The sequence below is a fragment of the Talpa europaea genome (genome assembly GCF_964194135.1).
Source record: "Talpa europaea genome assembly, chromosome: 6".
Classification (NCBI taxonomy): domain Eukaryota; kingdom Metazoa; phylum Chordata; class Mammalia; order Eulipotyphla; family Talpidae; genus Talpa; species Talpa europaea.
Genome location: NC_140072.1, coordinates 116,382,766 through 116,526,944, shown reverse-complemented (window position 1 = coordinate 116,526,944; position 144,179 = coordinate 116,382,766).

Sequence of the window (144,179 nt, the reverse complement as noted above, 5' to 3'; positions counted from 1 at the left end):
CTCTGAACAAAAGAAAAATCCAAAATCTATTTTTACAAATAATCATTTCATCATACTATAGACTTACAAAATGATAGATATCCTCAACTGCTTTTCTCTACAGGTCCTTTCAAACATGCACCATATTCCAGAAAGAATAGCATGCAGCTGTTTTAAAAAGAAATTACTTCAGTTTCATAGCTGCTAATGGGACATTTTCTCCTGTAGAATTTCCACCCATCTGCACACTCTATCATATTCTCTTCCGATTGTGCCTATTTCAACCTTTTTCCCGAAATGATCACCATTAATCCTATCCATGTATCTCTAAATGTTCAAAATGAGTCTTGAGTAATAACAATGCCTGATTATATTGCCATTATTCCCTGAAAAAAGACAAACTGAACTTTGACAACAAACAATGATAAAACTCCCACACTGGACAGACATACACTGGAACATGGTGGGGAAAAAAATCTGACAGCTTGAAATTATAAAAACAAGTTTATACTTGATGAGAGTTCTTAACTCTTATGAAAGGATGTTAAACTATTTCCTAGAATATTAAAAATGTCTCTGTAGAGAATTATATAAATAGCATACTCAAGGGAATTCTCTCACTTTTGGAATAGGCATGCACATGTGGGTCAAGGTAAAATAAAACTATTTTAAGTTCAATATTTCCTTACTTGCCCTAGTCTCATGGATAAATTTTGAATCAATGGTGTTTATAAAAGTCACAAAGAAACGAGGTGAAGAGTGAAGAAAGACACAAAGAGAGGGAGGGAGGAAAGAAGGGGCTTTTATCAGCTTCCCTTTGACATACAACTTTGTATTTCTAGCAATTCTTAAAGTGAGAGTACATCAGGGGAAAATATCATCCTACTTATAAGCAATTTTTACCTAGACTAATACAATTTCTTCATTCATAATAAAAATAAATGATACATGACCAAAAAATTTCAACCATACTTATTTCAGAATTTGGGAGAGAAAACGGAAGATGCTCTAAGAATGCCAGCAAGAAAGAGTGATACTATAAAAATCTGAAGCCTGGGCCTCCCCAGTGGCGCAGCGGTTGAGCGCTGGGTTGTGAAACTGCCCGCAGCCTCTGCAGCACCGGTTCAATCCCCAGCTGCTCCCCAGCCACGGGAGGAGGGTCCCACATGGCGCGCAGACCTCTCCTGCCGCCCGCTGCTCCCCTCAGCAGTGTACCGCGGTCCTTCTGCCTGCTCTGCTCCCCGCTCTGGCTCTGGTGAATTCTCTCACCCTCCTGTGCTTCCAGTGCTTGTATAAATAAATAAATAAATCTTTAAAAAAAAATCTGAAGCCTTCATACCATTGGGAGAGGTAATGGAGCAACAGTCAATGAAGTATTGTGACCAATGTCGATCCCTGCAGCATCAAAGTGGATAATCCTTACTAGCCCATTTGGAACTTTCTGTGAACTTCTGTGCTCAAGGCTCTTGGCAACTTCTGTTGAAGAAAAACACTTTCTCTTTCGCTCTCTTTTCAAATCTGATGAGAATTTGTCTCATCAGTAGATTCCACAGCAAAAACTTGGGAAGAGAGATTCTGGTAAATGGAGATGTAAGAATCCAGAAAAGTCTCATCCCTTGCAATCCAGAAAAGGCTACAGAAAGATTTGGCTGTGTGAATATATAAGTGGATGAGTAATTGAATAAAAAAATTTTTGCCTTGGCAGTTTAGAGTTTTTCCAGACTATATGAAAAATAACAGTAGAAGTAGAATGAGAGGAAGAGGATTTAGTGGTATGCCTTGACTGTTAACAGCTATATGCTAAAGAAGGCCTGAATGATTAACTTCTTAAAAAGGTCCTATCATGTGCAGGGACCAGCTGTCGCTTTAGCCAGGGTCACTTTATATTTGCATTGTTCACCCCTTTTCTGTTCACAAAGCCTTTCCCTGAATTCTGTCATGATAGCAACTAGATTTCCCCTAACAAGTTGACATCACAATCCAATTTGTTTCCCTAATATAGTCTCCCTTATCATCTTGATTAAAAATTGGGACACCCAATATTTTCAGTCATGTATTTATAGAGGCTTTAGTCTATTCTAGAAATGGATGATCATATTCCTAAGAATGGAGCTTAACAACTAACTCTGAAACAGCAGCCTGATTCTCATTATTTCTTAGATTATTGTCTCTTGTACCGCTCTCTCTGGAAGAAGCATTCTGTTGATTGACATTACAACATTCTTAATGTTTCTTGGTTTTCCTAAACCAGCAATTATGTTCTTGAGATAAGCCATTAATATAGTACATAGGATGAAAAAAACCTACATTTTATTGCCAAAAGAAAAACTAATAAAATTTCCAGAACTGTGATTAAACTATTCAGCCACTGACAAACAGTGACAGTTCTAAAGCATTACCAGCGCCAATTAGTTTATTTAGTGTAAGGAAGTATCATTGTTTTAAATCTATAATAATATTTCCATGGAAATGCCACTGTATAGTTTATTACTATATAAATTTCAACTAATATGGTGTTTTGGATGAAACATGAGTTAATCATCATAATCAATTTCAAGTAGCTCTGATACTGAACATTTCTTTGGAAAACTATAACCACTAAATAGATATTCAAATGACAATACTGTTGGCAGGAAAGCAAGTAATAATATAAAGTATGCCCAAGGACAGCCTGATAGTCCTTGATTTAGAGATCATAATGTCATTCCACAGCTCTGTTTTCCATTGTTTGGATACACATCACATCAAAACATATGAATATATGGTACTTGAGCTGGTATTGTCTGATGAACTCTGCCTGAAAATTCATAAGATAGGAAACTGAGCAGAATGGTTTCACCTTGACCACATAATTCCTGTAACTACCTCCTTCACTCCTCATTCAGCACAGGGCAGGAGCTAAGGTCTAAGGGGGGCTGTTAAACACAATTAGAAAGAGCTTTACTGCCACTAATGATGTTTTTTTCTAAATTTTAAAATGCTAATATTTATTTTTATGAAGATTCATTAAACAGGAAAATAAATTTTTTAAGGATGAGAAGCAAGGGAATCTAGGAGATATTAAAAAAAAGTAGCAAGTTATGTGCACTGACAAGATAAATGAATTTCTACCTCCATTTACACTTCTCACTATTTGGTTTACTTTTTTTATTGACAGCTTCCTCTTGAGACTTATTTGAAGATGTTTTCCAGGCCACAGAACCACAGGTTGCCAGGAATTGGGACCCCAGAATGAGTGGGATTTAGCATGAATTACTTTTAAATGGTCAGTGAGTATCTTGGATATTGATCTCTGCTTGAGGACACAAAGTTTGGGTGAATCCCCAGAGTAAAAGCAGCATGAAAGCCAGATGAGTTGATTCAAAGTAAGAATGAAGGGGAAAAAAGTGGGGTCAGACATACAGACCAATGGAATCGAATAGAAAATCCAGAAATAAACCCACAGATTTATGGTCAACTAATCTTTGACAAAGGAGCAAAGACTATGCATTGGAGCAAAGAAAGTTTGTTCAATAAATGGTGCTGGGAAAACTGGGTCGCTACATGCAAAAGAATGAAGCTTGACCACTACCTCACACCATACACAAAAATCAACTCAAAATGGATTAAAGAACTAGACATAAGACCTGAAACCATAAAATATATAGAAGGAAATATAGGCGAAACACTACGTGATTTGCACATCAAAGACATCTTTACAGACACATCACCCAAAGCAGTGATAGTGAAGGCGAAGATAAACAGCTGGGACTACATCAAATTAAAGAGCTTCTGCACAGCAAAAGAGACAATAACAAAAACAAAGAGAAACCCCACCAACTGGGAGAACATTTTTGCACCCAACACTAATGATAAAGGACTGATCACAAAAATCTGCAAAGAGCTGATGAGACTCAACAACAACAAAGAAAATAATCCAGTCAAAAAATGGGCAGAAGAGCTAAAAAGAAACTTCTCTGAAGAGGAAATGCAAATGGCCAACAGGCATATGAAAAAATGTTCAACATCACTTGTCATCAGGGAAATGCAAATCAAAACTACCATGAGATACCATCTTACACCAGTGAGAATGGCACATATTAAAAAAACTAGCAACAACAAATGTTGGCGAGGGTGTGGAGAAAAAGGAACTCTTCTGCACTGTTGGTGGGAGTGCAAACTGGTCCAACCACTGTGGAAAGCTGTGTGGAGATTTCTGGACCTACTAAACATAGAGCTTCCATATGATCCAGCAATTCCACTCCTAGGTATTTACCCAAAGGACACAGAAACATCAATTCCAAAGAACACCTGCACCCCTATGTTTATAGCAGCACTATTTACAATAGCTAAGCTTTGGAAACAACCCAAATGCCCAAAAATAGATGACTGGATCAAGAAGATGTGGTACATAGACACCATGGAATATTACTCAGCATTCAAAAAAGATAAACACATGCAATTTGCAGCAACATGGATGGCGCTGGAAGGGATCATGCTCAGCGAAATAAGCCAAAAAGAAAAAGAAAAATACCGGATGGTCTCACTCATAGCAGGAATCTAGAAAACTTAAATAAGGGACTAGGAAAATGAATAACTATAAGAAAGTGAAAATCAAAATCAACAAAAAACTATGAACCAGAGACACTTTTAGGGGGGCGGGGGCGGGAGGGGAGGGATTGGGGCCAGAATGGGGGGGCTGCAATTGTATGGGGAATATAACAATAAAATTTATTAGCTAAAAAAAAAAAAAAAAGATGATACATGTGGCAAGAAATTGGAAGGAGGGTACAACTTCCTTTCCTGACTTTGTCACTGACTTACTGTGGGGGAGATTTATGGAACCACATTTCAATGAATAATGTGGGCATAATAAACCTGGCCCATTCTGAGCAGTACCATTAGGAAAGACTGTATTTCACAGATCAAAAATTTGTTTACAGAAAGAAAATAAATAAATAAATAAATAAAAATATAAACAATTAAAAAAAAAAGAAGAAAAAAAAAAAGTGGGGTCAGAGAAAATAGTTCAATTTATATTTCTATCAATGGCCACTCCTGAGTAAAGAAAACACTGAAAAACAAGATAAGTTTTGCCAAAAAAAAACAAATGGAAAAGTTGAATCTGGCAAAGGAAAGGATGTAAGAAGACTATGCATAAAAAATACCATGTTCCATTTTCTAGAGCTGCTAATTTAACCATATCATGTCTGCAATTGTCAACCTGTGATAGTATGCTTGAGTCTCTAGTAAGATTTCAGAGCACATTGCTTGATAAGCAGATACTGTTACCTAGTAATAAACTCAATAAATGACTTTATTTCAATCTTAAGTATATTTTGATACATTTTTAGGGACAGAAAAAATTCTATTATTAGCCTAAAGCTCTGCATATATCTATCTATATATCTTACTCTGAATATGTTTATATAGATATATACATATAAACATATTCAGAGTAAGATACATATACCAAGTGGGCTTTGTCATTAATTACTAGTTAAAATGCAATTAAATTTATATGCTTCCTAATTAATTACATTATCAATATCTCATTAGTAGCTCTAAGCACAGCAAGAGCACCCTTTTAGGGAGCAGAATGGGGAAAAGGCACAAAGTAGACATAAAACTGTGAAACATTGAAACCTTGCCCAAGGTAGAAAATATAATCAGTATCTCTAATCAGACAGCTACTGTGACCTTAAAGGAAAGAGCTTTTGTAATAATCACATCTGGGATTGATAGGAACACAAAGAAGGTTTTATTTTTTGGGTGGGTCCTCTTGTTGATAAAACCAAGTTTACAACCATCAGAGTTAAAAAATGAAACACTCTACTTCCAGGGGGACCTATTCTCACAGGAGGTACATAGTGGGACCTCTAGTTGTTTGCAGTATTATGATGATTTTTTTAAGTATCCTTAGGGATCAGAAATAGGAGTGGCCTGGAGACGGAATTATTCATCACTGCGCCGTCAGCATGGGGTAGATAGAAGTCTGAAATATAAAATGCCCAGACTCTCACTGACCTTCCAGGGTCTGGCTCTTATGCCAGCTTCCCAGCCAGAGGTACCTAGTCACATTGTAGTCACCTCTGGGTATTATAAAATCATCTGAAAAAAGCTCAGAGTTCTTGGGGATTATGATATGTAAATATAAGCAAATATATCTTATATAATATAGATTGTGTTCCTTTAATTTTTTTTTAATATATACCTTATAGAAACTAAGGTAAAAAGAACTCCCTGTAGGTATAGTGAAAGAGTCACAATTGTTGACTGAGTCTGACCTGGACATAGTCCTTACCTTGGTGTCCTAACTAGGTAAGCAAAGTTTTTTAAAATGGCATCTAATAGGACAACTCCTACCGTAAGTGACATAGTACTGTTTAATATGTCTTTAAAATGATGACAACAACAGGGGTCTCTCCAGTGGCGCAGTGGGTTGAGCACTGCACTGTGAGGCTGTCGGCAGCCTCTGCAGTACGGGTTCGATTCCCAGCTGGCCAGGGAGAAACCCACATGGAGTAGCAGGCCTCTCCTGCCTCACCTGCTGCTCCCTACAGCAGGTCCGTCTGCATGTTCTGTTCCTCGCTCTGTCTCTGGTGAACTCTCTCACCCTCCCATGCCTCTGACCTATACCCCAGTTCTTGTATAAATGGATAAATCTTTTTTTTAAAAAAAAAGAAGTTAGCAGAGATTTACATTAAAAAAAAAAAAGACAACAGAAAACTAATGAGAGTAGTCATTGCTCAAATTTGCAACTATATTTTAAGCAAATGGGCACAGTTACTATTGGACATGATCCATCAGTCCTGCAAGAAAGATCTGGTCTCTAGACCAATATCTGCCTCATCACATGAGTTGTGAGTTGTTTCACATCTCATAAACTCCTACTGGCTTTCCTTCAGTTGCCTTGTCATCTGAGACCCTTGCACTACTCCTGCTTAGTGATAGATCTCCAGGGTCTGAGCCTGGCTCTGCTCACTCACTACCAGGTTTGGAACTTCTCACAATTTCCTGGCAGGCAAATATAGTCCATTTCAAAGGTTTGATCGGTTTATTCAAGCTCAGCACAAAGCATGTCCTCATCATCTCATCCGAATTCACACAGATACTAGGATATTAACTCCACTTTTACTCTCAGTTTTCAAGAACAACATTGTTTTAATATCTCACCACACTGATGTTACTTTTTAAAATATTTAATGTCATCATACTATTGACTTGTTCAGGATTTGAAAAATGCACAGATGTATATAAATATCATGGATCACCTGCCATTAATTTAACTTTATTTTGAAAGTCTGACTGATAGAATTATTATGTTCTTGTGCTAGTCAATCCTAACTGGCAATAGAAAAGCAGATATTAATTAGACAAAGGGATAATATTGTTTTAGATATTCTGCTTTTAACAACCCTTATTTTCCCAGCTACTTTGCCACCATCCCAATTGTTTTGCTAGTCTAACTTTTAGAACAACAGTTTGCTTTGTAGTTCAGGGGAAAAAAAAAAAACTTTGCAATGTATTTATTGCCATTTAAATAACCCCTTTGTGGTTTTTAAAAATTGGAATCAAACAGCACAAAAATAATGTTGTCTCTCTTCTAATTGGCTTCAGGTGCAGCATTTATGTAAAACTTGAACTTACTTATGTTGAACACAGTAATTGGTTATAGAAAAAAAGGTGTAGAATTATTATCCCTGTGACTGCTTTTATTTTTACATCCTTTAAAGAACAGTTCATCTTGAATAATGCAGATACACCCAGAGGAAGTAATCTGAAGCCAAACTCCTATATCTCAAGAAAATCACAGACCAGGATGTTTAATAGCTGGACTGGATCATTGGTTCACCAGAAGAATTCATCTTTATCCGCTCCCAAGCACAAGTATTTAGTTAAGGGATTCCTCTGTAACAATGAGCCAGCATAACAAGCTGATATTCAAAGTGCTTTGGGAATGGTGGACCCAGCTTAAGCATCTCTCCTGTGCAGACAGGAACACTAAATGCTTGTCAGTCATTTTCTTCTCCAGTGTTCTTCTTTCCATTAGGGCTGGAGATCATCTCTCTATGCTCACTCTGTAGACTTAAACCATGTATCACAGGGATATAGCAAGACAGTGATTTTCACTTTCTTACAATGGCCTCTTCTTTACCCCTTCCTTTCCAAACACAAAGCAAATTATTAACCTTCTATTCTTCCCCTAGCAAATGCTACCGCGAGACTGACATTGTATTTTATAAAAGAATTCATAAATATCCTCCCCATTAGCAAAGAGTATTATGAAACTTAATGTGTGACCTTTCTGTAAATGCTTCGGTAAGAAATATAAAAAGCAAACTCATAATAACTTTAAGGTGAATGCATGCTATCACATTAAAGGCTCATTTTAGAATACTAATCATTGTTGAAAACCCTAAAATGTGAGGCATGGGTGAGTTCCCATTGCTAAAAGAGCTTTAACAATCATATTACCTGGACTTGCTTGGTTTGACAAAGCAAAATTCACATAGAATCATACAAATTCATTTGGATATGTAAGTTTAAATTGCTTACATTACTTAGTTGATCCCACTAGCTCTCCTAAGCTGCAATGGGATTCTCAAAGGAGAGTTTGGTTTCAATATATTTCAATATATGCTCGAGTAATCCATTTCAAAAAAATATAAATCCTAGGCCTGCTTTGAAAGTAAATTAGAGACTATAATGATGAATAGATAGTCTCTGTCTTATTTAAGGGTTTTACATTCAAGGACTAAAGTAAGCAGTTATTTCAATATAAGACACTATAGTTTGTATGAAAAAATAAAATCTTAGTGAAATATTGTACAGGATAGAACTCTTAAATCCTTAGCAAACAATATAAGACCCTTTCTAATTTTGTTTATTTCTACTTTTCTGAGCAATTGGAGAGTGCCTTGATAATGTCAGTTAATCTCTAATATGTGTGACATATTTAATGAAACACTGTTTGAAGAAGTAAATGACTGATGTTTAGAGAAGTGATCACTTTCATCTCATATGAGCAGAGAAGTGCTAATGTAGGCTTTGGCATTTGGGCAACAAAAGGTAGGACTTTGACATAAATGAGTTTGGAGGGTATCTGTAATATGGCCCAAAAGGTTGGCAATTTCACTTGCAAAAAGTAGACCAGGTTTGATATCTCCAGCAGAAGAAAGGCTAGACTAAAAAGGTAGATGGATCTAGAAAGATCATTTATTTTGAAATGTTGGATAGCATCATTGTTGTTATAGCTGCAACGAGATTAACATTTAAGAGTAAAAATCATAAGCTTAGCTAGAGATTTTGAAAGATTCGATTTCCTTATGTCCTAAAAGAAATGGATTCACACAAAAAAGTGCTATTCAGCATAAGGAAATAGATTTTATAATTGGAAAAGGCCCATCAGGGGATTGTAGCAGCTAGGCTATGCATTGCTTTATTTGTATATGAATTTTCCCCTGGATGTTTCATACACACATTCTACTTCCCCTCAATACAATTTGTAACTGTTTCAAGGGCAGAGCCTTTAAATTTCCCATGATACTCAGCCCAATAAAATAAATGCTTGCTTATAATTATTATCCATAATATATAATGTTATTATTATAATAAGTCATAAAATAAGTTCTTGCTTAACACAGCAAAATATCACTTTCAGAAAGGGCATAAATTCTACAACCATTTTATATCAGAAAGAAAGGAGGAAAGAAGTGGATGAAAAATGATACATCCAACTTACAGTTTTAAATTTTTTTCTTCAAGATTTCTTTTCAAAAGATAAAGTAGAACTGGATATGACAAGATTGTGCCAGACTAAAGAAATCTGAGTAGACTGGAGGACTAGGTTAACTTGGAGAAAATTGATATTTCCATCCTTTCGAACTGTACTGATACCCTCCAGAAGAATATCTACAATTTAAACACTTATTTTCATAAATTCTAGAACAGTCAAATGTACAAAAACATTTTGTTGTCCTATCACTACCATTTTTGAATTGTTTTTCAATTTTTCTGGTCTTCCTATTAATCTATATATTTGTTCATGATTCTTCATGATTCTTCATGAACAAAGAACATGGAACATGTTCAAACATGTTATGGAACATTCTATTCAAGTCATTCCTAGCTTTCCATTTCAAATTATTAATAGGTGTTCCTTAATAAGTAAAAAAAGTTTTACTCTGATCAAAGAGAGGATACTAACACTAAATGATCATCTTTTTTTCCCAGAAGAATTTGTATTGCAATGACCTGTCTTTGGCAGTGCCTTTCTATGGGGGGCACTGGAGAGCAAAGATTTTCCGTGCCAGCTTAGCCATGTACTAGGTGTATAATGTTCGTTTATTTTTTGTTTGGCTTAGATTTTTGAGCCTCAGCAAGATACTGTGAGAATGAGAGGATTATAAATGTGTACATACATTTGTCACAGGTATATATTATATAAATCCATATTCTATTAATTGTACACCTAGAAGAAGAAAAATCCATGTTAACCAGATCTTACAAAATAAATTAAAAATACATCCTGTTATATTCACCCTTTTGTATATTGCAGCAAATGTTTCCCTCAATACTGTTTAATTTTTATTTATAGTGACAATTTTTGATTAAAACCATTCCATGTTTTATAATTCAGAAGTTCTTTTTCCAAAATAAATGTTCATTCTGCTATATTTTGTTTCTTTATGAAAATATTAGTTATATGTCTACATACCATATTTTTTTTGCGCCATCTGTTTTTTTCTGTATTTTGAATGCCTTAGAAATGAGGTTATTGAAGTTTTGTATTATTATAATACAAACTGCACTTACGTATACAATTTGATAAGCTTTGACATATGTACGGGCTTGTGAAATCTGAACCATAATCAAATAACAAACATATCCAATACCCCCCAACATTTTCTCATACCCTGTACTGACCTTTTCTCTTTCCTTCCTTCCCCTTGTCCTCTTCATACTTAACTAACCCCTGAACTCTTTCTGAAATGATAGATTAGCTGGCATTTCTATTATTGGAATTACATAATAAATACTCTTCTTGTGTGTGTGACTTCTCAAACACATAATCATTTTGAGATTCATGCATATTGTTATGAAATCAATAGTTCAATTTACTTTATTGCTATGTAGTTTTCATTATATGAAAATACCATAATTGGTTTATCCATTCATTTGTCCCTCCAGACTCATTACTGGCCGGTTCTCATTCACAGTGCTGGTGCCATGTATTACAGTCACTCCCAAGTCTGAAGCCATGGGCCTGGCCACTGTCTCTGGTCCCAGGCCCACAATTCCCATTGTATGTTCAGCATCTCTTTCTGAATATCTGACTAATCAAACTTAGCATTATCAGGGGGAGCATCTCATCTCTCCTCCAAAACTGACATCTCTCTCTAGCCCCTTAAATTCTATCATTACAATATCCATGACTTTTTTTATTGGCACTGGAATGAAATCCAAACTCCTTATTTTTGGCTACAAGACAGTATAATCTGGACCCTGTATATATCCCTAGTTTTATCACGTCCCAACTTCTCTAACCCTTCTACAATTTAAACACCTTCAGCTCAACACTATCTCTGGACCAAGACATCTGTGCTATCTCAGGTTATTTGTTCTAACTGTTGGTTTGTCTCAATCCCTCTTCCACTCACTCTTGACACGGCTGCATTCTTCTCATCACTCAGTTTTAGGTTCAAATATTCCCTCTCTAATAGGCTTTCTTCACTCCCGCCCTTCATGCCAACTAAAAGAGTATCCACTTTACTATCATATTAGCCTGTTTATTTCCTCAGTTGCACTTGCCACTGTAATCAGTGATGAGTTGTTTTCTTTACTCTCTGTTGATTCCCTTATGTAGGATGTAAGCTCCCAAATAAAAAGATGAGACCTGGGCTATTCAATGTTGTATCCCAATACTTTCACAGTGTCTGTTACATAAGTGCACCTGATAAATATCTGTTGCATAACTGAATGCATGAATGGCTCAATATAACCACCATCCACTCAATCATCCTAGACTATCATCACCTACTCCAGATTGCATTTATCACCAATAGTCTGAGCCATAAAGTCTAATTCTTTAACACATTCTCTTCATCTTCACTTCTTCCTCTCCACTATCCCTACTTAATTCAGAACCTCCTCTCTCCAAATTATCTTAATTCAGGAATCTGCTAGTTGATATAGCTGATGTCATTTCTATTCCCTGAAGTTCATCCCTGTCTATTTCTAAGACACAAAATGAATAAAGCTAAGCTCTTTCCTACTGAGATTCATGAAAGCGTCTGCATTTCTTTTAGGTTAAAATTCAATGTAAGTCCCATTAAATGTAGTTTTCCATCATGATTATGTTTTCTTACTGTGCTTTCTCACCCATCTGGAACTCTCCATTTAATGCATATAGAAGTGCTTACAGACTGAAACCCAAGAAGGTTCTCTAATTCTCTTTTGTCTTTATTTTGCAGCTTTATCTTTCTGATTGCTCTGTCTCCTACATTATCTAGGAAACTGGACTATCTCATCATGAAGACTTGCAAAGGCACCACCAGGCACTAGAGCCCAGCCCTGGGGAATAATAGTCTTCATTTAGTCACAGTTCTAGTAAACTGTGTGGCACTCATTAAGGTTCATATACTCCCTGTACCTCAATTTCCACTTCTGCTAAGTATGAACAAAAGAACACTGACTTCACAATGTAATAGCAAGCATTCCACACATGTCCAGCATCACTGCAAATATGCCATTTCTCTCTTCGTGTCTCCTCCGTATCTTCTTTCCACATGTGCAGCATTTCCCCACATCATTTGCTCAAAGACAGAAAATAAGAAAAAGACCCCTATCTTTTATCTCATCATGAAGACATGCTCAATTAATGCTTGCAAAATAAGCAGTTGTTAATTAACACTGAAATTTGCTACCCAAATCTAACTGCTTTGATACAGAGATTCCCTCTCCAAAAGGATTGCCTAAAGTTCTCGCTTACTGCAGATAATCACAATTACTTTGTCCAGAAATACCACTCAAAGACTCCATCCTGTGGAATATACTTAACATGCTCTCACTCACCTAACTCTTCCAGGAACCAGACAAGTCCTAACTCTGACTCTACCTTAACTGTCTAACTCCCAAAAGAACTGAAATTGGGATCTCAGAGAGGCATTTGTACTCCCAGGTTCACTGCACCATGATTCACAATAGCCAAGATGGGAAAACAACTCAAGCGCTCCTTAACAGTAGAATGGATAATTAAAACATGGTACACATGGAGTGGAGTGTTATTCAGTCTTAAAAGAGAAGGAAAACTTGCCATTTGCAATAGCCTGGATGAACCAGAGGGCATGATGCTAAGATAAACCAGACATAATTGGACAAATGCCACATGATTCCACTTATATGACATATCAAAAACTATCAGATTTATTAAGCCAAAAAGAAAAAGAAAAATATCGGATGGTCTCACTCATAGCAGGAATCTAGAAAACTTAAATAAGGGACCAGGAAAATGAATAACTATAAGATAGTGAAAATCAAAATCAACAAAAAACTATGAACCAGAGACACTTTTAGGGGGGCGGGAGGGGAGGGATTGGGGTCAGAATGGGGGGGCTGCAATTGTATGGGGAATATAACAATAAAATTTATTTAAAAAAAAAACTATCAGATTTATATAAACAGAAAGTAGAATGTTGGTTCCCAGGAGTGGTGTGGGAGGAATAAATTAGGATTGCTCTTGAGTATAAACCTTTAGTTATACAAGATGAGTACGTTTTTAGAGATCTGATGTACTGCATAGTGCCAATAATTAACAAATATTGTACTAGGCCCTTAAAAGGGATGTGTTTTTACCATGAAAAAATAACTTTTTTTAAAAAAAGTGTCGATATGTATACTATCTACTCAGATCCTATGAAATCTGAAAGAAGAGTATATAGAGTCTAACAGAGATTTGTTTCATTATTTTTGAAATATTTAAATAAGATGCTGGCTCATTCTGAAAAGAAAAAATCTAGTTGTAGCATTTCCTCAGAGAGAATGAGCCTGAGAAATATATGGGGAACAGCTGGGTCAGCCATGCTAGGTTATCTGCTCTCTTCAAGCAGCAAGAACAACTAGGGAAAAGAAGCAGGGAGCGTGTCTAGAGAAAGACAGATTATATTGGGGGGAACAAAGAATCAGCTTGCGGGAATTCTGTACTCAGAGCTGGAGCTGAAACGTGCTAATGATCAATTTAACACCTGCCATTTTAATTAGCACCTAAGGAGAAGCTAAAATTGAAAGACAGGGATGGAAAGAATAAAATGGCCTGAGAGGCAGCCCAAGGTCAGAAGGAAAAATGAAGAACTGTTTATAGAAGTAGGTGACTGTGTTTATTAGTCAGAGAAAATGATATTTGTATTTACGAGTATTTGTATATTAGTGTATCTTTATGATGATAAATTAGGCAAACAAGCTTATTTGTGAGTGGCAGCAAGAATGCTAGATTTAAGAAAAGTTGTTTTGAACTTTCTCTATTGCCCAGAGATTTTATTTCATTATTCTTAATGGATTTCCCATTGGTTTACAAAATTATGTAAGTTCAGCAGAGCTCACACCTTTGTAGACCGCACACCACGCCCATTTCCAAAGTTAAGTATCTAAAGAGCAAAAAGTATATGAGCCCCAGACAGTTTTATCAGCTTCTACTAATTTGAGCTACTAACTAGCTGGTTAGTAGTAGGTAAATACTAATCCCATCACTTACAGGTCTGGTGGCCAAAATGTAGCAAAAAATTAAATTTAAATGAGCAAAACCCCATATCAGTAATTATGTGTGGGTGGGGGAGAACAACGTATCTCAGTAATTTAAAAACCATACCATAGACATTCCCAATGTCAAGGACTTTGGGAAATGTTGCCTCATACTAATATCTACCCTCTGCACCTAATTTCCAGATAGTAAGACTCTTCGATCACCGATTAGCTTCACGCTGCCAGGGTCTACGCTCTGCGGTGGTACCATTCACACCTCTGCTTGTTAAGACTTTCCACGCAGAACTGTGTCCATCCCGGGGCAGGTTTCTATCACTAGCCACGAAACTGGACTCAGTAAAAGTCTTGGCCTTTCTGAGTTCATACAGTTGGGGGTTAACCCCCATTTGGAGCCTGGAAAGTTCTTCTAGGGAGCACACAAAAGAATGATCTATTCACTGATAAAGTTAGAAGGACATCAGGAATTATGTATATACATGATTTCCATGTATATACTGAAGAAAACAGAATTAGTAACTAGATACTCAGACATGCAGTTGAGGGAAATAGACTTATTTAGACTTAGTGACACAGCCACTAAGGGAAGAGCCAAGCCTGGTCCCTTATCCCCAGTCTCAAGTCATTTCCTAATACACAATCTGAAGAAACACATCCAGGATGATATTCAAGTCAAAGTCCTTAAATCTATCACCAATTGAAATAAACACTGATTTTTTTAAAAATCCAGAATTTTAGATATCTAAATGAATCATCACTGCAATTATTTTCTGTTCCCATATTTGAACAATAATTAAAACTCTTAAAATGTAAAATATTTAAAAATATAAAAGCCTTAAAATATAAAAGTCGTTCTCCAATTTACATGTTCTTAAACGACTCCTCTTGTCCTTTAATTAATCTTGATCTGCAAAACTCTTCCATAACAAATGAATCTTACAGTAATAAAATTTTATTTATTTGAGTAAATTGTTTCTCTTTAGAAATTTTCCTGAAAAAAGCAGCATTGTACACAACATAAGCTTACATAGAACATTTTCCTTAGATCAAATGCAATTACTTTTTTACTAAAACTTGAGAAAAGGGAACAACTTAAGAAAAAAAACTGGAGAGAAATGCCCAGCCTGGCATTTATATGCTCTCTAGATAAAAGTATTTTATCTCATCTTTCAACAATGGAGAGGCCAACATGAATCCTAGGAAATTTTGAAAATACCTAAAATATTCTAAAACTCCTTATGGATCCAAAATACTAGTTAGTAGGGGAGTGCTCCATATCCCATGAATGTTATTTAAAATACATAAAGATTACTTTTTGTTTAAATTTAGCAAATTTCACAACAAACTTTTTATGATACTGTATTTTTCAGTCACAATGATCTGGTTTTTGTTTTCTCCTATTAAATGCATTAAAGTGGTCCAAAAGTTACTGAGGGTTTTATTAAAATTTTCAAAATTTAAATTTAAAAATTTTATTTATATAAAGATTTAAATTATTTTAAGTTCAATAAATCTATCTTAAACATAAGAGACAAAGATCAATAAAGCACAATGTCTAGTCTAAAAGATTTACAGTTTAGTAATCAAAAAGTTACATAATAGGCCCTCCCTGGTGGCACAGAGGGTTGAGCACCATGCTGTGAAGCTGTCCACAGCCTCTGCAGTGCGGGTTCAATCTGGCCAACTGCGAGAATTCCACATGGCACCACAGACCTCTCCTGTCTCGCCCACTGCTCCCCTCAACAGTGTATTTCTGTTGTCTGCCTGTTCTGCTCCCCACTCTGTCTCTGGTGAATCCTCTCACCCTCCTGTGCCTCTGACCTTTACCCGAGCTCTTGTATAAAAATAAATAAATCTTTAAAAAAAAATGAAAAAAGAAAAAGTTATATAAGACCCAAAAATAGGGTCTACCTGGTAGTGCAAGGGATTGAGATGCAGCCTATGAAACTATCCACAGCCACCACAGCATGAGTTCAATCTCCTGCCAGGGAGCTGCCTACATGGCACAACAGACCTCTCCTGACTTGCCCACTGCTCCCCTCAGCAGTGTACTTCAGTCTGCCTGCCTGTTCTGTTCCCCACTCTTTCTCTGGTGAATTCTCTCACTCCCCCACACCTTTGGCCTGTACCCCAGTTCTTATATGCATAAATCTTTAAAAAAAGAGCCAAAAAATATATTCATATATACATATATCTGTACATATATATGATTATATAGTAAATCATATCATATATTTACATATATTACTTATATCAATATATGTAGCATAATGGTATATATTAGTATATAATATATGTAGCATAATGGTATATATTAGTATATAAATATAATTTGTGATCATTTATATGATTAACTTATATTTATGGAGTATGTAAATTATTTTTATAATGTTCATTCTGTAATATACCTCTTTGTAAATGATTATATATTAATATATAGGTATTTGGATAATGATATATTAAGTATTTGCCATATTATTTCATAATGCATATATATGTATATTTGTGTGTGCATATCTGTATATACAGAGAGAGAGAATCAGAGTGTGGCATAAACAAAGAGCAATGGAGCTGGCTGAGAAGGAGTGACATCTGAAAGAAATCAGATTAGGTCTGAAAATGATCTTCAAAATCTTCCAGAATGGGCAAGTTATCAACACACAGAGGTGAAGCCATATTTAAGGTGCACATAAAGGACACAAGGAAAGCATACATGAAGCACTAAAATCTCCAAATGCAGGAAATAAAAATATACAGTAGTCCAGTGTGACAGTGGCAGGACAGTGTAGCACGCCATGGAATGGCCTGGACTTACAGCAGGCACCAGAGTGTGGGGAAATATGAGAGCCAGTCTAAAGAATTTGATTTAACCTGCGCTCCTATGTTTACTGTAGCACTATTTACAATAGCTGAAATATGGAAACCCATATTCTTCTCCAAACCCATAAATGCCCAAAACCAGATGGCAGGATCAAGAAGATATGTATATATACAAAACGGAATATTACTCAGCAACCAAAAAAGATAATCTCATGCCATTTGCAGCAACATAGTGCTGGAAGGATGATGCTCAGTGAAATAAGTTAAAACAAAAAAGAAAAATATCAGATGGTTTCACTTGTAGGAGGAATATAGGGAAACTGAACAAAGGGTCAGAAAAATACATTCAACTTGCAAGCAAACTATAGATCTGAGGCACACAGCAGGGGAGGGGTGGGGAAGGGGTCAAAACAGGATAGGGAAGAACATAAGGGACTATGGTGACTGTTCGCAGGTGATGTGGTTGTGGGAGAGATCAAATATTGTACAAAAAATGCTTAATGATGTAAGAAAATTAAAAAGTTTAATTTTAAAAAAATTAATAATAAAAAGATTGGGTTTGATCCGATTGGCTAGAAGCACTCACAGTGTTTGACCAGGGGAATGACAAAGTCAGAGCTAAGATACAGGAAACTTCTGCTTAAGAAGGCCATGAAAGAAGAGACGTGGGAACTAGGATTCTACCCAGAGAACCACTGGACAGTCATCCCGGAGGGAAATAACAAGATTCAACGTGAGGTGCAGGGAGAGGGAAGGGAAAGAAGAAGCAAACAAAGGAGATCTCAGGCCAGGGGTTGCTGGTGGCGAAAGAATGTGGTGACGAGAGAACAGGGAAGAGCACTGAGTCTGTGAGCTAAAACAGCAGCACAAAGACCCAAATCGCAAAAAGGCAGCTCAACAAAGTTCTGCTGAGCATTTGCCACCCAGAAGGCCTCTGTGCTGGCTCTGGGCTCCCCACGATGAGTAAGACTGTATAGACGGGGGGCTCGGGGCATTGCAAGTGGCAACAGAGGAAAGCAACTAAGTGGCTATTCCTATAGTTCAAACTCAACAACCACTTTACAACCAGGAGGGCAACTGCTGTAGTGGGGCCTGTGGTGAGCATGTGGATGTGGATACCAGGAATGTGGAGGAAAGCATCAGGGAACATTCAGGAAACAGGGTACAAAGAAAGAGTTTTGAGTCAGCAAGGGGGGTTGACTGAGCCAGAGACACATGAAAACTGTTAGAGGCGCAGACAACAGGTTCGTGCTGTTGATAAGATGCCAGATGGGATGAGCAAGACAGGATATGGACAGAAGTGGGCTGGACGCAAAAACTGTCCATATAGAAACAGTAATGCCAAGTAGACAGGATTTTGTTATTGAGTGAGTATGCAGTGGAAACCAGCCAAAATCATTTCATCTGAAATGTTCTATTGAACATGGATCCTTACCTGCCCGTTCTCCTATCCAGATGGTGAAGTTGAAGGGTTCCATTACTTCTGGGGCAGAAGCCGAGAGAGCAGCTTGTGTAATGTACACAAGTCTAATTAACTTCTTAGTATGCTTAGATGCTGCTAAGATGTGAAAACATGCTTTTCTAAGTCTATCTTGTTGACTCTGTAGTATAATTATTGGGGTGACATTTAAAAAATGTTTTGGAGATATTTAAAAATGCAATTATTTTGTTAGCATTTAAAAATTATCCCCCCCCCCAAGAAGAAAGCCAAGTATGCTATAACCTCAAATTTTATGTCCACACAATGAAACACAATGCACTCATCAAAAGAACGGATGAGAAGTAACCCATTTGATTTGTACTGAATTCCACAAAGAAATGGTGAGTGACAGCGCTGTGAAGCTGTCCTTGGCCTTTGCTACACAAGTTCAATCCCCGGCCGGTTGGGGAGCAACCCAAATGGCACAGCAGACTTCTCCTGCCTCGCCCGCTGCTCCCCTCAGCAGTGTATTTCAGTGCATCTGCCTGTTCTGCTCCCCACTTTCTCTGGTGAATCTTCTCACCCCCTGCAACTCTGGCCTGTACCCCACTTCTTAAATAAATATTCTAAAAAAAAGAAATGGTGAGTGAAAAAACAAGGAAAAAATCATCTAATATGGGTTTGTGTACAACAAACAAATGCAAAACTTCCCATGTAAGTATACTTGTGCATATGCCAATTATTATGGCATGAGCATGCAGAAAACATGGAATAAAACATACTAGGTGTTGGCAAAGATTGCTTTAGTGGAGTCTTATGTGGGTACAAAGAATTGGTGTGGTAGTGGAGTCAACAAAAACAAAATTCAACACTTTAAAAAGCACATGTGCAATGGTTACATTACTGAATGAACATAAGTTTCACATGTTTATCTATGTGCATTTAGGATATATTTATAAAGAAATTAGATTTAATAGAAGGGTAAAAGCACAGCAAATTTACTAAGAGAGGGTATATTGAATATCAAACAAGATGAAGGGGGAGCAAAAATCTGGATTCACTTTCATTTTATTACCCCATTTGAGACTATTTCTGTTTCTTCTTGTGTTCAAAGTCAAATCTTAGGAAACTGGGCTCTCTGAACATGCCAATTTTGTTTCATGTATGAGCTATTCCTGTGAAAGTGCCTCTACATGTCAGCTCCAATTGAAGAAAACTGGCTTCATTTTCAACTATCACAGAGAACCTTTCAGAGAAGCTGTCATCTCCATCTGACTAGTTCAATCATTATTTGCCTTCTGCCATCATCCAAAAGGCAGAACAACTTTGGTTGTGTTCAAATCTCTACTTAACTCCAGATTCCCAAAGATTTCCTCCAGAACTAGATGTTACATTGATTTGTATTCTTAGCTATGCATTTGTGACAGTCCAGAGCCTTCATTAATCTTTTTTTTCCCCCAGCATTTATCAGCAAAGTAGTTAGAAGCATCAGACTGCATTAATAAAGAATTCCCCCACGACTTAAATGCTGCTATTGCCAAGCTGGCAGACATGACTGCAGGAGAGATGACTGGAGATGAGTTTGGACAACAGAAATGATATCCAGTTTATGGTCAATAAATGAACATTGTACTAGAGAGTTCTGGAAACATTCTGTATTATACCTGCTCAGATGTAGGGATACATTTCCTCCACCATTATATATTCAAATCCGTCTTATTCTTAAGACTCAGCTTAAAGGTCTGTGTCCCACCAAACCCTCCCTGATTCCTCTTCAACTAGACATAATCTTCCATATTCCTGCTCTTTTTTTTTTGCTATGCAATAGGAAAAAAAATGCCTCTTTTTCTGGCATGCATCAAATTCCACTTTATATAACAGTTAAATAGTTATTATCTCTATTTTCAGAGACAACCTCTGAAAAAGTAGGGGTCCTTTTCCAAAGACTGTTATATGCCAACATGCCATTACCGTTAAGTACATGGTCAATATTTGCTGATCAAATCATCTGTCAACTGAGACAAGGCACTGGAATCTTCCTTGGGCAGTTAGAAGTCCATTAACCACAATATTCTCTGTCCAGGGCCTTCCTGGTGACACAGCAGTTGAGCGCTGGGTTGCAAAGTTGCCTGCAGCCTCTGCAGTGCGGGTTGGATCCCCGGCTGCTCCCCGACCACCGGAGGAGGGTCCCACCTGGCGCGCAGACCTCTCCTGCCACCTGCTGCTCCCCTGAGCAGTGTACTTATGTCCTTCTGCCTGCTCTGCTCCCCGCTCTGGCTCTGGTGAATTCTCTCACCCTCCCGCGCTTCTGACTATACCCAGTGCTTGTATTAATTAATTAATTAATTAATTTAAAAAAATATTCTGTCCAGAAATCTTTTGGATTCTAACTTTCCTTTTGATTTTCTATAAATTCTATTCATGGAGAGACATGATAGAACCCACTCCTCCTTCTCCCAAAGCAGAAGATGCTGCTTGTGCTGTGTCTTTCCCAACCGAGCAGCATAATCAGCGCTGTGTTTTTACAATCTGTTGGTATTCTAAAATTGAGAACAATGACCTTTGCGTTAATTAGTTGATACAAGAGCCTGCTGGGACTGGAAGAATAAGACTTAATGGGACATGAGATTATGTATTCTAATCATAACTGTGGAGGCAATGACTAATGTTAATGATGAGACCAAATAAATCTGCATCCATACTAATGTGCTTTTTTTTAAGATTTATTTTTATTTATTTATACAAGAGCTGGGGTACAGGCCAGAGGTGCGGGAGGGTGAGAGAATTCACCGGAGACAGAGTGGGGAACAGAACAGGTAGGCAGACTGAAGACACTGCTGAGAGAAACAGCCGGCGAGGCAGGAGAGGCCTGCGGCGCCATCCCTGGCAGGCCAGGAATCGAACCAGCGCTGTAGAGACTGCGGACAGCTTCACAACATGGCGCTCAACCTGCTGCGCCACCGGGGAGGCCCCTAATGTGCTTTTTTCAACCCTTTCCTCTGAACTGAGAAGTCCTCAGCATCACCTGGGAGTATAATAAATGTAATTAAGGCTTCCCAGAAAGTCTGGAAACAAAAGGAAATGCTTCATTGTACTTTTTCAAATGAGCAAGTAGACCCATTAATTTAAATTTACAAATACATCACCTGAAAAGGTGTTCAAAATATGAATAACAGAACATTGAGCATATTATTTGAAAATATAATTAACATGGTTTGGAAAACAACCATAGTCTATGCTCCCCAACTTTTTACAGATGGTTTTTACCTGGTGGTAGTATTTAGAAGAAAAATTAAATAGTGAAAGGATAGAGACTAATAGGGAAATGAAGTGGTCCTATTTGGGGTAGGGTTCAATAGGAAGAGAAGACATACAGAGCATTGATGATATTTATAGCTCCTGTCCACATCCGTAGTGCCTGCTCCAACACCATGCACACTTCCATCAGAGGGCCTGATATCTCTAGTTCTGCCTGTCCCGGGCAAGACTGGCTTGCTCCATCGGGGTTCTTGACCTAGGGACATGGAACGCATCTTCAGTCTTTCCAGAGACCTCTGGAAAATGTATGTGAGATTTCCCCTCCCTTTCTATGGGCATTTTCCATGAATATAAAAAAATTTCAGAGGCAGTAAGCTAGATCATGAGTTGTTTGGTTTGTGTCCTATTGTATAAACAGGAGAAATAACCAGACAGCACATACACCAAGTCTTCTGGAACAATACCCTTGGGACGATCATGAGTACATAGAGATACAGGTGTCTCCCATTGCATTCTGGAGCAGCAGAGAGGGTAGCTCAGGCTCTACAGAAGAGACAGAGTCTTCATGATATTGACCTCTAGTTACAAGATTAGAGAAGTAGCAGCGCTCTCCTGTCTAATCAAGGTCTGGAGAGCAAGCCTGAAGGTCACAGTCAAGGGTCCTGATAAATCCTTCGATTCCATCCCTGCTCTGCTACCAAATTCTCCATTGGCTGGAAAAGGTCTGGAAGGACTGATCTCCTCCCTCTAATGTGGTCAGATCTCATGACGCAGGGGCCCTTGCCCTGTTGTTGCAACCCTGACAGAATCACTAGCCTTGTGCATACCTGCTGAAATGGGTTTGGAAGAAATAGGGTAGATTGTGTGAAGATGAAAGAGGAAAATGCTGGTTCCTTGTTTCTTCGCTCTAAAGTTTAATACCTCTCTGGAAATAAATATATTTGGGGAGGAAAGCAGGTGGTCCAAGAATCACTTGAGTCATTCCTCATTCCAGGTAAATATTCATTCCACTTCTGTCTCTCATATTGATGCTGAGTATCCAAGCATTTGTCAACATCAAGAAAACTGCACTCTCTGCTCTCTCTGGTCTTTCTACTCTCACAGTCACAGTCACTAATGTTATCACCAAGAAAGCTGGTGATTATTTATTCATTTGTTTGGTTTTGTTTATTTTATATCCTGATTTAGTTAATGAAGAATTCTTGGAGCCCCAAGGGAGCTGCTAACAGTCAGCCAGCTTCCTAGCATCTGTATTTAGACAAAATGATGGGCAGAGAAAGAAAGAAAGAAGAAGGGGCCTCTGGGGAATGGCTGTAGGGAACAGAATCCCAGGGACATGAATGGCTGTGGCCTGTGGCAGTAGCCAGGTAATTCTGCTCGCCACCATGTGTGTGTTGCCCTTCACTTTGCTCTTGGCCTAACATGCTAGCTACAGGCACCTCTTAAAATGTGCAACAGTATCTGGAGGACACTGAATTCATTCTCATCTTGGCATTAATTAATTAAGTTTCTCCCAACTTACAGTGATGTTCAGATGTGTGGGTGGTTGGATCAAGAAAAGAAAGAAGAAATTTGGAGAGATGAGGACTTTGGGTGTAGGGAGGACCTTGGGGGCATAGGAAGGTTAGATATAAGCTAGACATGGCTCGTCTGGGCATCTAGAGAGAGGAGCACAGACCTGGGACCTGAGGAAATAACAAGTGGTGAGAAACACAAATATAGACCATACTTAGTTCAGAATTTCTCTGGGGCTGGCGGTGTGGCACTGTCTCTAAAGGAATCTTTCTCTTCTTTCTCCCTTGTGATACCCTCCCCTCCTCTCTGTCACAGCCTTCTCTCCCTCCTCCTATTATTTTATATAATTTTTACATCATTTTTCATTTTCGCATAATGTATGCATTTTCATCTTGGTTATAGTCCCCATGCAATTCCCACCTCCCCCCTTGTTTTGACCCTAATCCCTGCTCTTCTCCCTCCCCCCATAGTTTGTCTCTGGTTTACAGTTGCTTGTTGATTTTGATTTTTTTACTTTTTTATAATTACTCTTTTTCCTGGTCCCTTTTTTAGGTTTTCTAAATTCCTGCTATGAGTGAAAACATCCAGGCATTTTTTTTCTTTCTGGCTTATTTCGCTGAGATGATCCCTTCCAGTTCCATCCATGTTGCTGCAAATTGCATGACTTTATCTTTTTTGATTGCTGAGTAATATTCCATGGTGTATATGTACCACATCTTCTTGATCCAGTCATCTATTTTTGGGCATTTGGGTTGTTTCCATAGCTTACCTATTGTAAATAGTGCTGCTATAAACATAGGGGTGCAGGTGCCCTTTGAATTAATGTTTCTGTGTCCTTTGGGTAAATACCTAGGAGTGGAATTGCTGAATCATATGGAAGCTCCATCTTTAGCAGGTTAAGGTATCTCCACACAGCTTTCCATAGTGGTTGGACCAATTTGATTTGTACTCCCACGAGCAGTGCAGGAGAGTTCCTTTTTCTTCACATCCTCGCCAACATTTGTTGTTGCTAGGTTTTTTTTTTTTTTTTGATATGTGCCATTCTCACTGGTGCAAGATAGTATTTCATGGTAGTTTTGATTTGCATTTCCCTGATTATGAGTAATGCTGAACATTTTTTCACATGGAGCAAAGAAAGCTTGTTCAATAAATGGTACTGGGAAAACTGGGTTGCTACATGCAAAAGAATGAAGCTTGACCACTACCTCACACCATGCACAAAACCAACTCAAAATGGATTCAAGAACTAGACATAAGAACTGAAATCATAAAATATATAGAAGACAATATAGGCAAAACACTACATGACATACACCTCAGCAATATCTTTAAAGACTCATCACCCAAAGCAGTGATAGTGAAGGCAAAGATAAATAGTTGGGACTACATCAAATTAAAGAGCTTCTGTACAGCAAAACAGACAGTAACCAAAACAGACAGACACCCCACCAACTGGAAGAAAATTTTTGCACATAACACTAATGATAAAGGACTGATCACAAAATCTATAATGAGCTGAAGAGACTCAACAAAAACAAAGTAAATAATCCAGTCAAAAAATGGGCAGAACCTCCCCTGGTGGTGCAGGTGGTTGAGCGCTGCGCTGTGAACCTGTCCGCAGCTTCTGCAGTGCCGGCTTGATCCCAGCCAGCCAGGGAGAATCCCACATGGCGTGGCAGACCTCTCCTGTCTCGCCCACTGCTCCCATCAGCAGTGTCCTTCATCAGTCTGCCTGTTCTGTTTCCCACTCTGTCTCTGGTGAATCCTCTCACCCTCCTGCGCATCTGGCCTGTACCCCGGTTCATGTATAAATTAATAAATAAATCTTTAAAAAAATGGGCAGAAGAGCTAAAAAGGAACCTCTCCAAAGAGGAAATGCAAATCCCTCCTCTTTTCTTCCCCCCCCCAGAACCCCTCAATCACCACTAGGTCTCAGGGGAGAACTGTTAATACTATAATCCTGCTACATTATCGATTATGTAAAATCATCACTCTGTTAGCAATGCAAGGGCCTCACGAGAGCACTGGCTCCTTCCAGCAGCACATGAAGAACATGAGCCTCGGGAAGGGAGACGTGTCCTGGTACAATGCCATTCTGGGATTGGAATTCGGGTTATCTGTGCACCATTAAGCATTCTTGCTGCCCTACAATAAAATTTCCTGGGTAAAAAAAAGAACTATATACCACATAGTATATGATTTTACTCATAAAGCCAGCTTTTTAACTGTTTGTTTTGTGCTGGCTTTGTGCTAAAAGTTAGACATTGAAGTGGCCGTGACTTTGATTGTTAAAGTACTTTTTAATGGTTTGTTCATATTCCTTAAAATATGGAGTTGATTGTAATTTTTCCATCTTGCAGGTGCAGGAACAAAAAGAAATCAAAGACATTTCACAGATGACACCGTATCTCATTTCAGTTTGGATGACCTAGATTTATTTTTCTATTTAAGAGTGCCTGTTCTTTATTCCACTTAAATTTCAAGATGAACCAATCACACCTGTGAAGCTGAAGAAGCTAGAGGAACAAGAATACAAAATAGAAAAGCTTATTGTTAATTCCTGGAAATCACATGGTTTGACTTAATTATCTCATCTTTCCATCTCATACACACTCCATGGCCAAAACAGCACTGCACATAAAATGACCAAGGCCAGGCTGAGATGTATAAATATGTAACAGGTTTTTCTTATGACCACCATAGCTCTAGGTATATGAAATCTAATAGCGAACAATAATAGTCACAACATAGTATTTATTTGCGTTCAACCCTGTTTATATTATATCCTCTCTGTGACTAAAATTTCTCCTAAATATTTTCAGGAATCGGATGCTGGTTTGGTTGAGCAGAGATAGCTAGGGTGGTATTGAGTCCCTGGCAAGTTCTGGATGATACATATGCTAAGCCTGTTTCCTCTTGTCTGCTCAGCTCAGCATAGAGATGCTGCTGATGGCAAAATGCACAGCTGTGTGGACAAAGCCTGCCTGGCAGGATGGAGCGAGGCTGCCTGGGCTCGGGGTTAAGAATACATACAACACCAGCAGCCACCAGTGCCCAACACGCTCCCGAAATCTGTGGTATAGAAATCGGTATTTCAGTTTTCAAATTAGGCTCAGCGACATGTGTCTTAGCCAAAATCACACAGTTGGATGCAGGGCAGGATTTGAGAGCAGCCAGTCTGACTCCAGAGCCTGCTCTACTAATATTACACTAAATGTCCGTGGGTCTGAGGCAACTGGATACCAACAACTGTCTGGAATCAGTCTTCTCTGGCAAACTAGCTCCCTGGAGAAGGGATGCTAGTTCTTGCAAACCAAAATAGCTATGGAGATATGCAATTCTGGTCAGCTTAGCATGATTATTTTAAACTGAATGAAGCGTGCATGAATAGAATTATCCACTGCCATAGAACAGCGAAAACAGAAAATCTATAATTCACAAGTTTGGGACAAGAGGAAATGACTCAGCCCCAGTTGTATTGCTTGGCAAGATAAAGCTTCTCAGTTTCAATAGAAACATCTTTATACTAACAAGAAGGAAGGATTTTAACAAATGTTCTAACCAACACAAGAGACCCTAGTTCAGTTTGGGCATGATACTGGGCCAAATATAGCAGTAGAGAAGACAGATTACTGCTCGCCCCACCCAGAGCACACCTGTAAGCAATCAAGCCCCATCAGACTTCCTGTGGCTGACCCAAAATCCAGCCCCCCTGCCCGGAGACCCAGCAACCTAGTCCTGGCCAGTCCTGGCTAGTCCTGGCCAGTCTTCTGGGCAACTGTTACCTGTTCTAGGCTCACCTGGCACAGTCTGAGTGCTGTGTCTGTAAGAAGACTTCTAGCAGGACCCAGAAGTATTCCCTCATCTCCATCCTCACCCAACACTGGTGAGTACATGGGATCCTGGAACCTGATACACGAAACTTCGAGTATTCATTTCAAGAAGGGAGAGTGATTCTCTAAGATACCCCAGATACACAGAGAGATATAATATACCAGATCAGCATTCAAAATCAAAGAAGCCAGTGTTCAATTTTTCTGCCTTTTCACAACCTTGTAATGACATGGCATCTCATTTCTTAATCGGGAAGCAAGACAACCATAAAAATAAATTCTCAGGTTGGAAGTTTCATTTTATAGATTACAGTTTCCAAGCATGATTTTAGATCCTCTTTTAGAACATTAATGACATCCCCCAAGCACCAGCTGCTATTCCACTCTGCTTCAGCAGTAATTTTAATTTGTCTCCATCACCTTCCCCAGGTGCACATTGAACCCCCTTGCAGCACAACCGTAGCTGGCCAAGGCTTTTGCCAGCAGGGGCAGAGGCAGGGGTGGCCTCTGCTGCACCCTGACTGCAAGTTTCTCTTTAAGGGTGGGTATTAAGTCTCTTAAGAGAAAAAAGAAGGAGATGAAGCAAAGGGCAGAAAGGGACTGGAGTTACTGGCTCTTGCTAAAAGAAAGACTGTCAATGACTTGCAATAGAAAGGCGAAGTGGGTGGAAATATAAACCCATGGTTATCTAATACCAATGGGCAGGCCAGACCTGATGATAGAGCTGGCAGGTCCTCCAGGGGTGGACATTCTAAGCAGCTTGGCAGAAGGCAAAAGAATGGGGACAAAGAGTCCAGACTTTAACTTCTGATCTTTGTTTCTTTAAAGAACATAATGATTGAAGCTGCTTCTAGCACTCTCTAAAGAACCATTGTTCCTGTTACAAGCCTCAATCATTTGTTTTTCAGTCCATTTCACTAATGAGTATGTAAATTCAACTATTTCAGTGAAAACATTATTTGGCAATGGAGTTTGCAATTACAAAAGGATTCAATACAATCTGGTCCTCTTAAGTAAGGAAAGCAGAAGTAGCCTTGGTCATTCATTGTATTGTATTAAAATAAAGTTTTGTAGGATACTGTACTATGTAAATTTTTTTTTGGTGTAGTCAAAAGAATTTGGGATTTAGAGTCAGGCTGATGTGGGTTTTCTCATTCATAAAATGGAAACATAGTCACAACTAAATCATGGGCTAGTTGGACTAGTTGAGATTAAATTAGATGAGGTTAGTAACGTAATTAGCCATAAACCTGGCACCTTGTAGAAATCCCATAAATCTCAGGCCTCCCCTGGTGGCGCAGGTAGTTGAGCGCAGTGCTGTGAAGCTGTACGCAGCCACTGCAGCACAGGTTCGATCCCAGCCGGCCAGTGAGAGTCCCACATGGCGCAACAGACCTCTTCTGTCTCGCCCGCTGCTCCCCTCAGCAGTGTATTTCAGTCAGTCGCCCTGCTCTGTTCCCCGCTCTGTCTTTGGTGAATCCTCTCACCCTCCCACGCATCTGGCCTGTACCCCAGTTCTTGTATGCATGAATAAATAAATCCTTAAAAAAAAAGAAATCCCATAAATCTCTACTCAGTTCTCTGTCTTTTTAAGTCTTCAAATACCTATTGAGTCAATGTATGGAGCATACTGCCCAAATTTCCTACAAAGACTATACAGTGGGAAGAGTCATGGGCTGGAATCCTAAGTGCTAGGCTGGAAACTTGACATTTTTTTCTTACCAAATATAGGATTTCAGGCACATGTCTTAACTCGTTTTTTTAATCTACACTGGAGACATCTTCTTAGCAGACATCTATTTAAAATATTCTTCCTATGAATAAACATTGGGTTTGGGATTGGATTTCCCATAAAGATGAATAAGACACATCAGTGCTCTCAAAAACTGCTTGCAGCCCTAGTGCAGGAATTAGTCATGTGTCCACATAACAAAACACACTCACTGAATATTAGAGCCACTCTTTAATTCCTTTTCAGGAACAGTACAATTAAACAATGACTAGCAGATATATGCCAGACATTTTTAATCCAAGCTCTTCTACTTCCTAGTTTTGTAAACTTGGGCAAGTTATTTAACCTAATTTTAAAAATAAGAAAGTTAATGGAATTATTGTAAAGATTAAAAAGATAATGTATGTAAATGTGAGGAAGAGAGTAAGCATTCAATTACAATTCAGTTCATTTTCGTTTGCTACCCAAGTAAAGCTGACTGGTTTTAGGGACCCCTTTGTGTACCCTATGTGTCTCTTCACACTGATATTCCATGTAGGAACATTTAATCTCTGCACTGAAAATGGAATTCTTTTCATATTGGTGGTATGTCTACAATATCAAAGTACATAATGATGGAAGTGAATTCTTTTTCCATTTGTTATATAAATGTGATCTTGCATACTTTATCTTTTCTTTTTTTATTTTTAAGAGTCTTCCCTTTTCAATAAGAAACTTTCTATTAGCAAGTTACCAAGAAAATCACAAAATTTACAAACTACATGGAAACTATGAGACAATAATGAACTTCAGGGAGAATTACCACATACAGAGACTCAATTGGAAAAGAAAAAAATGTTCAGGATCTCATTTGCAAGGTCCTTAAAAAGAAAACCTGTTCCAAAGTGCAAGGAATTCTTTTCTCAAATGAGTTTCAGTCCCTGGATCTTACGCTAACCTGAGCCCCAGCTGTGTTCATTTTACATCATTTTTACTCTAAGTAGAGACAAATAAGGATGAAATGCTATGCATATGAAGCATCTTGTTCCTAACGAGTCTGATAGGCTTTAAATATATCCTCCCATTAATCTTCCCGGCAGTCTAAGAGAGTAAAGTGACAAGTGTGACAGGCCCACTCCGGCAAATGAGGACAACAAGGAATGACAAAGGGAACTGAATGGCCAAGAACACAGTAGGTCATGGAACTGGTGACAAAGCAGGGAAAAAGAAATTGAGTCTCAGAAATTGTTGACTATTTCAAGAGCATAAGAATGCCCATACATTATAAATGGATAAGTGCTGATTGGTGAGCGTATTTGAATCAAAGTAGGAAATACGTGGGCTTAAAAATAAGCACAGTAGTCCTCATCCTCCTCCAGGTACCAGGGATGATGCTAACAGAGGCCCCATTGGGTTTCTACTCCTTTTGATCCACAGAATTGTCACTTCTCATACTGTGATATATTTGTTGGCACCAAGTTTTGGCTACAGATTTTCAATTCTAACTTCAGGATTTTATTTTTGTCTTTTCTTACAGTCCAAGTCAAATCATTTACCTGTTTTCTTTCCAAAGTCTAGCTATGTAAGAACTAATTAAATTCCTGTCATTTTCCTTTAAATAAAAATAAAATGTTCTACAAAATCAAGTTTTCCTAATAAGGCACTGTTGAAACAGAATTAAATATAGTATATAATCTTCTAAAGCTATTTTTTATCAAGAAAAGTGAGTTTCTTTTTTTTTTAATTCACCAGACTTATATGAGTGAGAATATTGTTATAGCTTGGCTGGTAGAAGAGCAGGAGTTAGAATTTTTATAATTCATCAAGCAGTTAAGAATGTCAATACAGCTCATCAATAGTTTAAGAAAGTAGATAAGCAAGTACCTTTAGTAACAAAATCAAGTCCCTGAAAGAAGACTGGGGAAGACTTTGGGTGGACACAAAAGGCAGATACTTACTTAAATTATTATTATTTTTATTATTTATACCAGAACCAGGGTACAGGCCAGATGCACGGGAGGGTGAGAGGATTCACCAGAGACAGAGTGGGGAACAGACTGACTGAAATACACTGCTGAGGGGAGCAGCGGGCGACACAGGAGCGGTCTGCTGCGCAATGTGGGATTCTCTCTGGCTGGCTGGGATCGAACCAGTGCTGTAGAGGCTGCAGACAGCTTCACAGCACCTGCACCACCAGGGAGGTCCAAAAGGCATATGCTTAGAGGCAACTGCAAATGCTTGGAAAATGGCTTCCAGCTATCCCCTGTGCCTGGTCATTCACCAATGACCAAGATATCTAGACCAAGGGGAAAAATCCTCACTTTCCATAGTTAATAAAAAGCATGAAGTATCAACCATTCTTTAAGACAACATTAAGTTCTTCCCCAGAGTATTAAGAGAAGGGAGGGGGGATTCATTACCAACAGGTAAGTGAAATGCATATGCAAAACTAACTTCGAGGCATCTCAGTGTAGTTAAAAGCATGCAGAGTAAAGAATAGGTCAGGACTGTCAAATCCTAGATCAGTCACATTCCAGCTGAGTGACCTTTCAGAGCTGTGTGAAGGTTAATGGTAATGAACATATGATCTTCGTGCACAGTAGATACAAATAAAGGGTATTTACAAAAAATCATACTCTACTCATGTTATTTTCTCCTCAAACACATTTACAATCTCTGTCATGCTAAATTTTGCCAATTAATTCAGTGTTTCAGAAAGCATCCTAATGATTTTAGTTAATATGAATTTGATTATCTATAACAGAAAAAGCACGAGCCAATATCTTCTACTTAAATAGCCTGAAGTTTAAGTAAGATAGGAATGGTTCTTTTTATTATATTACAAAATATCTAAGTATTTGCCATTATATATAATCATGTGTGTTACTAATATATTACAATGTGCTAGTATTGACATAGCAATCATAATCTATATTTTCATCTTGTCATTTTTTTTCAAATTTTTCTGGGATGACCATTCTGTCTTGCATTATATTGTTATTGTGATAATGTTGGTTTATAACACCATATATGATTCATGTTTTTGTTTCATCAGCCATATTTTGAATACATCATCCTGCAAACAATATGAATACCCAGGCAGCAAAATGTGGACCTTCTTGCTTATAATCTTGCTTGTGGGAGATGATATTCAGTATGTCCACTACCATAGCAGAAAACCCTCTCTAGTATATTTCTGGTTGAGTTGCTAAAGGCATTCTCTCAAGAGTTGAAAAGAAGGGCGATTCGGTAGCATAGCTCATGTAGCTATATTTTACAAGCTACACTGCATGCTATAAATACCCAAAACAGCCCTGATCACAAATATTTTAAAATGAGTTTCTGTGAAATTCTCCACACCAGAGGTTCTTGTATATAGTTCCTTGGCCTTTTAAAGAGTATTTTGTTTAACCTTTATGAGTATTCTTTGGTTTTTTTTTCTTCCTCTTTTGAACATGTATGATTCTTCAAGATACTGCCCTTGAAATTCTTCATCTATTTGTACTTTATCACATTTGCCTTTTCATGCTATTAACATTGTCTCTGTATAATTGACTCCCAAATATGTATTTAGTTTGAACATGAACCATTTATCCCCAAAATTCCAAAAATCCCAAACGGAACTTGTTTTCTCTTCTGCTTCCCCAAAGTAGACCCTTCTCTTGAAACATGTGTGCAAAAATTGCCCTAATATATAACTTAGAGTTAATGTAGATGTTGCCTTATACATATCCAATTACCTTCCTAGTTTTATAGGTTGGTATTGTTCTTACCTTAAAGGATGTAATAATTCATTCTATTTTTCTTTGTATTTTCCTTGACATTACTCTTGCCCAAGTATTTTTTACTTCCTTTGAATATTTCATTAACCACCTAATCTATAAGCTGCTTGGAGATGTTCCTCTTCCCATCTTTCCCATGTCTTGTTTCAGTTTAATTATTTAGAAATTTCAATGAATAACTTGGTTAAAAAACTTTTTTTTCTGCTGTATAGCACAAACTAACTTAAAAAAAGAACAAAAGCTAGTGTATAAGAACTTCCTATGGCTATCTCTTGGGGCAGAGGGAGTGACAAGTATAATGTGCCTACTCATGCAAATAAAGTAACCAAGTAATGACAGAACCACAGTATCATCTGGGATGAAGAAGGAATCAACTTCTGCTGAATACTGACTGTTGACATAACAGGTAAGCAGTTATATTTTTATAAATATATATACCTACAGCCTGCTGTCTGTGTATATGTGTAATAGGGTTGGGCAAATAGAAAGAGTCAGTGAACTCTATGTAGGACTGAAGTTTCCAGTAAAACTAGTTATAGTAGCAAGAACAGTGATGGAGCAGAAATTAGCACCATTGTTTTATACCTTTGTTAATATCCTGACCATGTAAGCTTTCTCCCCGCAGCTATGGTCTTTCTCCCCACAGCTTTCTCCCCACCATAGCTCTCCCATCACCAAAGCACCCATAGTCCTCCACCATAGTCCACTGTTCTCCCCCTTCCTCCCCATATGGGTGCTTCAGGTCGATGATCAGTTTTTAAGCGTCAGTTTTAATGTTTGTCTTTGCCCTGACAATTTTCAACTTCCAGCCTCTACTGCTGTGAAATCAGAAACACGTTTTTTAAAGTCTCCCAGTTTTTACTGTTACACAATCTTAAGAAACCAACATACACATGAATATTTAATTTAAATGACTAGTTTCTAGTATACAAGAAAAAATAGACTCAGAGTAAATTTTTCAAATATAACATTTATTCCAATAAGAAGCAATTGCTTATCATCTCTCAGAGAAAGTATATTCTCTGAGAAAATGTTCCCACAAGTGATATTCATAGTAAGTCTTCTTGCTGAGAGATCAAAGATCAATTGCCTCTAGACATCACAATTTTGCTCCAGCTTCTCAGTTGCAAATCATCATACATGAACTCCTTACTTATGCTCTTAGCCTATATGAATGACTATTCTTTCAATGTTTCAGGGATATCATATCCAATTAAACTATACTGACCTTGCTGCTTTTATTTCTGAATTCTCTGTGCAGATGAAGGAAGTGAAAATCAAACCCAAGTAAAACCTGCCTCATTTTCAGCTGTATCTCCTTTTCAATGTTATTTACTCCCAGATAAACTCTAATGGAAAGTCATTAATTATAAGACCTGTCAAAACTGAAGGCAGATTACTAACTCATAGCTAAATGGGGTTCTACTGGAAGCAATGCCTTTATAAGTGGCTAAGATGTGTTCTATTCAGAGCGGAATGGACAATTCCCACTACATAAGAGTTGAGCCAATATTTTCCCTTGAGAGTAATAAGCATACTACCAAAAGTGTTCTCTAAAATTTTAAATCCAAACATGAGAAAGCTAACAAATGGCCTAAATTTGACTATCTGAATGGTGTGATTGTGACTCTATACGTCCTATTTCCCTTCCCTAGAACTATGAAGTGAAAATTTTATTTTGATCAGAATTCGAACACAAAAGCATCTTTGTTCCACCAACCAGAGACAATTACTGTTGTGTGGGTACTGTCTTTGATAGTTGAGTGAAAACGAAGATATTTGACACTGTTGTGAAGAACATTGCTCAATTTCTTCCCAACCACTGAGAGTAACTGTGTGCCAGAGACAGTTGTTTTTACCCCAATTTGAGATTGCTGAGGACTCTTTTTGCAAAAAAGCTTGGCTTCAGTGAAGGTATCATATGAGTCCATATTTTCTTTTCATTTTCTGTGGATGCTCTTTCTTTTTGTAGCTCTACCATGCATGCATAGTTGATCATTCTTTGCATCTATTAAAAAAAGTCCTATGTCACTTTTATTTTTGGGATATAGATTTCATCTATAAACACTAACAAAATTCTTTAACCTTACATCAATTTCTAGACATGTTAACTTGACTCTAGCAAAAGTGATTTTCTCCAAAGGGAAGAAAATGTGTGTTAAAGTACTGAAGGGGGCAGTCCAAATTTAACCATGTTATTAGATCAGATCTATAATTTTAGCAAATTGGGTAGTTGATTTGCAAGATAAATTACTACAGTTGCATAATTCTTTTAAATCAAAACTTTTTGTTCTTGATCTGCAGATATGTGAAATAACTGAGCATATACACAAAAATTAAATTTTTACTTTTTCAGGGAAAAAAAAAACTTGTTTCTCTAAGTCTAAAGTTTTTTAATCCACCATGTGTAGTCACAGGTAAATGAAAATAATTCTCTGACTAGCTGGCGGCTGTTCTACAAATTAGTGTAAGTGGTGTTAGAGGATATAGTCAAAATCTGGCCTTAGGAAGCAATGTAGGCTTGAGATAATTGTATATTTCAATAAATCAATTAAAATTAATTGACCAATGCATATACCGGTGTTAGAAGACATTCAAAAATACAGTCATTATCCAGAAGGCTCTGTTATTCAAGGCTCTGTTATTGAAGTTTATGTGTTGCTCTCTTTCCCCGGCTAGTCAAGTCTCTGTGACTGACAGACACTTGGGAGGGGAAAGATTGTTCCTTTTTTCTGGAGGAAGAGAAGCATTGTGGAGTTTGCTAAGGTCCTACCAAGGGGAGTATAAGCACAAAAAAAAATGAAAACCTTGAAATGACTGCTACTTACTAAATATATTTGCTAGTACTTAGACTCTTATGAGAGAGAACATTCTATATAAGCTGATATTCAACTGTGTTGAGTAACACAGAAATAAACAAGAGAGACCAGAAAAATGTTACTAAAATCTTTACTCCCTGGGTAGTTTGGAGTTTTGAGAAAAAGACCCAAATGGCAAATACATCTTAGGAATCAAGTAGCTATGGACTCCCATCTTGACTCTATGACTTATAAACTGTATAACCTCAGGAAAACTTTTCTTCTCTCTATTTTTTTATACCTCAGTTCCAGCTCCAATAAAAAGTAGAATAAACTACTAAATAATTCATAAATTGTGATGATTAAATGAGATACCATCTCCTTGAGCTAAATTTAGAAGTTGGTCCCTAGGTAACTATTTAGTCTGAAGTACTAGCAAAGCACAGTTATCACATGGATCATATATATAATAAAACCTATATAACATACAGGAATATATTATATATAATTTAGTTCTATCATTGATTAGGTATCATGAATTTACAAAAGGCAATTTGCCTGGACCACATGATCAGTTACCCTATTGTGGCAGGTAAATTAAATCCCTACTGCCAAGAGTCAATCCTATCATATTCTGTCAAAAAATGGAGAAAAGCCTGTATTTGTTTGAATCAGATAGATCTAACTTGGAATTCTGAGTCATCTACTTAACATATTTGTGACCTTGTGTGTAATGCTTATTCTCTGTGTCCCTCATGTTTAAAATAAGGATGATTATTTATCTTAGAAGATGTAAAATTTTTAAAGAAGGAAATGGAGGCATCACACTCCCAGACTTCAAACTATACTACAAAGCCATAATCATCAAACTTCATGGTATTGGAACAAGAACAGACACATGAACCAATGGAACCGAACAGAAAATCCAGAAATAAACCCACAGATTTATGGTCAACTAATCTTTGACAAAGGAGCAAAGACTATGCACTGGAGCAAAGAAATTTTGTTCAATAAATGGTGCTGGGAAAACTGGGTTGCTACATGCAAAAGAATGAAGCTTGACTACTACCTCACGCCATGCACAAAACAACTCAAAATGGATTAAAGAACTAGACATAAGACCTGAAACCATAAAGTACATAGAAGAAAATCTAAGTGAAACATTACATGACATGTACCTCAAAGATATCTTTACAGACACATCGCCCAAAGCAGTGATAGTGAAGGCAAAGATCAACAGCTGGGACTTCATCAAGTTAAAGAGCTTCTGCACAGCAAAAGAGACAATAACCAAAACCAAGATAAACCCCACCAACTGGGAGAAAATTTTTGCACACAACACTAATGATAAAGGACTGATCACAAAAATCCACAAAGAGCTGATGAGACTCAACAAAAACAAAGAAAATAATCCAGTCCAAAAACGGGCAGAAGAGCTAAAAAGAAACTTCACTGAAGAGGAAATGCAAATGGCCAACAGGCATATGAAAAAATGTTCAACATCACTTGTAATCAGGGAAATGCAAATCAAAACTACAATGAGATACCATCTTACACCAGTGAGAATGGCACATATTAAAAAAAAACTAGCAACAACAAATGTTGGCAAGGTTGTGAAGAAAAAGGAACTCTCCTGCACTGTTGGTGGAAGTGCAAATTGGTCCAACCACTATGGAGAGCTGTGTAGAGATTTCTTGACCTACTAAAGATAAAGCTTCCATATGATCCAGCAATTCCACTCCTAGGTATTTACCCAAATGACACAGAAACATTAATTCCAAAGGGCACCGGCATGCCTATGTTTATAGCAGCACTATTTACAATAGGTAAGCTTTGGAAACAACCCAAATGCCCAAAAATAGATGACTGGATCAAGAAGATGTGGCACATATACACCATGGAATATTACTCAGCAATCAAAAAAGATAAACACATGCAGTTTGCAGCAACATGGATGGAGCTAGAAGGGATCATGCTCAGTGAAATAAGTCAGAAAGAAAAAGAAAAATACCAGATGGTCTTACTCATAGCAGGAATTTAGAAAACTTAAATAGAGACCAGGAAAAAGACTAATCAATACAAAGTAAAAATCAAAATCAACAAACAACTATAAACCAGAGACACACTACAGGGTGGGGGAGTGTGGGGGAGAGGAAGGACTAGAGTCAAAATAAGGGGGGGTCAATTGCACGGGGAATATAACCATAATGAAAATGCATACATTGTGCAAAGATGAAAAATGATGTAAGAATTATATAAAATGTTTTAAAAAAAGAAGATGTAAAATGTTTAGAGGAAATAATATATACAGAACCTCATACAGAATTTGGCATTTGTCTAAGCACTCAATATTAATTACAAGTAATTGATATTAGAAAAAGGTCTTTCGGTATCAACATATTAGTTTGGTGACATAGGCATTTCTTTAGATAAAACCTCTCTTGGCTGAGAAGATCAAAAGTCTGGGAGCATATACACAATGAGAATTGTTGGGACTTAGCCAAGTGAAACACATTAGTAATGTGTAGAGACCAGCAGGAAAAAAGAGATGTTATTTCCAAAATGTTCTAATAGATGACAACATATGTTTTATAATTTGAGACAAAGATACAGGTGGCATTGGAACTCACATGCCTGCATCCTCCATTGTTCTTTCTTGCAAAGATAGCCAATAAAATTTGTGTCTCTTTCAGAAACAACATTACTGAGCAGGTACTTTGTATCAAGTATAGTGCCAGGCACTAGCAGCAAAATGGTTGAAAAAAAATAAGGTAACACTTCTTTTCTTATGGGATTATATTCTAACAAGGATTGTAGATACTTTAGGAATATCATAAAACTATATAATTTTAAATTATGTAGCTACCATAAAGGCAAAACACAGTTGGCAGGTGGGAAGCAGATCACAAATTTTATCTTCCCAGTCTAGGGGTTGTCCAGTTGCAGCACTGAAAGTCTCACTTTCCAAGAAAGCACTCAGTCTGGGCAAGCCACCCTAGAAGTTCATCAAGGAGTCCCAATAGAGTTGGGGGTCAGAGAAAAATTCTGATATAAGCCCCTTGGCTGGGGCTGAGAAAAGAGCAGGAAGTTGGACAACCTCAGAATCAACAGAAGAGTATTCCTGACAATTGAGCTATGATGTAAGGGCCAGCACGGAAAAGACGTCAGTGAAATTATCAGAGAAGAGAGAGGGCCTTGAGATGACAGACTTGTGAATCTGATCGATTACACTGAGCTTTGTAATCCATGTTGGCAGAAGAACAGTGGATTTCACCACAATAGCAAAAGTAAGATTCTGAAGGATTTTGAGCTGAGGGGCAACCAAACTCAAAGATCCTACATGGGAATTTCATCTTCTAAGACAATCATTCTGGGGCCTCCCTATTGGCACAAGGGGTTAAGATGCAACCTACGGAGCTGTCCACAGCCTCTGCAGCACGAGTTCCATCCCCCGGCCAGCCAGGGAGCTACCCACTCCTGTCTGCCCACTGCTCCCCTCAGCAGTGAACTTCGGTTAATCTTCTTGTTGTGTTCCCCACTCTGTCTCTGGTGAATCCTCTCACCCCCCACACCTCTGGCCTGTGCCCCAGCTCTTATATGCATAAATAAATAAATCTTTTAAAAAAGACAATCAGGGCCTCCCTGGTGGCGCAGGCAGTTGAGAGCCGCACTGTGAAGCTGTCCACAGCCTCTGCAGCGTGGGTTCGATCCCAGCCAGCCGGTGAGGGTTCCACATAGTACGACAGATCTCTTCCGTCTTGCCCACTGCTCCCCTCAGCAGTGTATTTTGGTCAGTCTGCCTGTTCTGTTCCCCACTTTGTCTCTGGTGAATCCTCTCACCCTCCCACACATTTGGCCTATACCCCGGTTCTTGCATTAAAATAATCTAAAAAAAAAAAAAAAGAGGGTCTCCCCGGTGGCGCAGCGCTTGAGCACTGGGTTGCAAGGCTGCCCACAGCCTCTGCAGTGCCAGTTCGATTCCCGGCTGCTCCCCGGCCACCGGAGGAGGGTCCCACATGGCGCGCAGACCTCTCCTGCCACCCGCTGCTCCCCTCAGCAGTGTACTTCGGTCCTTCTGCCTGCATTGCTCCCCGCTCTGGCTCTGGTGAATTCTCTCACCCTCCCGCGCTTCTGACTGTACCCAGTGCTTGTATAAATAAAAATAAATAAATCTTTAAAAAAAAAAAAGACAATCATTCTGGCTACTATGAAGATAAATGAATAAATGATAGGAAGTGGAAAATGGATATGATGAACAGTGGGTATATTTGAGGCCTATTTGGACATTCAAAAACTATTTGTTGACCATCTCCTGAAGGCAGAACACCTTAATGGTCCTCAAAGTGTGGTCCCAGCAGCAGCAGAATCAGCTGGGAATTTGTTAGAAGTGCAATATATCTTGTGCCCCTGCACAGATCTACTGAACCAGAAACTCCAGAGATGGACCATGATCAGCAAACTGTTCTAACAAACATCACAGATGATTCTGGTGCACTGCTAAAGACTGAGAAACTCTCACAGGCTTAAGAAATCTTCCTACTTTCTCAACACTGTCTACATGTAAAAAAAAAAAAAAAAAACCTTCCCCTGGGAAGGGGGTGTTTTTAAAAATACCTATATCCAGGCTCCCTCTGGTCCAGGTTCTGATTGAATTAATCTGGCTTCCAACACGACTATCGGCATTAGTTAAAAGTTCTCACGTGATTATATCCTGCAGCCCTTGTTGAAAATCACTGACCTTTATGTTGACGGGTCTTGAATGTTTAGCTCTTCAACCTGATCCTGTTGACACCACCCACTGACAGTTGTAAACTGAGAAACTTACCATCAAGCCTTGAGCTAATTAGGTTGCATGCAACAGACTGACTAGATACACAAAAAGCATTCCTTTTTTGTAATAAGAACTAATTAAATAGATCAGTTACCATTATCTAGAAATCAAGAGTTAGAGCTGACAGATTAATATTTTTACTACCTCATCATGGACATAAGCATGTCTTGAACATTTACAGCCAACTAAGAGAAAATAACCCTTCAGTTGCCTTCTGCAGGTAGTTAGCCTGGATACTCAAAACCATGAACATTAGTTGTTGGTTTGCCAGCAGCATTTTTAGAGATAATATTTATGTATTTCCCTGGAAAATCCCTTTGAAAATGAGAGTAGGTAGAATTGCTGCATCTATTGTAAAGGACAGTACCAACAGGTGCTCAAATATGACTAACTTAACCAAGTCTCATAATTTTAAGCAAATGAACACAAAAAAAATCTTTCAAATAAAAACATTTTCTGTTTTTTTAAATTTATGAGACTGTCAATTCTACATATATTTTTTAGTATCCAACACTTAGTATTTTGTTCTACGAAACCAATGACCAAATATGGAAAAAATTGGGAAGTGATTTTTAAGTCCATATGTTTATTTGATTGTAAGTTTATTTCTATGAACGAAGGAAACCACTTCTCAAATAATCAGCTAACATACTAAGAACATATGTTAATTACATTATTTTTTCTCAGGGCCATGTTCAGAAAAAATCCATTAATACTGGTAAAACCAATATTGATAATATTTTTCCAATCTTCTCAACAATGAAGAAAGACTATTTTCATGATGGCTACATTATTAGTATTAGTTCACCTATAAGCAATCAACATTTAACCACTGTCACTATTACAAGAATAACATCTGGTTTTATTAAAATAAATGATCACATTTGCATCTAGATTAAGAAAAACATGTTAATTTATATTATGATGGAAAATAGGCATTTTCATAATTATTCTGACAATGTGTAAATACATGTAACTAAAATTTCAAAACATTCTCAATGTTTGTTGCTTTAGTCTTAACCTTTTTTCCTGAATTCCTTATAAAATGCTTAACAAAACAATTTTACGTACAACTAAGTAACAAACATGAGTTCCTGCAGCAGACAATATAGATATGCTGAGGAATCTGAGACAGGAATTTCTAGAATTAAAGTCCAGAGCTCTTGCTAAGTCTTGTATTTTTTTTACAGAAGCAATGGAGAATTTGACAAGACTATGAACAATAACCAAAGAAATGCATTTTTAAGAGTGACTAAAATGTGCACATTAAATGGACAAGAAAGAGAACTTATGAGATCTTGTGCAATTTATAGCAATAGCAAATTTAAAAATGACAAGCGACACACTTGTGCATTCATCCCTAAAAGACAAAAGAAACTGCATTTTGTATAAATATTTAATGCATTAAGTATGCAAAACTGGGTTCTAATTTCAAGAACTCCATTGTCCATTTTAAGAATTACATTGTACTGATGTCTCCTTTAGATTTGTATACTAGTGTATATTATGCTCAATAGATGACTGATAGGTAGGTAGGTATTAGGTAGATACATACATACACAGATAGACATAGAGAGTCAGAAATCAGATAGCAAACACAGATGCTGAATTTTTACTTTTAAGAATTATTTTTAAGTTTTTCTTGTCAAAATCATTTTTCCCAGAAGTACCATCAAATTTATATAATAGTCTAGGCCTTAATTTAGGCATTAAATGAAACTTACCTACTTGTAAAATACTAAAGCCCAGATGCTTAAAGGTGTTATTTAATAAGCAATATAAAGAAATGACAGGAGATATATATATATGTATATGGTATAGTGTACTATACCACAGTGATGTATATGTATAGTGAAAAAAGATGTACAGTGAATAAGAAGTGATTCTATGCTTAGTGATCCATAAAGGGAAAAAAGGGCAACATGTATGAGAGAGAATAGAGACAGGTTGAGAAAGGATTATAGTTATAAATATCTTAACCTATACACAATTCTTAGCACATAATATATGTTCAACAGATTTTATTGATACTAAATTAAGACATATTTATGATATTCCAATTTTAAATTTTCAGAGCAATTGAAAATAGGCAATAAGTCTCCATATAGATACTGAACATAGAGTAGTAATAAACATACACAAAATAAAATGAAGTTAATGGTAAGAGACATAGAACACAGAACTGCTGAAATGTCATTTGTATTTTAAACCCAGGACTGTCTTATGTATCTTAAACTCATTTTTTAAATTGAGTTTTTTTACTCTCCATAAACAATTAGTAAATTGAATTTTAAGCATCACTTAAACTCTCCATCTTTAAAATTTTTATTGCAGGACTAAATAGAATCTTCTATTCAGCCTCCTATCCTAAGGTAACAGGTATAGTGATGGTAACATGATGAAGAGTCAAGTGAGAGCTGACATGTTCAAAAAGCCAGTGTCACACAACGAAGGAAAGTAATTCAAATGGTGACTCAGAACAGAGTCACAATTTTCATTTCAAATTTATAGCAAAAGAAAAAAATGTGCAGGATTTTCTCTTCATTTACAAAGACCGTTTAAGGAGGAAAGGAAAATAACAATTAAAAACTGTTTAACAAATACGAGCTAATCACAATACAAAATGTTAATGACAAGAAGCACTGAACCATGTGGATTGGGGCTCACAACATGGTCTTTAAATGACTGGAAAATACAATTGTTTCTCTGCTATTCTGAAGTGCATTTGTATAAGGAATTGCAACAAGAGAATTGTTCTAGGCATCATAAATACATTCTATGAACTTTTGAAATCCAATCTGTGTCTTTATGTACACAATTACCACAAGGGTAATAACTGCAGATGGTATGTGAACTCTAAAGCTCTAGTCTCCTGGGATATTTTCATCCTAATTTTTTGTTATCATAGCTTTTCATCAATATGCTATGTAAACAGATTCCATTTATAGATATTTTCAGAGCAAATGGAAAGGTCATATCTAATCTCTACTGTCATAATCTTTTTGGTTTACCTACCCAATTGAAAAACATAGTGTTACATTCTGGTATCTAAAATTTTATTTTGATGAGTTGATAAAAAAACAAAATTTTCAAGAGTGATGTGATTCCTCTGGAAGTTTCTATTTTTCTGCTTTGGGGCGGTGTCATAATAACCATAATGTGAAAAAGAACTGAGTTTCTCGTTTAAATTTCATCCATCACATTTTTGGTAGAATTTCCCAGTACATTTCAACTAGGTGTTTTTCTCAGAAAATAAAGGTGAATTGCGTCAGACCTGTAAAGTTAATTAATCCAAGTAGTTTTTTAATAAAGTACATTTTATTTTTTTATTTTTTTAAGATTTTTTTTATTCCCCATACAATTGCACCCTCCTTATTTTGACCCCAATTCCGCCTCTCCCTGCCCCCCCCCATAGTGTGTCTCTGGTTTACAGTTGCTTCTTGATTTTGATTTTTTCTTTATTATAGTTACTCTTTTTCCTGGTATAGCAGCACTATTTACAATAGCTAAGCTTTGGAATAAAGTAATTTTAGAATAGAGCCTGAATGCACATTGGAAGTTACACTAAAGAGAGAATTGATTTTCATGGATCTCATGAACCTAACGAGACACATAGATCAGACATAATTGGCACCTGTCAAAAGTTTTAAAGTGTTTAAGTTATTAAGTTTCAAAAATGTCTTTCTTAATTATCTCATTGGGATGATGAGCGCTTTGTTGGGTACAAATCAAAATACATGCTTGCAAAAGGTATTACCAAAAAGTGACACTACATCAACAATAATAATAAAAACCAACAATTAATAGACTACACCGGACAGGACTCCTGAATTTTCTTTTTAGATAAGAGGATTTGGGAAACTAAAAGTTACTTACAAGAAAAATATTTGCAATTAAGTCCTTTATTTTTTGTTTTGGTAATATATTTGTACAAATCTGTGTGTCACAGCCTTAAGCTTTGGCAAACCAACATTTTATGTGTCTTCAGTGAGAATGTTGATAATAATGCCAGGAACAAAATAGAACATAATCTTAATTTCTATATCTATATCACTTTTTTAAAAATTTCTTTTGACTCATAGATGTGTTCCATATTCATTTAATATTAATCATTCTATATTTGGTCTTTGTATGATTTAATATCTTTGACTTTTCCCTTTTCATACGCATCTTTCATTATGTACGATCAGCATTCACATATAGTGGATTTGGTTTTCACAGTAATATTATAGTATTGCATCTGTATCTTCCCATTTCTTCCTGCTGCCACTACTCAATTTTAAGCCCTTATTAACAAAATTTCTTGCACTTCTTTCCTCTCCAATCCACATTATCATATCATTAGATTAGACATAGTTAAATATAGCTCAAATTATTGTTTCCTTTACCAGGAATTTTCAATAGTTCAAATAAAGTTTAGACTCCATTTACCATCCATTCATTACTTATGTATGCATAACAAATAACTCCAAAACTTACTGTCAATAAAAAATCTTGGGTCAGTAATTTGAAGAGAGCAAACAGTGATAGCTCACCTCTGTTCTACAATACTGAGAGAGCGCCTCATTTGGAAGACTTGAAAGATGGGAGCTAGATCCATCTGAAAGCTCAATAACTCAGATGTTAATAATTGATACTTATTATTCTTCTTACATTGATCATTTTCTGTAGTCTATCTGCATAACAAGGTAGGGCTTCCTCATAGCTTAGTAGCTAAGTTTAATGGCAAGAGTCCCAAGCAAATATTGCAAAACAGGAGATTTAGCCTTCTTATAATCAAATCTCAGAAAATAGATAGCATCACTTGCACATAGTAAGCAGGAACAGTTTGAAGACTTCCCTCAGTTCAAGAAGAAATACGGTGGGTACGTCCAAAGTTCTGGAAGCATGGGCACTAAAAATATTCAGGTGGTCATTTTAGAAAATGCAATACGTACAGATCTCCACCAAATGCATTTGGATACTGCATTGATTCCTTACAGAATCCTTCCAACTGACCCCATCCCTATATGTACATCCTCATCTTGAGATGAAGCACATCACTGCTCCTTTCTGAAATTCTGGCCCAAACTCAACTGATATCATCAAAGTAAGGACAGAAAAGCAAGAAGAGATTGACTTGGAGTACTAGGTATTATAAAATGAGAGACTGAGTTAGTAGCAGAAATTATTTTAGACTCTATGTTCTTCATTTTAAAGTTAGAATTATGAAGTGATTCTTTTCTTTAATCCAGTCTCCTATTTATCTCATCTGAAATGACCGTTTCTACTGCCAATTCCATTCCCTAAGCCAAATCCCACTACTCTATTAAATATAAACCTGAGTTGAACCAGTCCAAGCTTGCAAGATTCAAGAGGAAGAAGAATCATCAAGCTGGCAAAGGAAAAAAAAAATCAAAGATCAAAAGACCATGATTATAGACACATAGAAAAAAGAGAAATTCAGCATCTATCTGAGGTGAGCTCCATTGGCATATGAGGTGAGCTCTGCTGAAGAGAAAAGCAGATGTTTCAAATCACCCCTGTACCTCAGACTATATGGCTGATGGACGAACAGAAGATACTTTTAGTGATATAATATCACATACCAAATTTTTTCAATCTTGAGAAACCTAACAAGGGGTTAAATATATTTTCCTTTTCTACCTGCAAACTCAGCAAACCCAAGCACACTCCTCACTTTCCTTCCCCTATACCTCAGGGGCGAACATTTGTTTCATATGGAAAAAGTCTCTTCCATGAATAAGTGTGTTGATCTTTTTAGTTTCCTTGCAAACATCATCTTCTCCATGGAATCACTAAAAAATTATGATCTATCCCTCATGCAAATGTACACATGCTTTCATACTTTTTATACCTTTACTCACAGCCATCCTTCATGACAATTTCTAGACCCTCCATAAAACTAAAAGATCCTAGGGAGTGTCAGAAACTTTCTTTTTCCTTCCCATGGCATTTTGGATAATACTTCAAATACACTGAATTTTCTCCATTTAAAATTATTAAATTAATGCATAATGAATCATTCAAACCTATGAATAAAATTTGCAACCATACCTGGGATTTTGCATGTCATTCTGGCTCCTACTGCTCAAAAAAATTATACCAAAGCTCAATAATTTAGTTAAAAGCAATTACAATCATCAAGTTTTTGCCTTCAGAAGGAAGAGGACATTGTTTTTGAATATCTAAATGAAAATAAAAGAAAGGGTGCAAAGCCAAAACTTACTCTATGAAATCTCAAAAGATTATATGTTAAGTGAACATTAAGTACTTGAGAAGGCACTTGAATGTAATTCCATTAAGTGTTGTTTTATTATAATGTCAGTAAAAACAAAAACAAAAACAAAATCCCAGGGCCTCCCCTGGTGGCGCAGCGGTTGAGCACTGGGCTGCGAAGCTGCCCGCAGCCTCTGCAGTGCCAGTTCGATCTCTGGCCACCAGCGAGGGTCCCACATGGCACGACAGACCTCTCCAGCCATGCCCACTGCTCCCCTCAGCAGTGTATTTTGTCAGTCTGCCTGTTCTGTTCCCCGCTCTGGCTCTGGTGAATTCTCTCACCCTCCCGCGCTTCTGACTGTTCCCAGTGCTTGTATAAATAAATAAATAAATCTTAAAAAAAAATCCCAGCCCACACTGAACAAAACACTGTTATTCCAGGACCTGCTAACACAATATGTTCTTTCCTTTAAGCTGAAGTGTCCAAGAAGTTGCACTTACTTTCAACACTATGAAAACTAACTGTATATAGAGCAAATTTCAGTAAAGTAACACTTTTGAAAATCCCTTGGAACTTAAAAAATAGAAAAATAAAAATTAATAAAATTTTTGATATGTGGTTAGATTTTCTATATTTTCTAGAAAATATATCTAGATATTCAGAATATTATAATTTGCACAATGTCTAAGATGACCTAAATGTTCTGCACAGCTTGATTAAAATAGACAACTTTTCCTGACAATAGGCTCCTGAACAACTTTTTTTCTGTGCATTTACTTAAAAACAATAGTAAATCCTTTATCTGTGTCTCTAAATATAAATCTCCCAGCTTCCTGCCAGTTTTACAATCCAGCAATGCCTTTCTCAAGGACCAGGGAGCCATCCCTTTGAAAAGCAACCAGCAAGAAAGATAGAATCCCTTTCTTCTGTCTCCTTTGGAAGAGTGGGAGCTTACTGCAGCATGTAGTAAGAGCACATACAGATGGCTTAATACATTGGTCCTCAGCCCCTGAACACTCCCCAGTGATTTCCCACTATTTGACCCCAGAAATTAACAACTTTCTTGCCTTTGTTTAAGGGGATGTGAAGTCAATCTCTCTCCACTATTGCAATAGTTTAGCAGGTGCAATTTTTTTTGACAACTGTTACCTAAAAATTACTAACTTGATTTATGCATTCAGACTCAGGAAAATGACAAGAAAAAACAAAGATTTTATAAGCCATTCTGAATTAGTTAATCTTATTAAATGTCAATCCATATCCTTTAATAACTTGTCTCTGTATGTCAAAGACAAGATTAAGCAGAAGTGGACAGGCTAAATCAGAAAAGAATTTATTTATTTAGTCATTTTTTTCATTCATTCCACAAGGTATTTTTAGTGACTTCTCTATACTAGGCTCTGATCATAGGCACTTCATATTTCCAAATTGATAACATTCATTCTTCTTCTACATAGATCTCACAATTTAGACTGAGTGACGAAGTGTAAATAGCTATTACAGCAAAATGTATGCTTGAATGCAACAGTAGTTCCAAGCCTATCCCTGTCAAACCCCTCAACTCTGCATGGATAGTGCAACTTGACTTATGACACCACCCAGCCCCAATATCAATAGCAGGGGGTTTCTTCATAAAGAGAGATGGCAGAATTCATAACCATTAGTCTAGTTGCTTTGGCTCTAAATTCCAGGAGTAGTTCTCCATTCAGGTGACCAGACTGAGCTCTGTTCACAGAGTATTCAAATGCAAAGGCTTTCCAAGATCCTCTTCTGACCTCTAATACTTGTTAATTTAAAAATCTCTTCCACTCCTTATGGACCTACTTATCAACCTACATTGATGAATAGCAATTAATCTTTACTTATACTTTATCTTTGAGTAATTAATATATTAAAGTTAGAAACTGATATTAATAGGTGATACTGTGTTTCAAGCAGTTAGATAATGGTCTTCCTCATAATTGATATTCTATCATCTAATTGTTTCAGGGAATAAAATGCCAGAAATTATGAGATTCGCAACTAATATTAGTCACCTTTACAATAAGGTTATGCATCCACTTTAAAAGAGTTCAGTTATTTGCTTTCTTGCTTGTGGAACAATAAGAGACAATCTTGTCTCCTGTCGTTGCTTACTGATTTATTGTGCTTGTTGCCATGGTGACAAATCCATAGCTCCCAGGAGATCACTGTTTTGAACTCTGAATCTTTTGACCCTCTGTAGCCAGAAATATAGAAAAGTAGAAAAGCAATGCTGAAATCTCTGAAGTGTGCCAATTTACGGAAATGCATGTCTGCCACTATGATTCAAGCTATCTCCAGTGTAAATCTCCAGTATTTTAGAAGAGAAAAATACAAATAGGCTCTTTTACTTGAATTATCAAACTATTGTATGATTAAATTTATGGAAAAATCTGTTAAAATCTGTCCAAGGGACTCCAGGCATAACAACTTTGCCTTTACAAAAGTCATCATAATTAACTTTTAATAGCTAGTATTTGAGTTTAAAAGCATACAGAAATATGTGCAAAACGGACTACTTAGTTAATTTGCATATTAAAATAAATTTCTAAAGTGAAAATATTAAAAGAAAAATAAATATTACCTAATAATAATGACTTCACTTACCTTAAATAAAAGAGGGAAGATCTTTTAAGGTTAAAGAACAAGGTACAAATGAATTGCCCAGTTCTCAGCATATTTCATTTTGTTTTTCTTTCATTTATATTAATTCATAAAATATTTATTGAGCTTCTACAATGTGCCAATATTCTTAGCATGAAATCATAAAAATTATGAATTATGCAAATTGTCTTTGATCTTATAAACCTCTCATTCTATAAGGTTTTCTATGAGAAAAAGCAACAGTAAAGAAGTATATATAAACATACATATGTACATGCACATATATAACATTTATATAAAGTTTAGAATATATAGATGTTACTATATGTATACACACACATATATATAAATATTTATACCTGTGCTTACATATGCACACATACGCATGGACACACACAACTTTGGAGAGTTACAGGTGCCAGGAAAGAAATAAAACAATAACATGACAGAGATGACAGTAGGCATATTCAGGAACAAAAAAAGGCAAGCGTATCTAGTAAAATGAGTGAGCAGAGAGGTAGTAAGGGAATGTAGAGAGACCAGAGAGAGCACCAAGAGGTTTAGAGCCTTTACAGGGTAATTTAAAGTGTCTGGATTTATTGAAAGTCAGTCGAAATCACTGGAGGACTTTAAGCAGGGTGAGGTAAACACAATTAGATTTGCATTCCTAAAAGTTGCTGCTGGAAAGTTTATTACTTGTGGCTATGATTTTATTATATCTGTGGACATGATAAGCCATTTAGTTTTGTAGACTTTTTCATGATTTGACCATTACAATGGACAAGATCATCCATATACAATCCCAATGATTGCTGGAAACAACTGTATGTCGAGATACAACATCAGTGTGAATCCTTTTACTATTTGTCCTGAGCTGTGTCTGTTGTGAGGCTGCTGATGACAGTGCTGATTCTAATGATACCACTAATAGTAGTAGCATTTACTGCAAACTTGCCATTCTTCAGCTACAATACTGAATACATAATATACTACATTTACTCTTTAGAAGAACTTCATACAAAGCCCATTTAACAGATAAGTAAACAGTCTTGAAATAGATAAGTTCCTTTCTGACTTATTTAGATAATGAATCAGAAGTAGATTCCAATTCTATACAATTCCATAAAACAAACTCTTAGCCATTGTACTTTTGTGCCTTGAAATGGTATCTGCACCCAAATTATTTTATTTGAAGGTTAAATCTTTTCCACTAATTAGATATCAGTACAAATATTTGAGTAGAATTTGAGTAATATCCTGTATTACTATATAGTAATAGAATATTTGAGTAGAAAACACATCTAAAAATCCATTATTACTCCTAGATTTTCTTTTTCAAAGATGTAGGCTTGAAACAAAATCCTAAAGGAAACACCACTATTTAATCTACTAAATTTTGATGAAGACCATAGCTGGAAATTATACTGATTCATTGAAATACGTTTTTAAAAAGTGGCCAGCAAGAAAACAAGCCCACTATATCCGTGATATTTCAACTTATAAGACAAAGAAAACTAAGACCCTGTAATATTTTGTCTTCATTTACATTATATAAATTCTTAATAATCAGAGAATGATCCATATTTTATTTATTCTCTAAATTCTAATAAGTTAAAATTCTTAAATTAATATACACCTCCTTTGTAATTCTTTTAGTGTGACTTTCTCCCAGAAACAGTGAGGGAGAGTAGTGCCAAAAATAATTAGGTTTTTCCCTTTTAAACAATAGTGCTAGCTGTTCAGCACTAGCCTTAAGGGTTCTGTTGAGCCTCCAGGCAGCATATCATAGAGATAAGTCCATTTTTTTGCAGGTTGATTTTTGTTAAGAATTTTATATGTGTCCTTTAACCACTCCTGTTTTCTATCTAGCAAAAATCTTGTAATAGTTACTGCCAATCAGTTGATGTTTTTTTAAAAAACAAACCAATAATCTTATATTATTTCCACATTCATTTCTCCCTCTTAGCTCTCTATCAGTCAGCACTCACATCAACACACCTTGATATCACCCACCCACAATTGCTTTGGGGAAAAAATAAGATTAAAAAAAAAAATCAAAAGACTCTGCAGTGTCCTGGTTCTCTTTAAATTCTTTCTGATGATTCCTCTAATACCAGTGTGATGTTTAACATTTGGAAAAGTTGATAATGAACTGTTGCCACTCTCATTTTATGATGAGGGGAGGTTGTCAAGAAACAGAAGTGGAACTCATGTTAAACTTTCAAGATGTAGCATTTGGGCTAAAGAGTTAAAAAGACACACTATTCCAGAGTCTCCCTCTTTCACCAGGCAAACTATGAAAGAACAGCCTGCCATTCACTCTTGACTCATCATCCAGTGACTCATTATCCTGTGCCTTCGCCCAAACTTTATTCAAGTAATGCTAATGTGCTAAGCACCAAAAGGATGGTGTAGCTCCTCCTCGCATCACATATATTTTAGGAGGAAAAAAGATAACTTGAAACAAATACTAGAGCACAGGGCTGAATGTAAGTTCATGAAGACAAGTAAAGGGTTTCACATTAAATTAGAGAATAAGGCATTTACTTTGTCAAAGAGATGAGGTAACATTTTGATGGGGAAGAAAAACCCAGTTCCTTCAGCAAGGGCCAGATTTTGACAGGTTGGTTAGGGAGGGAGGGCTGTTGGGGAAAAGACTAGAGGGTAAGAGCAAAGTAAATTTAGTGTAGTACAAAGAAGAGAAGCCTGGAAATCTGATGCAAGTCACATGGCCCTCAATCTTCACAGCTATACGATGAGGGGTGACCTAGATCACTTTCAAGTTTCTTTTAAATTCTAAACTTCTCTAATTTCTAAAACATAGAGCACATTTGGAGAACAGCAAGCAGCGCAGTTTAGCTGAAAACTATTTGACATACACAGTAGTGAGACATGAGCTATGAAAAACTGATTAGGGCTTCTAAGGCATGTTGAATGTGTGGCCTAGGAATGTGTGCTGTACACAGCGGGCCGTGGAGATCCAGTGAAGATACCCCATTCCACCCCAGATTTGTTTCAGATGAATCTGATGACAGTTTTAAGATGGAATGGAACCAGGAGGTATAATTGGAGTAAAATTTTAAGTGACAATAATAGATTCAAGTTATTGGTAATAGTGAGAACCAGTGATAGGTGGTATATGCCTGACAGACTTTGTAAGAATGCTGGATTATCCACGAAAAGCTTAATTTACTGAGTCATTTGGAGATACACCTCAAGGAAAACAATATTTCTGTCCTGCTCTTCAGCAGAGGGCAGAGGTATTTATCCAGAGTTGCATGGGTATAGAAGAGGGGCAGGCCAAGGGTCAGCAAGTCCCTCCTCACAACACAAGCACCTGGAGATTATGGTTGATGCCAACTTGCTTTCACCAACACCTGCTGGTCAGCTACTCCAATGTTATCTTCCTAGCAAGGCTCTTTTCCCTCAAAATGTAAGAAACCAAAGTGTGTTAACCCTAGAGGGTAAATAATGGAAATGAGAGAGCTTATCTGGTGGGACAGAGAGAAACAGATACTTCAGTTGCAGCATCAAGCCTACTTTAAAAATACTAGAATCAAAGAAACAGGTAGGCCCATGTCCTAAGGAAAAACAAAATAATGGGTGTTGGAGTCTCAGGACAATAGAGTATGATGCTGGTGTCCCTGCTGGGCTGCTGTGGAGGGTAGAAGGGTCTGCATCTCAACTCTATGGCAAGGGCTGATCCTCTCTAAATACAGACCTCAAAGCAAGATTCCTTCCTGACATGATCTCATTATACACTTCTCTGGCACACAGTTTGTAATCATTTTATATTCAAAGCATATTTAATTTACATGGTTTCTTGCTATCTCTTCCAATTATCTTTGGGTTTTCATTGCTAACAGCTAGTTAGTATCTGACAGCAATTCAGTTTCTGTCTTCCCTTTTGCCTCATCTCATAGATGCCGTGATTCAAAATCAGATTTTCTTAAAAGCTCTTCTTTATCTTGATTTGTTTCATTTACCTGCTCATCTGAAGAGGTTTTGTTAACTATAAATCAGGGATTCTCATCTCAGAAAGAATGATATTTAAAGGGCCAGGAAATTTGCTATAGGCGGTTCTGCTGTGCATTGCAGGATGTTTACCAGCAATCCTGGCATCTACCCAGTAGATGCAACTAATAGTTCCTTCAGTTGTGATAACCATCATCCCCAGACATTGCCAAATGTCCCTGGGAGGCAAAATTGTCCCCAGTCTAAAATTGGTTAACACAAATTCCAATACTACTTTGGGGATTAATTCTACAGATCATTCACCAAAATAATGGACAATATAGAACTTTATAGAATTTCTTATCTTACCCACTGATGGAAGCTAAAATAGAAAAATTGGGGATAAAGGTGTCATAGACCTTATGTGTTGGGGGCTTCCCTTGTGGCACAAGGGGTTAAGATACAACCTCTGAAGCTGTCTGCAGCCACTGCAGCATGAGTTTGATCCCCCAGCCGGCCAGGTAGCTGCACACATGGCGCAGCAGACCTCTCCTGACTTGCCCGCTGCTCCCCTCAGTAGTGTATTTCAGTCGGTCTGCCTGTTCTGCTCCCCACTCTGTCTCTGGTGAATCCTCTCACCCCCCGCACCTCTGGCCTGTACTCCAGCTCTTGTATGCATGGATAAATAAATTTTAAAAAAAAGACCTCATGTGTTGTATACCTTTTTTGTATACAATTTTTCTTTGTCAAATATACCTCAATAATGCTAGAATTTTTTGTCATGATGAAATCCTGTATACTTAAGAATTCAGAAGAAATCTCAATTTAAAAGACTACCATATTTGTATCTTACCCAAAGGACACAAAAACATTAATTCAAAAGGACACCTGCACCCCCATGTTTATAGCAGCACTATTTACAATAGTTAAGCTATGGAAACAACCCAAATGCCCAAAAATAGATGAATGGATCAAGAAGATGTGGTACATATACACAATGGAATATTACTCAGCAATCAAAAAAGATAAATTCATGCAATCTGCAGCAACATGGATGGAGCTGGAAGGGATCATGCTCAGCGAAATAAGCCAGAAAGAAAAAAAAAATACTGGATGGTCTCACTCATAGCAGGAATTTAGAAAACCTAAATAAGGGATCAGGAAAAAAAACTAATTATAATAAAGTAAAAATCAAAATCAACAAGCAACTATAAACCAGAGACACACTACAGTGGGGAGAAGGGAGTAGGATCAAAACAAGGGTGGTGGGAATTGTATGGGGACTATAACCAAGATGAAAATGCATACATTGTGCAAAAATGAAAAACAATGTTAAAATATATAAAATTTAAAAAATAATAAAAAAATATTACCATATTTATGCTTCATATATGAGCCACATAAAACCATTAGAACAATTTTCCAAACCATGCCTCTTGTGTGCTTATGTACAAACATCAAACATCCAAAAAAAGTTCTAGTATTATTGAGGTGTAATTGACAAGTAAAAATTATATAGAAATAAGATGTATAACATAATGATTGGATATATGTATACACTGTGAAATGATTATCACAATTAAGCTAATGAGCACTCTATGTAATAACCATTTTAATATGAGTGTTCAGAATATATAAAATCTACTTTCAGCAAATTTCAAGGATACAATACAGTATTATTAACTATAGTCACTAATTGTACATTAAATCCAAGAATTTATAAGTGTGTCCCCTTTGACCAACATCTCCCCATTTCTCCCTACTCCAGCCCTGACAATTATCATTCTGTTATCTGTTTCTATGAGAAAACATCAAATACTTTTAACATTGTGACCAATAATCATTTTATAAGGCCTTGTGAATATTTCATTGAAAATAATGGTGATTTGTGATGTTGAAAAGTACTCAACCTAAGTCAAGTGCAAATAAAAGCATAATTTCTTCTTAATTGTCCTTTGCTAATAAATCTTCATCAAGTTCTGTTTCCAGGTGGTAAGTTTAGTGTAACAAAACTTGACTATATCAAATTTGAATAATTAAGTAAAATTGTGATGACTGATTGATTCTAATGTACTGACACAGCTGAGTGCCCTCCGTCACAGAGCAAGAAGGTTGCTAGACAGTGGTAGCCTGTTACTTCGCTAAGCCAATTATAGGACAAGTAATTACAAAAGTATATTTGAAAAATATTGACTTGTTGGGATGATATTGAGAAAGTGTCCCCATTTGGCCTCTGGTTCTATTTGATCCTGAGACCAATTAACCACTTGACAAAATAGGTAAAGAACACATCTTCTAAATTGAAAAAAAAATTGAAAAATTGTATATTTGCTTATGAAATCGAGCATGCATAGGGAAATAATGAATGTGTGTAACTAGATCAGTGGGAAATAATATATGGATAGTTCTACCTTTTTTGATATTCAAGTTCAGGAGTTGGAGAGAAAATCATATAGCAAGTCCTCAAAATGATGTCATTCTGTTTTACTTAGTGTTTTTCCCAGCAGACCTTGGTTATTTAAAGTCATCGTTTCTAAGAATCTATCGAAGACATTAACTTAAATTTCAATTGCTTTAATGATTCTCTATGTAAGGGAAGTCTCATTCTGATGATATTGACATAATGGTATATAGATCTCAAATGACTTGATTTTGCAAATTAGAATGTTGTTATGTATTAGGTGATTATTATGGTCTACATGAATGCATCAGAAAAAACATCTGCAACAGTCAAATATTCTAAGACCCTCTGTTTTATTTTCAGCAATCTAAAAATCCACAGATGGGGGGAAATGCTTCAGCCAGACACAGTCAATAAGCAGCCAATCTACTTAGTAAACTTTATAAAGATAACCTACTTAACTAATCTTAGCATCTGACTTTCCTTATCCCTTGAGCAGTTTCATCATCATCTAGGCAGCTAGTTATCGATATTACATTAAAAACAAGAAAACTGAGCCTATAAACACATCAAAATAAAACTTTCTGATGCTTTTAAGAAGGGGAAAACTGAGAATAGGGAGTTAGAATACTGCAGAGATTAATTTAACAACAGCATCTTATACAAACCTTTAAAACATCTAGGAACTACTTAACAGCTACAAAAAGATCAAGCAAATGTATCCTTGATGTGTTATGGCTTTCTTATGTGGGACTACACCTTCTTCCTTTAAGCAAGTAACTCTGTTTAAATAAGCAATTGTTTCAATTTAGTATTAAGTTTAAAGAATACATGTTGCTGGATGGCGCTGGAAGGGATCATGCTCAGCGAAATAAGCCAAAAAGAAAAAGAAAAATACCGGATGGTCTCACTCATAGCAGGAATCTAGAAAACTTAAATAAGGGACCAGGAAAATGAATAACTATAAGAAAGTGAAAATCAAAATCAACAAAAAACTATGAACCAGAGACACTTTTAGGGGGGCGGGGGCGGGAGGGGAGGGATTGGGGTCAGAATGGGGGGTTGCAATTGTATGGGGAATATAACAATAAAATTTATAAAAAAAAAAAAAAAAAAAAAAAAAGAATACATGTTGCATGCTTTAAAAAAATTAAAATGTTATTGTTCTCTAACAGTTAAAACATGAGTCCAAACTTCACTATATTTAATTTCCTATCTAAACTACTCTCTGTCTCTAGGTTTGACTACTCTAGATACCAAACATATGTGGAATCATACAGTATCTTTTTGTGTCTGGCTTACTTGACCCAACATAATGTCCTCCAGGTTTATCCATGTTGTCACAAGTGTCTGACTGCTTCCTTTTTAAGGCTTAATAACATTTCATTGTGCGTATGTACCACATTTTCTTTATGTACCACATTTCCACTCATCTATGAACATTTGGGCTGCTTCCACCTCTTGGTCATTGTGAATAATACTGCAATAAAAATAGGTATGCAAAAATCTCTTCAAGATCCTGCTTTGAATTCTATTGAATATTCAGAAATAAGATTGTTAAATTATACTGTAATTGTAACTTGAATTTTTTGAGAAACCTCCATACTGTTTTCCACAATCACTTTACCACTTTCTGTTCCCAGCAGTGCAAAAGAGTTCCAGTTTTCCCATCAGGTCATCAATTCTTGTTACCTTCTGTTCTTTTGATAGTAACCATCCTAACTGGTATACAGCAAGACAAACTTTCAAGTGAATAATGAGAAGGGAAAAGATTTATTTCAATTGACGTCTGTTTACCACAAGATTATCAAGAGCCAAATGTATAGTGGTTACTAAAATGTTGCTTTAATTTTATTCTACATGATAAAATTGTAGTGTCTAAATCATGGTAGTTAGAGAAGATTCTCACTTCTACTCTGAATGATTTAGATCATATTAGAGCATTGTTTTCAATTCTGAGGATTGTTTAATAAGTCACAAATTAGACTGTTCTCATAAATTCCATCAACATGAAAGAGTAGGAATCTTTGACTAGTAGAAATAAACAGAACAATTAGGAACTCCATTTGGCAGAAGAAAGGTCATAGGGAGATATAACAATTATTTCAAATGTACAGATATCAAGCAGCTCCAAAAATCAAAATTAAGGCTAAAATATGGAAGAACCTAAGAATCTTCTATCATGTATAACAACAATGGGATCATTTGGCATACCAATCATCTTTTTCATTTGATGGTACAAGAAGGAAATCAGTGACAGTTCTTGAGCATATTATAAAGAGAAAATTATAATATTATGAACTCTGAAACACTTTCACGCAATAAACCATGGTTGCATATTTAAATAATGGAATAAAATTGTTCTTAATTTTATAAAACTAACCTTTTTCCAAGTTCCACCAAAGAACATATGTGTGCACATACCCACATATAGAGAGATTTTTTTAAATCTCCTAATAACCAGTATCAATATCTCTCCCCTCCAAATCTCTTCCCCACTCCTCATGTTAAATAATTATGAAAGCATTGCCAGAATGAAAAATGGAAAAGATATAAGTCAACACTAATAACCGTTAACTTTTCTCATATTTTCAGCTTTTGAGTTTTGATTATTTTTGTCACTTTCAAGATGTTTTCACACAACTTAGCTTTTATAAAATGCATTTTTCAAATGTCGCTGACACACAGCATATTGCAATTAAAGGAAGCTACTAAGAATGGCTGTTATCTCTCTGATAAATGTCTTGTTCATAGGATTGGGTTTTTGCAGAACAAAACATTACTTCATTTTCTCTGGATATAAGGAAGGCATCAGTAATGTCTTTGATTTATTACTGTAAAATCTCTTCATGATATTGGGTCAACAGAAGATAACCACTTAAGAGAAATTTAGACATTTGGAAATGTTTATCTTTTAGAATGATTAGAATGAATGTGTGTGTGAAGCTAATGATTCAAGAGGAAGGAGGAAAGGATCTATTCTGTTCTTGATACAGAAGAGAAAATTAAGTATAAGTTTTTAGATTCTTCTCCCTACTTCCTTACTAATCACTTTCATACAATACCAACCACTGCTTAAACAAGTTAAAAAGTCAAGTATCTTAAGATTCACTGATATTTCCTTTGTGTGGTCCAGAGAAGAGGACCACTATTTCCATACAATATAGTCACATAAAAATCTATTAATATGAACCTTTTTTGCATGGTAAAGAACTCAATTTCACAGATGATAGGTATGTTTGAGCTAAGTGATTTGAGTCATTATACCTGGCTGACTTCTCAAAATAGCACTCTAAGTTCATCACAACCTAACAAACTTTTAATGAGAAACCTTTATTTTTCATATCACCATTAGAAAAAAACAACTCATATTTCTCCAATTAAGTTATGGATTTGAATAAAAGCAAGTCATAGCTCCATATGAATTTCCACATTGAAACTGTGATCGTCCAAGAATTTCAGACTTGTTGGTTTTTTGAACTACAATTTTAGAAACCACTTTCTTATTTCTTGTTTGTAATCTTTGTTTTTATAATTCTAGCATGTGGAACTTCAAGAAGAGACAAAAGCGAGACCACTTAGAGTCACTGAAGACAATGAGACCAGTGGACCACTATGAAATCTTACAAAGAAGCATCTGGGCAGCCAAAGACTAGAACTAAAAATAACAAAGTATTAGGCAACTCAAAATTTAATAGGAAAGTAAAATCAATGGAATTTCAAGGTAGTATGAGAAAGAGAAACTTTTTCAGTCTTGAAAAACTTCATGTTCTTCAAAAGAATTATGCTATCTCGAATCTTTCATCTGATATCTTCACCTTCTAGGTCCTATCAACTAGGTTCAAAATGTCTCAGATTTTCTTATGGAATCCTCTCTGTCCAAGAGTTTGTGATAAATATAAAGTGAAAACAAGTAATTTTCATTGTAATCTATTGACCATTAAGAATGAATCTTTAGGGCCTCCCTGGTGGTGCAAGGGGTTAAGCACCACACTATGAGGCAATCCACAGCCTCTGCAGCATGAGTTCGATCCCCGGCCAGCCAGGGAGCAACCCACATGGCGCAACAGACATCTTTCTCGCCCGCTGCTCCCCTCAGCAGTGTATTTCAGTCAGTCTGCCTGTTCTGTTCCCCACTCTGTCTCTGGTGGACCCTCTCACCCCCCACATCTCTGGCCTGTACCCCAGCTCTTGTATGCATAAATAAATAAATCTTTTTTTTTTAAGAAAAAGTTTATTGAGGAGAAAAAGAACAGAATGTGGGACTCCCAGGCCATGAAACCAGGCCAGGGAGGGGCAAGGAAACCCTAAATAAATAAATCTTTAAAAAAAAAGAATGAATCTTTACAAAGAAATATTATTCAGACCTAAAAAGGAATGGAGGACTGATGCAAGCTAACATATGGGCGAAATTAAAAAATACTCTATATGGAACATGGCAGTCATAAAAGGTCATCTATTGTAGGACTCTATTCATATGAAACATCCTGAATAATGGACACAGAAAGCAGATTAATAGTTGTGAATGGTGGGGGTAGGTGGCTGAGAAGATGGGGGAGTGGTTGCTTAATAGGTAGATGGCTTCATTGTGAGGTACTGAAAATGTTTTCAAACTGATAGAGGTAATAATTGTACAATACTGTGAATGTATTATATGCTCCTGAATTTAACATAACTTTGTATAATGTGAATTTCATCTCAATTTAAAAAAAAAAAGAGTAGATTTGGTGGGTGATATCCTCTGGGATTGTAGTAATATTCCACTTTTTAAAAATTATTAAATGATATGCAATCAATTTTCCTTATTCATAGTCTTCATGTTTGTGAATTTGCCTACTTGCAAAAATCTCTTTTACCCCCAGAATTAAAATTCAAGGTTTCATTTATTCATAGACATGCGCAGAATAGCAAAACATTTCAGTTACTTCATTCACATATTTGTAGCTAACAGAACAAAGTTTTAGCTCAACACTGTAAACAAGTCTTTTCCTCAATTTATAACATTTCATAGTTTTGCCTTTTGTATTTTTTTAAATTTTTTTAAGATTTTATTATTCATTTATACAAGCACTGGGTACAGTCAGAAGTGGGGGAGAATAAGAGAATTCACCAGAGCCAGAGCAGGGAGCAGAACAGGCAGAAAGATGAAGTACACTGCTGAGGTTGCAGCAGGCAGCAGGAGAGGTCTGCATGCCATGTGGGACCCTCACCTGGCAGCTGGATATCAAACAGGCGCTGCAGAGGCTGCAGGCAGCTTCACAAGCCAGCCCTCAACCACTGCGCCACTGGGGAGGCCCTGTGTTTTTTTTTTTTTTTTTTTTTTTATGAATTAGCTATTTAGGTGGCTTCCAAGTATAGTAATGGAATATTCTCTATTGTTCCTGGGAGCAAAAGGGCTTCACTGTACCTTATGGAGAAAATACCTGTGTCAGATAAGCTTTACTGAGGCAGGAGTTATAAAGCTATTGACCATGAGTTCAATGTTCATGAATCAACAATACATATTAGAGGATATGAACAAAATGGAACCCCAGTGCACTGTCAGTGGGATTGTAAACTGGTGTCGCCATTATGGAAAACAGTATGAAGTTTCCTCTAAAAATTAAAAAATACCACATAATGGAGGAAATTCATATGTGGAGAAAATAATATCACAGTCGAGACTGGCACCTCCATGTTTGTGACAGCCTTATTGTTTCATAATAGCCAAGACATGGGAATAGCCTAAGTATCCATCCATAGATGAATGGATGAAGAAAATGTGATTTTATACACACACACACACACACATCCCCCTTTATATGTGTGTATACCTATATATATACATATATACCTATACATGTGCACACACACACACACACAATAGAACATCATTTAGTGCCATAAAAAGAAGGAAATTCTGCCATTTGAAACAAAAGTAAAATCAGTCAGAGAGACAAATACGGCATGACCTCATTTGTATGTAGAATCAAAAAAAAAAAAAAAAGTCTGACTCAAAGATACAAATAGATTGATGATTCCCAGGGACTAGGAAGTATGGGACTGTGGACATTTCAGCCAAAGGGCATCTTTCAGTTATGAGATGAGTAACTGCTGAGGATCTAATGCATAGCAAGCTGATTATAGTTAGCAATTCTGCATTTTGCTAAGAGCATCTTAAATGTTGTCACCACATACACACATACACACACACACACACACACACACAGAGTAAATATGTGAGTGGGTGAATGCGTTAACAAATCTTATGATGGTAATAATTTCACAATATATACATCTATTATATCATCGTGCTGTACACCTTAAATTTACATAATATTTATCAATTGTATTTCAATAAAGCAGAAAAAACACAAACTACAAACACCAAATTATTTCATTCATATGTGGAGTACAGAGAAACAAAACAAAGGAAAAGATTAAACAAAAACAGACCTGGGCCTCCCTGGTGGCGCAGGTGATTGAGCACAGCGCTGTGAAGCTGTCCAAGGTCTCTGCAGCGCCTGCTCGATGCCTGCCGGCTGCAGAAATACCCACATTGTGGGGCAGACTGCTCCTGTCTCGCCCGCTGCTCCCCTCAGCAGTGTATTTCAGTCAGTCTGCCTGTTCTGCTCCCCACTCTGTCTCTAGTGAATCCTCTCACCATCCCCCCACCCATCTGGCCTTTTTACCCCGGTTCTTGTATAAATAAATAAAATCTTAAAAAAAAAAAACAGACCCTAGAAATCTGAGCACGGAATTAAGGGGAGTAAAGCAGGAGGGGGCACAACAGATTATGGAGGACTGTAGGGGCCTTGGTGGTGGAGGTGGGGTGGTAACATCTGAAGAGCTATGAACCAGGACCTCTGAATCACATACAGTGTTAAAAACCTACATTACCTCAATAAATATATACTAGAGATTTTTTAATAAATATGAAACAAAAATGTATTGCTCAAGTAATGAAAACGTGGGAAAGCCTCACATTCACCTAGATCTGTGTCTACTGTAGGAGGCATGGTTGGGTATTCACTGCATTCTGTGTCTGAGCTGACTTCACAAAACATAACACCAAGAATAATGAGAATCAATTGCATATAAAAAGCAAAGATTTAGACGTTGGCAAATATTGATCTATAGTAGAGGCAAAAAAACAATTTTACTGTTAATAAAAATTCACAACATACTTAAGGTCCTCTTTAACAAAAAAAAAAAACATGGTATGACATTTTAGTAAGAAGCAAGTCATATTTTGACTTAACGTCCATAATCATGGAACATGAATATAAATACACTAGAAGCAAATATTTCATGTTCCTTTTAATATTAAAAGGAAGATGAAACTCCAAAAGAATTATGGAATTCTAACATATACTTCTATGTTACTTCCTGCTTTATAGTGTAAAATATCACTATTGTAGCAAGAAGGAAAATGTAAAAATGTATCTATAAAGACTTTATGGCAATCTTCAACCTAAGAAGCTAGAAATCACATCTTCAAAGTCATTTAATCATCATTTCCAAACTTCATATTCCAGTGCCTCTGCTTGAATCCCATCAACTCTTTACATTGCTGTTTTAGAAATTGAGGCATATCTATATGGAAAGTAAATCCAGTCCAATATCAGAAAGGGTGTTATTGTCTATACATTTCTGAAATAATTTCTCCCTGTCTCATGTTTTATACTATCTCAAAGTTTTAACTAACACAGATGTGGGTTCTTTCTTCTTTCCATCAATGCCACTTAGAACTTCTAAAGCTTATAGCCAGCACCAATTTTACTTCATCTCCGTCCCTTAAATAACTTTATGATGATGCCTAAAGTTTGCAAGACTTAGAGTCTCCTGGATTCAAAGTAAGTTTTCAGTGATCCATTTTTTCATAACAAGCTCAGTTAGATGAAACTCAAAGGGAACTGGGATCAAGATTGGCGATATCTTGCTATATGATTTCTTGCTATACTTGCTCATCCCATACATACACACACACACGCACACACATATATTTATATATATGGACTATACATGCATGTGTATATACATATGTGTGTCTACGTATGTATATTATATATACACATACTAGATTATTTCTCCCTATAATTTAGAGAATGAGGGGGGGGAGGGAGGGGGAGAAAGAAGGAAGGTCTATATACTGGTGTTTTATGCCCAGTCTTAAGTGGTGAACTGAAATTGGCAAGGTTCTTTAATACCCATTTAATTTTTTTTTCTAGCTTCTCTATAGCTTTTTCAGAGAGATCATGTTTGACATACCACATTTTTTTCCAAGTCCTTCATATATTTCATTTGTACAATGCTTATTTCCTTATCCTTTCATGAATCCTATTTTCTTCTTGTGAACTTGAAGTTTTGGCAGTTTCTCTATGGTTTCCAGGCAATGAGGAATGGTCATGTTAGATTTAAATCTATAAGATGGGGAAATAATGAAATCGCTCTACTTGAAATCATCTGTGAAAACTGTCATTTCTAATTTTTCATAGCTAATTATAACTAATTATTGTCATCTTAAAATCTTTTTTTATTTTGGCTGTTGCGCTCCAACACTAGAGGGTAGCATTACTATATATGAATAGTTCTCATCTCAGCTGAATGTTACATCCATAACAATAGTGCAAGAGCATTCTTAAGTAAGTTTGGAGAAGAGGGAACTGCCACTGACAATGTACTAATACGTACAAAGTAAGGACATAATTAAATACCCTCTTAAGATTGTAGTAGGAATAAAATGTGACAATGTTGACTGAGATGTTTTTAAATTGATATAAACTACACAAATGAAAGGTATTTCCATGGCACTATAAGAGATTTTGTCTTATATTTGGCCCATATCTGCCCTAAAAAACATGCCCAATGTCCATCTGCCTGGTTTCGCCTTCATTCCACACCTGGGGAGCTCACCAATTCTCAAGAGCAATTTAATCCGAATTTCTGAGTCTGCACTCTTGTAAAATCACCACAGACCAGCAGCATGCACAGTGACAGCTGATTTGAAAATCACTTGTAAGGACCTTCTGGAACAATTTTAGGCAACAGTAGCCACAGCAGAATCTCTGGGCTTTCTGTGTGAGTTTAATTAGAATGCTTTCAGAGTTCGATTTTAAATATTTTAAAGAAAAATATAGAGACTGCCTATGGCTTTAGATAGTCTCAAGTTATGAAAAAGCCATTTAGTCCTAATAACTTTTCTTTATTCAGAAATTGATTATTATTATTTGTGAAAAACAACAAATTAGAACTTCTGCCTTCAATATCTTATTATCTTCTTATCTATTTGATATATATATATATCTTGAATTCCACTTTGATCTACATCTTCTTTTACATCTCTATCAGTATCTTGTATATCTACTTTATTACTTTAAAACATGTTATATTATTTTGCCTTATGTGTTGTTTGCAAAGCTATGATTTGCTAAGGCAATGGCATCTTCAAACAAGCTTTGAACTTGGAGTCTAGAAACTTAGGTTTGTGCCATTCCTCACGCAATTTCAATTATAAGTGGTCTCACTTCAGACAAGTAATTTAACCCTTCTGGAATGTGGTCTCTTATTTTAAAATGGGAGTGATAGTATCATGAATCTCACAGAGTAGTTATGGGGACTAAACAGAATAGTTAACTTAAAAGCAGTTGGTAAACTGTAGAGTTCTAGATAAATGACAGAATGATACACACATCATCAGTATAGAAGCTAGGGCTAGAGACCAGGTCATCAGATTCCCACAGCGTGGACATTACTCCAGGGTTATCACTTCAAAAAAATATGCTAAAGTAGGCTTTGGGGAAGCCATGATTTGCTGTTTGTTTTAGACCAAATGGTTCCTTCAACAATAGTTAAAAGGAAAATACTGGAGAAGCAGCAGTCATATTTTATAATTGTATGTATTTGTCTCTCCGTGAATTTGCCTTTCAATCACTTTCCAAAACCCACACAAGCTAGAGGCCAGTCTACTATATCAGCAGTGATTAGCTGAACAGAGAAAATGAAACAAATTAAAATATTTCACCATGACAATCAGTGAAGCTATTTAATATTCACCTACATTTTTATAGTATATGTTTTTAAAGAGATGTAGAAACATTCATGAAGCAATATTTTGAATTATAAATTCTACTCCTTTCTGAAACCATTTTTCACTTAGTTTTCTGTAAGATCTTTCATTTTACAAATTAAAATTACACAGGAAATAGAAAAATGATTTTGTCATAATACAATTAAGCACAGCAAAACTATAAAACATAAAAATGGAAAGCCTCTCTCCTCCTGTCCATGCCAGGATATTATTTTGTCATCACTCTTAATGAGTTCATGTATATTCTCCTAGGACTTTTCCTGGCATATGAAATCACACATACACTAACATTTTATAATGCCTTCACATTTATGTGTGTGCATTCTTTATTATACTTACTTTTTTAATGTCTATAGAATACCTTTCCAAAACTGGAATTAATGAGGACAAAGCCATATGTGTATATAGCTTTATTTTCTTTTTAAAAATTCAACATATTATTTCTCAAAAAATGCAAAACAATCATGTTATTGTATGAGAGTAAGGAGAAGAACTGTGAGGGCTGGAGAGGGATAGAGAGAGCTAAAGAGGTGTAGAGGGGCCTCCCTGGTGGTGCAAGGCGTTAAGATGCAGCACTATGAAGCAATCTGCAGCCACTGCAGCATGAGTTGGATCCCCAGCCAGGGAGCTACCCACATGGCGCAGCAGACCTCTCCTGTCTCGCTGCTCCCCTCAGCAGTGTATTTCAGTCAATCTGCCTGTTTTGTTCCCCACTCTGTCTCTGGTGAATCCTCTCACCCCCCACACCTCTGGCCTGTACCCCCAGTTATTGTATGCATAAATAAATAAATCTTTTTTAAAAAAATAGAGGTATAGAGACGGGCAGAAAGGCAGAAACTTTTTCAGTTCTGGATATAGAGGTCCCTTGAAGCCAAACACACCTGGCTTTCTGCATTTATGTGAACCAATAACATCTCTAATTTTCCTTAAGCTAATTCAAATATAATTTTTGCACTTGCAGCTGAAATGGTTCTAATTAGTAAGTCTACAAGGACATGATGTCAAGCCTGTGGTTCTAGGAAACCACAGGGATCAGAAACATTCCCTCATTTTGGCCCCAGATTCATTTTCTTGGATTTTCCTTGAGGTTAGGTAGACACTCCTTTACACTACATAGCTTCCCAACATGAAAGTCGCAGTCTCTCTTTTTATTACAAGTGACTATCAAGTTTTAAAAAGATTGTTTAAACACCTGCAAGAGCAACTTTAACTTCTGCTCTTGGCTCAATACTGATTGAAGTAACCTGTTTCATGAGCCCAGAAAGATCCTGTGAGGCAGAGCACTGCTGTTTTGATGTGAGTGACCACATCTCATAGCAGTGAAGCTGGCTGCTGATTTGAGAATCCCTTCTAGAATTTTCTTCGAGGTACACACCTTAGTTAATATTTTGACACAAAATGCCATCTTGCACTTATAATTTTCACAAGGATTATATATTCAATGTCTCACAGTCCTTCTGGGATTCAAATTCAATTGAATTTTGGATCTGACCAAAGGATCAAATCACCAATAGATAACTTTATCCTCCAAAATTGTCCCATTGTTTTTCCACCATGCCCTTCTAGCAAAGCCTTCTCCCTCTTTCCAGTGATTCTTCAGTCCCCAAACCACACTAGTTGACAAAAAACTTGAGTATCACTTTGAAGTATTTTTGTCATGATAAATGTCACTAAACATATTTTCTCGAAACAGTGACCTTCAAAAGGAATGAACCTCATGGATCCATTATGTGTCATTCTCAACAGTGAACAATGATATTTGCCTAACATAAACTTTAATGACAGATTTATTCTGTCATCACAAGCACAAACTGACAATTGACACAGCTGTGAGTAGGAGACAAAACCAAAAATAGCCACTGTAGAAAGTAATCATAAAGGCTATCCCTATAACAATTATGACTGAAAATTTACTCAAATCAATTTAGTGGTTACTCATTTGTGTGTATTTGGCATGCTTTCAAAGTGCTTAATTTCTTCAGTACATGATGCATAACATTCGAAAAGTACTGCTACAATGTTCATGCCTCTAATTTAAGATTCTGCAACAGAAACTTGGGAAAACTTGCTCAATTTATTATAGACCTAATGATACACTATCTTTGCTTCATTCTAAAACATAGGTGAGATTTTTTCAGCTATTCTAGGTCTTTTGTAGTTCCATAGGAATTTTTTTTTTCTATTTCTGTGAAGACACCTTTGGAATTTTGATAAGTATTGCTAAGAGAATAGATTTTAATTGCTCACATCACACACACACACATGCACATGGTCATTATGTGAAATGAAAGATGTGCAAATTAACTTGATTGTTGCAATCATTTCACAGTGAATATATAAAGTAAATCATCATGTTGTACAACTCTTAAAAAAATCACGTTGTACATCCTAAATGTATACGATTTTTACTTTCCAATCATACCTCAGTTAAGCTGTGCAAAAAAGAAAACCTAAGTAAGACTCTATCATCCATTTCTCCTAATGCCAAAATACTTTAGGGAAAAATAATTGAATTAAATACCTAAAGGTTTCTCACTAGCTCAAAGGTGGCCAGACGTGGGGTATTTCCCTGAATACAATTTGTGTCTGACTTTGGTGTCACATAGATTTATCATTGGTTTAATCATAACTAAGATAGTCATAAATGAAATACAATGTCAGGTACCTCTGCCCATGTACTGCAGGGCTGAGAAGATGAAAACTGCAGACGTGCAGAAAGGATGCTCCAACATGTTTTTCTTTAGCCAATATATTTTGGCTGAGGCAGAAATATGGAATGATGTAGAAATACATACACACACATGTAGCAATCTGCCAAACAACTGTGGTTAGATTTTATTCAAGAATATTAAATCTTTGTGGTGAAAGAGAACACTGCAAGTATGACATATTACAAGTCACTTCCTTTTTATATTAAATCAGAGTATTATTAATTTTTATGACAGCTAGTTAAAGTTCAGGTAAGAAAATAGCACAGTAACCCATTAGGCAATTCTGTCTTTTAAAAATTTCTGAAACATAAGAAGAGAATTTTTTCTGGAAGCTTAAAATCATACTAAAACATCTCAAATTTTATGTCAAGTGGAAAAAGTATTGAAAAATGAAAGCAGGTCATAAATATTTCAACAGAGTGCAATGTGTGTATGACCTAATACCACAAAGCCCAAGACTGTGATTTAACTCCATTGATTACAGATTCCAGGTAAATATTATGATCTCAAAAAGCTAGGAAATCCCAGGGTTCCTTGCAAATAATCTATAAGTTGCTGTGTTTTATATTCAGCTACAGAAAATGAAGAGGAAAAGTAACCTGAACAAATTAACAATCATAAAGTGAAATACTCTTCAGCATCATCATAAGGTTTTATAAATGATATATTATCCAAGGCACCACAGGTAATGAATGACTAAGTGGTAAAATTTGAAATAAACCACAATAGGAAAATGAAGAATCTCAAACTAATTGAAAGGTCTATATTAATCAGCAGTTATTTAGCTAACTCCAGAGTTGCTAACAACACATCCCAAATGTATAAAAAGTATATAAAAATATATTTCTACTTCAATGTATTGTACATAATAATACATCATATATTTATTTAACAACTTAATGGGTAATCATGTTATGAGCCTATTTATACACATACTACATGTATACCTTCATGTGAGAACTTTGGAGGCTACTTATGCTTCTCACATCTATCTTGCTGATACATAACTTACATGAATGTAGGTAAATGACGTGCGTGTGTCATTAACCTTTACAGTAAACAATACAATGTGCCCACGAATGTGTATTTGTATATTTCCCATGCCTGTGTTCTGAGCCAATGAGAAGTGGGCTAAGCAGAGTCTACTGAGAACTCGAGCCAAAATTAAGTATCTCTCAGCCAAGACTGTTCTACCACTTTATCCAGTGTAGAGCACATTCTGCAACAGAGGTGTTTACTCAGCCGTGGCCTCTTTTTCTGCCATTTACTTTGTGTTCTGGCAAACCCACTACTGCTTATCAAGAATATGCAAGCTGTAATGTTGGCTCTTCCTCAAAACATAGGAAAATTCACCAGGCTGGATGTGAAAGTGAAAGATTCATCATGACTAGAGAGTTGCCTTCTAAAATGAGTCCTCTGGCAGAATGAGAATGATCATAAAATCACCGCAACCTGGGGCGACTGACCAAATGTCCCATGGAACATGTCTGGGTGAAAACAGGACTCAAGAGAGGTTGATTTCAGAGGATGTGAAGGGAAAGGAATAATAGTTGCTAAGGTATGAAAAAAGAATACATCTCCATAGCACTGATTCAGCTGATGCCTCCATCTGAATGTATGTTTCCTCATACCCCAGGCCCTCACACAGACTACATGTATAGTGAGGTCCACTCCACTAGGGTACAGTTTAAATAACAATGAAGTTAATACTTAAAATGTATGTATTAGCAAATATCATCAATATATACTTTAAGCAACAGAAACAACCTACAGAAAAATGCATGTGGTATGACCTCATATTCTTTTAAAATCCTAGAATTATATAGCTGTGTCTACATTTTCTTCTATATACATATATCTGTATGCCATGAAAAAGTTCTAGAAGGATAGTTTTACATTTTAACACTGCTTACATCTAGGGAAGGAAATGAATAGAAGTGAGGGAGAGAAGTAAAATAACAAGATGTTTTTAGTTTATATATAAATGTTGCTTGCATCTAACAAGTTTATACTTAAATATAGATGATTGATAAACAAAATATGATTCCTATTTTGATTTGTTACTTTATAGACTAATATTATTCATATTTCATTCTTATAATTACCTATCATGATCTTAATTTTGGAATGAAATTCAAGATTGACACAACAGCAATTACTGTTTTATGGAACTGACAACATATAGCAAATGGTCCATTTGTTCAGAATATCAAGGTTACATTATTGCTGTGCCTATAGCGGAGATTCAGCTCTTCCACCTAAAACCTACCCATCCCCCTGAATTTCTGAAGAACAAGAAAACACTTGTTAAAAAGTAAGAAAAATGAGTTTTCTTTTTCTGTTTGTGCTAAAAAGTAAAAGTCACATTATTAATATATTGCCAAGTCTTTTATAGAATTATATCATCCTATGTAATATTACCTAGTAAAGAAAATCTGTTTGCCTCTAAGAAATTAAATTACTTTCTTCCAAACTTGAGCTTAGAGAAACATTTTATATTTGTTTCTCTTCTTTTGTCACAATGTTGGGACATGGGCAAATGCAATTTCTTTTAAGTTTCAAAAAGAGAAAATATGGTTTCTAAAATACAGTATGTGTATGGTGGCAATATCAGATGTCAACAACTGTAAAACTATATCGCCTCTTCAAGCAAACATCTCTACCAAAGAAAATTCATTTGTTTCCCCAGTTATAAAGAAACTAACAGCAACATGAGATATTTCCTCAGTCCAAAATCATAAAAGTTAGATATTAAAAGAAATCTCTGATTAGCAAGTTATTTTATTTAATGCATTAAAATTTACTTTCCTAGATTTGATGACTTCCCGCTGCTAAGAGAATATTAGAGAATAATAAACTAAAAATATTCATAGCTTTGAGGTCTCTCACTAAACATCATCATCATCATCATCATCATCATCATCATCATCTCATCATCATCTCATCATCATCTCATCATCATCATCATCTCACTTCCTCCTCCCTACAAACCCCACATCACTATTCAGTGGTAAAGAACTATAACCAGGAGACTTAAATTTAGTCAGCTGGGGTTCTTTAAAAACATTGCATTCAAAACCTATTTTCTCAATATTTCTCCTGTTGATATTCATGCATTTTAATAAAAAATTTCAAGTTTTGGGTTAATTAAAGTATATACTGCCTATTAGTTGCACTACATTATGCATTATAAAAGTTGGGTCTCAATTTCTCATGTTAGATGGAAATAATAACTGTGACTACTTCATTTGAAAGTGAAAAGGATTAAATGTGTCAATACATCCAATGAGTTTAGAATGGTATCTGCTACATAATAAACATGCAATAAATGTTTTTATTTTTATTGTAGTTGCTCTTTGTTGTTGACAAAGGAGCTCAAGATGAACTATCTTTGCTCATAAATCTCCTCTATTTACATGCTGTTATGCCTAGTAGAAAGCATTGGATCAGAAAGAAATCTCAACCTACTAAAAGGGAAAAATTTATACTCCACAGAACCCAGAACTACATCCTAAAATGTCAGATGGATGGGATTACTTTAATCAAGTATTTATTGTTTAGATAGTATACCTCTCCAAATTCAGCATTACTTGGGGTGTGGAGGGAGAAATCTCCATCTAATAATCTCTAACACACTCCTTTTAAGGCCCTTATAACTCAAAATTTGGGGAGAAAAATGAGAATTTGCAAAGTGATATTTTTCTGCCTCATTTCTAATCACTGAAGTATATTTTATTAGGCTCAGTGAGAAAAATGTGTTCCTCTGGCAGGATTCTGCCCTGACTAAGCTGAGACTTTCTTCCCATCTGGGATTTTTTGATCTTTTGACCTGACTTGGCTACTGCAACACCTATTCTTTTTACTCCAAGTTATTCAAAACATAGGGAAATGCACCTCCTCATTAAGATTAGATACTAAGAAGACATTTATTGCATATAAGTGGTCCAGAATTGCTATTGGTAAGCAGAACTAGCAAATCTGAATGTATTATATATTGTGGTATTGAAGATGATTTCTTCTTGTCTTTTTTAAGACAGTATTTTGCAAGCAGCACCATTTATGGTCTCCATCTAATGACAGAATAAACTGAAATAAAGAACTCTCTCCAATCCATATTATCATCACTTGGGTAATTCCTCAAATAGCTGATTGGGAGACCAGGATAGCCATCCAGTTAGAGCCCATACAAATGACATCAACAAAAAATGTCACTTAGAAAGACAAAAAAAAAAAAGGGAAGGGTGAATGTATACTCGTTGGTTTCTTAATATCTAAGAGAAAAGTATTAAAAACAATTTATATTAGGTATATTTTGTTTTCCTTTGATGACAGTAAATATACTGAAGAAGTCAACCAAGACCCTGCAGGCTCATGAGAAAATTTCCCTCAAATACCTAAAAGAATAAAAAGTGGGGGCCTCCCCAGTGGCCTAGCGGTTGAGTTTCAGTTGTTATCACCAAGAGGGCCTGAGTTCCATCGCCCTTCAGGGAGCGAACCGACATGGTGCAGCAGACCGCTCCCATTTCAATCACTGCTCCCCTGAGCAGTGTATTTCAGTCGGTCTGCCTATTCTGCTCCCCACTCTGTCTCTGGTGACATCTCTCACTCCCCACACTTCTGACCTATACCCCAGTTCTTCTATGCAAAAATAAATAAATCTTTTAAAAAAAGAAAAGTGGGGTCTCACCTAGAATTAAGGTGATCATCAGAAATAAGGAAACCTACCAATAATACAGTGCTTTTAATTACTTCCAATTACTGAGCATCTTGTCTCCATCAGATGAGTCACTCTCTTCTCATGTGATTCTCCCTCCTCTCTCCTTGAAGTCCCTCATCCCATTGCTTAGCTCAGACTAAATATACCACTTTTCCTTAGTGGCTTTAGAATTCTCCAAATATATGTCATTAAATTTGTTTTTTTCCTCCACCTAATGCATCTAATGTTAACAGGATCACTTGACCAGTCAACAGTCCAGAGGGGTGCAAGATAATTTTCCTTCTCAACACATACATATTGCTCAGTGCCTCTCACCATGGGTAGTGCATTGTCAGTGATTGGTCCATGTTCTTTAATTACTTGGCTAAACTAAGCTAATTAGTATATCTAAATATTCAAAAGATGAGATGAAATTTATCAAAGGATTAGCAACTATGTTATATGGACTTCTTTCTCCTTTCAAGTTCCTTTACAATTAACACTCAATTCATAAAATATTTAAGAAACCTCTCAATTACACCAACTGAAAAGATGTATTTCATAGCCAACTATAAAAATTAGAGAAATCTTAGCAATTTTTGGTTTCTATTAAACATATATGGACATGAGATGGCTGATGCAGTTTTTAAATAAGTGAAAAAAAGCTTTGTTGGGCCTCCCCTGGTGGCGCAGCGGTTGAGCGCTGGCCTGCAAAGTTGCGCGCAGCCTCTGCAGCGCCAGTTCGATCCCCGGCCACCAGAGGAGGGTCCCACATGGTGCGCAGACCTCTCCTGCTGTGCCCGCTGCTCCCCTCAGCAGTGTCTGCCATCTGTCTGCCAGTTCTGCTCCCCACTCTGACTCTGGTGAATTCTCTCACGCTCCCACGCTTCCAACTATACCCCTTGCTTGTATAAATAAATAAATAAATCTTAAAAAGAAAGCTTTGTCTTCTCATTGTGTTTGGGTCACAATGATGACCAAGGGTGAGTAGCAACAGTCACAGTCCTTTATAGTACAGCCCAAAGAAACCTACTTATTGAACAACAGAACCAAATCCTGGGTAGACCATATGCTCAGGTTGAATCCAGGGCTCCATGACTAACATAACTCTCCATTCTCAAAGAGGATTTGGGTTCTAGTTGAGGTAATTTGGTGTGTTACCGAAAAAATTAAATCAGGTGTTAATTTTTGCAAAGGACTTAGTTTGTAGTCTTAGTTTCCCCCTGCAAACAGGGAAGATAAACTTTCCTTTGCTCAGAGAAGTCAAATCTCTTGAAATCTCCTCTAGCTATTTTATGTTTTTCTTTTAATACCTGAACTCCTTTAATAAATTTATTAAGCTAGAACATTCAAATACAAAATGCATTGTTATTAAGAGCCTCCCAATAAGGTGAAATGATGTCTTTATAAGTCAATGCATATTTTATGGGTGATACTGTGCATTGTTTTAGATACTAATATTAATTTAATGAGCACTTCTGTGTGTTACAGATTGGCTAATACATTTTTTATTTCCTATAGTTTGGGTCAGGCCCCTAAGTAATTGGCCTCTAGATAATTTTGCATGAAATGTGTTTTTTTATGAAGGTCTAGATAATGTGTGCTATTAAGCAGTCTGCTTGTGAAAGAAAATTTCTAAGCTGATATCTGTGTCAGATGATGTACCCTGGAGGGTTGCCATCTGGTTCATGTATTTTTAATAATTTCAAGACTGAGTTGCTATAGTTCAGATCTATAGTGTTCTTTGTTTTATTTGGTTAGGAATAAAATGAGTCACTGTAACACCAGAACTGGAAACTCCACAAGACTGAAATGGGTATGGGGTGAAGACACCAATTTATTTATAATGGGAGCACATTGTTCAAAACAATATTTACATCACAAAAGCAAATTCAATTGGAAATCAACACAAAGTAGCAACCTTTTTGCTTTTAAGTTTTGACTATTTGGGAGATTTCCCAAGTCTGGGAAAGCTTTGACTGAAAAATATTCATTTTTAAATATTTATTTAAATTTTATATAATGTTTATTCTAAAAAACAAGGAGACTTTGCCAGGCTCAAAATAGTATTCATGTTCCTCCTTAGTAACCACGCTAGAGCATATGAAAGCTTCTAAGTTAGTATGTCAGGCAATCCGGAAGCTAATTTACCTTACAGATCTCTGGACCAGTATCTCACTAAAGGACACGAAAGTGCATCCCAACTGACTCTGAGAACAATGCTGCCAACAAAGTGACTAACCCAGAGGGAGAGAAATACAAAAAGTATCTGTAATCTTTTTTCACTTGTTTCTGGGTAGCAATATCAACTTTTGTTTTTCTATAAATGTCTCCTTTTCTTGTATCTTTTCTTAACTCATTATACTTGATCGGAACAAACTGTACTCTGTGTTTAAACAGTGTGAGATTAGGGGAAAAAATTGATATTATATATGCTGAAATTGTTAAGCACATTGTAATTTAACATTATCAATTTAAAAATATAAACTGTACTTAAGAATCTTAAGTATCACTTTTAGTATATTTCAGTATGTTTACTGTAGAAATATATTCTCATTTCTGCATTGGAAAACAGAATGCAGTTAAAGGAAAAATGTGAAAACATTTCTAAGTTCTTCTCTCAGAGAAAAATCTCAATGATTGATGTTGATAGACAGTCTTCACATTATAAACATATATATAAAGCATATGTACATATGCAAAATTACAATATATGTTTGGTGGAATTATTTTGTTAGCTTTAACTATTCTTTAATGTGTCATTTTAAATGACCATATAATATGACATCTCATTGGTCTACTATAATCTCTCAATTCTCTGTTGTTACATACTTTTGCTGCTTTTAGTTTTTCACTTTTACTAACCTCATAATTTTATAGAAATATCTACTCATTTTTCAAAGTGGATTCTTAGAATAAATCCTAAAAAGGGAAACTGATAAGCCCAACTCTTGGTTATTTTCCATGAAGATTCTAACAGTTCACACTCTCACTAGCAATATAAATCTCACCTTGTCTCATCAGCACTAAGCATGCTATTATTTTTGAAAAATGTTACTTTGGTGCTTGAAAATTGATGTGCCTTGGTATAACTTTGATTAATGCATTCCCACGTGCCTATGCATGTCTATCTATTTTCTATAAATTTTTGTTCATTCCCTTTTCTAAGTTTTCAGAAAATGCCCTTTTTCAAGTTTGTCTTTGTCTGTGAATATCCATCTCTTTCTCCACTGCTTTAAGGTGAAAAAGTAAAACCCATGTCAGTGATGTTAACTGAATATGAAAGAAGGGCATCGAAAGACTTCATATCACCTCTCTTTTTAACTCTTGGGGTCTTCTATGAGTTCAGAACTCAGGGTCTATTTAAAGTGAGATCAGGGCTTCCCCGGTGGCGCAGCGGTTGAGCGCTGGGTTGCGAATCTTCCCGCGGCCTAAGCAGCGCTGGTTCGATCCCTGGCTGCTCCCCGGCCACCAGAGGAGGGTCCCACATGGCGCGCAGACCTCTCCTGCCGCCCACTGCTCCCCTCAGCAGTGTACTTCATTCCTTCTGCCTGCTCTGCTCCCCACTCTGGCTCTGGTGAATTCTCTCACCCTCCCGCGCTTCTGACTGTACCCAGTGCATGTATAAACAAACAAACAAATAAAAAAAAAAAAGCCTCTATTAAAAAAAATATATATATAAAAAAAAAAAAAAGATTTAAAGTGAGATCAGAAGAAAGCTAGAAGGAACTCAGAAGAAGAATTATGTATTTCAGATGCTTTTTAGAATTACATTCTTTAATTTACAGGTAAGGAAAGTGAAGCAAATAAATGTATATTACAGCAAGACCAAGACCAAGACCAATATACAAATAAATGTATATTACAGCAAGACCAAGAGAGGGAAATGAATGGTGGTTTTTATGGAAATACTCTCTATGATCTTCTTGATGCCTCTGTAAACCTAAAGCTGCTCTAAAATATAAAGTCTATTTAATTAAAAAAAAAAAAAAGATTGAGTCTCTGGTCATCAGACCCCAGATAAGCTCTGATTGACATTTAGAAAGAAGAAACCTAGATCTCTTTGAAGCTGTGCACCAGGTCTGCCTCAGTCAGAGCACCTCACTGATTTGGGGTGGGTGGAAAGCAACGTTGAGTTCAAGAGGCAGGGAGCACCGACAAGATGCCATTTTTTTCCTCTCTACTTTTCTTTGGGTAAAGACTCATTGAGGTATAAAGAGAAATACTAAGAGATTTGGCTAATTTTGCCCTAGGGCTCAAGAATTGGCTTTGTTTAAGGCAATTCACTGCACTGGAAAACAGCAAGGCAAAAACTGATTTGGACAGGACTCCGCCTAAACAGGCAGTGGTGACACAAAGCTGATTAACAAGATTTTGCTAAAAATCCAATGATCTTTCAAATACAATGCACTATTAAGGAGTACTTAATAGCAAAAAAAAAGACAAATTGCAGTAATTAAATCAAAGGTACAATCAGCAAATTTTTATAATGGGAACCACCTACTTCTTGAACATTCCTGTCTTTGACAGATCCAACTGATGTTTCCAAAACTATACATTTATATTTCTTCTTGCACAAAGTTAGCTACTAGTGTATGTATTTCAATTCCAATTGCTTGAATCACTGTGTATAGGATGATTCTGATTAGATAATTGGGAATATCAGAGTTACAATAATCATTAGACTATGTTTGCCTGTATCCTGGAGAAAACAATAGCCAAATATCTATCATCACCAATATTCAGAGACAGGCATGACAAAGATGGTGCTGATGAACCTAAAAGAATGGAGACCAATTCATTTGCCTGCTTTATTGTTGCTGTCATCTTAACAATATACCCCATGCCTGGTTCTGTTTGAGGCTATCTTACAGAAAAATTAAAAGTATCTTGAAGCTGCCTTCTCATTAATATAAGAGTTAATTTTTAATCTCCTTTAAAAGAAATCAAGGGCCTCCCCTGTTGTGCAGAGGGTTGAGTGCAGCGCTGTGAAGCTGTCTGCAGCCTCTGCAGTGCAGGTTCAATTCCCACCGGCCAGGGAGATACCCACATAGCGTGGCAGACCTCTCCTTTCTCGCCCGCTGCTCCCCTAAGCAGTGTATTTCATCTTCCTGTTATGCAACCCGCTCTGTCTCTGGTGAATCCTCTCACCCTCCTGTGCCTCTGGCCTGTTCCCCAGCTCTTGTATAAAAATAAATTTAAAAATCTTAAAAAAAATCAAATTTCTTACATAAGATTTCAGTTATTTCCCTTTGTAGATTTATATCAAAACTCTCCTCTAACATTTAAAACATACAAAACAGAAAAGGTTGTACTTGATCCTCTATAGTTTACAGTGAGTTTGACTGACATGCACAATCAGCATAGATGAAACTACACTAGCTAATCCCTTCTCCTTCCCAGGAGCACCAACAGTTATAGTTACAAAGTGTTAACTACTACCATTAAATGCAATAAAAATATAATCCCAAAATAAGAGTTACATCTCTCAAGAAAAGCAATTTATCAATGAAATAGAAATATAACCCTGAAATAACTTTCACATTTCTCAAGCAAAAGTAATTTAAACTTTTTAAAACATGCAATTTACTACCAGCTCCTATAATCACAGCAATTCTCACATTAGCTAGAACACATGCTCCTATCTTTGTAGTCTGGCAGTTCATTGAACCAATCTTTTTTTGTTGTTGCTATTTAGATCTTGATTTTAACATTCATATATCCTAAAAGGATATGAGTGAATAAATTGAGTTTTATTCTTTGAAGTATCTTCATATTCAACTCATGTCCCACTTTTGAAGTAAAATCCATCCATATATTACTATTTCTGCACACACACTACAATTTTCAAGGCATATGTCAGACCCACGGAAGAAAATAATTCATTATCATGCTGGTAAAAATAGCTCCTGAATCCATTCATCCAGATCCGCTCATCTAAGTTTCAGATGCACATTTCCAATTTTTTTGGTGGACACCTGCACTAATACCTAATGTCCCCATTTTTATTAAAGTGCTACCAGCAACTTTTAACTAGAAAACTCTTTTGGTTTTCATTCTCCCTTTTCCCATTTATACCACATATAATAAATCACCGAGTCCTTTTCCATAATATTATTATCCTCTTTATTCCTCTCCTTGTTAGAAGAAATCACCACCTAACCACCAAATCAGTAGGCCCAGTCTCTACGTCCTAGGACACAAACATATTCATGTACAAGACCTGGCAGGCAGCATGTAACACTTCAGCTTAAAGACTCAAAGTTCTCTCCCAGCAGCTCTCATCACCCACTCTTGGACCCAGGACACTGCCGCCTTCCCAATCTGTAGCTGGAGCAGCTTGCAGAGACCCCATTGTTATCATCCTTCTTTCTTTTTCTTTCAAATTTAGCTAGGAGAAATTTTCCAATGGCAAGGGCCTTTCTCAATACTGGTGGTGCCTCTTAAGAAATTCCTTAAAATTTGTGAGGACATAGCTTCCTCTCACCACCAATCTCCACCAGGAACAAAGGCACTTGAAAGAGAGTGTTCAATAGAAGGTCTTGAGAGGGAGCCCATCTCCTTGTGACCACTGATGACAAATGCTGTGGGTCACAACTGCCTATAGATCTTGTGAAACGAATCCACATTTGCCATGACAAGAACTAGTTATTCATCTGGGCACTAGGAGAAACGGCTGATTCAAATACTGGTGATACAGATAAGTAAGAGGGGCCTGTAACATCTTATAGTAACAGAGAGTAAGAAAGCACCCAAAAAGTCATGATAATGGAAGTATATGAAAGGGACATGGGGCACACCAGCTCTGAGGACCCAAATGCTGATGTGGAATGCACACATCCATGGACCATGTCTGAGGTGCAGAGGTGAGAAGTGAGGTAGAGCACACAGATCCATGCCCCATTGCCAGGGCTCTGTCTGCGAAGGGTCAACCCAACAACTACTTGATCATCCCACTCACCAAAGACAGAGTGGGGAACAGAACAGGCAGACTGACTGAAATACACTGCCGAGGGAAGTAGTGGGTGAAACAGGAGAGGTCTGCTTGCCATGTGGGTATCTCCTGAAAGTTGTCTGAGTATCACTATAAAGTTACTCTCAAGTTCAAGGAACACAGGGAAGAATCAGAAGCTCTCATCCCAAACTGACCCAGTCTTTTGATTTGCAGTGGTTGCACAGGCAAATTGGGCTTTCTGACTTCTGCTCAAGGAGGGATTTTTTTCAGGGAAAACTGTATATGAAAGTCCAACTAACAGCCTGTATATATATGTGGAAATGAGGTATACAGCCCCATTCCCCCCAACTTTAATCCAGCCGCTGTCAGTCCTCTTTGCCAATACATGTTCTGAGCTGAGCAGTAAATACTTTCTGCGTTGTGCTGGATTCACTAAGAGATGCAAAGGAAATGTGCCCATATGTGCATGCTTTGCCCGGAATAAACAACAGATCTAATAGTAACAAGAATAATTATATTATGTTTCTAAAAATTTCATAAGGAAATGGGTCTGTTTCCTAACTAGATGAGCTTACTTCTTACAATGATGTTGTAATTCTTGCCTCATTATCTGACAGTATTATGATATTTTAGACTTATAAAAGGTAGGGTCCACTTTAGACAGTACAGTGTGAGTTGCCCACAAAGGATCAGATAATGTTTGATGCCAATGAACCAGGAAGGAAGCAGACCTTCAACAACAACAACAAAGCTTTCTTAACCTTTCTCATTCATCTGCAAGTTAAGGGATACAGATATTCAAAGGAGAGCTCAGGTACTGGAGCTAATGAGGTAGAGAACTTGCAAGGGTCCCTGATGCCCATGAGAAGAGACCAGGCCTGGTAATCTAGAGCAGAGGTAAGCAAACTACGGCCTGCAGGCCAAAACTGCCCTTGCCTGTTTTACTAACACTTCACTGGAACACCGTCTGTGAATTTCTATATTGTCTCTGGCTGCTTTCAAACTACAACTGCAGAGTTGAGAACCTACAGCAGAGATGGCATATCCCATATTTACACTCTAGACATTTACAGAAAATATTTACCAATATTTGATTTAGAGCAAGATGCAGGCTGGACAATCAAGAAGATTCATAATGTCCTCTATGATTATTTCCTTTTTACTCTTGATTTTTTTTGGAAATCAGTATAGAAAACAATTCTACCAATTCTGTTAAACTATAGTAAATCTATAGTAATTTCCTTCGTCTAATTTTGCAGCACAATTTAAAGGAAAATATGTACCCCTAATGGGGGTATCCTGCTGGGAGAGCTGACAATCCCCAGGGTTGCAGACAGTCTGAGTATCTCCCGGAGCAGCTCTTCCTTGAGAGTCTCCTCCAGTGCCAACCTCAAGATGCAGTATTTCTATTTATTTTTTTCCCCACAACAAAGGTGTGTTTATCTATTTGTTTTCTTTTTTTTTCACTTTTTATTCTGAGTTACCTGGATAGAGTAACATACAATAAAATTTACTCACTCTATATGAACAGCCTTGAAAGTATGTAGAAAGTAGTTATGTCACCACTAGAATCACACTGTACATTTCTATCACCCTAAAAAGTCCACTCATCTCCCTCTGTATTCAACCCCTCCCTCTACTCTCTGCCCCTAGCAACCAGCAATCTGTCACTGCAGTTTTGCGTCTTTCTATTTTTTTATATTAATGGAGTAATAAGTCTTTAAGGTGTGCAACATGATGTACTTAAAGTGTACTTAAGGTGTACAACATGATGACAATTTATGTTACATAGCTATTAATTACTACGGTGTGCTAAGTAAATTAAGCCAGGTACAGAAAGAAAGCATCACATGATCTCACTCAAATGTGGAATCTAAAAAAGTCAAAAATATACAAGCAGAGAGTAGATGGTGATTATGGTTACTGGGAGTGGGGAAATGGGAGGCAAATGAGGAGGCATCCGTCAGAGGGTATAAAGCTGCAGATATATAAGATGAATAAGTCTAAACAGAGTATGATGACTATAGTTAATAATGCTGTTTTGGGGCCTCCCTGGTGGTGCAAAAGGTTAAGCGCCAGCACTATGAAGCTATCCACAGCTACTGCAGCATGAGTTCCATCCCCAGCCAGGGAGCTAGCCACATGGTGCAGCAGACCTCTCCTGTCTCACCTGCTGCTCCCCTCAGTAGTGTATTTCAGTCAGTCTGTGTGTTCTGTTCCCCACTGGGGAATCCTTTCACACCCCACACCCTGGCCTATACCCCAGTTCTTGTATGTATAAATAAATCTTTAAAATAATAATAATAATAATAATAATAATACTGCACTGAATTCTGGAAATTTGCTGACAGAGGAGATTTCAGGTGCTCTCACCACACATAAAAATGCTAACTATATGATGGTACATTAACTAGCTTAACTGTAGTAATGATTTCACTGTGTAAATGACAGTGTTTTTTTACATATTCAGCCCATGACTTTATTATTTATATTTCTAGCCTACTTATGGAAAATATATTTTTAATGTTACTTTTTTTTATTTCATGGACTCTTTTTTTTAGAAGATTTATTTACTTATATAAGAACCGGGGTACAGGCCAGATGTGCGGGAGGGTGAGAGGATTCACCAAAGACAGAGTGGGGAACAGAACAGGCAGACTGACTGATATACACTGCTGAGGGAAGTAGCGGGCGAAACAGGAGAGGTCTGCTTGCCATGTGGGTATCTCCAGAGCTGGCGGGTGTCGAACCAGCACTGCAGAAGCTGCGGATAGCTTCACAGCACTGCGCTCAACTGCCTGCACCACCAGGGAGGCCCTGGAAAATAATTTTTATAAGTTTATGATAATAAGACACATAAAAACATGATCATTTTTAAAGAAGATTGTGAAGAGATTGTTTTAAAGAAGGTTGTAGAAGAGATTCAAAATCAGAGAACAGTTTTTTACTAAGAATTATATTCCCAGTTGCCTACTTGTTTAGAACAAGCTCAATTTTCAAACCACTGTTGCTACGATTACATTAACATAATCAGAGTACAGCCTGCCAGATGACAGTAATATTTACAATGCTAGATTCTGTGATAAAATATGAATGGCCATAGTGTATGTTCAGTGGGGCTAACTCTTGTTCTCATTATTTGCTACAAGCATTCATTGAACTTTCCCATTCTAGAACTTACATTCTAGGAAACGCATCCATAGCACAAGGTAAGCTCTTTCTGAAATTTCCTCATGTATCTGGTGGGCTCCTCTGGCACAGCAGCAGTTTTTGAAATGTATATAAGATAGAGCTATTCCAAGGTGACGTTATCCCTATTTTGTCAACAGTGAAGAACTCAATGCTTTTTCTACCCTCTGCTACTATGTTTCTGACTTTTTTAGATTCCAGACATAAGTGAGATTATGTAGTGTTTTTCTTTCTGTGTCTGGTTTATTTCACTTAGCATGCTGTAGTAGTTTTTTAAATAGATGTATGATATATAACATATAATGTTGTGATCTTAAGTACATATAATTTTGATTTATAAGGTTATATAGCTTATGATTTCATTAATATATTTACCTTTTTAAAATGAGTTTAGAGAGTAGAGCAAACACAGGCAATCAAAACAATAGGAAAACGATAAATACTTGTTACAGGAAATTGCTTCCATTTTTGAGAGGTGTAGTAGAGAGAAAAAGAGGCCTCCGCAGGGAAAGCAAAGGAAACATGCATTTGCTAAAGGAACCAAAAACAGTTGACACATGCATAGAAATAATGAATCTATCACTATACCCAAGCAAGCAAGAGTGTTTCCACAGAGCCCCATGAAAAAGAGGGAGAAATAAAGTCACTAACTTCTTTCAGTCAAGGCCACACCACTCCTCCAACTATTGATAAGAGTTTCATTATTGCCTTACCAAAGTGAGTTGGTGTCAAATGATCATTTTCTCTTAAAACTTTATTCATTTGTATCCGCTCACATATCACCTTCTGCTCAGATGCTCTGCCCTGTAGAATTGCATGCTTCAGTGTGGCTGAGAACCTGGTTGATTTCCACTGCAAACTGGGTGATGTAATTCCTCAAGTCACCCAGTTAACATTTTTTTTTAAAGGGAATATTTGTAATTCATTTTTTAAAAGCTGGTCAAAATCAAGTCCTTTTGTTCTGGAAGCAGAACCCATCTGGATATGTTACACTATGGTTTTCAAATACATCCAGCTTTGCAGAGAAGGAAAAACAAAAAGAGACAGTTTTAAGAGCCTGTCCATTAACTTGAGTCTCCTGAGTTTTTGAGAGAGGGCATGGAAAATTTTGGTCAAGGTGGATACTTTTGAAAGAAAGGAAGAAAGAGGAATGAATGCCACTGAAATCATAAAAGCTGATTATTTATTTAGATAAAAAGAAAAGAACTCCAAAGTAGATTTCACTATTTTTCTTATTGTTATAATTCATACTAAGCTTTCCATTCAAAGCTTCCTAGGCTAAACTTTGTCTGCAGAACTAAATACATTTGGAATTAAGTAGTTAGTTTTATTGTAAAATTAGTCACTATGTAATTACTGAAAATAACTGTAAAGGAAACTATGAAAATCTTTAAAACTCCTTCCTTGCTGAGGAAATGTTTATTTTCTCCAGGGTATCATTTTTTCAAATGGCTTTCAGGCTTGTTAGATTTTTGTGGGGATTTTCATAAACACAGGAAGGTTTCAATTGGTTTTCTGAAATTCTATAATTTTCTAGAAGATCTATTTCTGATTTATTCCTTTATATGTTTCTGCCTCCAAATTACTTTTTCATCCAAATGATATCACTCTTCAGTTTTCCCCCCAGTGTCAGTGATGAGTGAATGATTTGCTAGTAAATGTTTACTGAATTGCTTTCAGTAAACATAGTGTCTGGAAAATAATTTGTGCTCTGTTAAAAACAAACAAAAATGAATGCATGTTGAGTATGTGTCCATTCAGAGGACCCATCACAGACCTTTGAGAATACAATACATATGAAATGTTGGTTCTATCTCCAGATCAGGTCCTGAAAATAGAAACCACCATGAAAATGGTGTAAAAAGTCATCATAGAAATTCAGAAGAGGAATAACACTCCCTGACAGAGATTTTAGAGAAGTGCTTCTGATAAAGAAGACCTATGAACTTGAACTAGAAAGGCGCTTAGAACTCAGGTGTTTGGATGGGCCTCCCCTGGTGGCGAAAGGCGGTTGAGTAGGGCACTGTGGGGCTGTCCGCAGCTTCTGCAGCACCAGTTTGTTCCCGGCCGGCCGGCAAGGGTCCCACATGGCGAGCAGACCTCTCCTGTCTCGCCTGCTGCTCCCCTCAGTAGTGTATTTCTTCAGTCTGCCTGTTCTGTTCCCTGCTGTCTCTGGTGAATCTTCTCACCCTCCCACGCATTTGGCCTGTACCCCGGTTATTAGATAAATAAATCCTAAAAAAAAAAAAAAAAAAAAAAAAACCTTAGGTGTTTGGAAATACAGAAAGGTCATCACAGGTTGAGGGAACATCGAAAAGCAGAAGCAGAGAGATGTGAAGTGTATAGGAGGCACTTCTGTTCACACATATAAAGAATTGTAATAAATGCTGCTGAGAATGAAAGGAATAACCTAAAAGATGGGAAAGAAAAATATCAACTCAATTTCAATTTCATGTGTTTCATTCCTACAACTAGACTATATTGAGCTCCTATGAACCCAAGACTTGGCTATGTAAACCCAAGTAAATTTTAATTTCTGCTTTGCAGTTTCTCAAAGATTAATGGTGAAGTCCAACATGTTACTCAATGTTTTCAAATATTATGATAAAAAAACAGGCACGGAGAAGGGGCAACTAGCTCTGACTAGGAAGAAAAGTTAAGGCAAGCTTCCTAAGAAGGTAAAAATAACTCATTCTTGGGCCTCCCTGGTGGCGCAGCGGGTTGAGCACAGAGCTATGGAGCTGTCTGCAGCTTCTGCGTGGGTTCGATTCCTGGCCAGCCAGGCAGATACTCACATGGCACAGCAGACCTCTCCTGCCTTGCCTGCTGCTATCCTCAGCAGTGTTTATGGTCATCTGCCTATTCAGTTACCCACTCTGTCTCTGGTGAATTCTCTTACCCTCCCACACCTCTGGCCTATACCCCAGTTCTTGTATAAATAAAAAATAAATCTTTAAAAAAGAAACTCATCATTGAAGGATAAACAGTATTAACCAGCAAGGCATACTTACTACTAAACACCCTACTGAATGGAAGAGATGGATTCTTGAGACATATACAAGGAGCTATTGTACATTTGCAGGCAGCGAATGAGATTGTCTTGCATTTATATCTTGACATACTTCACCCAACTGGACTATTAATTACAAAGCTGGGCCTCCCTGGTGGTGCAGCGGTTGAGCGCTGGGTTGCGAAGCTGCCCGCAGCCTCTGCAGCACCGGTTCAATCGCCGGCTGCTCCCCGGCCACAGGGGGAGGGTCCCACATGGCGCGCAGACTCTCCTGCCGCCCGCTGCTCCCCTCAGCAGTGTATTTCGTCCGTCTGCCTGTTCTGTTCCCCGCTCTGGCTCTGGTGAATTCTCTCACCCTCCCGCGCTTCTGACTGTACCCAGTGCTTGTATAAATAAATAAATAAATCTTATATAAATAAATGAATCTTTAAAAAAAAAAAAAACCCTTTAATTACAAAGCCATTTTAATTTTGCTTTATTAGTACTTACTTTGTAAATAGGGCATTAAAATTTCATTTGCTCAACAAGTAATCACTGAGTCAAGCAGATACACACAATATTCTCTGCTGTGTGAATATGTTGGACTTTTCTCCCAGTTTTTTGCTGCCTGGCATCTCAGTGTTCTCTATTGTCACCCTTCAGACATCAATCTACCCACCAACGTCCATCTATTCCAAAGTCTTCAGTTTTCTCAAACCATAAAATACAGAGAAGAAAACACAGGCAAAACATACCACAATATTGGCTTTGGTGATGTTTGGGGGCCTGAACAACAACGACAAGGAAACAAAAGCAAAAATAAACAGATGGACAGATGGTACTTCATTGAACTGAAAAGCTTCTGTATGAGGAAAGAAGCTATGTTGAAATGAATAAACAACTACTGAATGGAAGAAAATATTTGTACAACCTATCTCCAAAATGGGGCTAATATCCAAAATCTAAAAGACTTCAAACAACTCAACAACAAGAAAATAATTAATCCAGTCAGAAAATGGACAAAAGAACTAAACAGACACTTCTCTAAGAAGATACGGAAAGAGCTGATCAACACATGAAAAAGTGATCCCTTATCATCAGAAAATGCTAATCAAAAGCACAATGAGGGTTATTGGGACTTTGGTGATTGGTGTGTTGTGGTAACACACATCTGATGAGGTATGAACCTGTACCCCTAAATCATATAATGCTGTATACCCATGTTGCCTCAACTTAAAAAAAAATACAATGACAAAGTCATCATTTCAATGAAACCTTGCTGATCACTAAAAATCATCCTACTTCTTTTAAGTACCCAGTGCAATTTCTGTGTTCTACCTTGTTACACTTTACATAATTATATTTTCACCGAAATTTTTAAAGACAAAATATTGGTTTGTTAATGTTTTTGTCCTATACAAGACTGGAAGAATGGCTTGCACTACCTTTTGCTGAAATGAGCTGATAAGATTGTTCCATGAATAAACCAGATACATTTGCAGGTTAATTCTACCCCTATTTCTAGCTCTACAAACGCGTGCCTCCTATTTTGTATATATAGGTCCAAACATACATTATTGACATAAAGAAAACAAGATTCATCTTCACCAAAAAAGGTGATATAAATATCTATTTTATATTTTTCCATAGTTACTTATTTGTCAATAGAGTAGAGATACTAGAGAAAGGAAACCATGAACATTATGCTAAAAGGACATTAATACTGATTCCAATTGCATAGCACTGTAGAATTAAGAAAACCAGGTAAGAGGTTCTGAGTTTTGTGGTTGGGGTGTGAAGTTTGACAGCAAAGGGAAACAGAATTATAAGGTCTAGCAGTAGTTGGGTGACTTTATAAAGTTGGCTCTGGCAGTAGTTGGGTGACTTTATAAATTTACCAAAATTGTACAATATTCTTAAAATATGTTTTACAGTCTATAACATAGCTCAATAGAGTTATTTTTAAATACAAATTACACTAAGAAATTTCTTCAACTTTAAGCCAGATCCCTGAAAACCCAATGTTTTTATATGTTATACAGATTTAACAAATTAATGAGAAATTATAACTCTCAGGGAGATGATATTAGCTAACATTTATATTATGTAGCATCAACCAAGTAAAGTAATAAATATTTGATTGAAGTTGGAGCTCTTATATGATATTTGTCCATTTTGCTGAAAACATACAGTAAGACTTGACAGGAACATCAGGATGACATAAAGGGAGGTAACAGGAAAAGACAACCACCAATCCACTAGGCCCATATGGGAAATTAAGTGCAAGATAAAAAAGAGTAGGGCTGGGAATATTTATCTATCAAGAAACTTTTAACTCATCAGAAAAAAAGTGGGAAGCAAGCAGGCCAGGAAAAAAAGCCAGTGACCAGGAAACCAGAAAATTTATCACCAGAATTTAAATTACCCTGAAATTGACTTCAATTCTGCATTCCTGGTGATGAAAGACACACTTGAGGAAGTGCATGAGCAGGACAGTTAAACAGTGGGGCAATTATAAAATGGACACATAGGAAATTACTTGAGGACATTAGAAATGAAAATATGCAAGCTCTGGTGCTCTAAGCCATAAAGGTCAGATATTATGCAAGAATATTCTAATATTAGTCTCCAACTAAAATTCTATTTTCAAATCTCATTACCAAAGAACTCCATGGTACATTCAGTTTTTGTTGTCCAGAATTTCATTATAATGAATATTCTATTCCCAGTCAAAAGATCCTGGAAAGCAAAGGCCTCTCTAGTTTACCCAGGAGTTGCTGTGAATGAAGAAATAGAAAAAGTCCTCAAAATCAGTTACTTAAAAGTTTAAAAATCTAGTAAGTGGGTACCTCACCTCTTCTTTAACACAAATCCATGTGTGTGTGTGCATGTGTGTGTGTGTGTGTGTGTGTTTTCTGTGTGATGGAAGATCGGGTGGGTTTTCCTGCGCAGGCGATTCATTTGGACAAGTCTAGAATTTGAAATCAGTGGTTAGGGCCTCCCTGGTGGTGCAAGGGGTTAAGTCTCAGCATTATGAAGCTATGGGCAGTCTCTGCAGGACAAGCTGGATCCCAGGCCAGGGAGCTACCCACATGGTGCGGCAGACCTCTCCTGTCTTACCCGCCACTCGCCTCAGCAGTGTATTTCAGTCAATCTGCCTGTTCTGCTCCCCACTGTCTCTGATGAATTCTCTCACCCCCTCCTGTACCTCTGGCCTACAACCCAGCTCTTACATGCATAAATAAATAAATCTTTATAAAAATTTAAAAATAAAATCATTGGTTAAAATCAGTTTCCTGTTCTAATGCTAAGGAGGTCTTTCTTGCTCCTTTCTCATTGCCCACTCCCCCATTTCATTCTGGAACCTTCTCGAGAAGTCTTTATTACCAAAACACAAGCATTATAAAAACCTAACTCTTCTTCATTTGAAATCTAATTTTTCATACATCATATTGACTTGTGTTAGCCAGCTTCCACTAGGTGTAAGTGAATCAGAGAGAAAGGAGACAAAGGCAGGTTATGGTAGGAATAGTCTTGGACTTGAAACCATTGACTAGTTTCAGGTTCCACAGACTTCTAGACAGCTTATAGAGTACCCACCCCATGTGTTTTCATGACACCCTGTGTATGATTAAATATAGTTCTGTTTACTGGTGACTATTTATATTGTTATTTATTCTCCCCAAACCATAAGACTATGGGGATTGTGAGGTTTAAGTGATATATATATATATATATATATATATATATACACACACACATTCACACATATATATAATGAAAAGAATTCATAAAGAGAAAGTCATGTTATCTCTATTATTTTTAGTCACAAAACAATCAAAAACAATTTATTCTATAGCAAAATAGTTCACCTTATAGCAAGTAACCACTGTAATAAAAATATGCTACAAAAAAAATAATTTCAAACTCTTGCTGACTAGCTATATATCTAGGCAGTAGGTTAAGTAGATAAACCCAGAAAAATATATAAAGTTTGGATGACCCTTTCAAATGTTCAAGAATAGAAATTGCCTGGCAGCCACATACAAAAGAAGAAGTCAGCATTTTATTTGTAGTCCCATGTTTCCAAAACCTGGGGAATAAAAGAAGCCAAATACAAAGTACATATACCAAAGGAAACTCTCAGGTTTCTAAAGTCACACACAATGAAATGAGAGATCTCTTACAGGATTTTGTAAAAAGCAAAATATTTATATGGTCTGAAAAGAAACCAGACTATTCTACAGCATTTTGCATGTAAATACGGCTATCCACTCAATCACTCTTCCTTACAGTCCATCTATTCAGCCAATAATACTGAATATCCATTTAATAAATTAGACATCCTGTATGTTTTGACCATCTACTAAGTGCCAAGTTGCCAGTGAAAATATTTATATGAAAGATAGCCTGTGCCCTTTATCAGTCTATCTTGGGGACTAGAAATGTCATCTTCGGAACCACTTGCTTGGATTAAAGCACTGCAGCCAAAGGCCATCCCTGACTTCCAATCCAGATAGCTCTAAGTCCCTGCCTTAAGCCAACACTCCTACCCGAAACAAGTGATAAACTTAAACTATAGCTGAGTTGCTGATGTTATAGTAAGTCTCTAATAGGATTCTGTGGCATGAAAATGATTTCAAGCTCGTTGACAATATTTGACATAGCAACAGATATTAACAGATAAAATTATTAACAGATGGAAATTTTATTGACAGATAAAATATTAAAAATATTAGAAGACAAAAGAAATGAAACAAAATTGGGCTCAGAATAAGCTTAACAAATATATCAATGGATCAATTATAAAACAAAAATAGTGAACGTCAAATCCAGGCTTCATCGATTCCTGGACAGGAATTAGATGGAAGCAAAGCAGAGTTGAATTTCTGGGGTCACTAACGCCAAAAGCTCTCCAAATAAAAGAGAGGATAGAACTCAGGCTCACAGCTTCAAAATGGGGCTCGAGTAAGATGCACGCGAGAGGAGGCTGGTGGACCATCTGGCAACCTGGGGCAATCACCTTCTTGGAAGCTCTGTGCCTCAGGAGGTCGGATGACAAGACAAATCCTCACAGCCAGAAATTGCGATAAGCTAGGTCCTGGCTCTGTGACTGAATCCCACTATCCACAGTATTATCATGGAAATATATGTACAGAGAGATATAATTTTAAAATTGATCATGGACTAGCTCACTGAGAACAGATTGAAAGCAACTGAAAATTTGTTAAATCTGAAAGGAGATACAGAGGGGAAAAATAGAATCTGGCTTTACACTGTACCAAAATAAATGAAAAGCAAACATTAAAACTTTAGGGATAAAATAGAGAATATTTTAATGAATTCAGGTAGATTCGCACAACAAATAACTGAACAGGTTGAGGTCAAGATCTATTGTGAAAGTGTAGTCACCAATTCTGAAAAATGTGCTGGGAAAAGAGAAGTGTTCAAGATGTCTCCAACATCTTTAGCCTGAGCACAGACGGAACATGTTAAATACTGAGTTTGGGAAGACCAGAGGCTGGAGAAGCTATCTTTGGGGAGCTTAGAATTGCAGATCCTATTAATCTCAAAATTGAGGTCTGGAATAGCAAGTAGAATATATGAGTCTGAGCTCTGGGGAGGAAACAGATTTGGAAATAAAAATCTGGAAGTCAGAAGCTTGCAGATGTTATATAAAATCATGGAAATTGATGAGACCGCTGAGGGAGTAGGAATAGTTAAGTAGGAAATGGTGTAGGACTGTATAACCTGAGCAATTCCATGAAAAAGAGACTGGAAGAAAAAAATAAAATAAAACAGAAGAGGTGGCTAAAAACAAGAGACCAGTAAGGTAAAAGGAACCCAGGAGATCTTGTCTGAGAAACTAACTGAATAAACTTTCAGTACGGGAAATCAATATGACTGATCACATCAGAAGTCTCAGAGAAATAACAATTCAGTGCTGAGAACTGACCCCGGGTTTGGCAACATGGAGACTGGTAGTGTTCATGACATGAGATATTTCCCCAGGGGGGTGGAGACACAAGTCTGACTGTAATGGTAGAGAGAAAACAAAATGAGAAAACTCAGTGATGAGTCTAGACCACTCCCTCAAGTTTCCTATGAAAGAGAACAGATTTACAACATCAACAAGAACCCAAAAAGATACAGGGAAAAATGTTTATAATAACATAAAATCTTGGGTTTTTGGTTGTGAAAAAAAGACCAGAGAAAATGCAGATTTAAACTTCATACATTATGCTTTAATTATATATATTTAATTATATGTACAATTATATATATTATATGTGAATGTTCTTATTATAGTTTTATTCCTGTATTCCAAATATTTTTCCATCTATTCTCTTGTGTGAGTTATACATATGTAAATACATTTCTGTAATTTGGACTATATGTGTGTAAATATTCTCTACATTATCTGAGCATATCCCTTCACTTTGACACAAATATCAAATTATTTTTTTAAAGATTTATTTATTTATGCATACAAGGTCTGAGGTACAGGCCAGAGTGCGGGGGTGAGAGGATTCACCAGAGACAGAGTGGGGAACAGAACAGGCAGACTGATTGAACACACTGCTGAGGGGAGCAGAGGGTAAGGCAGGAGAGGTCTGTTGCGCCATGTGGGTTGCCCCCTGGCTGGCAGATTTCTTCATAGTGCATTGCTTAACCCCTTGTACCACGAGGGAGGCCCACAAATATCAAATTAGATGAGGTGCTAGATATATGCCACTTATTTAAAGGTCAGAGATGGGGAAAAGGTGAAAAAGATAGGAGAAAGAATAAATAGGTGAAAAATATGAGCAAGAATTTTTTCAAGAATAGGAAATATGGAAATTTTTAGCTAATAGGAATATTTCATTAGAGTAGAAGCTGATGATACAAAAGAAAGAAAATTAAACTATAGGAGTCAAGTAAGTGAAAAGGGAATAAAATCCAGTCCACACAAAGAGTGAGGACATGCAAAGGAAGAGAATGTATCTTCTGTTGTAGTGTATGTGTTTCAGAGCAGTAGCCCAAGTCATATAAAACTGTTCTTTATTTTGCTTTGAGATTTTTTGTGTTTTGGCCTCCCTGGTGGCACAAGGGGTTAAGCACAGCACTGCGAAGCTATTCACAGCCTCTGCAGCACGAGTTCAATCCCCGGACAGGGAGAAACCCACATGGCACAGTAGACCTCTCCTGTCTCCCCACCGCCTGACCCCGCTGCTCCCCTCAGCAGTGTATTTCAGTAGATCTGCCTGTTCTGCTCCCCACTCTGTCTCTGGTGAATCCTCTTACTACCCATCCTCACACCTCTGGCCTGTACCCCAGTTCTTGTATGCATAAATAAACTAAATCTTTAAAAGAAAATAAACAAAAAATATAAAATAGTAAGATCCCTTGTTGGATCTTGCAATACGTACACCTGCAAAAGGGGCCTCATGAGTATGAAAATGACACACACACCCCTGAACTCAGTATATGACTCACATTTGCAATACTTAGATCCACATTTGCAATACTTAGATCAGGCAGTCCTATGGGGAATCACCAAGCCTTTTAAGAAAGGAGTCCTTCAAATTGATTGCTCCAGAAATTATTTTAAAAAACCAGTCACACACAACTCAGTTCTCGAGGCAGAGTTATCTGAGCTGAATTAAAATTTCATGCCATGTTTAGAGGCTTGAGAAGATTTCTCATGGAAAAAAAAAGGAAGGAAGTGTCACTGAGCACATGAAACTTAGTTTTTGGTCAAGACTGATTTGAGCAATGTTTAATTTTTTATTTTAGAAAATCTTGAATTTTTCAGACATGAATGCAAGGTAGGTCCCCTCTCACAAGTTGATTTTGAAAGTATTTCTGAGTTTCCAATTCTGTATTTTTTCCATCCACTCTTTGTGTGAATTATACATACATAAATACATTGCTATAACTTGGAATAAATAAAACGTTTTTGTGTTATTTCTAGAATGGCATGCTCTCCCTTTTACTTGCAGCTAAAATAACAGTTTTTTAATAACCTATATTGAAGTGATTAGAAAATTACCAAATGCTGTAAAAATACCTTACCCAGAGTTGTAAAGAAAAAAATTAATATGAAAACTTATTTATATTGTGTTGAAGTTTTAGACTGATTTCACTTGAAAGTCAAAAGTTAAACAATTGCCAGCTATGATGTACAATTCAACATCTTTCAATTATTTTCCTCAGAAATAGCAAAGTTTATTTTAAGCAGTATCAATAGCTTAAAATTTTCTTTCTTTATATATAACACTTTAGCAAAGCCAGTAACTAATAAAGGTGTGGTGACTTCAAATGTTCTTATTTTAATTTCTGTAGCTTACTATGTTAGTCCGCCCAGGCTTCCATAAGAAAGACCACCGATTGCACAACTTAACAGGAATTTATTTGTCACAATCTGGAAACTAGGAAGTTCAAGATTAATATGCCGATTGATTCAGTTCCTGGTGAGTGTTCTCTTTTGATGGCCTCTTCCCTGCTGTATCCGCACATGCAAGAGTGAGAGGAGGAGGAAGTGGGGGTGTGGGGGGCACTCTGGCCTCTTCCTATTTTTATATGGGCACCAATCCAGTCATGGGGTCTTCATCCCCATGACCTCATCTAATCCTAATTACCTCCCAAAGGTTCCACTTTCTTTTTTTTTTTTTTTTTTATAGAGGCATGCTTTTATTTATTTGTTTGCTGGTTTGTTTGTTTTGTTTTGTTTATACAAGCACTGGGTACAGTCAGAAGCGCGGGAGGGTGAGAGAATTCACCAGAGCCAGAGCGGGGAGCAGAGCAGGCAGAAGGACCGAAGTACACTGCTGAGGGGAGCAGCGGGCGGCAGGAGAGGTCTGCGCGCCATGTGGGACCCTCCTCCGGTGGCCGGGGAGCAGCCGGGGATCGAACCGGCGCTGCAGAGGCTGCGGGCAGCTTCGCAACCCAGCGCTCAACCGCTACGCCACCGGGGAGGCCCAGGTTCCACTTTCAAATTCCATTCCACTGAGGGTTCGGAGTTGAATACAGAAACTGAGGTGGGGAGAAGAAGACAGTCCATCCTCCTCACCTGCTCCTGCTATTTAGAAGGACTAACGATTGCATCATTTCTAAGACAGGTGAGCTGCCAGATATACTCTGTCAAGAGCCTTCACATTGTGCACATTTCCATGCACTTCAGGCCAAGTTCCAACCTGAGCACCACGAGCAGGTGGGAAGCGTGCTCATGGGTATTTAACCACCTCACTTAACCTAGGACTATTTTCTGTTTGGATGTTATCATTTTTAAAAATTATTTATTTATTTATTTATACAAGCACTGGGTACAGTCAGAAGCGCAGGAGGGCGAGAGGATTCACCAGAGCCAGAGCGGGGAACAGAACAGGCAGAAGGACCAAAGTACACTGCTGAGGGGAGCAGTGGTTGAGAGAGGAGAGGTCTGCGCGCCATGTGGGACCCTCGCCCAGTGGCCAGGGATCGAACCGGTGCTGCAGAGGCTGCGGGCAGCTTTGCAACCCAGCGCTCAACCGCTGGGCCACCAGGAAGGCCCTGGATGCTATCATTGAACAGTACTTTGAAAAACCTACTACATGGCAATGAGTTGACATGGTTTTTATTTTAGCTTTCAGATTGCAATAAATTAACCAGGTGATATTAACTTAGTCAATAATTCAAATGGGTTTTTTTTCCATTGAGCAGAAATAAAAGATTCTGCAATGTACAAATATAAAAATTAGCTTAAGATCTTAAATAAATGCTGATCCATCAATGGCTGAGTTTTGTCAACCTTTAAAGAAGAGATGGTTCCATATCCTGGGTGACTGAAACCACAATTTTTTTTTTTTTTCAGTTCATTTCGCATGTGCCCAAAGCCTTCAGATGAAACAGAAGTAAAGGAAATTTTAAATAGTAATGACTCAAAGCAGTGCCCAAGCAGAACAAATACTTGATTGGCAATTTCCAGATTTTACACATTGTTCTAGAAAAGAACAAAACTGTAGCTCAGTGAGAGCTGCCTCTCTGTAACATGTATTGTTTTTATTTTTCTTTTGGGCTGATTTTTATTTTTATTTTATTTTTCATTTAGGCTGATACAATGCATGCTTTTGCTTTGATTATTCAAAAACTCAAAAGCACTCCCACGCATACAGGTTGGATAGTAGATAATTCGTCCATTAAAGGAAAAGATGAGAGACATAGAAGGAATAGAAATCCCTCCCCACAAGTAAAAGGACAACCCAGAAATTAGATTGTAACCAGCATATCAGTGGAACCTAAAGTTATTCCCACATATTGTTACATCAAATCACATTTCTATTTGTCTCCCTGTCACCCTCTCTGACAAGAAGTCAGACCTGACTGACATTATTAACCCTGGAATTGCTCAGCATTATTGAGCTAGGTAGAAAAAGGAAAGATACTGAAACTATTCATAACTATAACTGCAAATTAAAGAGTGCAGTCTACCAATGCATGTTTCCAAAAGGTAAAAATTCAATGTCTATGAAATACATTGCAGGCCCTCCCCTGGTGGCACAGGCGGTTGAGCGCAGTGCTGTTAAGCTGTCTGCAGCCCCTGCAGCGCCGGTTCCATCCTGGCTGGCCAGCAAGGGTCCCACATGGCGCGGCATACCTCTCCTGTCGCGCCCGCTGCTCCCCTCGGCAGTGTATTTCAGTCAGCCTGCCTGTTCTTTTCCCCACTCTGCTTCTGGTGAATCCTCTCACCCTCATGTGAATCTGGCCTATACCCCAGTTCTTATATAAATAAATAAATATTTAAAAACGGAAAAGAAATACATTGCATTGAAACAGGATGACACAAAATAGCTGTGCCTTCAGAAAAATTAGATTTTTTGCAAACTTTGCAAACAGGCAAAGTTTTTGGAGGGAAGAATCTGTATCTAGAAGAATACCAAGAAAGTCTCCAGGTGTTCTTTTTTTAAATAGCAAGCATTCCTTTGATTTCTTCAAATTGAGCATCATGCTTCTAAAGGTTACAGCCTCCATATAATTCATCCAACAATTAGAACTTACCGGACCTTTGCCTGCTGGGTGCTGAGGACAGCATAAGGAAACTTCTCTTGAGGAATGAGGTTGCTGGAGCATGGATTCATAACATGTTAAAGTGAAATCAAATTCTCTTGTCCAACTTAACACTGAGCCAAAGATAGTGATATTTATGGGGAAGTGGCTGGAGGGATACTAACCATCAGAATGTTCTCTATTTCTTAAAATACTGGTTTTTCAACCATAGAAAGCTCTCACAATTTGGTGAATCACATTAAATGTAACATTATAGAGGAGTTCCCTATTTCAAGACAAAAGATTTCATCTCTATTATGGAATTTCTGAGCAACACAGTGCTCCACCACTGGAAATACCTGGAAAAGGATGATATATTAATAGCTTCTGCCCTAAAAAACAAATGGGACTACATGAGTATAAGAAACCACCACAAAAACAAAAGGCAACTTACACACTGGGAGATGTTTGCATATCACCTGTCTGACGAGGAGTTGATTTCCAACATCTTTAAAGAACTTAAGATAAACTCAACAAATAAAATCCAAAATGGGCAAAAGACCTATTAGACACTTCTCCAAAGACATATTGACAACTTCCAGGCTCACATGAGCACCTGGAAAGTGACAGCCAGGTCTCTTCTCTCATTTCCATTTGTTTCTCCAATGGCATATTCAGCACAGTTGATTGCTCAGATGACCCCAGCCAATTCCAGTTCCCATGTGGCCAGAATCTCAACATCCAGTTCAGTGGAATCAGGTTAAAATTCAAAAGATAGACCTGTGGATTTTAGGGCTGTTTTTTAATAGCAAACTATTATATGATAGAAGACACTGCATAAAAGTTGATACTTGGTCCTCCCTGGTGGCGCAGCGCTATGAAGCTGTCTGCAGCCTCTGCAGTGCCAGTTCGATACCAGCCAGCCATGGAGATACCCACACGGCACGGCAGACCTCTCCTGTTTTGCCCACTGCTCCCCTCAGCAGTTCGTCCATCGGTCTGCCTGTTCTGTTCCCCGCTCTGTCTCTATGAATCCTCTCACCCTCCCACACATCTGGCCTATACCCCGGTTCTTGTATAAAAATAAATAAATCTTTAAAAAAAAAAGTTTGATACTTTGACTCACTTAGGAGGAATTTAGGTAAGCTCATGAGAAAAGTGGTATTTGATACAGCAAAAGCGCTTCTGATCAGTAGATAAATAATTACACTTTTCAGAACCCCAAGTGGTGGTCTAATTCACCTATATTCTTGTATTTTTCTTCGCACGTAACTATTTTCAACTTCTCGTTTCAGTCTATTATCTTTTTTATAATCTGAAAAGATGATTGTAGCTTTCCATGAACACCATTTAAAGCCTAGCAATCCTCCCACTAAGAGAAGCATTCAGTGAAGGAAAAATACATAAGGATTGAGCCAATTCGGTCACTGCTCGAATGAATCCTTTTAAGAAAAGTAAATGTCCATCATTTCTGCCTCACTTAGTTTTGATTATCATCCACAATATGTTTCCTGTGGAAATTTGCACCCTGAATATTCATGGCTTTTCTACAACATATAAGGACGTCCCTGGATGACTAAGTAAAGATTACATTGGTGCCACTTATATCTTTTGTCCATATGCACACAGCTCCATGAACAAAGTCAGCAGTGCAGGCAAAGTCCGCTGAGGATTTAGATTCACAGAGTGTTACCATATATGATAGGTGTCTCGACACAATGTCAGTCAGTTCAGAATATATATATATCACCAAAGCAATTTGTTCAAGGAGTCACAACCTCTAATTTCTAATTTGGAGATGATCATTTCAAAAATTTCATGTGCATAGAGAAGAAATGGCATGCCAGGAAAGCTACTATTTCACTCATACATACTAATGAAGCAAAGTCTGATTTAACCCCAAACTTAGTTGGGTTCAGCCTACATAGTCACAGGTTAAATGAGAGTCTGCTCAAGGAGTATTAATGACATGCCTGCTCTCTGCTCTTTAGCTTTCTGGAAAGCTCATGCCCCTGCATCCTTCTGCAATTCAACTGAACAAATATTTATTCAGAACCTGGTATGTGCAGAGTACTGGGACACCAACTGTTGGTAACAGAGACAGGACCTTGTTCAGGAGTTTGACACTTGAAGAGTGACACAACTAATTAATTATATGGCTACAATGAAAAATAACATAAGGGAAAATAAAGCATAGTGAGAAAATGTCTATGTGTTTGTGTGTGTTTATGTAAGAACTGAAGTTGGGGGGCCTCCCTGGTGGCGTAAGAGGTTAAGCTGCAGCACTATGAAGCTATCAGCAGCCACTGCAGCATGAGTTCAATCCCCATCCAGGGAGCTAACCTACATGGCGCAGCAGACCTCTCCTGCCTCATATGCTGCTCCCCTCAGCAGTGTATTTCAGTCAGTCTGCCTGTTCCACTGCCCACTCTGTCTCTGGTGAATCCTCTCACCTCCCCCCCACATCTCTGACCTGTACCCCAGTTCTTATATGCATAAATAAATAAAACTTTAAAACAAAAGAAGTGAAGTAGCAGTGATGAAGAATCTAAGGAATTTTGAAAAGGGGTAAGCGAGTGAGTTAAAGAAGCAATAAAAACCGTTAAGAACACATCTGAGAAAGCGCTGGAATAGAAAGAGCTGCTATAGAGAAATTTAATGCAATTCTGCCTGAGGACGAAGGACAGGGAAGGCCTTATTGGCCATATTACAGAATCTAAATTTTTTCCTGAGGGCACTAAGAAGGACTGAAAGGTTTTAAGCAGAATGACAAGCTCTCACTTATAGTGAAAATTAGGAGTGGCAACGTGGAGAATCAGCTGCAGAGGACACAGAAGTGAAAACACAGAGATCAGTCAAGATGCCTTTGTGCCAGACCAGTGAGAGATGATAATGGCTTGGACTCAAGTGGTGGCTGCAGATGGAGGGTTACAGAGATCTGAGATACAGCATGAATGCAAAATTAACGACTGGTGACAAGAAGAGAGAAAAATCAAGATGATTTTCAAATTTCTGGGTTCTAACTTAATCTTTATAAGACAATACCACTCCTAGCTATCCAAAGAACACAAAAACACAAATTCAGAAGGAAACCTGCACTCTTATGTTTATAGTGGCACAATTTACAATAGCAAAGATATGGAAACAACCTAAATGTCCCCACACAGATGACTGGATCAAGAAGGTGTGGCATATACACACAACGGAATACTACTTAGTGATCAAAACGATAAACATACCATTTGTGGCAACACAGAAGGGATTATCCAAAGGGAGGTGAGCCAGAAGGAGAAAGATAAATACCACGTGTTTTCATTTATAGGTGGAGTATAGAGAAACTAAGCAAAGGGTCAAAGACAACTTTAAAACTTATGCTTGAGAGTTGGTCATGGATATGAATCATCTGGGAGAGAAAGGGCAGGGGAGAAAATTGTGAGGGAGGAGAATACAATGGACCATCATGATGGACTGTGGGTGCTTTGGTGGTGGGAAAATTATGGTGACGACACCTGAGGGGAGAAATCCTATATTGTGGAAAATCAAACAAGGATGAAAATAATGGCATGCTATTAATAAAACAAATTGTAAAAAAAAATTAAAAACTGTGTCAATACAGCATTGTAATACTCACTCAGAAGACCTGCCTCGCAAAAGCACATTATCCCAAATAGATGAACAGACACAGAACATGACTGTAGGCAAAGGAATGGACAGCGAAACTGAAAGAGGTAACTCAATCTCTTCTCTATACTTAATTACAAGTTTCCACAAAGGAAGAATTTTTGCTTTTTATACATATTCTGAACTTATCTAGTACAATTTAAGTATGTTAGATTAAAAATCAATTCAGTTTCCTTGAACTTCAAAGTGGAATTCTGTAAGAAATCCATTTTCTTGAACATTTAAAAAATGTTCTCAACATTTTGACTATTCAAACATATCCTACTGGACTTAAAAACTAAGTATGAAGGCCTCCCTGGTGGCGCAAGACGTTAAGACGCAACCTATGAAGCTGTCTGCAGCCATTGTTCGATACCCGGCCAGCCAGGGAGCAACCTACATGGCGCAGCAGACCTCTCCTGTCTCGCCCACTGCTCCCTTCAGCAGTGTATTTTGTCAGTCTGCGTGTTCTGTTCCCCACTCTGTCTCTGGTGAATCCTCTCACCCCCTGCATCTCTGGCCTGTACCCCAGCTCTTGTATGCATTAAAAAAAATAAACTCTTTAAAAAAAAAACTAAGTATGAATACTCATGTAACATCGAAGGGGTTAGAGTATAGCCAGCAACTTATCTTTGTCCAAATTTCCTCAACTGTTCACAAAAATGCTAATCTTGCAACTGTATCTTCAATAAGGTCGAACATACTATTTCTCTTAAATTCCTCTTTCGAGAAATAAAAGTTACCATTGACATTATCACCATATGCAACAGTTAGTGCTGAAAGTTTGAGGTCAATTTTGAGGTAGAGATACAGAATATTCAATAAGTACCTGAGAGTCTTGAAGCCTAGAAAGGAGATCATATTCTTGTTTCTCAGCCCTGAGCACCTCAGGGCAGAATAAAGGAAAGAGACAAGGTATGAACCCCGCAAGAATAAGGTAGAGCGCAGATGGGAAGGAAGACTATTCAGAGAAGTCCAAGGGAGGGGCCTACAAAGAGACTGAGAGGGAATTTCTAGCCTGGGGCATCTCCACGTGTCAGAAAGGGGGAGCAAAGCTAGGGAGGCGCCAACTTGTTAGACACGCTAGATCTCAACGTTCTGCCCCCTAGTGGCCCAAATCACGGTTACACCGCACGTGCCAGAGAAGCACCGGCACTGGGTAACATTTGCCAGTAGATGGCGCTCACGGCTTTTCATGTCCATCTCAATAAACCACTACCTGGCAGGACAAATTGAATTGACAATTTATGGATCTGATTTCACGTTACTTAGTTGCCATGCCATTTAAGATGGGCCACCTTAATTTTTCTGTTCTTCACTCTATCTCCTAAAATGGCCAAACCTTGACTAGGAATAATTTAATCATAAGTTCAAATGTGTTCTGCAAATGCTTTTGAGCTCCATCTATGTGCAAAGCTCTGGAAAATACATCCATGAATACCTAAAAAAAAAAAAACAAAGATCACCTGTCTCAGTGATACTTATATTCTAAAGGACGAACAAAGGTTTAGAGAAATAGTTGTAACTACAAGTACGCTACAGTTAAAAAAAAAAAAAAAAAGATGAGCTCATATTCACACTGAACTGAAAATAAATTAGGAAGGTGGGTGTAAGGACAACCCCGGGTACTTTTTTAAGAAAGCGCTTTGACAGTGGAGGGAATGCTATTTTCTAAAGAGGTCCACCCAATATACCAAAAGCGTTTTTATTTTAAAACCTCTTATTTTTCTGTGCTTTATGGTTTTGCTTATTGACTGACTGCCACACTTACCCTACATAATGGTGTAAATGGATGGTACTTCCTGGGGTATGCCTTATGCCACTTGCAACTGAGTGCAGGTGCCCCTGAGAACATAGATTGCTGCTAAATGACTGTTTCATCTCATTTTTCAACATAATTTGCATTCACTCTATAAGCTAGCCCTTCAAACCTTGCAAGAAACATTCCCCTCTATAAATAAAGGTTAAGTGTATCTTTCCTGTTAGTATTTCAAGTTGCCTAAAAATAAAACCAATTACATAGTGATTATCTATGGTTCTTTAAATCCTTATTATACAGAACTAGAAGGGTGCAGACTTTTTAGAATTTCACTTTCTCTTTTAGATATTTTATTTTTCTTTTTCTAAAGATTTATTTATTTATTCATAAGAGAACTGGGGTACAGGCCAGAGATGTGGGAGGTGAGAGGATTCACCAGAGACAGAGTGGGGAACAGAACAGGCAGACTGACTGAACTACACTGCTGAGGGGAGCAGCGGGCGAGTCAGGAGAGTTCTGCTATGCCATGTGGGTAGCTCCCTGACCAGGGATTGAACTCATGCTGCAGTAAGCTTCCTAGACTGTGTCTTAACCCCTTGCGCCACCAGGGAGGCCCTCTTTTAGATATTTTAAATGCACCCCAAACAATAACTCTAAATATATGAAACTTTTCTCAATTCTCCCAAACAAAGTGGTTGCTTCCCCTGACCTATATAAATCTATACTGACCCAGAAGATGCCTACAGGCCAATATGGTATAATTAACAAAGGAACAGTCTCCCAGAAGTTGATGTTTTGCTTCAACATAGATTTCTGTCAATGCCAGACATTTGACTTATCCAAAATTGCTTTTTCTCCTCCAAAGTTGGAAAAGCAATCTTTAGCCTCCCAAATTTCTCAGGAACTATTTCAGCACATCAGAGCCAATGCTGGAGTGCCTTTCTTGATCATGTGTTTGATGTACTCCCGGAAAGATAAAAGCAGAAGAAATACTCCAAACTCAAACACCATGAAGCTTGTGACTTCAGCAATAATCCTAAAATGTAGAAAACTCTCTCATTTTATGAGACATGCCTGACTTCCTGAGAATTTGCCAGCATTTTCAGGTGAAGCTAAACTACTCATTCAGAGTATAAGTAAAATGTTTAATTCTTGGTAAATAGTTTTGCTTGAGAAACCCAAAATAAAGCAACAGTGCTTGGAAATATTCTAAGTTTCTCCTAAGGCAGTTTATATCTAGGCTGAATGGTCTGCTTTAGAAATCTTAAATTGAGATTCATGAAACAAAATAATAACAGAAAATTGATCACTTAGGCTTAGCCTGATGGTTATGATGGGTATCTTGGATTATTATCTTAAGATTATTTGGGTAGCACTGATTTTAAGGATTTGGTCCTATCTGCATTTAGAACCTTTCTTCCAAGTCACTGGAATTCCTCACGTTATAGGCTCTGATATTTCTCCTTTGACTAAAGTTTCTGAGTATTCAAGTTACTTCTGTAAAGAAATCTGCCTAGGACCTCCCTGGTGGCCTAGCTATTAAGTCTCAGCACTATCACCATTTAGGCCTGAGTAAGATCCCTTGGTCAGGAAGCTGACCCACATGGTGCCGCAGACCTCTCCTGTCTCGCCCACTGCTCCCCTCAGCAGTGTATTTCAACAGATCTACCTGTTCTGCTCCCCACTCTGTCTCTGGTGAATCCTCTTATGCTACTCCCTGCCCCCCACACCTCTGACCTGCACCCCAGTTCTACAAAATAAATATTTTAAAAAAGAAACCTGCCTAGTTTTTCTAAAACTTAGCTAGAAAAATTTTTTACCATTTCCCTAACTATGACCTATTCTGTGATTTCCTCTTTCAGTCGGTGAGTTAATAAAGATGAGTAGCTCTGGAGAAGATAGCTTTGATCACACACCTGTGATCAAGAATATTTTCAACAACCGTACAATGTTTAATGATCTTTGATTCATCGACTTAATTTTTTTAGAGAGCACTTATTGACAAGATTCAGTATTTGCAAACATTGCGAAATGTGTTATTTCCCTGTGTTTCCATTGTTTTGTTGGTTTTCTAGTTATAACCCTATTCCTTTCTCTTACAAATTTTTTTAAAGATTTATTTAGTTTTATACAAGAACTGGGGTACAGGCCAGAGGTGCAGGGGGTGAGAGGATTCACCAGAGACAGAGCAGGGAACAGAACAAGCAGACTGACTGAAATACACTGCTGAGGGGTGCAGCGGGCGAGACAGGAGAGGTCTGCCGCACCATGTGAGTTTCTCCGAAGCAGGGAGGCCCTATGAAGGGCCCTATGAAGATATTTTTAAAGATATTTTACTTCTTAGGTAGCTAAACTTGGGCAAATTAGTATATTCTCTGAAAATCAGTTTCCTTACCTATAAAATAGAAATAAATTATCCACCTAACAAAGTTGGTTTGGGAATCTGAAGTAAAATATTTTCCCCATTCCCTTTCTTCCAATTCATTTTGTAAATAAAACTAAACTTCGTAAATAAAACTAAATTGGAAAAAATTGATGGAAAAGACCAACAAAATGGTAATATCATGCTCATATTTGCATCACTATAACTTAGTCACAGAAAACTTAAGTTCCACTGACTCATTTCCTTTGTTCGCTTACTACCAGTAAAAGTTGAAACCCTTTGTTTTATGGAAAAATACAGAAAGTAATAACTGATTGTTCTCCTTTAATAACTAAGAGGATGGGCCGCTGAGATTCGAAGCTGCCCGCAGCCTCTGCAGCGCCGGTTTTATCCCGGCCACCAGGCCAGGGTCCCACATGGCACACAGACCTCTCCTGCCGCCCACTGCTCCCCTCAGCAGTGTACTTCGTCAGTCTGCCTGTTCTGTTCCCCACTCTGGCTCTAGTGAATTCTCTCACCCTCCCACGCTTCTGACTATACCCAGTGCTTGTATAAATAAATAAATAAATAAATAAATAAATAAATCTTTTAAAAAAATAACTAAGAGGATGAAGACAAAGGAGAGTAGTGGTTCATAAAATATATAAATCCAGAGATCAAAAAGATTTCTTAGTCTAGATCAAAAAGGATTATGCTTACATCATTAATACTGAAGAACAATGACGTCCATTCAAAGATCAATTACAGTTCACATTCCACCTCAGCTTAGACTATTTTATGAGTATTAAGGGTCAGTATGAGATGTGGAGTGAAGTCAGGAGACTCTGTAAAGCTGTCAAAGAACTTGACGAATAGCCTCAGAACACAAAGCACGACTATAATACACAGGTGTCAGTTGGAGAGGGCCAGGTGACAATGCTTAGAACTATGGTGTAATTGTTAACACTACCTTTCCACAAAATGAACTGAGGGTGGGAGTATGCTTATTACCATATAAAGCAAAAGCTGTGGAGGCTGTGATAGAACAAAGTCTGTATTTCCTGGAAATGTAAATTAAATGATCTAGAATAGTCTCTCCAACTCTTGAATTCAATGAACAGATGGAAAAAAAGAAGCGAAACAGTTTAAAGAAACATGAAGGAAAAATCATTTAGCAAAGTACTTGATACTTGGGAAATAAAATTAGCCAGATGACTCTCTTCTAAGATAGAATCTCTGAGTTTGAGAACTTGTATCCAAACTCAGGTAGAGCAAATTTTGTACCAGCTGTACACGATTCCATTTACCAACTAAACAAGACATCAAGAACTCTTAAACAAAATTGCTTAAGAAGATAAAGTGTTAATAACCTTTGCTATAGTTCTAGTAACTTAATTATAGTAGCAGTTTTGTACCTGCTTAGCAACTGGTGTTCATTCAAAAATAAAATCACCTTGAATAATTCTCCCCACCCTGGATATTATTATTCCACTCTACCAAGAGAGTATTGAAATCAGATTCATTGTGCAGAATGGAATACACAAAGGGAGGACTTTGAATCTCGGGTTGCGCCTTGAGTGTGTAGCTAAAAATGAGGAGCAAAAATACAGAAGATTGACAACAATTGGGTAAGTTTTCTTCAGAGTGGAAAATTTGAGAGACCTTTCCACTGACACAAAACCAGCAAACAGCAACATCGTGAACACCCAGGAATTCTTAAAATGCTTCACAGGTCAGGTCTCCTAATAATTATAAAAATAAACGTCTTGATTTCTGAGATCTGATTAAAGTTTCCAAACTGGTATTTGGTTCAGCTCTGAGTTCTCTCTCACTGGTCACAACTCTTTAATGAGGTAACTAAAGTTTACATTATGAAAGAATATCAAAATTGTATTAATGTTCTTTTTCTTTTTTATTTACTGAATCACTTATTCATGCAACAGTAGTTGAACTTTCAATTTTTTCTCCCTCTGAAAATTTCTATTCCCTTACGATTCAGCCTCCCCTTGGAGATGTATTTTGTACATTCTTAAACAGAGCTATAGTGACTGCAGATGAGAAAGAAACATTGTAAAGACAGATAAAATTGTTTAGAAAAATGTGTCTTAGTACTAGTAAATTCCCTCCTTTAATCATAAACTTTTTCCCCAAAGAACTCCTTCTTTAACCAGATATTTCTTTAACTTTTTATTTAACAATTACTGTATAATTTTGCATATCATGCGTTGTAAAGGGCAGGACCGGACACGGTGCAGGTTTTCTGATCCCATGCAGACCGGGTAAAGGAGGAGTCAGAGTCCTCAGTAGTTTTGCAGGTTTTTTATTTGGGGTTCACCAGGCATATGGCAGGCAGGGGTGCTGGCTGGGGGGCTGGCAGGCTGGCAGGCCCCCCAGCCCCCAGCAAGTCTTCACTCTATCTGGGCTCTCTAGCGTTCGTTCTGCTGCTTCTCGGCTTCTGCTTCGGCGGCTGCGGCTGCGGCTACTGCTGCTGCTGCTACTGCTGGCATCCCCGTGACGCCGCCCTTAAAAGCACAGTCTTAACTCAGCTGAATCCCATCTACCTATGCCCACACCCTATTCCAGGTGCCCGCCATCAGGCATGCATTCAGGACAAGGATCCATCATCTATGCTGATGGCGGAAGGGCAGAAAAGCCTGAAATTTTCTTTACCCTACATGCATGCATTATAATTGAAGGATTAAAAAGATATTAGAAATACAGAAATGAATAAATTATGGCCCATGCCTTCAGAGACAAATTCTTTAATTAGGGAGACAGACTTTTACACAATGACCTTAAGAATATACAAGGCGCAGTGGTTGAGCGCTGGGTTGCGAAGCTGCCCACAGCCTCTGCAGCGCCGGTTTGATCCCCGGCTGCTCCCCGGCCACCGGAGGAGGGTCCCACATGGCGCGCAGACCTCTCCTGCCACCCGCTGCTCTCCTCAGCAGTGTACTTTGGTCCTTCTGCCTGCTCTGCTCCCTGCTCTGGTGAATTCTCACCCCCCTGCGCTTCTGACTATACCCAGTGCTTGTATAAATAAATAAATAAATCTTAAATACATATATATATAAAATAAAATAATTTTTTAAAAAATTAAAAAAAAAAAGAATATACAAGGCGCTGGGCCTCCCTGGTGGCACATGGGGTTAAGCCGCAACCTATGAACCAATCCGCAGCCACTGCAGCACCAGTTCAATCCCCAGCCAGGGAGCAACCCACATGGTGCAGCAGACCTCTCCTGACTCGCCTAATGCTCCCCTCAGCAGTGTATTTCAGCAAATCTGCCTGTTCTGTTCCCCACTCTGTCTATGGTGGATCCTCCCACCCACCCCCCCCACGCCTCTGGCCTATAGCCCTGTTCTTATATGTAAAAATAAATAAATCAGAATACACAAGGTGCTAAGACAACCACAAAGAGGGGAAGTCAAAATCTGGTCTATAGATTAGATGCACTTAAGCATATCATTTGGGAACATTATTACATGTCAAATCTTAATTATTATTTATAATAGAGCATTATTTCTACAGAAAATTCAGTCAAAATAATTACTCTGAAACGCTTTTCTAGGAGCATAATTTACCATGAATAAAAGGTCTTTTGTTTTGGTAATAAAGTATTTTTTTTAAAGATTTATTTATTTATACAAGAACTGGGGCACAGTCAGAGGCGGAGAGAATTCATCGGAGACAGAGTGGGGAGCAGAACAGGCAGACTGACAGAAATACACTGCTGAGGGGAGCAGCAGGCGAGGCAGGAGAGGTCGGCTGCACCATGTGAGTTTCTCCCTGGCCAGCCGCCTGGAATCAAAACCGCACTGAAGGGGCTGCGGACAGCTTCACAGTGGCACGCTCAACTCGCTGTACCACCAGGGAGACCTTAATAAAGTATTTTTGTTATGCAGTACTGATTCTTATTAAAAATAAAGTAACAGGGCCTCCCATGGTGGTGCAGGTGGTTGAGCGCAGACCTATGAATCTGTCCACAGCCTCTGCAGCACCGGTTCGATCCTGGGCAGCTGGCGAGGGTCCCACATGGTACCACAGACCTCTCCTGTCACGCCTGCTGCTCCCCTCAGCAGTGTATTTCGTCAGTCTGCCTGTTCTGTTCCCTGCTCTGTCTCTGGTGAATCCTCTCACCCTCTCGCGCTTCTGTCCTGTGCCCCGGTTCTTGTATAAATAAATAAATCTTTAAAAAAAAAGTAAAGACTTTTTCTAAACCATTACTAGTGAGTGACAGGGAGCAATAAAGAATTTTTTTTTAATATAAACAGGCAACTGTAACATATTGCATATTGGATTCAGCTAAGGGATCCATGAGATTTAGTTCTTAAAGATGTTGCTCCCAGCAAATGCTGATGTAAAGGCCACTATTGGGTAATGAAGTCCAGGAACAAGAATGTAACCTTCCAGATTAACAGTTGAAAGAAGAAAGAGAAGAGCAGTGGGGGGCTTACAATTCAGTCCAGACCAAATACCTCTTCCTGCACTGCCCAAATTCAAAGCAGTCATTAACTACTTAGTTATATTGAATTCAGTGTTGGTATTGAAATATACTGCATGCTATTTGTACAAGTTGTATATGACTTCCCATTATGGAGTCTGAGCTCAATTATATGCAGCAATAACTTTTGTTGTATTATCTTCTTGACATCCTAAATGAAAATCTTCTTCATATATCATTATATTCTGATACATGAACCTCAAAGGACCTTTAGTAAGGACCTCCCTGGTGGTGCAAGGGGTTAAGTATCGCACTATGAAGCAATCTGCAGCCTCTGCATCACCAGTTCGATCCCCGGCCAGCCAGAGAACAACCCCATGGTGCAGCAGACCTCTCCTGACTCGCCTGCTGCTCCCCTCAGCAGTGTACTTCAGTCAATCTGCCTGTTCTGTTCCCCACTCTGTCTCTAGCAAATCCTCTCACCTCCCACATCTCTGGCCTGTACTTCAGCTCTTGTATGCATAACTAAATACATCTTAAAAAAAAAAAAAAAAAAGGACCTTTAGTAAGCAGTCTGTTCTTAAGACTCCAGTAGGTGGAGGTGGCCTTAAATGGCAAGCAACCTCACCTTCTATTATCACAGACAAAAATCTACGAATGACCGCATTGACTCATTCTTGTATAATCCCCATTCCTATATGTGCACAGCCTATGACTAAGATGGGATATCACTCCAATGAGCTAGTTACCACCTAAAACAAAGGGATCTTTCATGTGTAATTAAGGTTATGAATTTTTTTTTATCTTAAAATAGGGAGATTATCTGGTTAGTCCTAACTGAACCACATGAATACCTTAAAAGAAAAAAGATTTTCCTATTGGCAGCAAAGGATAGTTCAGAGAGTCAAAGCACAGGGAGGATTTGACACAGGGAGATTCTCCACGCTGAGAAGAAAGGGGCCCTGTGGAAAGTCTTGAGAGCAGTCTCTAGGATCTGAGTGGAGACCCCTTCTGATAGGCAGCATGAAAATAAGGACCACAGTCCTACAACCACAAGAAACTGAATTCAGGCAACAACATAATTGTGGAAGCGCATTCTTCCCACTGGCCTCCAGAGGAAAAGCCAGTCCTGCCAACATCTTGACAGTGACCTCCTGAGACCTTGAGAACCCATCCAGAAATCCCACCCAGATTTTAAACCTACAAAACTGTGAACTAATAAATGCATTGTGTTTTAAGCTACTAATTTAATTTGTGGTAATTTATGACATAGCAATAAAAACCTAAGTCACCTTTTTAACACTTTAAATCCAAATCCATTTTATTTTTGTGATCTTATTTTAATTCTTTATTAACATTGCACTATAACATTATAAGTTACAGGTGTGCATCATTAAAAATCAACACCTATATATACTATATTAAGTTTACTAGTAAAAGTCCAATTCCATCCTTTACCATACAATTGGCCCCTTGTACCCAATTTACCTACCCTCCTTTCTCTATTTCCTTCTGGTAACAACTAATTGGTCTTAGAGTTTATTTGTATTTTATTTTGCTCATTCATTTTAGTTTTTCTATATACATGAATGAAATCATATTGTTTGTCTTTTTACTAAATCTGACTTACTTATTTCATTAAATTTTTTTTAACCTGTGTTTAAAATTTGGTTAGAATTATATCATTTTCTTGCTTAATGTTTTCACAGGCGCTCTTGCAGAAGGGAAGTGAATTCTCCTTACCACCAGCACAACATACCAGACCCTTTATAACTGGGGCTTGCTCACCTACATCCCCAGTTACAACTATAGTGAATCATTCCCTGGGTGCTAGGCTCAATCACACTAGACCACCTGTTTATCCCAAAACATATGGCAAAGATTGGCTTTTCTAAACATCTCCTCCAATTTTATATCACAGAACCTAAAACTGTATTCCACACTGTTAGACACATTTCAAGGATCCATGCCTTTGTATCATCCTCTCATGTGAATGCAGGCAGAACCTGACTTGTTTCTAACCAGTAGAATATGTCAAAGGTGGTGAGATGTTACTCTCTTGATTACCTTGTTATATAATACTGTGTCTTAGCAGACTGGAGAGACAAAAGTTGAGGGTCATAGGTATCCCTTTACTCTGTCCTGATAAATTAGCTTGGAGGGGTATATTTGTTTTATTTCTGTCCATGGCTCTGGACTCTAACATATCCAATAACACTTCTTCAATGGAAAGGCCCATTACTACTAAAGCCAAATGCCTGACACTGGTCAGAGGAGCAGCTCAAGCTCTAACAATTCTGGATGAACAGTGGTCTGATTATCTTCCTGAAGTCTAAGGCAGTTACAGGAATCTTTTAGTTTTAAAGTGCCCACCAAAAAAAAATGGTGAGAAGAAATATCTAATTTCATATTCTACAGAACTATCCTTCCAACCTACTCCTTTAAACTCTCTAAAAATATCCCTAAGTCTGCATAAATAATAACTAGTCTCCAAATCAGGCACTACTTTGACTTTTTCCCTTAACTACTCCTACACTTGAGAATCTTCATAGATGTTACAATGCTTTCCAAAATAAATTTGTAAAAGAAAAACAGAAATGAGTAATGTTTTTTTTTAAAAAACAAGTAATGTTTTTATTTAAATCAGATCATAAGATTCCATGAGAGACTGATAATGTAAACTTTTTAGTAATGTAAATCTAATTTGCCAACCCTTTCATAATTAAAAAGCTTTTAAAAAGTAGACATTTTTAATTTGGGAAAAACACCTCTGAAAAAGGTTCAGGCAGGGCCTGAATTAGATATAAAATATTAATTAGGGTGGCAGTAGTAAGAAATATATTAATGAGTAGCTTTCAAGGAAGTCTGGAACCAATATTTAAAGCTTAATAAATGTAAATCTTATTCAGTCTTTTAATTGTGCATATTTTTCTACCTAGGGAATGTGATCTATTTATTTACATTTCTCTCTATTAAAAGTTGTGTCCTGAAGAAAAGAGATTTGTACAAATCCTGAAATTCCCAGATCCTAACACAATTATTATTATAGTTTTAAGACAAACCCCTTCATGTTCCAGAAGAAAAGTAGACTTCATTAAATAAAAATTTTGTTCATCAAAAAATGCCATCAGGAAGCTCTTTAGACTAATAAAATTTTGATTCTGAAAACAGACAAAAACTGTGTAAGAAAAGTTGCGATTGAATTTAAACCATAATCTGTTTTAAAGTTCAAAATATGACCCAAAAAAAGTGTGTGAGAGAGAGAGAGAGAGAGAATGTCTTGAGCTAACTGAGTTCATTATTAAAACATGAAAGTTCAACATTAAAAACATTTTAATATAATTTATCAAATTTAAGAGCAACCAGTATCATTCCAATTATCTCGATGAAATTTTTTTAAACAATTGCTAAAAGTCACTACATTTTCAAGATTATTTTTCACAAAACTTAAACTTACAAAAGGAAGCAGTATGTTTCTATGGTTATAGCTAAAGGTGGTAAGACTATTTTTAGGAAATTTAGTAATCATCAACCCAAAAATTAGAACTAAGAATGAGAGTGATTAGGGCATGATATACAGAGAACTTCTTACAGTGTCTTATATTTTTTAGGTTCCCTTGTAGCTACATACTGTTTGTTTAAAATCACTATATTCTTTTGTTGGTGAGAGCTATTTCACTAAGAATAAGCACACATCAATAAGAAAGCAGAACTTCATAATGACTAATACATAAGAAGATCTTTGACAAAGAAAGAAGATAAAATTTCTTCAACTAATATTTTTATGCCAAAACCAAACATCAGGTGATTTTACTGTTGCTAGAAAGATGCTGCTGAACATCTAAAGATAGCTCACTCCTGCTTGCTCCATGAAATTGGAATCCATGACAAACATGCACCAAGAGATGATTCTGTCCCAGCTCTGCAGGAGCTCAATTTAGGTCCCCAAAGATACCCAGGGTGTATAACATTTGAATGACAAACCTAAGAATGTTTACCTATAACTGAGTCTCTGCTTTGTGTCAGCTATTTTACATTTATATTATTTCCAGTTTTGCCAGTGATCCAGGGAGATATGTACTTTTATTTTGATCCCGTTTTTATAGATGTAGAAACAAAAATTCCATCAGTTAAATGATATACCCAAGTTCACACAAAATCAATTGAAGGATCAGAACATTAAACCAGATATAATTAAATCCAGAACTCACATGCTTCCTATTAACCCATCATTTTCCCCAATGCAAACATGGTAAGTAGTACAATTTTTAAATCTTTAGACCACGTTGAGTTATTTAAAGATTTTAACTTTTTCTTCATTCAATAAATAAAAGTGAATTTGACTGTTTGAGTCATTTATGATAATAATGGATCTTATAAGCAACCAGCATTTTGCAGCCATTGTTAGGATAAATTTAGTCTAAATCGCATGACAAATTAAAGCAACGAATTTGATATGTTTTCTTCCTCTCCTCACATTATGACTTCTCCATGTTTTTTACTTTGTGAAAGTGATGACTGCAGAAAATTAAAAATGCTCTTGGGTGTTATTTTTCCCTTTAAAAAGTGTATCAATGGATTCAAATGAACATTCAGCTTTTACACCTGGAAACATGTTAGAATTTTACTTTACATAGAGCAATTCTAAACCTCAAAGATCCGAAAAGAACAGCAAAAATATATGTATATTCACATGTAATATTATTTAATTATTGTTTAATGACTCAATAACAAGTGTCTAGGAACTAACAAGACTAAAAATTCTCTATGGAAAAAATGTTAACACTCTAGCAATGGACATAGCCGATAATCTGAATAAATGGAAAAACCTATGCTCTTAAATAATAAAATGAATCAAATTAATCTATACATTTAAAGTAACACTAAGGAAATTTAATTGAATATTTTGAGGAACTTGATAAAGTCGTAAAATTTATTTATAAAATTAAGGTAAATGGTCATTTTTCTAAAGCAGTATTGCCTGGTATAGCAATAGATTGATAGGCCGCAGGAATAAAATGTGATAAACAAAAAGTGTACATGAAAAAATAACATAGGTGAGACTACAAATAATAGTAAAAGATTGTTCAACAGATGGTGTGGGGATAACTGACTCACTATTTGGAGAAAATAAAACTAAATACCTGCACAAAGTCGCATGAAGTGTTGAATACTCCAATTGAAGCATAGATCTAAAGGCATCATGTAAAGTTAATGTCTTTGTAAAATTGACCTACCTTGCAGCATTTATAATTTCAGAAGAAATGTTGAAGATTCTCTGTGACCTAAGAAAAAGAAATTCTTTTAACGTTTCAAGTAATATAGTCAGTAATTAACAATCACTAATGATTAATTTGATTCTAACAGAATTAAAACTTTTAACAGATAAAACTTGAGGAAAGCAAGGCTATCACAAAAAGATAAATTCGATATGAGTATGCTTATATGAAGTACCAAATTCATGGAATAAGAAACGAGAATTGGGCTTTCCAGGAGCTGGGGGCAGGGAAAAATTGAGAACTGTTGTTTGATGGGTACAGAATTTCAGTTTCACAAGATGATAAGAGTTCTGGAATCGGTTGCACAACAATATGCTGTCCTTAACATTACTGAACTATACAACTAAAAAATGGTTAAGATGGTAGAAACTTTAAAAAAAATTACGGTTCAGTATCTGCAACTATTTTGCATTTGCCATTTTATACAAAGTTTCTATTCCATGAAGGACACCCTGTTAATGATATGTTAATGAAGTGAGAGAAAACATTTGAGATTCCAAAGTTGACAAGATATTAATATAAAAATCGTATGAGGAATTTCCAGTTTAGCATGTAAGCAGTTTGGGAGCCGTCAGAACATCATAACAAATAACAAGCTAACCAAACTGCAAAATCAACACTTTCATATAGCATAGGAGAAGCAAGTTCACAGGGCAAATCACTGTAGCCGAATTTTAAGAGACTGACAGGGTTATTCAGAGAACAACTACTAACCTGCACGGAAATCCAGGAACAGCGATCTCCGTAGGAACCAGTGAATGCTAGGTTAGGGAAACCTGAGCTGTAATTCACAAATTGCTGGAGGCTCAGAGTGGAAAAGTCTGATAGATAATTCTTCAATCACCAGGGAGTCCTACATTTTTGCGAGTTTTACCCCCAGGCATCCTATGAGGTAAATATTGGAGGAAAAAGCCACTGTGCTTCTGGTAAAGGGAGTGAAAAGGGAACCATTTTGAAATATTCCAGGGCATTCTGATGTTTACAAGGTCTGCGCTCAGGAGAAACTACTTAATCAGAATCAGTATGGTTTTAGCAGAGCCTAATTGACCAGAGGAGGCAAGGGAAACAAACAACTCCAGCTGGATATAGTTTCCCACAGGGAGGAGGGTAACACCCACTGCCAGCCTTCTAGCCATCCTGTCCTAAGTGGGGAGGAGAAAGAAGTGAGAAACACAGGCACATATATATCACAATCTAGAATACAGGCTCAATAAAGACTGATACCTCAGTGAAGGGTTAGACTTCCCTTTTCTCAGCATCTTGCCACTGTTTCTAAAGATCTATTTACAGCAATTTCGTTTGCCCAGTATATCCTGTCTGTCTATTAAGAAAAAAGGATAAGGCCTACTAAAATACAAAAATCAAGGGTCAAAGAGACAGTGCAAGCATCTGATGGAATTATCAGAATGGAAATTTAAAACACAACATTCTGATTAATATGCAAGGGTTCTTATGGATCAAGCGGACAGTAATGCAAGGATAGATGAGTAATGAAAGAAGAGTGGTGGAAATTTAACAAGCGACAGAAATGTAGAGATCAAAACACCACAACAAAAAATGAAGAATGCCCTTGATGGGCTCATTAGTAGACCAGACACAGCTGAGGAATGACTCTCTGAGCTTGAGGATATCTCATTTGAAGAATCCACATTAAAAAGAGAAAAAAAGGGGCCTCCCTGGTGGTGCAGGCGGTTGTGCACCGCGCGGTGAAGCTGTCCGGAGCCTCTGCAGCACCAGTTGGATCCCGGCAAACTGGCAAGAATCCCACATGGCGCAGCAGACCTCTCCTGCCTTGCCTGCTGCTCCCCCCAGCAGTGCATTTTGTCAGTCTGCCTGTTCTGTTCCCCGCTCTGTCTCTGGTGAATTCTCTCACCCTCCCATGCCTCTGACCTGTACCCCAATTCTTGTATAAATAAATAAATTTAACAAAAAAAATACTTAGTGTTGAGAGGATAAAAAACATCAATCTAGAATCCTGTGCCCTGTGAATTTTTTCCTTCAAAGGCTTCCTCAGCAAAAATTAAAGAAATGTGTTGCCAGCGGCCAGCAAGAAATGTTAAAATAAATAATTTAAAGAGAAGAAAAGCAATACAGATCAGAAATTCTGACCTGCATAAAGAAAGGAAGAACATTGGGAAAAGAATTAATTGCTCTAACATACATACAACAACTTGTTCAAATTGATAATAGCAACAAGATATTCAATTCTGTACCTCATGAATGAATATATAGGTATATTTATATATCTCACGTATGTGACTATGAGGTGAATTATAGCAATGATACAAGGAACAGGAGAGAGGAATTACATTATTTTTAGTGTTTTTATGAGGTTTTTGTATTCTCTATGGAGCAGTATAGTGTTATTGGAATTAGGTTTGAATTAGTTGTAAATATATATTGCAAGATTTAGAGAACTCTCTGTAAAAAGTAAAGCTAATAGCCTATGAAAGGGGAGAAAATGCAATCATATATGAAATTAAAAGCACAAAAGGCAGAAAAAATGTATAAGGCAAAAATAGAATATTATCAGAGTGACCCAAAACAAGACCCAATTATATATTATCTACAAGAAAACCAAATATGCTAATACTAATCAATAGCAAATAAGAGTGGCTGTTTTAATTTCAAACATAGACAATTCTATAGCAAGGAAAGTTATCAGATAAGAAGGGACATTATCTATGATAAAGGAGTCAATTCTCCAAGGACAGATAATCGTCCTTAGTAAGTATGTGCCTGCCAACAGGGTATTAGAATAAATGATGCTAAAACTGACAGAACTCCAAGAGAAATAGATGAATCCACTATATTGGAGACCCAAACATTCCTCTCTCAGAAATGAATAGATTATTTTTAACGAATTGCAATTAATATGTTTACTGTTTACTCTGCCCTGCTTTGCCTTTCATGTGGAAACTCCAACTTTTCTTCAAACTTTTCCCTCATTCTCATCTTTTTTTTTTTTAAAGATTTATTTATTTATTTATTTATACAAGCACTGGATACAGTCAGAGGCACGGGAGGGTGAGAGAATTCATCAGAGCCAGAGCAGAGAGTAGAACAGGCAGACAGATGAAGTACACTGCTGAGGGGAGCAGCGGGCAGCAGGAGAGGTCTAGGCGCCATGTGGGACCCTTGCCTGGTGGCCAGGGATTGAACCAGTGCTGCAGAGGCTGCGGGCAGCTTCGCAAGCCAGCGCTCAACCGCTGCGCTACCGGGGAGGCCCTCATTCTCATCTTCTGCCACTTGATTAAAACCTGGTGCTTCTCTGTGGCCTTGTCTGGTTTAAGGGAGCCTCCACCTCCAACTCTGGTATCTGAGTTTAATTAGCTTCCTATCTAAGTCCCAATCTTGTATCCTCCTGTGGCCACACTGACATTATCATACCATATACAGCATTGACATTCTTGGAACAATCACATGAGTTCAAGAATCAAGTTGGACAATATTAATTTCTGTAACTTTTCAGTATGCAAGGTATAAATCAGTGAAGTTTTCTTATTTTTTAAAATTCAAATTTTATGTTAAAATTCAAGCATTAAGTCTCCATAAATACTATTTAAATATTATTTCCTATCAAAGTGTGTGGAGTTAATACTCATAGCATACACATCATTCTCTGCAGCAAGGTAGATTATAAATCAGGAATTTCATTTCAATATTTTTAAGGCAGTTACATTAATCAGTGACATTAATTCAGTGTTAAAATTCAACTAAGAAGTTTGTTTTCATGGTTTGCTTATTCACAATGACAAGTCATAGCATGAAAAGTATAGGTTTTGAAGTCTGTCTGAGATGGAAACAAGACCTGGCTCCCTCAATCTCATCTCTAAAGTAGAGATACCATTTGGTTTTTTTGTGCTAGAAGAAAAGATCTATGTACCGCATATTAACGCAATGTCCCACACATATTGGGGAAATAATAAATTTACACCAATTTCCCACTGTACATTAGCTGTTATGGTTGTATGTATGGATCTATGTGTTCATCATTATTCTCTCCTCATTGGAGAGTCAGCATCTCTTTGGAAGTTCAGGAACAATGAAAGGGTGTACCGGGGTACTAACAAGCCAGAAGACATGGGGATTTTTCCAGCCTAATCTAGGCAAGAGGATAGTATACTCCAGAAGGGAGCTTTCTAAGAAGGAAATGCAACAGACAGTTATACTTGAAGGTATCAGATTTGTAGAGCATTTAGAAAATATATTAATAACATAGAGAACACTGAAACATATCCAAAAGAAAAATGCAAATATTAACATGAACCCTAAGGAAGAAATAAAAACAGAATTATCACAGTAAACCAATTGGTCCAACAGGAATGATTGAAATATTGACTACAAATTCAACATATTTAATATATTACAGATAGTGTATATATAGTAATATATAATTTTTTAAAAAAGCTAATGAAAAAGCTAATGAAAGAGATAGATAGATAGATAGATAGATAGATAGATAGATAGATAGATAGATAGATATAACTGTAAACTTGGCTTCTGTTTCTTTTGCCAGGTGCAATTCTGATACTATGAAAAATGTTGATCATGAATATTACCCCTTCATACAAATTTGGGTCCCAAACTTTCCAAACTTGTTCTAAATTCACTTTACTTATTGCCTGGGGTGGCTTGTATGTGGCATGTCTTGATGATTTATGTACCTATAGACCTATGAGTATTACTCTTTATTTATTTTTCACCCCCAAAGATCTAAAGTATCATGTAAGGATATTAAAGTACCTCTACAGTTTCTCCTTTTAAACTGATCTGAAATTAATTTCTTTAAATCTGAAAGAAGTTTCTGCAAACAGATAACAGAGGAATTGTGTGCATTATTTATGTTCCACAGTCACACTATTTTGTCCCATACACTACGTAGTAGCAATTATTTCATAGTACCCTTTGTTCCTAATTTATTCTAGCCCTAATAAAGAAAAAGTTTATGTAAAAACTTCCATATGCAGATTTTTACAGGCAAGTCAATTTGGCATTAATGATACCAGATAGAGTTAAAAATCCAACAATCATATCTAGCTATAGGTCATCTCACTGGGTCTATTTATAAATTATGTTTAATGTGTAATGTGTAAACATGCAACCAATAATTTCATTTATAAAATTAAGGTTATAGCATTTCAAGTATATTTCTGGAATTCTAATTAACACAAGTCCATGACTTGGGCACTGGAGTCAAGACACCATTAGAAAAAGCTAATGAAAGGCCAACAGACTGCAATTATCTTTCAAAACAGGAGCCCTTGAAGGGTCATTGTTATTTTTAAAGCATTTGATATGTGATATAGTGTGCAGAAATGATGACTCCTTCAACTTAGGCCCTGTTGAGTGAAAGTTCCCTGAGGGCAGAGATTATTGTTGCATTTGTCAATGCTCTGTTCATTGAACTTAAACCTGGTACTTAGTACATATTTGAGTATTTTTTTAATTGGTGAATAAAAATTTCATGTATTCATTGTATTAACTGATACCTTATAATAAGACAGAGAGCACTTCTGTTGTATAGCGCAACTATAACCATTCAATCACCAGCATTATCACTGGGACTTGATTCTATAGTACCTTCTAAATCACCAAAGGTAATCTGGCATACATTGCAATTTAGTAATTTAGTAATTGCAATTTAGTAATCAATTGCATATTATTGCAATCCAATACTTTGATGGCTAATAGGTTTTGAGACAGAAATAGAAAGCTAATGAAGTTTTTCAGAAACATTTATTCTCCTCATTGCTTTTTTAAAAGAAGTCAAAATTTGTGTCCCTAAAGCTATATTCAGTTTGCAATTGTTTGGTCTTCCCTGTTAGGTCTATATACTCTTTTTAAAAAATTTAATGTGGGCCTCCCCTGCTGGCGCAGGCGGTTGAGGTTGAGCGCACTGGTTAGATCCCGGCCGCAGGGGAGGGTCCCACATGGCGCGGCAGACCTCTCCTGTCTCGCCCCTTGCTACCCTCAGCAGTGTATTTCAGTCAGTCTGCCTGTTCTGCACCCTACTCTGTCACCCTCCCACGCATCTGGCCTGTCCCCCAGTCCTTGTATGCATGAATAATTTTTTTTTTAAATTTAATGACTGTTAATATTTACAAATCAGGTCACTTCACACATAATTTTAAATTTGGAGAATCACTTAATAAAAAGTGTATCTGACGGGCCTCCCCGGTGGCGCAGCGGTTGAGCGCTGGGTTGCGAAGCTGCCCGCGGCCTCTGCGGCGCCGGTTCGATCCCCGGCTGCTCCCCGGCCACCGGAGGAGGGTCCCACATGGCGCGCAGACCTCTCCTGCCGCCCGCTGCTCCCCTCAGCAGTGTACTTCGGTCCTTCTGCCTGCTCTGCTCCCCGCTCTGGCTCTGGTGAATTCTCTCACCCTCCCGCGCTTCTGACTGTACCCAGTGCATGTATAAACAAAACAAACAAACAGACCAGCAAACAAATAAATAAAGCATGCCTCTATACAAAAAAAAAAAGTGTATCTGACAATACTATGCCCAGATTCCCACATGGTTCATTGAGTGACACTGCTGTCTTCTAACAAAGCATATGCTTCCTGTTACTAAACTCCCCCTACTCTCTTTTGTCCTTCCAATCAGATGCTGTTTCACAGACAAAAGTAGTGAAAAAAATCCGACACACACCATCTTAATGAACAGATAAAGTAACACTAGTAGAGGGACTTATTAACATATTTTTTTGAGCAGGGATAATACAAACAGATACAACATGGCATTTCTCAGTGCCTGGAAGAGTAGGCACTGATGTTGATCTGTCCCTCCACTGATGCTACCTGTCAATGCAGGTATATTTTACAAAATATATAGCCTGCATGTCTTAAAAATGTCAAAATCATAAAGAAAAAATAATTAAGGAACTATTCCAGATTGAAGAAGACTAAAGTAACTTGGTAACTAAATCAATAGATGAACTTCAATTGGATCCTGGTTCAGAATGGTTTTTCTTTTTTTCCTTTTTTAAGCTTAGTCTTTGCTCTTGTCTGTTTTCCTGGTCACTGATAGTCTGCCTGGAGAGGGGAGGAGAGTGCATAAAACTACTTCAAAAGCTATGGGTTTTTCAATTCAAAAGTAAATTTCATATACTGGGTATTTGAAAAGATCCCTTATAAATTCTTCCCCCTCCATGCCCCCCCCAAAAAAACTGTGCACTAAAAACATGGTAACAAATTGAAATTTAGATGAGAAGGTGAATGGCAGGTGAATAAAATAATCTTGAAAGAACAGCTTCAAGAATGACAGAAGACGATTAAAGGGCATCACTGCAGCCACCTGCCAAGTCTCATCATCTCTAGATTAGCATGTGAAAATGATAAGAAAAAATAGGTAAGTATTTCAGAATGCAATGAGAAAAAAATCTCAGCTGATTTCTGTGGATTCCTTCAAGATAGCAGATATTGCTTTTTGTAATAATTCTGGGCAGTCAGGAAAAGAAGGTGGCAGCAGATGTCAGATCCCAGCCTGGCCTTGGCTAGTTAAGAAACTTGGCGTCATATCTGTGCTCTCACTCCCAACTGGAATCTCCCCTAGTCTGCATTTTGCCCATAGCTCTCATATCCTATTACAATTCCCATCTAGGTTTCCAGAAACCAGGAGAAGAAACTGGATTTATGATTTAAAACTTCTGATGATACCTTCCAACAAAAGCCTTATTGCTCCTAAGAGTCTTCCCAGTCTTAAAATTTTCAGCCTGTCATTTATAAGTCAAACACTTGCAGGCACAATATTCTAAAGTCTGCAATGGGGAAAGGGAAGTGTCATTTTCTGCATTTCCTACTGTGTCTTCACAGGGTCTTTAGAGATGTAGACACAAAGGCTCAATAATTTAAATTATGTTTTAAAACCCCAGTAGTTATGGTACTTTGCTTACTAAAGAGGAAACAATAGAACATTTGCTGAGGTGAATTGAGCTGCACATACTTAACACAGTTTGAAACAAAAATCATTACAGTAGCATTTGTTTAGCAAGAAGTTGTCAATAACCACATTAAGACACTGAAAGTTTCCACTGCTTAAAGACTGAGAATTTGAAATTAGGATGAAGATGGGAGGGTGCTGGAACAGAGAAATTAAGCATTTCAGAGTGAGTAGAGTTGAATAATTATAAAGAAACAAGTGAACAAATATTTTTACATCACGTTGAGCATAATGTGCTCTGTTCAGAAACAGATATAGAGAAAAAGTTTTTAATATTTTAAAGACATATACATGTATACATACAGCTTTAAGAAAGAGGAAGAGTTATAAAAAGAATTCGAGAACACAGTTTTAACAAAGAAAATTCCACAAAAATTGAATACTGTCAAGGACAACATGAGTTCCTAAACAAAGCATACACTTACTATGAAGATAAGCCATTTACAGACCTGCTTGCTGATTTTACCTTCTTTTCTACTATGATCAATGAAAAGGCACTGACAACAAAGGCAGGTCATTGCTCACTATAGGCCATTTGGGAGTTGACTTAAGTGAATTATCATAAAAAGATGACACTCTGCTGAACTGAGTTGATATGCAGTGATCTACATTCACATCACCAGTAATTAAGCAATATTTTTAAACTATGAACTTTTGAGAAAATTATGACAGATTGTTAACACCATGGTAAAGAAAATAAGGTGAGCCCTGGCGACACCACCAGTGAGAGTAACACAAAGTGGTGTTTTGCTTTCACCATGAATTTAGCTGCTTGCTCTGGCTGGTAATTTTCACAATGGAGTATGGCAGATGCAGGTGTAAGCAGAATCCAGGAAAGGACAAAACCTTTCCTGATGCTAGAACAATCTTAGGAAACAACTTCTAAATAAATTCCTTATCTCAACATATTTTCTCTGTATGTGTCTTTTTCTCGTAAGATAAATTTGAGAAAAATAAATCTATATTGCAATTATTAGTTCACCTGTCTAACCTACCAACCAAACGAGAGCTCAGCAAAGAGTCAATCTCTTATTCATTTTGTGTCTACAATTTCCAACACATTATACACAGTAGGTAAGTAGGTATGAAATAAGTTATTTGTTGACTTGGCGTTTATAAAATTACTATGTACAACATGCATCTAAATGGGAGAATCTAAATATTTGAAGTTTTCCAGCTAGCTGACTTCTGATTAATGAAAATTTTACTACAGTCACAAATGTCCCCAGAGCGTCTGTACCAGAACCAATAAACAAATGTGGTTTCTATATTATGAAGCACAGAATGAGAAATAAAATATTAAACCCTAGTCTATCCTAAATATGCATTTGTGAAATTTTTGAAAGGTAAATTATGCAAATATGTTTTTAAGAAATTTAAAAATCATGGATCATTGACCTGCTGGGTCTTAACAACTTCCTCAAAACCATTAGCATCTATTATGTAAATTTATATTTACAAAGATAGTAAAATGCACATTAGTCACCCAACAGGAAAATAATTTATCTGTGGTGGTCTCACATTTATATGTCCAGATTTATTTTTCTTTTAAGAAAAGAAGCCAGAATATGTTAATTTGAAAACTGAACTTCAAAAGAAGTGTTGTTGGTGTTGTTTTTTTTTAATGTCCCTTTCATTTTTAATACTTTCAGATTTTTCAATTTGTCTGAGACAATTCAGAGAAATTGATGGGTTTTCTTATGATGTAAACAACTCAAGTCGGAATAACTAATATAACTGCACTGCTATTGCAATATGCATGACTTTCAATTTTTTAACTATAGAACTGATGACTTTAAGATGAACTAAAAGTTATGCAAGAGTTTGGAGAAACAAATTAAAATGGAGTAAAAAGTGGTCTTACTGTTGCAAAGCAACCATAAATTCAATGTCAAATTCAATACATATGAATAATTTTACCTCTAAAAAGTCTGTTATTACAAGAGAAATGGAATGTTGAGACAGTTGAGACATACTATTGAGACAGTTTTCATTCTGATAACCTCGAGCATTTATTTAAAAATCAAGTAATTTTATTCTTTTTCAATTAATTAATATGAAGTTTATAAACAATGCCAGAACTGTCAAAGATAAGGCATGATTTTTTATAGGTTCTTCAATTTGCACATTATTGGACTTAAAAATATATGAAATCACTATATTAAATTGAAACTAGATATTTTACAATATTTTCTTTGGAAAGTTAGACATAAGAGCATGAAGAATGTTCTCTGGATTTCTGATAGAAATATCTCACCTTCGCTCTAACACCTATGGCACAACCCTGCCTCCCCCTTGCTCTCAGATAAAAATCACTGCATCCTCTCACAAACCATGTGTTCACTGTAAAGACTTTCAAAAGTTGATTTTCTGGAGTTCTTATGTATTTTCTAATAACACAGCTAGCACTGTGGCTGGTAAATAAGGAGTGTCTATTAAATAGTTGTGAAATTAAACCAATAACTCAAAGTAACTTGACTTAGTGAATGGTAAGCCTTGGTAGGACAGTTACAAAGGTATTTACAGCTGGAGATCTCCCCAGAATCCCTCAATTTATGAACATATACAATAACAACTCATAGGGAACACCTATCTGGAAAGATTAATTGTAAAACTACATGAAAATTTTATACATCGCTTATTATGATCTCACTGACAATTGACAATTTTAAGATGACGTTAAAGCAAGTTTCAATTACTAAATACTTTTTGAGGGTTCTTTTTTTTAAAGATTTATTTATACAAGAACTGGGGTACAGGCCAGAGGTGCAGGAAGGTGAGAGGATTCACCAGAGACAGAGCAGGGAGCAGAACAGGCAGCCGCAACAAAAGCACTGCTGAGGGGAGCAGGAGGCGAAACAGGAGAGGTCTGCCAAGCCATGTGCATATATCCCTGGCCTGCCAGGAATGGAACCTGTGCTGCAAAGTCTGCGAACAGCTTCACAGTGCTGCACTCAACTCGCTGTACCACCAGGGAGACCCTAAGAGTTCTTTTGATTCCATTTTTAACTCTACCTTTAATGTTGTAGTGCTAGGAAGGCACCAAGCAGGTTTTCTGTGATTGGAGCAGGCAGGTAAAGGGGAGTCCTGTAGCCCTCGGTGGCTTTTCCAGGGTTTTATTGGGCTTTTACATGTAGTCATGTAGTGCAGCAACCAGGTACATGGCAGGCAGGGGTGCTTGGTGGCCAGGAGGTGGGCAGGACTCTCACCACCTGTAGGGTAAATGATTTTCAGGCTTTTCTGCCCTCCTACCATTAGGATTGCCCTGCCTGATGGGGCACCTGTAGTTGTTACATTGTTGTAAGCTGTCTTGTTTACTTCTGTGGGCCATGGGAGGAGTACTGAGGTAGTCTGGAAGAGAAGCAGAAGCAGGAGAGAGGCAGGAGAGAGAAGGGGAGAAAGCAAGCCAGAAGAGGGAGAGAGAAGGCCCGAATGAAGACTTGCGGGGGATTTGGAGGCCTGCTGGTCTCCTGGCCCCCCAGCACCCCTGCCTGCCATGTACCTGTTTGCCACACTACATGTAAAGCTCAATAAAAGCCTGAGAAAGCCACTGAGGGCTCCAGGACTCCTCCTTTACCTGGTCTCGTCTGCTCAGACCATAGAAAACCCACTCTGCGCCCATGCTGCCACTACAGCGCCCCCATCAAGCCTTCACTCTGGGCTTTCTGGCGTTCTTTCTACCCTTCTCTCTCCTTTCACTCCCCTGCCTCTGCTTCTCTTGGTGAATATGTCAATACTGCAGCCATGGCCCACAGAAGTAAATAATACAGCTAAATATAACAAGGTAACAAAAGCATGTGCTGCCATCATGCAGGACAATCCTAATGGCAGAAGCGCAGAAAAGCCTGAAAATCATTTACCCTACAAACTTCTAGCCTTATTATATACTTAATAGAAGTTCAAAAACACTCTTTAATACATAAGGGCCAAGTTGCTACATTACTTTAACTGAAGTGAGTAGTAAAAATGTATCTTTTGTAATCAGTCACAATCTTAAGGTTAAGTGCCTCCCCAGTGGCGCAGCGGTTGAGCGCTGGGTTGCGAAGCTCCCTTGCAGCCTCTGCAGCACCGGTTCGATCCCCGGCTGCTCCCCGGCCACCTGAGGAGGGTCCCCCATGGCGTGCAGACCTCTCCTGCCACCCGCTGCTCCCCTCAGCAGTGTACTTCGGTCCTTTTGGCTGCTCTGCTCCCCGCTCTGGCTCTGGTGAATTCTCTCACCCTCCCGAGCGTCTGACTGTACCCAGTGCTTGTATAAATAAATAAATAAATCTTTAAAAAAAAATCATAAGGTTAATACAACATATGTTAGGCTCTTAGAGGAGGGAAGGAACGGGACAGATACAGTATTCAATTCCCCAGAAAAATTCCATATTACAAAAACATCAAATGAAATCTTATAAGAAATATCTTACTACTGTTATGTATTACATTTCAAATATGTACATTTTAGCCAACAGATAGATAAATGCTACATAAGCTTTCCAGAAGCAATGAATGAAATGAAAAATTCTATACAAATCTGTTAGCAATCCTTTTTGATAATGAACACTTGAAAGTGAGATTTGTGTCTTCTACTCACAGCACTTTGTAAATGCCATACCACACAAAACTGCTGGGTTACATGAGAAAAAAGGGATTCTATAAAACTTTCTAAGGCCTGATTAATTGCACTAATTTTTTTTCATTTCTTTCATATTTTTATCTAGATCACAATCAAGTTGAAAATGAACTTCAAAAAACCATTACATGTCAATTTGTGAAATACATAACACACAAAACATTCATACATAAATATGCTATTCTTGGTATTGTGTCTCTGAGCAAAATGAGGTATCCATTTTTTAAAAGGATTTGGGGATACTTCTTAGCTTGTATGATAAAGGGGAGTTAAATTTATTCTATACAATCTTCTAAAATTGAAACGCATTAAAATATCATCTAAATATTCATGTCAAAATTCTTGTACATCAGGGACTGTAAGATCAGAACAGTTACATTCCTCTGTTCATCTTTTGGTAACAACTGCAGTTTTCACAATGTGTTATAATACCAAAATAGCATCTGAGGGTAAAAAAAAAAAAGTACAATCAATCTTAATTGTGATTATTGGCAAAAATAAAAGCCAAGTGGCTTGAGAAGATGTATTACAGATATACACAATAGAACACCACTCAGCAGTAAGAAGGATGAAATCTTGCCACTTAGAATAGCATGCAATGATCAGAGGGGATGATACTAAATAAAATAAGTCAGAAGGAGAAAGACAAATACTGGATGATTTTATTCACATATGGAATATGAAGAGACAAAACAAAGAAACAAACTAAATCAAAAAAATCTTAGATGTATCACTACGGAAATAGGCTACCAAAGTGGTGTAGTAGAGAGGGGAATAAGGGGTCCCAACTATGGTAGATTTTGGAAGATGGTTATTGGTATTCTGCTGGTGGGCATGGTGGCAATATGTACTTGAAGAGGTGTGAAACTATAACCCATAATAGTGCTGTGAACCAAAGTTTCGGCAAGGAGATAATTTAAAAATAATAATACTCTTGATGCTTTCCCTGAGAAATGGTCAAAAATAAACATGCTAAACATTATCATTGTAACAACTGAAGCAAAATAATTCCTCTATCAAAAAATGATAAAATTAGAGCAGAATTTTATTTTGCATGTTTTATTTTCAAAGGTTTTTGTAATTTAATGATCAAAATTAAACATTATCTCTCCAGTATTTTCTCATCTCCCACACCCCTATCCCCAAAGTCCACCAAAAAAAGAGACAAATGCAATTTCCTTCAAACTATCGCATTGTTTCCTCTTGAGTCTCTTAGTCCTCCTCTTTGCACACTCAAGTGACTTCTGAGCTCCTTCAGGTAGATGTGTAAAGCCCATCTGTCGGGCCTCCCCGGTGGTGCAGCGGGTTGAGCGCAGCGCTGTGAAGCTGTCCGCAGCCTCTATAGCGCGGGTTCGATTCCCAGCTGGCCAGGGAGAGTCCCACGTGGCGTCACGCCCGCTGCCCCCCTCAGCAATGTATTTCGGTCTGTCTGCCTGTCCTACTCCCCGCTCTATCTCTGGTGACTCCTCTCACCTTCCTGCACCTCTGGCCTGTACCCCAGCTCTTGTATAAAAATAAATAAACCTTTAAAAAAAATTAAAAATGAAGCCCATCTGCCCTTGTCTGATGTGCTTTGAGCTTGCCCAGTACTAAAGTTGAGGATCCAGCAGAAATGGAAACAACAGAAGGGCAGCTTGTGGGAGCTGAAAAAATGCAATTTTCTTTGTTGTTCTTCTGGTTTTTGTTCCTAATCTACTCTTCTAAGAGGCATGTCCTTACAGTATTAATGTAAAAAACAAAGATACAGTTGTGTTCAAGGTAGATGCCATAATTCTTCAATCTTGTGAAAAGACAAAAGGGTTTGCAAAATGGACTGTCAAAGATCCACAGTGTGAAGTTTTAAGTTACCAATAGAATTAAAAAGGAACAAGGCTGAACATCATTCTGATGGTAATTGACATCCAAAATGTTCAATTTTAGTACTTTATTTAGTTCAGCATTTTGTTTATCAGTCAAACTTGGAAATTCTCCAAAACATGTTAAGACAAAACTTGTTTCTAAAATGGTTGTTTGCTTAGGTCTGCATATACCCTATATAACCCTCCAAACTGATGCACAGTGATGTCTGATTAGGATTCAAATATATTAAAGCCAAAAGTGTTTTGTCTAAAACATTTCCTTTTAAGTTTGCTCCTAGGAATTTAATTCCTTTTGATGTGCTAGTAAATAGGATAGTTTTCTTGATTTCATTCTTTTCTTAGTTTGTGCTTTGCAACTGATTTTTATAAATTGATTTTGTAACCAACCGCTTTACTGAATCGATTTATTGTTTCCAGTAGAGTTTTAGTGTAGTCTGTAGGACATCCTCTGTATATTACAATGGTATCTATGAGTAGTGATAATTTCATCTTTTAATTTTTTTTATGTATACATATTTTATCTCTTTCTCTCACCTAATTGTTCTAGCTAGTTCTGCCAATACTATATAGAATAGTAGTGATGAAAGTTGATATACTTGTCTTTTACTTGATCTTAGAGAAAAGTCCTTCAGTTTTTCACCACTGAGTGTGATGTTAGTTATGGGACAATTGCCTTTTAGAACATTTATTTTTCACAATAATACCATTTATTCTTTTAAAGATGCTAGCCATACATGACTAAATCCTCTACAATTATCTCAAATTCTGAAGCAATTTAGTGCACAAAAAAAGTTTTGAGAATAAGTGCATATCTTGAGACCATTGCAAAGTAGAGGGAGAAACAAGTTAAGGAGAAACTGGACACAATAATGAGAATTCAAATGGAGATAAGGAAAAGGAGGAAGCTAATGAAAGATCTTAAAATAAAATACTTCCTATGTAAGAAAAAAATGATAGTAATACTTTAGCCATACTTCAAAAAAAATTAACTTGTTAATGAACTAAAATATATCCCCAAACTTTAGTTTTTATAATTTATTACTGGATACATAAAGAACTATAAATGATAGATGGTAAAGAAACATGAAAGTAAACACATCAACATAATAAGGCAGAGAGAAGATTTAGAAAGTTTTTTTTAAAAGTTACCTTGTTTAAATTTTAAAATCTCAACTAGGGAATTTTTAATTAGAGCTGGAATGATCATTCTGAATATTCTTACCTTGAGAATAATCAATTTTCAATATTAGAAGAAATGTAGTGGCCTCCCTTGTGGCGCAGGTGGCTAAGCACAGTGTGAAGCTGTCCGCAGCCTCTGCAGCATAGGTTCGATCCCGGCCGGCTAGCAAGATACCCACATGGTGTGGCAGACCTCTCCTATCTCGCTTGCTGCTCCCCTCAGCAGTGTATTTCAGTCAGTCTGCCTGTTCTGTTCCCCACTCTGTCTCTGGTGAATCCTCTCACCCTCCCACACATCTGGCCTGGACCCCAGTTCTTTTATGCATAAATAAATCAATCTTTAAAAAAAAAAAAAGAAACAGGTATAACCCAGCTAGACAGCTATTCTACAATCCCCTCTCTTGAATATCCTTACAAGTTTCCAATATCTTTTTTTCTTCCTTCAAAGGGAACTTCTGGGGCCTCTCCTGGTGGCGCCATGGTTGAGCGCTGGGCTGCAAAGCTGCCCACGGCCTCTGCAGTGCCGGTTCAATCCTCGGCCGCCAGGGAGGGTCCCACATGGGGCAATAGACCTCTCCTGCCATGCCTGCTGCTCCCCTCAGCAGTGTGTTTCATCAGCCTGCCTGTTCTGTTCCCCGCTCTGGCTCTGGTGAATTCTCTCACCCTCACACACTTCTGACTGTACCCAGTGCTTGTATAAATAAATAAATCTTAAAAAAAAAAGGGGGGGGGGAACTTCTACCAACTGAAGGAACGGACACTGACTATTTTAAAAATCTTTATAGTGAATTGAAATTATTCTCCATGCACCTTATTCCCTTGGCCCTGGTACCACATGAGGACAGAACTCAATACAATAATTACATGACTCATACTTTAAATTTGCAATTCTTACATTATCTCTAAAAAGGAGGAAGCTGTGTGACCATCCGTTTTTGTCATTTGAGGACACTCAAGTGCAGAAAGTTTAAATAAATACTCCAAGTAGTCCAGCTTGTATGTGATTGAGGAGCACTTCAAAGAGTTTCCAGTCTATCACACTTAACATTAAATTACATTGTTTCTCAGTATGGCTTAAATAAAATACTGCTGAACTATATTGGGTATGTAACAATTATCATATATTTTCTTTAATTGGTGTTGAAGATTTACCACCAATAAATGTTAATCTGTTCTCTGTGATAACTTCCATCGCTGTCATTTTTGCAGTATGGACTATCTTCTGAAATAACCAGAGAAAACAAAACTATACCACTTTTGTCCTAAAAAAGATTGAAGAGCAATTAAATCTGCTATTCTTATATTCTTTCAATTTTGAGTAAATCCAATTTGTCTTCTAATTCTAAACCACATAGAGCACATAGAAGCAATTATCTGGGTTGGTTCCATTAGAAGTTTGTAAAGATGTTCATCAGAAGTCTTCAGACAAGGGTCTTCTCTAACTCAACAGAAAGCGAATATGATAAAAGTTGGTTTTCCAGGTGAGCTATCAGAAGTTGGTTTTAACATGTAGTAACACTGCTGATAATGTGGCAGGGCTCAATAACAAGAATGGATGGGCAGATTAACAATCAAAGACTGACAGGCTCAATAACAAGAATGGGAACATGTTTTAGAACATTTTATCAAATTATACTGTCACCAACATTGTAAGAAACTATGCTTTTGCTCTCAAACTTCCTCATACTGGACATTGTGGGAATTTTAGTGTCAACATTTGATTCATGGAATAGCTTTCTGTGCTGTAGCTTAAAAAAAAGAAATTGAACTCTGAGTCCAAATATGAGTGAACTTCACCCATATTTAACAGTGTAACTAATAACTATTTTCTAGTTCTAAAAAGCCACTTTTTTGCTATCTGAAAAGTCATATAACCCACAGTACAGCACATTCAGTCTAAACCATTAACATGAGAATTAATGGGAAAAATAATCTTCAAAATGCCAATGGATATTGGATAGATATTGAAGATCCCATAATAAATCTCCTTTCCCTCAGGTACTAATTAAGGGTCTTTCGATTTCAGTCAACAGAGAAGAAACACAACACTGATTCTGCCTAGATTAAGTATGAGGGAGAATTATTGGGAGAGTACTGCTATTTTTCAAGATGTTGCAGAAGGAATTGAACAAAAAAGATTCAGGAAAGAAAGAAATTAAGGTAGCTCTAGAAATCTCAATACAGGATCTCAAGGACACATTTATTGCCAGAAAACTACCACTCATGGGACTCTGCTCCAATGAATCATAGTAGTCAGTAACTATCACTGTTTATATAAATACACACACACACACACAGGCACACAGACTCTAAAGGAGCATAGAGAAATGTTTTCAAAAGCCTGAGGGACAATTGTGTTTCAACCTATAATTCTGAAACTAATCCATCAATAAAGAGGCAGGATAGAATAGTCACTTTCACATGTACAGGAACTCAATTTTCACACCTGTGCATTTTTTTTTTCTTTCATCAGGGGCCTACTGGAGAATACGCTCCAACAAGATGAGGAACTAGGAAAAGGAAAGGAAGGTATGGCATAAAGGGACTCAAGAATTCAAATACAGGGCCTCCCCGGTGGTGCAGCGGTTGAACGCTGGGTTGCGAAGCTGCCTGCAGCCTCTGCAGCACCGGTTCGATCCCCGGCTGCTCTCCGGCCACCAGAGGAGGGTCCCACATGGCGCGCAGACCTCTCCTGCTGCCCGCAGCTTCCCTCAGCAGTGTACTTTGGTCCTTCTGCCTGCTCTGCTCCCCGCTCTGGCTCTGGTGAATTCTCTCACCCTCCTGCACTTCTGACTGTACCCAGTGCTTGCATAAATAAATAAATAAATCTTTTAAAAAATTCGACCCTTATTTAAAAAAAAAGAATTCAAATACAGAAGAAAACTAAAATATTAAATACAATAAATAGCCCAAGAAAACAATCAGCATCATGGTCTATAACAAAAATACTTGAAGTCAGCCTTGCTAAAATCAGAGCAAAAGCTTACAAAATGAGACCTGGAAATAAGAAATTATTCCTTTTCTAAGAGTTGGAAAGGACTTTAGATATCTTCTACTTGCTCATTTTTAGATGACAGAACTGAGATTCAAGAAGGCTAAGTCACCTGCTTTCTTGGCAGACATATCCAGCCACTTCCACTCAGATGCCATTGAGGAGAAAGCTGGATGCACATAATTAAAAGGACTAAGAGCTATAATCTGAAGTGAAGAAAAAGTTCTTAAAGAATGCCTTTCCCCTTTTTTTTCATATTTAGTTCAGTTTGGATCTAAGCCAAAACCAGTTTTCATTTTTATGAGCAAAGATATACTTTGCAGTTTATTTCTGTCCATTTACTCTGGCATCAGATGATTTGTTTTTAGCTAAACTACTGTATAATCACATTGCTTTTATGGCATAGCTTTTGCAGCAGTAGCTGTAAACTTTGGGCAAGTTTCTGTTGTCCTTTCAAAAATAATAATTGGCTTCTCTCCCTTTACAATGCATTCTATTTTTATCCTGATGAATTTTATCACCCATAACATAGAAGTAGCTTTCGGGAGAATGCAAAGATTTGTTGCAAACCCATAAACCCTTTCATTTGCCTTTTGTATATGATTGTTGAACACATACTACATAAATCTGTTCTCTTACAAGAACTAGGGTATCGCCATTTTTAATTTTAAAACTGATATTTTCTCATTCTTTGGCTCTACCTGTATTACTGTCTCCATGAAACTTTTTTGAGAAAATATTGGTACTAATGAGAAGATTCTGTTCTGGGCTCTGAGATTCTTTCTATGGGAAAATTTCCCGTATGCTGCTGGCCAGATAGATTTTTTGAATCTTTTTGTTCTCGCTAACAAACTAATTTTGTATTTCACCTGCTCAGGTAGACCTAAAACTTTAAAGAATAAAAAAAGACAATGTAACTGATTTGTCACCTGTTTTTCAATTTCTTAAACTTGAAAAGCTGAATACACTTAGAATGCAGCTAAAATCATACAGTGAATTATGGTTATTATTTCTATTTTTTACTAATCTTTGTGAGATGACAATATGATATATTAACATCCCATAATTTTGCTGATATTTAGCAAGGGTATGCTTCTGTAATTGCTTAGTTCTTTAAAGATAATTGACTTACATTCAAAAGGAAGTATTACTTTTAGGATCAGCTAGTGATGATTAAGATCTAAGGATAAAAATCTTCAGAATGAAGCAGAAATAATCTTAATATAAATTACCATACTCCTTCATGTTTCTGTAATGATTTATAGTTTTCAAAGCATTTTTGGTTATATTATTTCATTTGATCCTCACAACTACCTTACCAAGTACATGGAAGAGATTGATATCTCCATTATGCAAATGAAAACCCTGATTCAATTTACCTACCTCAACCAAAATCACACAGTGAATAAATGATAGTGCTGGGTCTTGCAATCAAATATCTTGATTTTTGCATACCAGTAAAAGGTTGTTATGGTAAAAAGAACCCTTAGGGTAGGAGTCTGGAAGTTTTAAGAAAGCAAGTAGAAATCTTTACAAAACTTGGTAACAAATTGTTAAACTGTTCACTTAACAAAAATAAATAGCTTATAGGAAATATTTTATAAAGGTATATATTTATTGTCTAAAGTAAAGATATGACATCAGTTATATCTCTGACATATTTACCTTTTATAAATATGGAAATATTTAAAATCACTAAGTATATTTTATTTAAAAATAAGTATCCTTTATTTATCCCTTAACTTATTTATCCCTTTAAATAAGGGATAACTTATTTATCCCTTTAAGTAAGTTAATAACAATATTAATGTAATAAGAATACTTTTTGTCATAAAAATTTTCATGTTATCACTTGTCATCAGGGAAATGCAAATCAAAACTACCATGAGATACCATCTTACACCAGTGAGAATGGCACATATTAAAAAAACTAGCAACAACAAATGTTGGCGAGGGTGTGGAGAAAAAGGAACTCTTCTGCACTGTTGGTGGGAGTGCAAACTGGTCCAACCACTGTGGAAAGCTGTGTGGAGATTTCTGGACCTACTAAACATAGAGCTTCCATATGATCCAGCAATTCCACTCCTAGGTATTTACCCAAAGGACACAGAAACATCAATTCCAAAGAACACCTGCACCCCTATGTTTATAGCAGCACTGTTTACAATAGCTAAGCTTTGGAAACAACCCAAATGCCCAAAAATAGATGACTGGATCAAGAAGATGTGGTACATATATACCATGGAATATTACTCAGCATTCAAAAAAGATAAACACAAGCAATTTGCTGCAACATGGATGGCGCTGGAAGGGATCATGCTCAGCGAAATAAGCCAAAAAGAAAAAGAAAAATACCGGATGGTCTCACTCATAGCAGGAATCTAGAAAACTTAAATAAGGGACCAGGCAAAAGAATAACTATAAGAAAGTGAAAATCAAAATCAACAAAAAACTATGAACCAGAGACACTTTTAGGGGGGCGGGGGCGGGAGGGGAGGGATTGGGGTCAGAATGGGGGGCTGCAATTGTATGGGGAATATAACAATAAAATTTATTAAAAAAAAAAATTAATTAATTAATTAACTGAGCAAAAAAAAAAAAAGAAATAAAATGTATCTGAATGAATTAGTAAATTATTAAAAATAAAAACACCAAGAACAAAAAATCCAAAGATAAACATACAGAAAACTAGCCAAACTGATTATAATAAGCTCTCTCTACAGTCTACCACTTGATAAGGGTTGGCCAAAAATTCTTCTCTGAATAGATCAGCAGGCAATGAGAAATGAAAACTTGGCCAATTAAGAAACTTCTCAACGTTATAGATTGTCTAGGAGAAGCAATTTGCTAGTACTTAGAATGATTCTTAATTCTTAGCTCAGACAAGAAATTCTGTCTGCATCTATCAGAATGAGCAGTCTGTGGTGGGATGATGGGGCAATGGCCAGCAAGTGTGTTGCACAAATTTAATTTTAATGATGGCCGCAGGCAAGTGAGATGGTGTCATGCCAGAAGTGCACTCGTGTCCGTCCCAAAATGATCTCAGCAGAAAAGTGAGGACCTAGGGAAGCCAAGCGCACTGTCTCCATACTTCTGATCTTTTCCAGGTTGGATGGAGTCATATTATTTATAGAATCCTCCACAATATTTCCTTCAGGTGATATTTGATAAATAATTAGGGAACTTGAGTCCAAGCTGATGCTCCTTTCTTGTGGAATAAAAATCTATGCATCTAAAAAAAAAAAAAAAAAAAAAAATTTCATGTTATTTTTGTATTATTTTTGTATTATTTTTAAAAGTATCATAATGACTATTTATAGTAAGATCCTTTTCTTTTTATTGAAAAAAATCAAAATACCACCACTGGTTCAACAAATATGAAGATATGAAGGCTTATAATACAGGTTGCCATATTGCTTCACAAAAAGACCGTGGTGGCGCAAGGGGTTTAGAAGCAACTTACAAAGAAATCGCAGCCACTGCAGCACGAGTTCAATCCCCGGCCTGCCAGGGTGCTACACACCTGGCACAGCATATCCTTCCTGATTCACCCGCTGCTCCCCTCAGCAGTGTATTTCAGTCAGTCTGCCTGTTCTGTTCCCCACTTTGTCTCTGGTGAACCCTCTCACCGCACCTCTGACCTGTACCCCAGTTCTTGTATGCATAAATAAATAAATCTTTTTTAAAAATGGGATCCAGTGCATAATATAGAGTTGTAGGCATTAGATAGGAATTGACATTTATCTCCAAATGCAGGCAAGAAAGCGCAAGATATTGTGGCAGATGCTGATGACTGGTAAGTAGGTTTGGAAGTCTGAAGAGGGTATCTTCTGATTTTTCTAATGATGGTAATTAGGAAGTAAGGAGAGAAAGATGGAGAGAAAATGTAGCAGGCTGAAGACAGGGCTAGAGGGTGGCGGATAATCTAAGAAAATGGGAGCATGAATGATCATGGGTATGGAAAGCCTGGCGTGATGGTCTGGAGACATTGAGAGAGGATTTGAGGTCCATTTGAGGTCACAATTAAAACTAAGACCAATCCACGAAGATGTATTTTTTCCTCCTGGCAGTTAGCTACACTGCTTCAAGTGTGAAATGTGGGGAGTTAACTTGAACCAGGATTATGATTTTGCCAAGCAACTACAAAGAAAAAAAAGAAAGGCAACGGATTTTGTGATGCAGTAAAGGGGGTGATCCTTATTTTTGACCAGGGGATTTCACTGGGCTAAGAAATAGGGAGAGGACATCAGGGATAAGGAAACTGAGATCAAATGATTAGAGGTCTTGGCAGGATCAAAAATCCATTGAAGTCAGAATTCTAGAGGAAAGAGAAGAAGTGATATTCTAAATGTGGGATGCATGGATCAAGTGTGTGGGTTTATTATTTGGCAATAGCCAAGTCTTGACATGTCTTGCAGCTGATTGACAGCCTGCACTGTCTTGTCTTAGAAAATGAAGACCTTTACACTAGCTTCAAAACACTCAGCTCTCAACCTGCTTCCCACGGTTTGCCCTTGGACCCCACCTCTCTACCTCTGTCTTGATCTCGTAAAATCCTCAATTCATTCCACTTTAGCCACTGTGACCTCTGTGCTGCTCCTTGAAGCACATTTCTGCCTTGGGGTCTTTATGCTGTTTGCTCCCCTAGATTCTTCACACCCCTCTTTTTTTTGCAGTGGCACCTTCCCTGACCACCATAATGAAATTTAAAATCCACCTGCCCTATTCTGATTTCTTAATATCATTGGCTGTCTTCTAATACTATACACCATTCTTATTTTGCTTTTTGACATCCCCACTGGAATATGAGTTTATGTAGGAAGAGATTTATGTCTGTTTTAATTTACAAATTTTTTCTCAGCATCTAACATATAGTACGGACATAATATACAATGCATCAGTAAATTACCTTTATTCACTAGATTTAACTTTTACTATACAAATAGGAATATGTGCCATTATGTTGGTATTTTAATTCTTTGTCAGAATTTAAAGAATTGCTTGTTGTTTTTTTTAAATGCCACTTACTTTGAACTTGAAAAAATCAGTCATAGAAAGTCATCAACTACAAATAACTTATAGCATGATATCACACAATATAGAGACAGAGATAGAATGTAGATATATAGGGAGATCTAATGTAGAGTAATATCTATATCTATCTATAATATAGATTAATATACACTGCTTTGAACCTAAGATATTGAGTTCTCTTCAAAAAGATAGCTGCAATGAACTTTTGGGTCATTTTAACTTATTAATTTCTGTAATTAAAACCTAAAATGTCAGTGATGGTTTGGGCTTCCCTCCTAACATAGTAGCTTGCTCTGAGACTTTATAGAAATACTGATTTTTTTTTTTTAGCTGATACTAGTAAAAATCATGAAGTTACTACCGAGGTATCTACTTCCCATTCTGAAATAAACTTAGGTGAACTTTTTTTCTTTCAGATTACAAGCATCTTTGTTATCTGCAGACAGTTAGCACTTTGCTGCACTCCAGTGATAACCTGAGCACCAGAAGCCTATTTGATCATTATCTTGCTCTAGCTGATATTGGAGAAGGTCACCTTGAAAACTAAATTTGAGAGGAAGCAAAATGTATTATCAAAATAAGTCTAGATGCTAAAGACAAAAACCTGGTATACAAATACTGTGATCTAATTAGTTTCTGTCTTTCTCACAGAAGCATGAGTTAGCAGTTCTGAAACTACCTTGTATGTACACTAAGAGTGAACAAAAACATCAATATATTGCCCCTAATGGTAGCCAAGTTTCTTACAGTCCATGGAGAAAGTTACATATAAGAAAGGATTGGAATTTCTATTGTATTGAATTGGAATGAGAGGTTATCAGTATAATCTTGGGGAATTTTGACATTTATCTTTATGCAGATAGATACAAAAGTAAATATAGATGCATCTGTATGCATGGTTGAGCATACACAAACATAATTCCTAGTTTTTACCACTGAAAAAGCATAGAAGCAATGGTACCAAATAGCAACCAACATCTCTAACTCCCACAGTGGTTGGTTTCTGAACACTATTCTCCAATAAACCAGGAGCCCTAGAGATGTGGTACTTCCAAGGCTGGGGCTGGGAAAACATTGTCCAGAAGCCAGAAAAAAGCTGAGGGGCTCCCAAAGGCCAAAACACACATTTCAGCAATAAACTAAATAATGATAAAATTAGATTAAAGCCCATAGGGCAAATCAAATATTCACTAACTCAAGCTTGCATTAAAAATATGGAGAAAGGATGAGTCTCTTCCTTACTTCAAATAAAAGCACAGTCATTTTCTTCTTTCTTGAGCAAAATGCAATACTGTAAGACACTTTCACCGCTCATCATTTCTTAAGATTCTTCCATAGAAATCTGGAGAGTCAGCAGAAAAATCCATTTTAGCCTTGCTCCCTCTGCCCTGCCTTCTAATTAGAGTGAGGGCCAGCTCAGCTTCCTCAGTTGTATTAAGATCTTCTAGGGAACCACAGTCTTGATTAATGTGTTTGTCTCTATCCCACTAACCAGCATGCAGAGCATGTAGGGAGACCATCCATGATGTGGTATGGAGGGAACAGTTTAGAGGAAAAGAAAGTAGGAACAGTACGATCCTACGGCTAACTGTCCCCACAACGTCATTCCCCTATGTCTTATCAATTTTTCCATCAAGATTGGAAAATTGCTCGATCTCCATTTGGTTTTCTTTTACGCTTTTCTGAGTCCTGGCCTTAGTCACTGGTCAGTAAAGAATGGCACTTTCCCATCATTGCTCTCTTTCTATCCAGTCCTGCCTCTTTGCCCTCTAAGGCTCAAAAGCAGCCACAGCTTGAGATTTTCAGTGAGGTACCCTCCACCCGGACCCTTTCTGAGGCTGTCATTAGAACAGGATGTCATTAGAACCCTGGAGGATGCACATAATTTCCCAGAACAGACACAGCAAACAATGCATGGCATCCAATCCAGCGGGCTAATGGTACAAAGACAGATGGCTATAAACTGACTAACCAGCTTGAGGAAACACAGAGAATGTGAGCTGTGAGCTCCAAACTGCAGCAAGGCCAAGGGGCAGAATGGGGGTCCTTTTTGCTTGCTCTGCAAAGAATGGCAAGCTGTTACCACCAGGAGCAGGAAACCACTATTCTCCGTGAATATAGATTTCAGAGGGCATCTGAGTGACTGGCATTAACTCACCTGCCGAGCACTAGGCTGCCATAACAGACTCTCCCAACTGCCAGCCAAGACTTTTAACCAAAAATGAGAATCAGAGCGACTTGTTTCTCATATTCTCTCTGATCAAATAGCATATTAAAATACTTGGACAAAAATAAGAGGCTTATCTCTGAAAAGGAGTCATTGTTACTAATTTTCATTGTACCCAGTGCCCTGATAAGCATGACAAAATTCTTTTGCCTTGGAAGGAAGTGTTTTGAAATACTTTTCATGTTGAATGCATTGCCCAGGTTTACAGAGCCCTCCCTATCTGAATGCAGGATTCAAATGGCTCATATTTGAGCTCCAAGTCCACCCCATAATACTTAATAGCAAATCTGTGCTTTCCCAAGAAAAAAAGCATTGAATTTATTCCCAAAGTCAAGAACATAGCATTTTTAAAGAGTTGGGCATGCTTAGTATACTACACCAATAATACATCAAAAAGCTATAGTTTCCTGTTTTACAGTGTCATTATTTTTTCTAACATCACTCAGAAAATTACTAATCTAAAAATCAGCTTCATACTGAATTTTAATAATGAAATACTAAAATGCCATGGTGTTTCATATATCTGACAGCTGGGTGGTTTGTCTGTTACCTAGTGTCTACCCGCTGGATGGGCACTGGGCAGGATGGGTTTCTCCCCATCAGTCATGTCATATGGCATCTGGTCTTCAAGAGTATAAAGGGATTTGGGTCTTCATTTTATGCTTCTTCAACCATGTTGTACAGAGGTAGACAGATGGTCTTTTACAGCAAAATGACCACATATCTATATGGTGTCTTGTGTTATCAGACATTTTACTCCATACTAGGCAATGAAAATAATAAAAGCTGTTACAGATGGATGTTTTCATACCTTTAATATACGGTCAGATCAGAGTGGCATTGCTTTTTTTGATAAACTTCCAAATCAGAGAGCAGATAACATATAAACTTCCAAATTAGTATGAAGCTAGATTGTGTCTCCAAGCATGAATATGGAATTTATAGTATGACTACACTCCTCTGAAATATATAGTGCAAATGCTTGTTGTCAGACATGTTTTCTTTGTTCAGTTTGTGTAAAATAAGAAACTACTACATTCACAAACATGGGCATCAAGGGGAAAAAAATAGTATTTTCAAGAGAGTAACTTCTCAGCTCCTTTTGGGAAAACTTGTCCTTCCTTAATAGTTTTCAACCATCTATTTTTGCCAGAGGTCCTTTCTTATATCCACCATTTTCAATTTGGAACAATAGAATAATTTCACATACAAGAAATAATTGTGTACTTCTTGGTAACAATCTTTCAGTTCTTTATCACTATAATCTTCCTGCTATAATCCTAATTATAGTAAAAAGTAATTATCTGAAGATTCTAATTCTGATTTAAGATCTCACCAAAATATTCTGATATCCTATTTCTTATAGATTAGCCATAAAATATTAAAGTATTGTTCTTCATCCAAAAGGCTCCCTTAATATATTTTCCTTTCTCCTACTTTCTCACAGTACTTAAACAAGGATGACTGTTTGCCTCATTAAAAGCAAATTTTTAAGAAGTCTCTATGTTAATAACAGTAATTGCTTACTATTATTACTGTTGTACCTATTATTATTATAGGACTGTTTACTAGGTGCTGGACAACAAGCCAAGCATTTTGCATATAGTATTTAATATAACACGAGGAAAGCCCTAATATTATTCCAAATTTGCAAACGAAGGAACAAAGCCTTATAGAATTTAAATGCTTTGCAAAGATAAAAGAGCTAGTAAGATGTCCCATGGTTACAGCCCAGTTGTGCCCAACTCCAGGGCCCTGGAGGACACCCCAGACCCAGATTTTGTCATGCTCTTGTGGCCTTCTCATCCTCTGCTCCTGGCCCCTTGGGTGTGGCGGCCACAGGGGCCTGCTCTCCTCATCTTGGCGAGCGCTTCAGTTCTGCCTCCTAAATCTGCCAAGAGAGGGTCACTGACTTCTCTGCCTCTAGAGTTGAGACATCACACACGTTTCAGGCACACTTCACCACTCTGTGTTATCAGCACCAACATCCTCTTCAGGGGAATGAAAGAAGAGAAATCCCAATTTTACCTGCAAGTAAAGTATAAATGTGTGGTGTCCTTTAGGAACATTTTCTCTTCATTACCGCTAACGAATTCAGGCTTTCAAGAATGTCAGGCAGAGGCCTCAGGAAAACACAAATTCTTTCCTCACATCTCAGAAAAAATATTCCCCGAATAGACCCGAATTCCTCAACTCTGCAGATAAGCCATTCTGGAGTGACTAGTCACTTGTAACTTCATATCCACAGGAGAAAATTGACCATATAAACACCTGTGTGATTTGCTACCAAAAGGACTATAAAAATATCTGTATAATTTATTATTACATTATGTATTACATAAAATATATAATTTATTTTATTTTATTTTTACCAATAAACACTTTTCTTTGAATAAATAAAAATTAAGGAGTGAAAAATATCTACTTATCTTTCAGAAAATCCTAAACGCCAATTATCTCCTCTAATGAATGACAACTCATGAAAATTAAAGAAGCTAGTTTTGGAAGAGGAATCAAAATTAATAGTGAATTGTCTAAATTCATTGTGTCTACTGGTTAAAGCTGAAGTATTTTCCAAGAAAATACATATATTTTGAAAATTCCCCTGTCCTGTCCTACAAAGAAGTCAGGCCTCTTTGGCCAGTGTTCAGAGATATTTTGAATTACCATTTATACTTGGCCAGCAAGCAGTCCCAGGGTTTTGCCAGCTGCCTTGTATGTGAGTGTCCTGAGGGCCACTTACTTACCTGCATACTGCAAATATCCCCCAGCTCAGGACTCAGAATTGAAGTCTTTAATAGATTTAAAGGTAGTTTGAGGATTCTCATCTTTTAAGCAACTGAACTTCTCTTTCCCCTTAAATTTTTATGTTATAGTAAGAGTCCTTGTATTAGCCAGTTCAGGGTGCTATTGCGGAATATCATAGACTGGATGACTTACACTCAATAGAAATTTATATCAGCATTCAACAAAGATAAACACATGCAATTGCAGCAACATGGATGGTGCTGGAAGGGATCATGCTCAGCGAAATAAGCCAGAAAGAAAAAGAAAAAATACCGGATGGTCTCACTCATAGCAGGAATCTAGAAAACTTAAATAAGGGACCAGGGAAATGAATAACTATAAGAAAGTGAAAATCAAAATCAACAAAAAACTATGAACCAGAGACACTCTATGGGGGGTGGGGGGTGGGAGGGGAGGGATTGGGGTCAAAATAAGGGGGCTGCAATTGTATGGGGAATATAAAAATAAAATTTATTTTAAAAAAATTTATATCTCACCTCACTGGAAGCTGGAAACCCAAGATCAATGTACCAGCAAGGTCA